Source organism: Numenius arquata, chromosome 2 (assembly GCF_964106895.1).
Source record: "Numenius arquata chromosome 2, bNumArq3.hap1.1, whole genome shotgun sequence".
NCBI lineage: Eukaryota > Metazoa > Chordata > Aves > Charadriiformes > Scolopacidae > Numenius > Numenius arquata.
The window spans coordinates 87,859,842-88,004,020 of record NC_133577.1 but is presented as its reverse complement, the minus strand read 5'-3'; the positions used below and the strand labels follow the sequence as shown (position 1 = coordinate 88,004,020).

Genomic DNA, 144,179 nt, shown 5'->3' with positions numbered 1-144,179 from the left:
AGTCTCAGTCTACAGAAGATATAAAGCTGGTGTTATTTGCCTTGTGTTATATGTTAGTACAGCAGCCTTCTGACTACTTAATGTCATGATATAAACCAGCAGCCATCAAAGCCAATGACCACTGACATCATTGGGAATTGAATTCGATCTGGAGGGACTGTTTCGACTGTCACTGGCTTCCCCACTGAAAGGTCTTCCACTGGTTGAATCTGGACTTGTGAACATACAGAGAGGCTTAGCCAGTCTCCAGGTCAGCAAAGATCTTATTGCTGAAGGAGAGTCAGGTCTGTGATTAGGATTCCCCATGTCTAAGGGAGTGTATGGGCTGTGGGACTCCTTGATTTTGGAAGATATTAGCTGTAACAGAGTGCAGGAGAAAGTAATTAAGCCAATAAGAAATTCGGCAGATAAGAACAAAAGGAAAATATGCTTATCCTTTACATTCATAAAGGCTTGCGGCCTAAAAAAAAAAAAAAAAAAAAAACTCAAATGGTAAAATGTGATTATTCTCAGGCAGATTTTCATCATACCATGTTTCATTGCAGCTCTAAGGCAGTATCACTGCTTTCCTCTCTTTCATTCCTCTCCAGCCCTTGCTGGGCAGCCAGTGCACTGAGTGTAATCAGGCACTGCCCTGCTGACTTTGCTGCTGCTGCGGAGCTGCGTGCCCCAGCCAGCCCACATCAGTTCTACCCCAGACTGATGCTGCCACTTCTCCACATAGAGCTGATTTCCCCTTAAAGAGTTGCAGGGACAGCAGAAGGCAGAGGAAAAGAAGAAAGGAGAGAATATTGAAAGGCAGCTGAAGAGGTATTAAAAAAAGACCTCAATGTCAGATTGCTGTACTAATCCAAATATCTGTGAAAGTGGTTCTAATATAGTGTGGGCTTAGGCATTCGCTATTTGTTTTGCTGGATGGGTCTTACTGAATACAGTTTAATTTTATATAACATCTTTTAGATCTCTAAATGGTTTCTAGAAATAAATAACAGGGAAAAAGCCAAAAAATATAAGCGTAGAGAAGGAAGAATTTGGGTGGGTGAGTAGGCAGGCAAAAAGGAGATACATTTTTCAGATAAAATTTGAAAATTGAGTTGATGAGGCAGAGATACAGAGAAATGTATTCTGCAGTATATTTGTATTACACAGAAGAGATATTTATACATAAAAAGAGTTTTGCAATGTGACAGTTATCATGCTTTCCAGGCAGTCAGTTGCCTGACTGCCTTCACATGGGAACCTAGACCCCTTGGAAGCTGAAAAAAAAAGCTATGTGAACTTGCGGAAAGTTTGGCCATGTAATCTGTTCTGCATCATCTCTGTTTGCTTTACTTTACTTATACGACTGTGTTTTGGAATGACATATATCATCACACACCATGGATATTTGTTTATAATTAGCTTTTAATTTTCTCATGATTACATAATTCCTTTTTCTTTCATTGACCACCAGTTGTTATATCACAAAGCCAAGTAGAAATTCTGTAGAGAAAATCTTGTCTGAAAAGATACTAAGGAGCTCTAGTAATAACTATATATTCAGTGCCATACATTGGCAAAGATTATGTGCTAATATTATCCATTTCCAATCACTTCATGCACAGCTACTCATTTATTCAGGAACTACTTGACAATTTTAAGCTCCTTTATGCTGTGTGTTTTACATCTGGCTAGCTGTGGCTGAATCCTGTATTCAGTTGCTTGAAAACGAGGCCAAGCCTTTCCCTAGATTTATGCTCCCTCCTAATTATTTGAAGGGTACTGTTAAAAAAACCCTTGTTTTTAAAGCTTCAGTTCTGAGCACACTGTATTGAACAGGTCTCTGGCTTTTTTTTTACTGTATAAGAAACCTCACGTATGTCTGAACACTGATATGGCCATAAAATGGGGACAAGGCATGGTGCCAGGATGGAGCTCCCATGTGTGCTCTCCTTGGACATGAAACTGGTAGAAAGACCATCCTTTCATGGCAGGGCAGTGGTACAACTGCTTTTCTGTTCCATCACACCATCACAACCTGCCCACCAACTGGGTGGCAGGTAAGGGCAACCAGCAATATCTCATGTGGGTGGAAGGAGCAGGAGACTGGTGCTGTGCTTTGAATATAGAAGGTCTTGATGCAGAACATGCATAAAAACACGGCAAAGGAGCTGGTGTGGGTATCCCACATGCAGGAAGTGAGACCAGACAGACTCGTATTTAAATTTGTTCTGGATATTTCAGGATTTATCTGATTTTCAGGATTTCACTCTTAAGAGCCTTGAAATAGTTTACACTGTCAACTCTTCATTAATACCTTTCTATTAAGTCTTCTGCAGACAGAAGTGGGGCTGCAACTCACACATACATGCAGAAGCAACTTTAAACCTTCTTCTTGGTATTGATGTGCACATTTCAAATTCTGTGCAGGTTAGCCAACAGAATATTTACTCAGGTCTTGGGTGAGTTTTTTAATTCATGCTGAGCTCTGTACTGTAGCAGCAATGCTATTTCTGTACCTGGGCTAGCTAGTTTTCATCCATCATAGATATAATTACCTCCATAATTATATTTTTTTGCTGATTTACAATGGAATATCTTTCATGATCCTTCCCACTTAATTTTTCTTTTCTAGCTTTCAAGGCAGTTTGCAAAGGAAATCTTGTGTTGTCACTTCTACTTTATCTGTAAGGAAACTGAGGCCAAGAGCAAATGCCTGTAGTCATATGGCAAGTCACTGACTGAACCAGAAATAGCACCCAGAAATCTTGCTTGCGGTCCAGTTCCTGATCTTCTGAACTATGCTGCCACCCACACATAGATTAAGAACTATACATTTCCACAGAAATTAAAGTCTAAATAATCAACAGTAGCATTAAAGTTGCATCACAAATGTTCACTACCAATAAAATAAATGAATGACACGCCAGGCTGCGTATAATATGTGTAACTCACAAATTAATTCTCTATTTCAGTACACCAAAAAGGAAGGCAACAAATAAAAATAAGCAAATCTTTACCTTGGTTCTAGAGAGGCTTAATAAAATCTGAAGCATGAACACTATGTTTTGTATGTAACTGATCATAAAATTCTGTAAATAGAATCTATATTACAGAAGAAAATACAGCACTTTATCACAGAACAAAAAACATATATCCTGAAAATAGTATATGCCTCTAGTCCAACTTAGCCTCCAGAATGACATGCCTGAGGTACTATTGCTATCACTGTTTGCTTGTAGTTCAAGAAAATAAAAATATGTATTTGAAAAAAGAGGCAGATCTGTCTTACAGGATCTTAGTTCAAGTTTCAGTGTTTTTCCTACAAAATCTCACCCTCCTCAAGGCATTGCAAGGGACTGGTTTTTTCAGTAATACTTTTGATACTTTCAGTTTTTAAAAAATCATAGAACTTCAAATACTGTTTCTATACCACAGAAATTGTTTAAGAGTATTTAATTGTAATCTAAACACTGCCCTTACATTGAAAGGAATCAACATTTTAAAGCAGTATTATTATTTCAAAAGCATTTCTGTTGACTTTTAATGATTTTAAATGGAAAATAAATATACTGAAATGTCTATTTATTTTTTTTTCTCAATTCAATATATCAAACCAGCCAGGGTAGGTAGCATGAAGGTTAAACAGTTATCCAGCTTTGGACTAAGAACTCTGTGGAGGAAGCAACTGTCAACACACTGGATTATTTCCCCATACAGAGCTTGTTTATACCTGCTCTTGTGGGGGCAAAAGATGAAAAGAAAAGTATTTCTTTCCGTTGAGGGGATATATGCATCTTGCCAACAACCTTCACTGAACAGTATACGTGTAAGTGTACAGAGAAGCAGTTCTCATGATGAGCTATTATGATGAATCAAAAGAAACCTCAGAGGCAGTACAATGGCAATTGAAGGTTTTTCAGTGGTGTCTCATACATTTGCACTTCAGAACAGAAACTAAAAACATGAAGTGACGCACAGAAGTTCAGTGAAGTGTCTAAAATATGCACTGACGTTTTTAGAATATGCCCACAGAATATTAACTAAAGGCCCGAGTTCATACTGCTGCTGACTAGAACCAACTTCTGTTCTGCTTTAACAAGCGATGAATGTTGTGAAGGTTTTCAGGCACTGAGACACACAGTAGTGAAAAGATGATTCCTGCAGAGAGCTACAGAAACTCTTAAAACATGCCAGAAATTCAGTTTTGGGAACTAGCATGCCGCTATAGCAGCCTTTCTTATTACCTAATAAACCACATGCAGATGAGTGGACTGAAATGCTGCTGGATGGGTATCTGAAACTTCAAATCCCACTGGGCTAAAGCTGGGATCTTGATATTTAATCCCACCTTTTTTTCCTGCTTTGATTGTTCCTCCCCAGTTTTGTTGTCATTCATCTCTACAAGTGTAGCAGGAGGCCGGCATTTGTGTTTGATTGACCTTGTCTTTTCCATCTCCCTTACAGTGCCTTCAGAGCTCTGCCCTTTCTCAGTGTCCCTCAGCGGCCAAATTTACTTCTGCGGTTGAAGTGCAGCTCCACTTCTCATGCTATTTACATATTATCCTGGACTCACTGTCTGCATCTATGGTAGTAAATACAAGTAAGCCTGGAAACATTGCTTCCCGCTGGACCAGGACAATTTATAATAGTAACTAGACAGTTCTTTGGCAGGAATTTGGCCAAAACCATCTAGTGCTCTCCAGAGCCATTCATTGCCACAGCTCAGCAGCTGGAATGGGCCACGGATCACTCTCAGTGGGCAGTTTGCAAGCCATTCACTAGCATGGACCCTAGCCTAGTATGTAGCCACTGAGTCTGGTATGTATGTTGGTAGCAGAATGGTCCCTTAAACAATTATTTCCAGTTATGCCACCTGCTTTTCTAAACTCATTTCACTTCTTTTTAGTCATATTGCATATCTTAATATATACTTCTTTCTGTACTTCCTGTGTCATACACAATTAACTATGAGTGCAAACAGAGAAATTGGTAACTTCAGAAGTAAATAGCTTTTCGTACCTTCTTTTCCATTCCTGCCATCTTTGCTTGCATCCTTTTTCTTCTTCCATTTTTCATGTTCATCTTTGTTTCATTTCATTCTTTCTCTTCCTCTGCTTTCCATGTTTTTGTTTACTAGTTATTTTTTTGTATCTCTTGCATCACTCTTATTTGTCTCTCATCTCCATGTCCTCCCCTGGTGTGACCTTTCTTCCTGCGCTCTGGCTCTTTGGCCATGAAACAATTTTCTCCTTCTAGGGTGAAAGCAACCTGTTCTGAGAGGAGACCTGGCTAGGAGTATGTCTCACGATAGAGACCCACTCCTCTCCCCACTCTGTGATAATGATCTTGTTTGCCTTCCTTCACTCCCCATAACTGCCTTCTATCTACTCAATTACTGAGTTTCCATTTCCTTGGACCTTTTCTCTTTGCCCTTTAATTCATTTAGTTTATCTGAAGTACTGCAGTAATATAATCTCCTGCTTCATGTAGGTTACAACTCATAACTATTTTTTCTTCCCTCTCTTCTCCTGTTATTCCAGAGTTGTCACTAACAGGGTCTGGAGACACCTGGATGTGGCCATCACAAGCAGGGCCCTGGGAGCAGCTGGAATGGTGACATCCACTTTGGCTGATGAATCTTCTGTTGCAGCCTGTGCCAGCCTTGGCTGGTACCTCATTTTACCACTGAAATGCTGGCTGGTAACTGAGCTACCATAAGTGGCACTGAAAAAAACTGAATTTATATCTATGGTTTCAAATCTGCAAGGATTTTCATATAGTTAAAAAAATTAGAAAGCACTGTTAGATGATTTATGCAAATCTGCTCTGTGCTTAAGGCTTGTAGACCTCTCAGAAATGCCACTAAAGAGTAAAAGTAACATATTCTGGCCTCCACAGTACAGACAAATACACTTCTTTCATTTACCCAATATTGAGCCTAATGCTTATGTTTGGCTACTATATAGAGAGACATCTGGTAGGGTTTTTGAAGACATAAAGAGATAAGGAGTTATCACTCCCCCAGTAGTTTGCTTCAGTGGTTAATGACTGCTAATAGTTGCTCAAACGATTTAAGCTTGATTCAGCTTTCATACCCTGGCTCTTGTGATACTTTCACCTGCTCGATGAAAGACTGCTGTTACTTACTAATTTTATTTACTTACTAATTTTATTTATTTAGATATTTTTTCACTACACATGACAGAAGGTCATTCTGATCTGAAAAAAAAAGCCCACCAAACAACCCAAAAGTCTCATTAATTGCTTTTACCATGATATCACAACGAAAGCCCATTTTCAGTTGCCTGTCCAGCATAAATAACTCATGAATTATTTCCAGTCAATGACTTCCAGAATGCATATAATCTGGGATATTCTTTTAGAAGGCAAGGAAAATAATTAACTGTAATGCATACACAAAATCTTTTCGGTTTCTAAAGATAAGTAGAATTTTTTAGTAATGATAAAAATGACAAGTAAATACACTTTTGAAAACAAGTATGCAGTGTATTTGCAATGATCAAAAGTCACAAAGGGAAAAAGAGTATGATCTAAAGCGCAGATTACAGCTATTATTATTCTGCTGCTTTCCAAAAGGTCAGCTGATGCTCCAAAAATTTTTTTAAAGTATTGCTTGTACATTTCAGTGTATACAGAAATACACAAATGAAAATGAAAATGAATAAAACTACATTTGAAAAAAGAGTATGTCAGACCTGAGAGGCTAAAATGCCTAATTTGCAGCCATTTGATACATTACATGTGAGCTACATACATGTAGCTCAGAATGTATTATTTCTAATTCTTGGGTATGGAAAGTGTTACTAAGCTACTTTGAGAAATAACAGTAAAGCCGGTTTAAAATATAACCTTTGACTAAGACTCCAAAAATTCAGAATTAACACTGACATCATTCAAAATACAGAATTTTATCTGGGCAAAATTATTTGGGAATAAATGAAAAAAAAAAAAAAAAAGGTCCCTGGAAGTCTCAAATCAGACAGTCAAAATCAGATGATACACCCCCATCTGGAAATGGAAAATCTAACTTCCACCAGTTAACTTGCTAGCGCCTAATGTATGTTACCTGTTATTTATTGTTGTGAATAAAATAGTGTTCAGTAAATAGAAAATGGCTACATGTTTAACAGTGTTAATAAAATAAGACATGACTTAATTCTTCATTCAGATACCACCACCCGGCTAATTCTCTGAAAGTAAAGGACTTAGTATGGGCTTTATTTTTAACAAATTCCACAGGGAGCCAGTACGAAACTTATGAAACCTTAAATTCATGACCGTGATTTTGTAATATAGATTTAAAATGGCAATGGGGTTAGTTTTATTTAAAGGTAACTACTATTTTGATAAGGCTATATGGACTGTATTTTATGTCAATTAATAAATTTCTTTTTTGTGTTTATGGATATTAGTGGGTCTACTGTTTTCATCTGTGTAGCTGTATTTTTATCAGTTTACTCAAATAGGTGCTACTAGAAGCTGCAGTCAGCTTACCAAGCAGTACTCAGCTGAAACTGTATACAGGCATAAACAAAACCCTTTTAAAGAAAGCAACTAAGATAAAGTAAAAACATAACTATATTTTTTCAGTTCAGTCCTTCTGCCAAGAGCAACAATTAAGTGTAAATTTATAAATATGTCTTTTACAAAGGGTTATTAAATTATTAATATTGAAATGATTTTTAGATTGCAATCATGTATACTTCTGAGTAGCTTAGATTAAAATAAGCTTATTGCAGATCCATTATAGATCCTTGGAGATCACATGTATAGATCTTTAACTCATTCCACATTAGATAGATATAGATATATATCTCTATATCTCTATATATATCTATATATCTATATCTATATATATCTATCTATATAGATATATAGATCTTTAACTCATTCACATACACTTCGAGTAATCCAATGCAAATTGTCAAAAATCAAAGATCCACCTGAACTTCGTTGGTCCATTTAGAGAATGCTTTCTTGCAGCTACAGCTCGTATAGCCAGTATCATATCTGTAACAGCTTTTGAATACTTAAAAGAAAATGACCATGAACCAAATTTCAGTTTAAGTAATTCTGTTTGGCTTGTAACAGAAGTGCAGAGTGTGGCTCAAGATGAGACCTCTGAAACCAAAGCAAGATTCCTTAACAGCTCAGCCTATGTTATGCACTTATAGCTAGTATTAATAATTTAGTAACTATTCATAAATTATTTGTACGTGTCCTCTTACTACAGAGTGTAATCTTTATGGATATCATGAATTTCACCTATATTTTTGAACTCCAGATTGGCCATTCAGCAAAAAAGACAAAGTATACAAATAATAAACTGGCTATTGCCTGGCAGCATGCTCTATGAGTGCAGGCTGCGCGTTCCTGAGGGGAGCACCAGGGAATGTATTTCATTGCAGCCCCATGACAGGGTAACTGCTGAAGCAGACCGACTGCACGCATTACATGCTCCGACGCTGGCAGCGCAGGGATGTCCCTGATCTGGACTTGTTCTGCCAACAGATGCTCCCAAGCAGAACCAGGGGCCAAAGGTGTTTCTTCGTGATTCAGTACCACTACCCGATGTTGCTCATCACATCTGTGATTTCACATGAGGATTTTTCTTTTACTATGATTTTTTGTTGTTTTTTACTATGATAGCTTATAAAACCTAACCAGTACTTATTTCTGCTAGATTTACCAAGATTTTAATTTCAAAATGGGTTGTAAACTGGAACAACGATGTGCCCTGGCAGCAAGGACCTTCATCTTGGGCTGCACTGGCAGGACTGCAGCCAGGAGGTTGAGTTGAGCCATCCTTATTTTTGTTTGGCACTTATGACACCCATCTAGAGTGCTGCACACAGGTTGGGGCTCCCCAGTAGAAAAAGGACACTTACAGATTGGAGCATGTCCAGTGAAGGGTCACCAGGGTGGTGAAGGGCTGGAGCACATGGAGTACATTGAGAGGCTGAGAGAGCTGGGTCTCTTCAGCCTTAACAAGAGAAGAGTAAAGGGAGACCTTATTGCTGTATTCCACTGCTTAATGGTAGGGTGTAGAGAAGACAGTAAAATTCTTCTCAAAGGAAAGACGGCTGTAAGATGAGACGCAAAACACACAAGTTGAAACATGTGAAATACTTTTAAATATAAGGAAAAACTATTTTACTATGAGAGTGGTCAGACACTGGAGCAGATTGCTCAGGAAGGCTGTGTAGGTTTGATCCTTGGACATGTCCAACCTTGAGTGGACAAACAACTGAGCAACCTGATCTGTTAAGGACAAGGATGAACTAGACAACTTGCACTGATTCCTTCCAGAATAAAGTATTCCATGATTTCAAAAGAGTACAAGTACGTTCATGGGCTGGATCAAAACAAGTGTGGCCAGCAGGTCAAGGGAGATGATCTTCCCCTTTTACTCTGCTCTTGTGAGACCCTACCTGGAGTACTGTGTTCAGCTCTGGAGTCCCCAGTACAGGAAAGACATGAACCTGTTGGAGCAAGTCCAAAGGAGGGCCACGAAGATGATCAGAGGGCTGGAACACCTCCCATAACGGCACAGACTGAAAGAGTTGGGGTTGTTCAGCCTGGAGAAGAGAAGACTCAGGGAGTCTTCCAGTACCTAAAAGGGGCCTACAGAGAAGATGAGGAGGGACTCTTTATCAGGGAGTGTAGTGATAGGACAAGAAGGACAGATTTAAATTCAAAGAAGGTAGATTAGGATAGATATTAGGAAAAAATTATTTACTGTGAGGGTGGTGAGACACTGGAACAGGTTGCCCAGCGAAGTTGTGGATGCCCCATCCCTGGAAGTGTTCAAGGGCAAGGCTGGATGGGGGCTTTGAGCAACCAGATCTAGTGGAAGGTGTCCCTGCCCATGGCAGGGGGTTGAAATTAGATGATCTTTAAGGTGCCTTTCAATACAAACCATTCTATGATTCTATGATTCAAAGTAAATGTTTCAAATACAGAGAAACACTCTCAAAACTACACACAATATCCATGTATATGCACAAAAGGTATAAAACAGAAATGAAAAATACACCAACCACATGCCGTAGGTAAAATATCTATTTCATTGCTTCACTCCCACTGAGAATAAATACCCTCACAGTTTTTCTAATATTTTATATAATATTAGCTCAATAGAATAGAGAAAAGTAACACCAACATATAAGTTATTAATATTTTGAAAATGTGCGGATTTCCGCTTTGAATCTCTGCTACAAAACTGAAAATTAGGGCAGTCTGTAAACTCCATGGCTAATTTAAAGTATTAGAATCTAAACCAAATTCAGCTTAATCATCTTAAAATGTTGAACAAATAAGCGTATTGTGAACATCTGTCATATCATATCTGAGCCAGATGCATAATAAACTTGCTGCCACTGAGGAATCCTGTACAGCTTTTCCTCCGCTATTTATAAGATACAATACTATATGGACTGAGTGTCTCAAATGTGTGGGGTGTGTATATATGTATATGTATACAAATATACTGATACTCAGGGCTGTGTCAGTGGCTTTTCGATTACACTCATGGAAAGGTGGATAAGCAGCCATGCAGACTGCCCAGGCTGCTGCAAGGCCACGGTAGAGCCCCACGTTGTCCTGTGTAGCGACACACCACAGATCTCACTGTCAAGGCTGAAGCAGATTTATGCCAGTTTTCAGTTCTGCTCTGAGCCCCTGACTGTTTTGTATGTTGGCATGATCCCTTCCTAAATCAAGAGCCCAGGAGTTATTATGGGACAGCACTGAGAGGCTATACAGTGACGAACAGGTCTTTCACATACAGTGTTGCAGCTCGTTTTGTAACAACTTCCTAAATTATGGCGTGTCCCTCAATATGGGATTTGCAAAAGGGACGTTGGGTAGGAAAATTACACTACATCTCCAACCTAATAGGCTGTCTAGCAGAATGAGTCCCAGTTACCACATTCAGAGGATGTAAGTGGAGAGCAGGAGTAAAAAAAGTTTCTTTGCAGTCTTGGTATTTAATCTGGAAGCTATTTTTCCTGTAATATGCTTCCTGTTAAATATATAAACTGGACAAAGATATAGCTAAGAGTTGAATTTAGAGATAAATGTATCACTAGATCAATCTGTCTTAAAAGGAAATTGCAGATTTTTCCTAGTTTTCCACAGAATTGGACATCTGTCTATAAGTAGCTATGCAAATCTTTAAAGAACATATCAGTATTTGAAGCTCAAGAAATACTCAGATGCTTACATGTCTAAAAGGAAATTACATAAACCAAGTTCTGTAAAGCAGAAACCAAGTGCAGTAAGTGAAGAGTGGCATCTTCTAGACCTTCACTAGAGTTACCATGTCTATGATTAGCCCTGAAAAAGGGATGTCTTTTTATTTCACCTCAGTTTGGTGAGGGAGTAACATAAACTGTCATAATGATTTCCAAAACCGGCTTCTTCAGCTCTGTAATGGGGTAAATATGCTGCATCCCTCGGGAAACAGTGCTAGGATTAAGCTGGTCCTCTACAAAATTACTCAGCTGCCTGGCTTTATTATCGACATCTGCAAAAGAGTACAGCTGGGCGTAGCTGAAGGGACTTCAGACTGCTGCTAGTCTCCTTTAATAGAATAAAGATAGCTTAAATGAAGATGTGCACACATATAAGTAAAAAATGAGCTCTGTCTCTTCCCTACTGTAATCCCATGGTATGGTAAGCACATCACTGATTATTATGACCTGATGCAGAGAAAAGAGGGAGTGATGATCCATAAAACACTAAAATGAGGGTAGACATCAGTAGCAGGCTCAGGTCCAATGTTCGGCACCCCAGGCAGGACCTCCATCTAGTTAATGTGTGGGCAAGGCTTTACTGAAGCCAATATTCTATCTGAGAAATGTGCTATATTGTCAAGACTTTTTCCTGTTTAAAATTAAAGGCAGAGGGAACCAGTGGATGGATGTCTGTATTGCTGAAAATGTAAAACTAACACATGTGGAATTGGAAAATTGCATTTCTCTTCAGTAAAAGACAGGCTTGTAGTGGCACAGCAGAGTGTGGAAAAACCCAAAACGGTTGTATGAGGTATAGACTGTCTCAGGAAGCTAATTTAATCTTAATATGAGCCATAGACATCTGTCAAGCCAGTAAAATTGGTAACAGACGCAAGCTCTAAAAAATCCACTGTAGGATGAACAGCTGGTTTACGTGACATTGCTCCAAACATACAAAACAAAAGCAAAAGGTAACTAGATAAATGAAATGGATGGATTAGGAAAAAGGAAAATTCTTACTTCCTGACATAGCTGAGAAAAGCATAGGTTTGAGATAAATGAGAGAAAACAGAAAATAAAATTCTGTGAGATGTAAGGGATTTCATTAACACTGAGTATTTCTCCTCCAGCAGAAATATTAAGGCAAGCCTCAGATAGAAGTGCGTTTTTTAAAATGGGTACTATGGTGAGATTCAGAATGGGTCTGTAAAACCTCCATTAAATAAACCACATACAGTATCCTGAAGCTTTTTCATATAGTCAAGTGAAAAAGCAGGAAAATATTGAATAGAATAGGGTGGCTAAGGAACCAAATCCAAGGAGTATATTAAAAAATCACTAATTTGGAACTCCGCATGTCTAATTTACTTAATTTTCCTCCCATGCTGATTATGTTTACTTCCATGCATTCATATGAGCTGAGATTTTCCTATTTTACAGTCTTTTAGAGAAAATGGAATATTTGTCTCCATGCTTTAAATGGACCATGAAATTTCTTTCATTTCTTTTACCTTTTACTTCTAAGTAACTTGTGGAGCAGACATACAAACAAGTACGGTTACCAGACCATACTATTCATTAAAAAACAATCTTCAATTTCTACTAGTTTGCTTCAAAAGGTAAGGCTGGAAACAAAAGCTTATATAACTCTGATCAGTGCTTAAAATGGTAAATTCAGGGGACACAAGCTGTGTGATACATCCTTATTTTTTTCACCCTGACATTATGCTAACCCTTCATTCTTGCATGGGTTCTTTATTTGTTTACCTTGACATTGCCTCCTACTCTTTAAGTCACAGCTTTGTGTGCATAAAACCTTGACTGTTTATTCCAGTTACTTCAGTTAAGCTAATAATAGGTATTTCTTTGTCTCATTGCTAAATATATTTGATATTTCATAACTTCTGAGTGTTTTATTCTCCTCTCAATAACCTTCTTTTAAGATAAGCTTTCATATGTAATAGTTATATTCATCAGCAGAAGATCATGTTAGCAGTTTAGGTAGCCATTATAGTACTACTGTAAAGCAATAATTCTGTGGGTTGCAGAAGAATGTAATATAAAAGCAAGAAGTCCTTGCTACTATCACTGACTGCTCTTTAAAGATTTTATGACAGCATATTTACTTGGACATCTGTGCTTGGATGTCACCCTATAGCATTGCTACCCAGCTCCTAAAAAATGAAGGACTATTGGCAGACTCACGGAAGTCAGTAGCTTTCTACCTTGCAGTTTATAAAATGATAGCTAAAATAAAAGCAAATCTTCTCTCAGTAGACCTAAAGTCTGTATATGGGAGTCTGCATAGAATATTTTTTGGATCTGTAACTCAAAATTTTTTTAAGACAAAACAAAATATTATACAATATCCCACAGGGATTACTTTTTGTTAAAACTAAATTAGAATTGAAAGTATATCTTTATAATTAATAGGTTAAAGAATATGACAGATATGTTGTAATTAAGCGAAAGGTAGCATTAGAAAACCCCAAATCTCCAAAGTCAAATTACTCTTAAGTGCACATTTGTTACTAACTCTGACATGCAGTAACATCATGATGGGGAAAATGTTTCTCAACTCCATTGGTTTTTTAAATTAATTTAATCTACTTCATAACTATCTACAACAGATGTAAATAATTGATTAAAGATATTATATGTTGTCATTACATGGAAGATTTGTGGAACTTGGATGCTTTATTGAGCACTGATACAATTATTTTCTTCCTTGTATAACTTCTGTCTTTAGATTTACATTTTGCCTAGAAATACATTCATTAATAATTTGTAATGGAATACAAACAATGAAGGGTGGTACCCAGTGCCAGAAACAAAGGCAATGGGCACAAACACAGGAGGTTCTCTCTGAACATCAAGAAACATTTTTTTACCCTGAGGGTGATGGAGCACTGGCACAGGCTGCCCAGAGAGGGGCTCCATCCTTGGAGATATTCAAAAGACATCTGAACATGGTCCTGGGTGGCCCTGCTTGAGCAATGGGGTTGGACCAGGTACCCTACAGAGGTCTTTTTCAACATCAACCAGTCAACAAATCTGTGATTCTGCAAAATCACACAACCTAATAGCAATTTTTGGAAGCATAAAAAAAAAATTAAGAAAGCACTTAATGATTTTTTGTAATTCAGTGTTCAAGTCTGGTCATCATAACTCAAAAATAATAATCACTGAAATTTAAAACAGCAGAAGAATAATAACAGTAATGAAGAAATCCTGGACACAAGGTTCAAAAAGATTCCAATATTATAACCAGAGAGAAAAAATGTAAGAAGAAAGTGATAAAGGAACTGTTATTTATTGATATACTACAGGATCAGAGTTCTCAGGTACCTATTTACATGCTGTAGAGGACATTGTTCCCTCAAATATAAATTCAGGCTTAGGACACCTCGTGCAACTGTTGCAGCCTTAGGTGAACTCTACAGCTTTCAACTTAGATAACTACAATAAACATGAATGATATTGCCATGGTTAGGTGGATGTTAAGATAAGAAAAAGTATATTTATATGTATATATACACACACATATATATATGTATAGTGTGCAGGTGTGTATGTATTTTTAGGTGTATAATATGTGTGTATAACCATACACACAAGCATATATACACTCATTTGCTATGGCTATGTAAGTAAATTGAATTTCTAAGGATCCTAGGAAGCCTGAGAACCTTCAAGTAAGAAAGTATATAGGATGAAGAGTACAGTAACGTTATCCTGAACCAGACAAAAACACGGGTAAAATACAATGTCTTCAAAGAATGTTAATATGCATCTCAAGAAAAGTACAGATGACCAGGTTATCTGAGAAAACAGAATGTACCAGGTGTACAAATCATATAAGAAAATAATACATTAATGGACAGTCTTCAGAATGTGTTATCAAATTAAAGAAAACAGACAATTTCTATGGGAAAAACTAACTAATGGTGTAGCAGAATACATAACCACCTGGAGGATTATTAATGTTGACTACACATCAAGAGGTAAAGCTATTTCTAGATTGGGTACAAGACAGCAATGAACCCAGATGAGCTGTGCAGATTTGCTCTCATATCCTGAAGTATAATGCTATTTATGTAAGTATTGTCTTACAAGATTAAAAGGAATTGTACCTTAGTGTTTGGTCTAAAGTCATATTGGTTACACTGGATTTTTCTGCTTACCTGCCACTGCACCCTTAACAAAAAAAAAGAAAATTTCCTGAGCATCTACAGTATAGATAGCTCTCTTGAGATACAAACATTTGAATCTCTTGCATAAACGTATTTCGTCATTTAAAGTGTACCTGTATGTTTTGACCTTTAACTGATTGATGTTTAAATCTTGAATTAAAAACATAAAGGGCAAAATTCTCTCAGCTCAATACAGTAGACACTGACAAGAGCAATTCTTTTTTTCATTTCCGCATAACCAGAATATGACTCAGGGTCGCTGCTAAGATCCAATTCTGTTCTCAAAAAGAAAAATGGTAAATTTAATGAAAAAATCCTATGTAAAATAATAACATAAATATTGCTAACTCTGACTCCTAGTTTCCCTTCAAAGTTTATTTTTAATATAAATTGTCTAATCTGCTTTATGCAATGAGCTTTAAAACAGAGAGATTGTGTTTATCTACACTTCACCATTGTCACCCTTCCCAGTGCCCTGTAGGGACTCATGTCCGGAAGCTCATTAGTATAAAGCAGGCGGGTAGCCGTGGGAGCCAAACCCACGTCACTCTCCAGTTTAGGTTGATGGAGTCATGGTCTTTCTCTTCTTTTTCTGGCTTAACAAAGCTTTCTTTCCTGTGACGTGAGACTTTCCACATGCAGGCTGAAACATCCTTACCCTCCCTCTTCACCTGCTGGTTATGGCACTTCATCAGAAGTAGAAAAATATGGATTCAGATTCCTGAATGTTAGAAGTTATAAAATCCAAACCTACTACTTGTGCGTGTTGCCGCAGACTCTAGAGGACAGTAATTACAGACAAGGAGTAAAAGATGAGCCCATTTGCTAGTCTCTCCCACAAGAGGCTCATATGCTACTCATATTTGCAGTACTGCTGTTTTGCTCTGACTCCCAGGCCTTATTTACCAGATTAACGGAGCCAGAGAAAAGCTGCAGAAGGGCTCTGGAGATGTAAATGGAACCATAATGTGGCAGGGGAGGGGGGGGTGGAAAGCGCACAAAAGGTCCCCACCAGAAGAAGTGCCTCCCTCCCACCCATCAAAAAGGCAGCCTCCTGCTATGCACCCAGCAGGAACTGGGGAGGGAAGGAAAGGAAGGAAAGCAAGCTCAGCACCTTCCTCCCTCCCAGTCCATTAATATCGGGATATTTTTGTGCCCACAGCTGTGTTACTATACTTGCTCTTTCTTGTGTTGAGTCTAGAGAGAGACACATCTCCTGGGACATGGGAAATTTCTCATGTACAATTAGCAGGCGCATCAAAACCTAAAGTGTCCTGATTCAGAAAACAAAAAGGATTAAGCTATTCAGTTTTGGAAAAGATATGTGAATAAAATGTCACATATCTAATTTTTGGAAAAAGTCCTCAGACTAGGCCTCAGTTCTGAAATTACTCCTTTATACAAATTTTATCTTTGCAGTTAAAGAGGAAGGACACCTTCCAATGGCATCTTCCTTTATGCCTTCCTTATTATTTTCTTCACTACAGATATCACTCACTCCAAAAGTCCATGCTACATTTTAAGTACTACATCAGTAAAGATTTGTGTAACAGTATTTGCAGCATTAAGTATAAAAAATCATCTGTGAAAAAGCGTATCAGTATATCCTGGTTTACAGTACCGGAAAGCATATGCTATTATAAATTGTGGGTTCTCTCTTTGTTGTCCTAACTATGAATTGCCATCATATTGGATACAAATCATGTCCTACTAATTCAAGAATACAGTTTCTTAGGGTGAAAAATAAATTAATAATGATTGTGTGTATAATTCAATATTTAAAACCTCATTCAAGTATGCAGGTATAAGCAGAGGTTATAAGCTTGTGAATGTAAGGCACGCTCACAGATGTCCTTAGCACACATACTAATGCTATTAGTTTGCTAAATTAAGGAACTAAATAATTGTTTTCTTTCAACAAGTACTTGTGTGCACCTGTCACCAGAATCTTTTCGTAAATCTTTCTTGGGCTATTTATAGCTTTCCAGTTTTTAAATTATGCCATACATCTAATAGTATTTTTCATATAGTTGTCAAGACTGTAGGTACTGAGAGAAACAAGTAATCTTCAAGAAAAGTCCCCACAAAGCTTAACCACACAAACCACTGATTAGAAGGTTTGAGACATTCAGAAAAAAGCAGAAAATGAAGTGGAATGAGAATTATACCACATAGAAATGAACATGAATAAAAGTATCCAGATTATGCTCATGCATATATATTCATAGATGTATATATATAAATATGTATGTATATATGTATGTACATGCATACATTCTCACTTTCTGTGAGTTATACAGTTCTTGTACTATTAATGCAAAAATATAACTGTCATTTTAGAGACTAAATTAATGGGTTTAGTGATTAATGAACTATTATTGAACATTCTTACCTTTAACTATACAGAACTCTTTGAACAGAAAAAATAAAAAATCTGTGGAAGAGGTTGAAAACCATTGCTACATTGAAATAGCCACAATGTGAAAGGAATCTCTCATTTTCTGTATGATAAAATCCTTTGTCTTCCGTTGAACCAACCTTCAGTTCATGCTTGACCCATTTTTTGACAGAATTTCACATCACAGAATATTTAAAATGGCTACAGCCCTGAAAGGCATTTTAACTGCAAAACCTGTATCATGAGACATTTCTACAGTGCTATAAAAGTAAGGGAGAATGTAGAGAATAAAGACTAATGCTTGTCATTTATCTACAAGACGTTTACCCTATAGAACTCAGCATCTTTCTTGTATTTTGACAAACATTTAGGTTCTGTCAGAGCGAGGAATTGGTTTGCTGCAATAGCTAGGACCACTTTTATCTTACACATGTAAACAACCTTGGAAAAACATAGTGAAGATCAGTTCATCGCAGTGAAGTGCTGATGGGAGCTTAAAAACATCGGATTATGTTTTTCCCAAGGTCAGTCTTTTGTTATCTTACAGAGAATGCTAAATTCAACATAGGTTTCACGTCAAAGCTGTGTGCTTCTGAATGTATTCCAGCGTCTGCTTTACACAAACGCTTTGCCAAGTGCAAGCAACCTGTCAAACAAAGAGCATCACACAGGAATAAGCAGGCCTTTCATTTTCTGCCTCGTTGTACTGCATCTGCGTTCTGCTTACCTGTCTTCAGTTCAGCCAGCTTTCCTTTTAAGTTCCTTTCTAAAGCAAATTGGTTCCATTCCAGGTTTTCTGTTGAGAATGTTTTAAGATGAGATGTCATTAGTTCAAGCTGAAAAATCTTTTTTTTTTTTTTTTTTAATTGAAACAAGAGCAGGCACTGAAGCATTTAATCATCTGTCTTCTATTTACAAATTTTTCAACTAGCATTATCCCTTTCTGACAGAGAAATAGAAAACATGGACTCTTGATACTAATAAATATTTCTTGCTTGATGTTAACAAAGCTTTTCTTTACTCCATTTCTCTTTTTAAATGGATTACTCCTGGCTGGGTAACTAAAGTAAAAATGCCTTTGAAGTGTGAATATAATATTGCCTCACATTAGTTAAGTATTTTTAAATATCATAAAGTGACTCAAAAAATTAATCCTGTAATATGTTCACTTCTGTGATCTTTTAATGTGAGAAGCTGATGTGTTTAATCCCTGTGAACCATACTGAGCAATTATCCAAAGCTTTGCTTGTTCTTTTTGCAAATCATAAAAATAGAACTCATGTAAACATGAGGCATCTTCTGATTTTGCTTAGTAATTGATAAGATATATAAGACATAGTGCCCTATGGAGGTCTTTTTTTGCTTCACTGCAACATTTTTTGTATTTTTCAAACTACTGGAAAACTAAATGGAATCAGTTTGGGCTGATGAAGCATGAATATCCTACAACATGTTTTGAAATTCTGTTTTAATAATCATACACATATTATTCATATTAAATGAAACGAAATTTCAAATGATCTTGAGAGATCCATTGGTGGTGGCTTTGAAACTGTGTCACAGAAGCTTATTCTTGAAATGTTTGCAATTTGCTGTATGCCACGTTGTCACACAACATGAAAGCTTCATCACAGTAATGAAGAAGATCCAATGGAGAATGCATTTAGCTAATGATAATTCAGGAATTTAATTGGCTATGGGCGCATGGGGTTAAAGTGGAAGAGTCAGTAATGTAAATAGTCTTCTGGTGATGGGATGACTTAGCTAATGTTAGATGACAGAAAATTTACCTTCTTACAGATCAAGAGTAAGATCTAAAAATACAGAAATTGTGGCATTTAAAATACTTTAAAATAATATTCCTAACGTAAGTCCTGCCCCCACAGTACTTTAAACAATACAGCAGAAACTTGGTTAATGGTGTGGATAGGTATATGCGTGCCTATGAATTTGTGGATTTACCTCATATTTGTCTTTCAAGACCAGCCACTGGGCACTGCTGCGGGGGGGGGTTGTGAGTCTTAGACTGCAATTCATGGATCCCATGAACTCTTATTGGGCTATATTTGTCTACAAACAAAATAAAACTTTTTCCATAACTCTTGACAAGATAATAAAAAAATGAAAACTTCCTCCTGACAAATTTTTCTGATGTTACAATAAAAATGACAGCAGTAATGGATATTTATTTTAATGCTATATGATTAAACAGTCCCATAACTGTGACAAAAATGAAAACCATAACTAGCAGCTTCTGAGATAGCGGTTATTTTATTTCAATGCAGTTTGAATCCTATGCATGATGAAATTGCCTTACCATGTCTGCAGGAACAGCTGAAGGGACCATTCCAACACAGCTGAAAGGAATACTGAAGAAAATTATAAAAGCTCTGTCTTTAAAAATCCAAAGTAATTTACATGTAAGTTCAATAGTCACCAAAAATTTCAGGTAAAGATTTAGCTTTAATTAACACTGGTGAAATAGTCAGGACCTTATTAATATGTCAGGGGAATAATATCTGGAAGGGTAATGCAGCTATCTAAAAGTCACAAGCAGATAAAACCTTATCATAATTAACCAGTTTCAGCCATTCTTTCTTTGTATTAACCCAAGAACACTTCAGTAAGTAATGACATAGTTGACAGAGTAATATGGAGCTGCATTGCTGGCACAGTCTCATTAATATTTTTTTATTTAGCTTCGAAAACAGCAGTTATTAATTTTTACTGAGAGAGGTACATACAATTTGTATATTATACATGACATGTGTATGTAAGGGCTATACAATTTGACATGTGATTTTAGTTTAATTACTTATTTCATACTAAACATATTCAATAAAATAAAGGAAATATTATTCTGAAAAAGGAATCCTGCATGAAAAAGAAATCATTAAATACTTGTGGAGTCAGGAAACAGTTTTTCTGGTTAGTGCCAAAATTGGCAGAGGTATAGTAGGGTTCTTTATTGTTCTTAGAATTTCCAGGTAAACCCCGGGTAGCTTCATAGTAAAGGTGCTAGGAAACTAAGGAAGTGTGAAGTTTCTCAGTGTCGCTGAGAAGTGGAAAACCTAAGGACCTGATGGATAAAATTAGATTTTTAGTACCTCAACCTTGTCCCATGTAAAAGGCATAAAGATTGAGGGGAATCCTATCGGTATGTTGAAGATAATTGGTCCCCAGAGACAGATATTACAATCCTCTTTCAAAAATGGTCCAATTTTCTGATCTTACTGTACTTAAATGAAAAATCCCTATTATGCTGATTTAACAAAATTACAGACTGCTGTATAAAATCCATCCCCTTGTCTATCTTCAGTCACGTATATTAAGCTCATTTCAGAAATGTGTTAATTACCTATTTTGATTTAGATTATTTTATTTATGGTTTAGAAGATGTTCAGGTAAAATGAAATATGCTTAAGATCATTCATTTAATGTCTTTTTCCATGCCTGGAATAATCTTTTTGGTCGCAGAGAATTATGTCGCATTTGTTATGTTATATATCAACACATAAACCAGTGCATTTCCTATTATAAGGTGTTTCCAAATTACACATTTTTAAATTCATATATTTGTTATTTCTATTTTCAGACATTGTGTAACACAAAACAGTAAGTCTATTAAAGTAGACAATTGTAAGTGTGTACAGGCACCAACAAGGCCTTAATTTATTGATGAAAACACATATGCCATGCACACTGAAGGATATATTCCACATTTATTTCTGAAGTATATGCTAATGTTTATACTATTGACATGAAAGGAAACCTTGTATTAATAAAAGGTTTAAAATAATCTTTTAACTTAACATGTTTGGGGTCTAAATTTACCATCATTAGTACGAGGAATTACAAAGGTACATCTCTCTATGTGCTCCTGAGCTTGTATCCTGCCTATGATTTACATCATCACTCCTTCCTAAGTTTGAAGGCATGCCAAGCTTATATGTATGCACACCTTGTATATGCACAGGACACATATGCGTGCATATGTGAATGATACACATGTAAATGGAGTTGTAGATCATGGATTTTTAATATCTACACATAGCAAATGTGTGTAGAATCTTTTAAAGGAAAACTGAAACAAATGACTGCAGTATCTAAATGTCCACCTTTTTTTCTAAACTTAGAAATCCCATTAATAGCCTGAAGTACAGAGTGGGACTGCACAGCACTGACAGGGAAGTTGCTGGGAGGTTAGCCTAAACTGTACATTGTGTCAGCCAAGGGACCCACAGGCGTCTGCCAGTGGATGGGAAGGTTGTCTCTGAAAACAGTTAACCCTTCCAATGAGGACCAGAAAATTAAAAGTCTTCAGTCACACTGTTCGTAACATCAGCTGCTCTCCATGCTGGTCCCTTACAACCTCCTAAAGGATTTTATGTCCTGTGAAGGGCCTGAGTTCACAGGGGTTTTCCCAGAAAATGTATTTATGCCTTACATGAATAATTCCTGGAATTCTGATACAGGGGATGAATGGGAAAATATATGTAATATTATAATGGAAAGGTGTTTTCAGGTTCTATAAAATATGGATGGTTAAGTATTCTATGACTACAGTTTTGTTTGCCAAGAAAATTTCCACATAGGTGTAAAGCCATTTTCTTTTGAAAATCTCATCCTAAATTTTCTGCATCTTAAGGTTCTCAACATTATGCAGCAAGATATATATTCAGCTAAGATAAGCCTTCAGGTATATCTGAATTCATTGAAATTTTATATGAATTTTATTGGCAGGATGGTAATAGTGGTTGTGCCATAAAGCTACTAAGGAAGCAGAGCATTTATCGACAGTTTATTTCATGAGCTTCTGACGGAGTGTGAAGGATGAGTATATTCCAGTCTGATGACAAAGCCACTATGTCTGGTGCTGAAAAGTAAATAGAATAAAAGAATGTAGGTGTTTCAGTTACAAATATGCATTCAGGTAGATCAAGATTTACTGTCCAAGGTAAGGGGAGGAGGTGGCATCATCTATTTGCTAACAATTGTGTTTGTATCATTCTACATCTCTTCCAATCCTTACCAATCTGCCTCCTCATTGTTTTTCAGTGTATAGTACGCAGTGCATCTTGCATTGCTTCAACTGTAATGGTATACACAAAAAAATACAGTCCTATTTGCTTTCATCACAGCTACATCACTTATATTAAAATAACTATCTTGATGTAGTTTATTGCCTTGTCTGAACCATTATACCGATACATGAAGGCTCTATTAATGTAACTACACTATTAAATACACAAAAGTAAATCTAAAGTTCTGGTAGTTAAACAGTACAACATCACCATATTGAGATAAAGACAAACCTCAAGAACTGTTCTGTATTAATGCCTGATTTTGAAAGAAGGAGGAGGAAAGGTGGGAAGACAGGAATACCTCTTGGTTCTGCAATAGTGAAAAAAAAAAAGACTGTAACTCTCTGGTGCTGTGAACAAGTTGTATGACACAGCTTTTACCAATATTGTAAAATTTGCTCCCAAATGGGTCAGCTTCCTCCATACTGCCCACTAGCCTGAGCTGTCAACCCAAGCCATGCCCAGGCATTGCCAGCAGGGTTGGCAGCAGCCTGGGCAGAGCCAGGCTCAGCAGAGCTAGATGGTACAGGTGACAACAGGTCAGCATCCATGCCTGTGCCACTGCCCTACCCCGTACACTAATATGAGAGTCACTTCCTACTATAGAGGGGCCGATATTTACAAAATCTTGTGCATAAAATTACTTTTGTGTAACTAAAATCACGTTAAAAATCATATAGTTTATCCTTGTGTGAAGTTTTTTTAAATCACTACAACGTAAATCAAAAGGATTTAGGTGAGATTCACATTGCTGTATTTTGACTATTCAGCTTAGAGGCCAAAATTTTGTGCTTAGAATTATGCGGTGTAACTTGTTTAAAGTGCCTGAGCCAGGGATTGCATTGATTTAAACTAAGTCTAAAAACAAACCAGCACAATGACCTTGTGCATGGGTCACCTTAGACTCAAATTCCTGTATAAAGGACCAACCTATTTCTTCATTCTGAGCACACACCAGTTTCCTTGCACATGAAAAGAAGTAAGAGTGTTTGGAATCTGACATGTTGCTAATACTACACATGCTTTCAGAAATGTGGTATCAGCTGCAGCTGAAGGAAATGATACCCTGTCCTCTTCATTGTACACCTAAGGACAAACCAGATTCATCACATGCTCTCATATTGTTATTTCAATTTTCTTTTCAGAGTGTGGTTCATCTGAAATCGCGTTTTTGGGAGTCCCTCGGGCTGCAGGTATTTTCCATCCCCTTAAGACTGATGTTTTAGCTCTGTGATGCACTGCACACAGTTATGTCCTTGCACAAACTGACCGATGTGACCAGGCAGAATTATAAGGGCAATGACTAGTGAGTCTGTGAAGTCTAAATACAAAACCAATGGAGACATCACCCTAATTTCCCAAGGATGTAAACAGAAGTGACTGCAGAAGGAATTAGAGTTTCATAAACTAAAATTTGTTTCTTTCTTATATTGCTTGAATCATTGTTTTAATCATTTAATCTATGGTTTTAATCAAAATTTCTCCTCTTAAATAGCAAGAAAACAACTTTTGTTGAATTACCTACTTAGCAGCAGTGATAATAGGTTAAACAAGCATTGATTATCTTTCCTTAATGATAAATTATTGCATACATGCTAGGTTTTGCAATGTTTTTCCTCGAGTCTCATTTAGTCCTAATGTTATAAAAGTCTACATCTTTCCAAGCTTAAATGAAAATTGTACTAAATATACTGAATGATTTACAGAATGACACAATGATTTACTGAAAAAAAATGGCTTGTGTTATGTGTTTGAAATGTATCCCTCCAAGTACACTGATTACCCATACTTCTATGGATATTAGAAAATGTTGACAGCAATGCTACAATTAAGCACTGCACTGAAAAAGAAATAACATTAGGTACTTTAAAAAAAAAAAAATGATTGAAAGAGCAATATTGCCTCTGCTCCAGGTGCAATCCCTCTCAAAGTCTCCTTACCGCCTCCTGAATCTTTCTCTTCCACATACACATAGAAACACTCTCATGTCCCAAGATGAATAGAGAGCTTTTATGCAAAAATCAGGAGAGCTTTGAGACGTGTTTATGAAAGCACCAAAGTCAATAAGGCCTAAAGATGAAGATTCATATTCTGCAACAGTTTAAAGGTATTGCTGACCCTTCCCACCTGCCATGGCTGCTTGAGGATGCTGTTCCTTCAGAGATCCCAGCAAAACCCTTTTGTGGGGCTGGGCTCTCAACCAAGTCAGGCTCAACCTTAAATCCAAACCAGCTGATTTATAAACTTTATAGCCTATAAAAAGAACAATTCTGATTTCCTTGGTTATATTTCAGCTTTGGAAATGAGTTCTTGGAAAGAAGGAGAAGGAATGGAGAGGAGGAGGAGGAGACCTGGACAGGCCGAAGAGCTGGGCAAGGAAGAACCTCATGAGGTTCAACAGGGAAAAGTGTAGGGTCCTGCACCTGGGGAAGAAGAATGTTAGGCACCAATACAGGTTAGGTGTGGACCTGCTGGAGTCAAGTTCTGAAGAGAAAGATCTGGGGGTCCTGGTAGACAGCAAAATGACAATGAGCAAGCAGTGTGCTCTTGTGGCCGGGAAGGCCAATGGAATCCTGGGCTGCATAGGGAAGAGCGTGGCTAGTAAGTCGAGGGAAGTCATTCTCCCCCTCTACTCTGCACTGGTGAGGCCACAACTGGAATACTGCATCCAGTTCTGGGCTCCCCAATTCAAGAGGGATAGGGAACTACTGGAAAGAGTCCAGCGAAGGGCAACGAGGACGATTCAAGGATTGGAGCATCTCCCTTATGAAGAAAGGCTGAGAGCTGGGACTCTTTAGCCTGGAGAAGAGAAGGCTGAGGGGAGACCTTATCAATGCTTATAAGTATCTAAAGGGTGGGTTGAAGGATGATGGAGCCAGACTCTTTTCAGTGGTTGCCAGTGAGAGGACGAGGGGCAACGGGCACAAGCTGGAACATAGGAGGTTCCACTCAAATATGAGAAGAAACTTCTTTACGGTGAGGGTGACAGAGAACTGGAACAGGCTGCCCAGGGAGGTTGTGGAGTCCCCTTCTCTGGAGATTTTCAAGACCCACCTGGATGCAGTCCTGAGTAACAGGCTCTGACATGCTCTGGGCAATCCTGCTTCAGCAGGGGAGTTGGACTAGATGATCTTTATGGTCCCTTCCAACTCTAAAAATTCAGTGAAATTCAGTGAATGAAACCTATTTAAAACAACACTCACTGGAAAATTTTATATGGAACTACATTGAAGTCCTCACTTAAAGGCTGAAGTGGGCAGCAAAGAACTAACTTTTATAGACCTTTGGACAGCTAGCAGCAAAACTTTTCAAAGTGCCACTAGGTATCTACTGACATTTTCCGGTTATTAAGTACCTTGACAAAATCTGTCTTGGTGTGGTAATGGAAGTGAATGACATTAAGGTCCCCACTCAATAATTTTTGAAAATTTTAGGCTTGGTTTAACCGATGAGCAGTCAGATACCTCCCGTCCATTTCAGACAGTTTTAGATCAGGGCTGCATTTCTTGGCAAAGCTTGATTTTGATGGCTAGTTTGAAGTTCTGCCCTCATACTGTGGTGTCAGTCTTTGTCCCATAGAAGCTGGCAAATGTCAGACCTGTAACTGTAAATTTGTCACTGTTAAAACTATGGCAAAAGCATTGAATACTCCCTAGTATCCAGTTTCCCTGGTGAAAAATAAAAATATACTAATACAAAAATACATCAGTATTTCTGCAATATTTCTGCAAAAAGCTGTTCTTTCAAAGTGTTACTTCCAATAAGCTTGAGATACACTGTTGCACACCAATACTTCAAATGTGGATGTATTTACTAATGCAAAAAATTAGCAAAATATTGTTATTGACACTGGATATATTAAATGTAATAGATCTAGAATTTAAGGAAAACTCACACCAGGTAGTCTGATAGTATCTTAATCAGTTTGAAACTTGCTTAGGAAGTCTAGCATGATCAACAAATGCTGGGCTTTTTCTGTTAGACAAGATTATGAAGCTGTACTGGAACCTGGTTAGAAGAGAGTGTGGTTGTCATCCCCACCTTGCAGGACACACTGGAAACCAGTCTGAGCCTCCTATATCTACAATGCTCAGTTAGGCCATTGCCTGTGTATTGTGAACATTTCTGGGAGGGTGTCTTGGCAGGAGTACCTACTCCACAGGTCCCCCTTACAAGTCCCCCCTACAGCCCCACTGGCATTCACATGGTGTACAGCTTGTTAAAACACTGGTGATTTCAGCCAGCATCTTCCATCAGCTGTTCTATCATTATGGAGGATTTTGGCCCCTGTATCACCAATTACAGACATGCACAACATCGTTACATCTCTGTGATGTGTAGGGACTGTCTCTAGCTTCCCTGCCACCTCTGCAAGCCTGTGGTACAGCCCTGTGTGGGTTGTTCTATGCTATCCACTGGAATCAGACTGAGCAGCCATGATCCACAGCATCAAGAGTACCCCATGACAGGACCCAGTGAAGTGTCTGTCTTCAGGTATGTTCCTTGTGGGTAGGCATGGCTCCTGGAGTACTGGAGATCCCAGCAGTCTTCCAGAAGGCACAGCACAGACAAACCTGCTTGGGACGTGATGGCTCAGCTCAGCTCAGCAGAGGGTTGAGAGGAAAGAGCCTGCCATCATCACAGCCATAAGATATTGCCTGTCTTCTGTGGAGGAATATAAATCTGTGTGAAATAAAGCAAGCGATCAAATGGGTGGCATAAGTAATTGAACTACATCAAAAAGGCATTGCACTGTGAGTTAGAAAAAAATATTCTGGCTCCTGTGTTTAGACAAGAATGTTTAATGATTAAATGTATTTCTGTGTGGTCGTCCATTATTGATGTCAAAAATGAATGCCTGAAGAAGTTAAACAATTCCTCCTTTTATTTGATAACGTTGAATTACTTAGTTTCTCTGCTTAAGAAAATGAAGAACAAATTCATCAGCATCTATATATACATTCTGTATTAATTAGCTGCTGATACTACTTTGGAAGCTACTTCTGTTCCTAGTGATACACTAACGAAAGTAAGTTATGTGTTTGATTTTATACAGTTCTATTCTAAAATCATCTTCATATTCTTCTATAAGTCTGTGCTTCAAGTGATTACTAAATTTGTGAAGTTTATGAGTTTGGAGCATTTTCGAATTCTTAATGCACATATTTATCTAGATATTAATTTCCAAGGTTGTGAGGATCCAGATACAGTTCTTGAAATCTTGACTTCTGGACTCTGAGATATTTAAAGAAAAACTTCTGTTGACTCCACTGACTAGAAAAATTCCAACTTAGCAGAATTTTCAGAATATACCAGAGCACAGGTAATAAAAAGATTGTTTTTATAAACAATTATTTTTTAATCTTATAATGTAACATGTGCTGGTGTTTGAATGATTATCATTTCCTCCAGCTTCACTATTTGGTTTAGCATATGACCAGCAATACACTAGTTATATGTGTTGATATAGAATATATGTACAAACTCCTTTACATGCCTAGCTTAGAACATTCAGTCACATGCAGGTATAAAAAATTTCCATGATTGTCCCCAAAAGCTATTATGTCTTGTTTGGAAAAAAAGACAGAAAAGATTTTCAATGGCATTTTTCTCTCTTCCTATTTTTGTATTAAAATTGCTTGTACAACATTGTTTTATATTTATCTTTCTTCTTATCTCATATAATTTCCAAACAAATTCCTTTGTGGTTACGAATAGCATTGCAGTCATCATTTAAGAGTCAACAATGTCGGTTTCCTCGTCACAACATTCTTTCTTAATGGATTGCAGAAGCAATACAATACAATAAATTAATTATGAGAAGTTACTTTTGGGAGTAGAACTCAAAGTTTCTTAAATAAGCCCATTAGCTGGAGCCAGCAACATGTCTTTGTAGTATTCAATCAATGCAGACTTCCTATCATTGTTTCCTCTTTTCAGTCAGTATAATTGATAACCACTGCACTTTTTAGTTTGATACACTCCTTCTTTATCTGTTGTGTATTTTACAGCACCCTTGCAGTTCTTTTAAAGCCCAGAAGCAATTAAAAGCAGGAATGGCTAAAAGTATAGGTAGTTCTTTGAATATTCACATAAGTTTTGTTAACATTTCAGGCAGGGTAGTCTGAAGATCTTTCTTATCCGTGGTGCTTTCTTCTCCCTTGTTCTTTGTGAAGGAGGTGATTTGCATCTTTACAGTCTCACCTGCACCTGCTCACCCAAGAGGGCTGAACTGCTGCACGGTGTTTGTCATTGTGTTTCTGTAGCTTTCATCTGTAGAAAGTGCCTTGCTCCACAGAGACGGATTTTTCCATGTTTCTTTTTACCTAGCAAGATCTGAAGTTCAATTTATCAATCACAAAATATTACTCTTCTATGCTTACAACTAAATACATTTCAGCTACCTTTTTCCTTCTTGAACAAGAGAGAATTCTGCCTTTTTCTGTCTAGCAATAGCAATGTCTGTCATGTCGGTGGAGCTTTGTGTGGTTGTATATAACATTTCTACAGGCAAGAGGATTTATTGCATTAAAAAAACAAAACAAAACAACCATTTAGGCAAACTATTCTTAAGATTCACCAGATCCTAAAACACGTTCCTTAAAATTGTGAGGTGGTTAATAGGTGGCAGTGCATTCCTGTCAGTCTTGTGACAGAAAGAACATAGATAGTTAACTTGGGTTGGAAACCTAACTTTTAGATGGCTGAAATTACACGCAGTCCTCTCTCCCTTCTGTTCAAAGATATAAATCCAAAGTGTACTGAAGCTAATGCATTTGCAGCTGTGAAAAGTACCTATGTGGCAGGGGATTAGACCCAGGCAGTCACTCCGTAAGGCTCAGCACAGGCTCAGGAATTCAACTAAATAGGAAGTCTTGCAATATTACAGACTAAAATGACACTGGACCAAGTCATATTTTATATTTAGGGATTCAGTGGACTTGATGTAGACTTTTGATCTGTCAAAAGAGATGCAACCAGAGAGCAAGGGTTTGGATGTCTCTTTCTCAGAGTTCAATGCTGTTTTATTAGTACTGCAACCTGCATTTCACACCATCCTAGTTTTGAACAGGTTTTCATTTTATGTAATCTCCTTTTTTTGATTCAGAGGTTGACCCTTAGTAATTAACAGTAATTTTCTGCTAACTAGCATATCAGGTTCATTAAATTAGCTGGAATTAGTGCAATCTCTCAGTTACTTAACCTGGATCTTCTGCTAGCACAAAAGTAAAATTACTTTCATTAACTAGATTTATTGTATACCAAAAACAGAAGGCAAAGTTTCTTTCATTTTACAAGCAAGCATATTGTTGTTATGAAGCATAACAGAAGTTATTTTAAAGAGATTAATATTGAATATCTATCACACAAAAGTGCAATTCCATAGGTAATGGAAAACTATGGGAAAGGTGAGTTGATTTTCAGGTTCCAGCAAGGCCTGCAAGAGGAAATACAGGAGGACTGAAGAAGACAAACAAAAATACCCATTGGAAGTAATGTATTGATTACAATTAGAATTAGAAAGCAGAAATGTTTCAAGTGAAAGTTGCTAGTTTAGTTCTCTTGGAAAACAATACACAAGGAGTAATAATGCACATGATTAGGACAAATATCAGAGCAAATTATCCGATGACCAGGTGAAAGGAAGGGGACAGCCGCGTCTTAGCCACTATTGTGGCTGTTGGAATCTTCATGGTTCAGACCTGTTCACTGCTTGTCACATTCACTGTTCAGCAGCTATTACATTAAGCCAGAATTTACTTTTGGTATTCTATTTGTTTACATTCTATTTTGGTTCAAGTGCTGTATTCCTCACTGTCTTTCTTGATATTTTTCAAAGGATTCTAATTATATCCACACATCTCTAGGTATGTTTTTTCTAAAGTTGTTGCATCTCATGTCAAAGTAGTGTTTACATTGTACTCTATTTTGGTAGCTATTTCATGCAGGCAGTTCTGATTCTTTCAAATGGTTCTGAAGCTGAATCTTCTGATCCTGCTGTCAGCTGGCATATATGACTGTATTTCCACTGACTTTGATGGGTTATAGCAATTTTTGGCAGCTGACAGCAGCAGCTTTTCTATACTGAAAAATACCGTTGATTTATAAGAGAATCACAAATCCCCAATGCTTACAAAATTGAGTTATCCCTCTGAAACTAATACACTGCTCACTAAAATAGTGTTATCATTGAAAATTTTTTTATCTTGTCATAAACAAGTAAGGACAAATAAAATGGCTAACTATAAAGTGTAGTTTTCATCTGCTTTTAATTGTACAAAGAGTACTTTCAAAGTAAACATAAAAAACTTTTTAGAGTGAATTGTTCTGTTTAACTTTTAACAATAGAATGTGATTAGAATTATTGCCTAGCATACTTAATAGGCCGATTTTTGCCTAATCTGCTGCAATGTACAATGATCAGCTGCACTCAGAAGCTTGGCATATGTAAGATGAGAATCAGGCCTGAAAACAACGGTCTATGAATTTCCTGTTCTGACATCTTCTGTAACCCAGCATATTAAACATCACAGGTCAATTTGTGCATCAGAAAGGACTGGTTTACTTAACTATAGCTGATTCTTTTTTTTTTTTTTTGAGAAAATTTTGGTAGCAATGTTATTTACACACAAAAAAAGAAACATTTAGAAAAACATGGCTGGAAAATAATATCTAGTTTAAAAACAAAATGTAGAATTTCAGTAATATACTGTCATATTTTTGAGCATGTATTCAGTTTGCATGACTAGGTTTTGGTAGCAGAGGTGTGTGCTTGTGTCTACAGGAGTGGCTTCTGCGAGAAGCTGCTGGAAGCTTCCTCCATGTCCGATAGAGCCAATGTCAGACAGGTCAAAGACAGACACACCACTGGCCAAGGCCAAACCTATCACCAACAGTGGTAGCACTTCTGTGATATTTAATAAGGGGAAAAACTGCTAAATAACAGCAGCCAGAAGAGAGGAGTGAGAATATGTGAGAGACATAACTCTGCAGACACCAAGGTCGGTGATAAACGAGGGGGAGGAGGTGTTCCAGGCACCAGAGCAGAGATTCCCCTGCAGCCTGTGGTGAAGACCATGGTGAGGCAGGCTGTCTCTCTGCAGCCCATGGAGGGGGTTACTCTGATTTGATTGGTAGTAAGTTAAGTTAATTTTCCCAACTCAAGTCTGTTTTCCCCATGACAGTAATTGATAAGATCTCTCTATCCTTATCTCAACCCATGAGCCTTTAGTCGTATTTTTCTCCCCCTGTCCAGCTGAGGAGGGGAGTGGTGGAGTGACTTGGTGGGCACCTGGCATCCAGCCAAGGTTAACTCACAACAAAGCATTTCTGTGTTGAAAGTTTCATTTTTTTATTTCCAAATGAACTTTTAAAATTAAGTGATTTTTACTGGATATTCTTAATTCTCAAAATCACAAATAAAGGTTAATGTGAGATGTTTCAATTTTATTTTTTTTCCACAGAAAATTCCATAGGTTTTTTTTCATGTTTATTTTTTTTTAGGCTGGACACCCTCACCCCTATCCATGTCTATATTCAAATACAGTTTATCTATTTGAACTATGCTTATTTGTATAAATTGTGCTGTGTATCTGCAAATACCCAAAAGACTTGTTCTCTGAGCCACTGCCAGTGAAACAAGTTTTCATGAACAACAAAGCTTGATAATTCTGGCAAGAGCATCTGGACAATAGCTGGTGTCCTTTCTTCAGTAGGCTAGCGCTGAGCACCTTTCACAGTACGTTACTGCTTTGCCCTTTCAGGTCTGTGAGCCAGCCGACAGTAAGTGATTCTAGAGCAAGTAAGTTCCCTGTTTTTCAAATGGCATCTGCTCCCTCTAATAGTAACAGTGACCTCCCAAAGACACCCTTAGTTGGCAGAGCTCTGTCTTCTGTAAAATTTCATTAAATACTCTGAGCCAAAGCACTTGGTAGCAAACAAGCCAAATTAAGCAGGTAAAATACTGCAGCTGAGAAATGTTTAAGGAGACTGCACGTGTCTGCTTACCATTTTACTGAGTATTCCCCTCTTCCGTCTTACTCAGACCCATTTTTGCTCACATTGCAACTTAATGACAAAACTCCATGGCAGAATAGAGTCCACAGCGTTTTATGAAAAGTAAGCATGATCTATATTTAGACAGTCTCATAGGTAACAGTCAACAGCATAAAGTAGTATGAGCACACAAGCAAAGCACCAGGGAACTGTAAAGCCTGAACCATAGTTTGCTGGCAGAGCTTCAGTGTGAAAACTTAAAACATCACAGTGATATCCTATTAAAAGAAATTGCTATTTATTGTGACTGCCTACCACCCCTAAAGATCTTTACTATGCAGAATAACAGAAGCATGTTCATCTTTTTATTGCAGGGAGAACACTCTTAACAAGGTAGATAAGCAGAGTTATAACTCCTGAAAGCTAACTATAACAATTTATGCTCCTCTTCATCTGGAAAAGCAACTACTAGGTCAGCTGGTTTCTACATCTATATCTATTTCTATATCTAGTTATAATCGTTAAGTACTGGGCGGAAGCAAGGCCTGGCAGCAACTGAAGGGATAAGGTGGGGGGAACAGTTCTGCATAGCTCCTTGTTCGGCTGGCTGCCCCTCGCACAGCCAGCACTTCCAGCACTGGGCTTCATGCCGTCTTCTGCTCTGTCAGCCACTCCTGCAGCAATGCCTTACCTCCTTCCTGGCTTTCTTGGCCATGCCTCGCCTCACTCCTCTTACTTGCTTCTTTAGCCACTCTCGGGCCACTCTGTGTTCCATCAGAGGTGGGGTCCTTGCTACGCTGTCTGCTGGCACAAGCCATGCTTGTCTGTGGAGTGATCCTGCCTGCTGGGTATCCCATGGCTATTGGTCTGCTTGTGCTCTGCTACCTATGCCCCACGCCCTCCCTTATCCTGCAAGGCATTCCTCCTTCCCCTTCCTTCTCCACTACTTGCTGAAACAGAAATTATTTCAGTTTCAAGGGATGCGCAAATACTCATTTTGACCTTTGAGAAGAATCCTGGTTTGAAAAACAACCTTAAGAGGAACAACAAATGGTATGAGGTTCAACAAGGCCAAATGCCAGGTCCTACACTTGTGTCACAACAACTCCATGCAACGCTACAGTCTTGGGGGAGAGTGGCTGGAAAACTGCCTGGTAGAAAAGTACTGGGGGTGTTGGTTGACAGCCAGCTGAATATGAGCCAGCAGTGTGCCCAGGTGGCCAAGAAGGCCAATAGCATCCTGACCTGTGTCAGCAAGAGTGTGGTGAGTAAGACTAGGGAAGTGACCATCCCCCTGTACTCGGCACTGGTGAGGTCCTGTCTCGAGCACCGTGTCCAGTTTTGGGCCCCTCTCTACAAGGAAGACATTGAGGTGCTGGAGCATATCTAGAGAAGGGCAACAAATCTGGTGAAGGGTCTGGAGCACAAGTCTTATGAGGAGAGGCTAAGGGAACCGGGTTTGTTTAACCTGGAGAAAAGGAGGCTGAGGGGAAACCTTATTGATCTCTACAACTACCTGAAGGGAGGTTGCAGAGAGGCGGAGGTTGGTCTTTTCTCCCAAATAACAGGTGATAGAATAAGAGGAAGTGGCCTCAAGTTGCACCAGGGGAGGTTTAGATTAGATATTAGGAAAACTTCTTACACTGAGAGGGTTATCAAACATTGGAACAGACTGCCCAGGGAAGTGGTTGAGTCACCATCCGTGAAGGTATTTAAAAGACAGGTAGACACAGTGCTTAGAGATATGGTTTAGTGATGGTTTTTGTCAATGTTACGTTGATGGTTGGACTCAATGGTCTGAAAGGTCCCTTCCAACCTAGGCAATTCTATGATTCTAACTTTTCCCAGTAAGAAGGGTCAAGTGATAGTGAGTGTGTAATTTTCTTTACTGATTTTTTTTCCCTGTGCATATTCATACCCATTGGTTGTAACCCAGACAAAGCAATACCTTTTAGTCAGTTTTCATTCGTTTTCTGTTTGTTAAGCTGTTTAGTTGTTGAGCAGTAAGCAATACAACTACACTAGGGTCTTCAGGCTGAGGAGCTCATTCTTTGATAAGTTTCCTTTTAAATATGTGACACCATGTCTTGGTGGTACAAGTGTGTGTTCCATTAGGTTTGTAGTATCAGACAATCAAACTCTTACTGAGCATGATCTAAACTTACTCAGTTCCTGGAGGTAGCACTTGTTGAGTCATATCTCCACAGTGTACAAGGGCTAAGTTCAGTCTCCCAACAAACTGCTCTATTCCCAAGACATGGTCTCAAATGGCCAATTTGAGTCTCAAACACCAATAACATGACAGTGCCTCAAAGGCAGACAGCAACAAGCTTACTCATAATTCCACTCGGTCTGCTCACATATGGGTAGATATGATTAGGGCTGTATGTGTCCCAAATCTTCTCTACCTTTCAATCCTCTTCCTCCCCTGAGCATGTCCCAGTGGAACACAAGCCAGGTTTTGGCACAAATATAGACTAAGAAAATTCAGAAGTCAGTTGAGGTACCTTTTATATTAACTAGCAATAGTTAAAATAAGACATATAATACATATAGCTCATATTCCATCCAGAATCAGAGAGTTGTTTCAAGCAAAATCCCTAGGTAAATTGATATTGAGTTTTACTATGACAGGTAATACATTATATAGTTTAAGTAACTCATAGTGAAAGTCCATAGTCAAAGCCTGGGCAACTAGGGTTTAATAATGAGATAAATAAGCTATATTCTGTCTAGCTATGAGAGATTTGCAGAAGAAAAAAGTAATCTAGATCTTCCTCCTTTTATTCTAATGGAAGCACTGTAAAGAAAGCTACTTAAGAATAATTGAGCTTGCTGCACATTAAGAGAAAAATCTTTGTGGCTAATGAACTAAAACACAATATATAAAAGTATTTAATTGCATTTTTAGTATGAAAATTCTCACTGCATGCATTTGGTTTTGACAACCTGTTTTAACTATGCAATTTCATACTGTAAGCAAAGATACAAAGGCTATGTATGGCCAACAGACAAATGCTTTCTCTTTCAGCTGTTAAATAAATAGGTCCGTCTTTCTTTTGTGTCTCTTTTACGATAATTAAAATGGTAGGAGGAATTTATCTGGCTCTAATGTTCATGGTTATATGCATTATTGCTAATTAATAGCTTTAAGTGTCTGAGTAGTAGAATTGCTCCTCCAATGCAAAGTAAACAGAACTCTAAAATCACTAAATCAAGGAATTGAATACATCCAAGCAGAATGAAAATAACTCATAGAAGCTGTGGTTCTTCTGTTGTGAAGATTTTTTTCTGTAAAACAGATTTTTGAATACTGGGAATACAAATTTGTAGGACTATGTTCCAATGTAATGGTCTCAGTGGTTTACTTAGCATGCTACATTAGTAGGAAGAAAGCAGTATGAGCGGTCTTCAGAGAGGTGGAACTGGAGAGAATGATCCCAGGTGGATTAGAGATAAGGAGTTACCAAAATCAGGTTCCTAGGGCTAAATCGGAAGTCAAAATGTGAGGCATCAGGTGAGACTTGTGCTCAGCAATCAAAGCCAGAAGGAGCCACACCTATTAGCTGTAGGTAATGTTCATAGCAATAGACACTTTACAGCAATAATAAAGGGAAAAAAATGAAAAGAATATTAAGTGCTGTAGGAAACCAACCCATTAATTAGAATATAATGCATTCTTGAAGATCCAATTTTCATTTTAGTTTTCACTCTAGTTTTAAAGAATTGTGACAAAACATTGATCTTCAACCTCAAACTTACCGTTTTGAATATTTAGATTTATCCAAATGTATCTTTGCAATTTCTTCAGCTTACATAACCATAAGTGCACAGTCAATTTTGTGTCTTCTGTGTATAGAAAAATAAAAAGCCAAGGCTCTTAGGACAACTAGGTCTCTCCTTCCTTTGAGCTACTTCCACAAGAAGTTCTGTGTTAGATGTGTAGAGTTCTCAGCAGAAGGCCCCGGATATTCCAGGTCCTTCTGCTATTAAATTTCAGGAATATTATATCAAAGAAATTGATTGTGACTGCTGTGGCAGATTATGGATAACAAAGAACTAGTGATAAAAAATCATAGTGCAACAAATATTAGAACAAGTTTAATGTACATGCTTTGTGAAGTTTCATTGACAGCATTGTTTTTAAAATTAATTGGGAGTTCTGAAATATGTTGCAGGTCAGATGCACAGACAACACTTGCCTATTTGAAAACCCAGCTAAAATAACCTAAATCCTTTCTTGCTCTTTCACCTCTTTATCTGAAATGTTTTATTATCTCTACCTCAAGATACCCAGTTGGAATACTTTGCCAAATATTATGAGAACTGTGTACTTCAAGAGGCTCATGGGCTTCTCTCTTCAAAGTCATCAGTATAACTTTTAAGAGCCAGTCTGTGCATTTTAAGAGCCAGTCTGTGCATTTTAAGAGCCAGCTAATTCGAAAAGTATAAAAGGCTTTCACCAGATGCCAGATGTAATCATTAGAACAGCCAGCTCCTTCCAGAGAATGTACCCTTAGCAGCAATGTAACCAAGATTCTGTCTCTTTAGAACATGTTGATTTTTGATTTCTGGAGCAATATATTCTCAAACGGTACCACCTTTTATTGGCTGTTAATTATATATTTGTCTATGAGATCTAGTTTCCCACAAAGGCTATACAGTTTGGATCATATCTGTTGCTCAGTGAGAGTATTTCTTGTCTCTCATAAAGCACTGTTTAAGCGCACAAACAAATTTCTGTGGCTTTCCCTATGGACCAATGTCTATCACATAGCAACATCTGCTAAGGAATATGCTGCAAAGCTATCTTCATATTTTTGCTCTCTTCCTGGAGATAAATGTTTCCACTTCTGGGAAATGCATCCAATGTTGTCACAATCACTGTTACACTCACAATAAACATTTGAAAATGTCATGTTACAAACAGGCAACCGGTGGGTATTTTGTACAATACCCTGACTAATATAATAGAAATGGAGACAGTACTGAATATAAATTCTCTATTATATGCAAGTACATAATTTAGCAGGAACAACCATAGAACAGACTTTTTGAAAGTTATAGTCCTGCTAAATGTGACATTAGAAGCTCAAGGTATTAATAACTTGGTGGAAAGACTTTACTACCTAGAAAACGTCATTAACTTGTAAAATATGGCAAACCAGATTAAAAGGGAAAAAAAAAAAGCAAAACCAAAACCCAACAGTAGAATTAAACTAATTAGGCTCCTTGTCTTGTTTTTCTGCATGTTGAGCAGCCCTCAGCACAGTTACATTAGTAAAAGCCACCCTTTCATCTTCTTTAAATCTAGCTGGTATTGCATTCCTTGAATTTTTAGTATAGGATTAATCCTGAGAACTCAGTCCTCTTCTCCTGTGCACCAGCTGTGTAATTCCTGTGTCCTCAGGGGACTTTTTTGTGGTATACACATATTTATGGGAGCAAAGAGAATTCTGATTTCAGAGTGCTTGCTATTAGAAGAGAAATTGATTTGTAATTGTTTTCGTACTTCAAACAAACACTTCTCTCCGCATACTGAGAATTCACTGTAGACAGGAAAATAACCATTAGGTTGGGTTTAGCATTTGCAATAGACAGTCCCGAGTTTTGAAACTTTCAACCATCTACAGAATTACCAAAGTGGTTAAATGAGCTTGCATGCAAAATAGAAGAGCTAATTGTTTTACAACAATACCTACTACCTGAATTAATACACTAATGAATGTGTATGTGCATTGTTTTCCAGTGCATCCACTTTCTTTGTGGACATTGAAGGAAGACAGAAGCCATGAGCTACAATATTCTCATATAAAACCATATTTTGCGTTGTCATTTAACAACTTAACAATTCATAAAGGGGGGCATAATGAAAAACAACTGTTAACACTCAAAGCACTCTATCCAAAACCTGGTCATTTATTTCCTAAATATATGTTGTATATTTAAGCATATGTCTTTAAGACAACATTGAGCTCAGTCTTATCTGACCATAGCCCAATCACCTCTCAATAGATGTTTAAGAAACAATTAGTAGTCCAAGAGCCAGCTATCTAAAGACCAAAGTTCAGCCTGTGAATTCAGGACGCAGTTCTGCTCTGCTATGACACTTCCGATCACAAAGTCCATATAATGGCTGCTACTAAAATGTTCTTGTCTGAGAGGACTGATTCAACCAAAACAAATCCAAACTGAAAGAGTTCAGTCATTACTTACATCATAGGATTGTGGAAAAAACAGGGCCTGTGAGGTCTACTCAGTTCAATTAGAGTTTAACTAGAAAATAGAAAATGTTAAGGAGAGGGAAGAAAAATTATATGACAGTCATTGACTTAATACCCTGTAGTCTGATTTCAATTTTATGAAAGATATTTGAAAAAATTATGAAAGAAAGAAAAAATAATACCCGGAGAAAAATAAAACAACATGCAGCAGAAGATAGATAGAATTTAATTATGCCAAATTAATCACTGAGATAACTCCTTTTTTAAAACAAAAGAGATGCAGTGAATCTTTTCTGTCTGAAGTAAATCAAGGAAAAGATTTCACATTGCTTTTTACATCTGAAATGTACACTGTATTGTAAAAGTCATGCACTAGTTAAGGAACTATCTTAAGAGGTGACTGCAAGTACTGCTGAAAGGAGAATTTTCTCGGTGGATTGAATGTTAAGAGGATACAACACCTTAAATTTACAAGTCCCATTGAGTATGATGTCCAGAGTTTCTAAGATTTAGTTAAAGGGAGAAACTCTCAAATGAAAGAAGGTCAATCTAAAGCGCGGTGCTTTGCAGAAAAAGCTACAAAATCTTCCTTGAGAAAGTTTTTCAAACACAGAAAGACATAGTTTTTACAATATGAACATCTTGTATATGCTACCTGCTAAATTTGAGAAACTAGCAATAAAAAGATAGCAAATCAGTCAACTAGATGTAATCTTAATATAATAATAGTATACCTTAAAAAAGAGACAAGCTGAAATATAGATATAGAGCAAACACTGATAGAGGTGTAGCAAACCAATTTGCGGTGGGAGATATAGGCAAAATCTGGTAGCATAGAAAAGCAAAATCAATTATAAAAAATTCCATTATTTTTTATAATTATCAATTCTAAACAAAAAAGAATAGAGAAATTCCTTTATATTCATTTCTGAAGGAACAAAGCACTCTCTTTCCTCGCCAGAATGACTGGAATGAGAAACAGATATTTTTCTACATTGTACTCCATATTTATAGTCAAACTGAAAGGTAATGAATGCAAGTTAAAAAAAATAAGTCTAAAAACCTGCCATTTTACGTTTTCCATCCTCCCCTAATAGCAGCAATCCATTTCAGGGTTGCATAAAGCTTATTAATTTAGGACTATCTACAGCATAGGAACATTCTGCTCATGTGAATTTTTACTCCAGCCATATTCCCTTTCCCACACTCTGGCAGACGAAGCAGATTTGTGTGTTTCAGTATAGGTTTTGAACTATCAAAACTGAGTTGATTTGAAAGTCAGGTCTTTTGGTCAATTATTTCAGTTTTATCCCTGGCCAGGTTCAAGAGGCAGCTTAGTGCACAAGAGTAGAACCTTGTCTTCTTACATACAAAAACAATTAAAAACAATTTGAAGATTAGAGAGAGCCACACCACCTTCAGGAAGCCCCTGGAAGGAATTTTGCCTCTAGCAGTTATTTCTTCAAGAATTACTATAAACTACCCTTGCTTGTATGGTACATTTCTCCCAGTGACAGCATATCTCACTGTCCCATTTGAGAAAGTTATTGTGCTAACATATATACGCAAGATAAAATGTGTAGTAAAAGTGTACAGAGCTGTGCTGAAAAAGTTCTAAAGGAAAATATAAAAAAATAAAACATATAAATGGTTCAATTTGATCAGTCATTTCTTCTTTATTTTCCCAGAGTTTCATAGATTTTTTAAATAACATGTCTGTGTTAAACCTGTAATAATCAAGAATTGGTCAATAAAATTCTAAAACCTCAGTGTGAGAGAGTATTAAGCACTGAGATACTTCAGCACACTGTTAACTTTATAATTGAGAAGAACCAAGATTTAAAAAATAGTGAAAATGAAAAACCAAAGGAAAAGTATGCTTTTGAAATCTAAATATTTCCAAGGAACCACTCAAAATACAAATGGGAAGAAACGGTGTCAGTATGCAATATGTGTTTGCAGCCAAGGTAAATAGAATAGAAATTAGATTAGATGATCACCCAGAAACTGACAGGGCTATTCACAATGAGAAGACTGCGATGTGATCCTTCAGCTGATTAAGGAATGCTTTGCATAGAACTTTATGAAGAAGCTATTACATTTCATTGCACCATATGGCAGTAAGGCAGAGTACAACATATGGAAATCCAGTCAAGCAAAGAGGAACATTAAAGAAGGAATAGTAAGTGTATGGTGGCATTGTGAATACCTGCATGTAAGGAACCATTTTCATTTGCTTGCTGTCTGTGCCAACCAGTACACGGGCAGGTTAGCTCTGCTCTTGCATTTGATGGATTTTTTGAGCATCCCTTAACCCCAGTTTCTTGTGGACCTCAGCTCAGGCCATTCATTACCACTGCTCTGAAGGTGCTGATGGAACGTTGTTTGATTGGGGTATTTTATCTTCCTTTTCTCCTCTCCCATTTTTTCTCTCTGCTCTCTCCTGCTTCTTCTCCACTGGCAGCAGCTGCCTTTCCTGCTCTAGTCTTTCACCCAGTCCTACCCCCACACTCACATACACTCTCAAGATTTGAGGCATTGCAATTAATGTCATACATGTGATAATGCCATGTTACACTTTAAAGAATTTCAGCTTTCCAAGTGAACTGGACAGATATTTTGCAGGTCTTCATTGCTCAGTCACTATTCAAATAAAATTGGGTTTTATTTTAAAATCACACTTGCAAATATTGGAGTCTCCACAATCAAAAATTGCTACTTGAACACCTGTGAATATGAATATTTTTTTCATTAATTTTATTGATGAAAATGGCAGCATTTTAATTGATAGTATTAAGAATGTTTACTAAGATATTGGATATAATATATATTTGGGTCCAGTTCTTGCAGCTATACTTACTGAACGGGAACTTTATGCAGCTGGAAAACCCAGTTAGCATACCCCTGTGTAAGTTAAAAGTTCTTTTTCTGTGCAGCAGTGTTCTCTGTTGAGGGCAATGTAATGAATAAATATGTTATTCCTATTACAATAGCATTGAAAAGCCAAAAGTCCTTCCACAGACAACAAAGCTGCAGTTTGTGCTGAAGGATTCGACCATGTTCACTCACATGAAGGACGAAATACGGAAAAATGACATAACATATAAGCAAAGTGTCAGTAGTGTCAAATGGAATATATTTTCTCAATTCTCATATTCCTCCAATTCCTTTAAATACAGTTTTAACAAGAAAGCAAAGAAAAATAGGAAGAATTAGGAAGTAAGGAAAAATTATGTTGAAAAAGAACAATTTTGATAAACTGAACATTGAAAATTTTAGCATAAAGTAATCAGATTATATATATCCTAATAAATCAAGAAAATGTGCTACTGGACATATTTTGGCACTGAAAATTGTGACTGATTCATTCAAACATGTAAACATTTGAGCAGCAGAAATTCCATGATGTGTGATAAAATAAAGCAACCTGGGCAATAGAAAGAAGATAGGAAGGAGGGAAGGGATTGAAGGAGTGAGGCAGGTGAGGGAGGGAGGGAGGGAGGGAGGAGGAAAGAAAGGATGGGAGGAACTGACAACAGGAGGGAGGGAGGGACGGAAACAGATAACCAAGTATGGGTCATTGGTTCTGGTAAATACTCCTTTTAGGTTTGTCATCTTTAAAAGCAAAACATGTAGATGGGGCAAACCTTAACCAGACATTTTAGTCATAAAACTGTCCATAGGTGGCAGAATCCATATTTTTCCCATGTAAAGCCTACAGAACCAGGATTCCAAAGGCTATTTCACCAGCCCAATCTATTCATTCTTACAGTTTGGAGATTAGCCAGTTCCTAAGCCCGAGCACTATAAGCAGGGATGACCTCACCCATGTTGACAAGCAGCCAGCACTGTTGGTAAGAAGCCACTTCATGACTGCAAAATATTTTTAAGATGGGGAATGAGAGTAACTTTAAATCTGAAACAAGAAATTCTCTCTCTATACTGGCAGCACATAAATACCTTATTTTGAATTTTGGCCATGACATTTGCAGCTTGAAAGGAGAAATTAATTGTTGTTGCCAGGTCCATATTAAAGAAATGAAGGGGGAAAATATCCAGGATTTATCAGTGATTTTTGTACACTTCTGGTTTTCCATATGTATTCACAGAGCTCTTTTGCAGGATCAGGGGAAAACACACAAACACAGCAGCCATCAATGTGACTGCCACACACGTAGGCAGAGGAAAGCCCATTTTGAATAGAGGAAGCAATAACACTGGTAGCAAAGGTTTTTTCATACCTCAAATTGTGAAATAAAAACTCAGGATCTGTGACGGCTTGTTACTGCCCTTTCTTCAGACTCCCTATCTTTCATTTATTTTGGTGTACAAATTAGATCAAAAGTAGTCCAGTTATGTCAACTCAGGCTACAACTACAATTCCCGTGTCTATAAAAGGGTTTGAGCTTCTAACTGACAATAATAATTAAAAAAAAATAAATTAGTTCATGGAGTATTGGTAATTGGGGAACAGAAAGAGGTGAGACACCTACAGCCCACGAGAATGTTTATTTGCTCTCAAATCTCTGATGGGTTGCACTAGAGTCTGGAGGTAGCCTCCAAAGAGTGATTGCTCCTGGCTTTCTGAAGCTGGTGTGTCAGCTTCGCCTGGCTGGGTTCTGGCCAACCATCTGTCAACAGAGCTCGCCTTGTTTAGCCTAGCAAAACAAAAGCTGTGAGGGAATACAGTCACTCTCTATAAACACTTTGAGCATAAACAAAGGAGAGGAATAAGAACTATTTAATCTAAGGGACAATGCTGTCATAAAACCAAATAGAAACAAACTGGCCATGAATAAATTTTGGTTAGAATTTAGAAGGCCTCTCACAGAAGTATAGTTCCAGAACAGCTTTCGTACAGCTGTAACAGGAATCAAACAACCTCATGATTTTCAAAGTTGGAGTTTACTCTGTTTATCAAGAGAATTTTATGATATTGTTTCCAAAACTACAGTAGGGTCTTCTTTCTACTCTATTGGTTACAAATGCAAGCTTTTTTTAAAAGTGTAAGTTGTTAAAATAATGATGCCTACTCTGTACCAAAATATTCACCACTGATTATTACCTCCATTCACACTGTCAGAAAACACTTGGCTTTGCAAAGCCATGTGAATATTAGTTTCATAAGACTGATAACTGGCTGCACTTCTGAACATACAGCTTTGAACTTTGCATAATCTAATTGTTTCAGCACAAATTCTGGATGAGCAGCTGAAGCAAATTAAAATGACTTTGGCTGCAAGTATGAATTGTATCAGGTAAGTGGCATTCCAGTTCTCCGTGCACAATTGGTGATGCTGCCACAAGTAACTGAATGCCATCTTTAATACAGATCCTGTGGGACTTTAGAGGAGCTTCTATGTCATATGACCAAGAAATACATGCAGCACAATCCAAAATAGAATCATAGAATCATAGAATCGTCTAGGTTGGAAGAGACCCTTGGGATCATCGAGCCCAACCATCTACCCTACTCTACAAAGTTCTCCCCTACACCATATCCCCCAACACCACATCTAAATGTCTCTTAAACACATCCAGGGATGGTGACTCAACCACCTCCCTGGGCAGCCTATTCCAATGCCCGACCACTCTTTCTGTGAAAAATTCTTTCCTAATGTTCAGTCTAAACCTACCCTGTTGGAGCTTGAAGCCATTCCCTCTCGTTCTGTCATTAATTACCTGTGCGAAGAGACCAGCACCAACCTCTCTACAGTGTCCTTTCAAGTAGTTGTAGAGAGTGATGAGGTCTCCCCTCAGCCTCTTCTTCCTCATACTAAACAGTCCCAGACTGACTATAATAATGACTATGAGGGACTGGAAGGAAGATGCACATTCTGTTAACTTTCTAGGTAAATCCTAACTTAGTTTGATCGAACTGGGTAAATCCACACCTGGATAAATCTGCAATTAAGACAGAACTCCAACAATCTCCACAGAAGTTGACTTCAGCAAGAATTCAGAATCAAAACGCATCTATTAGTTTTGTGCTCTAGCAATAGTGTTGCAGTGGTAAAGGTTGCTGCGACTTCAAGGATTCAACAGGGATTTGAGATTATTTCAGCAATAAAATTTTGTTTCATGATTATTAATATTGAATTATAGTATTTGTATTATCTGCACTATAGCTGTATCCCTGTTACTTTCTGTAAAGTCTCCAGACTTTTCTCTTGCTGTTAAATGCTTAATGTTGATGAAAGGAACTCAGTACACAGGTAACTGCACAAAAAATCCCTGTGAAAAAATCAGAGGATAAGACCAACACATCAGCATAAGAAATTATGTTATTAATTCAGCATCCATACCCTTTTTATTCAGAGATCTTTTGTTATAATACTTTCCTGAATTATCTAGGATAAGCTTTATGTCCATACTTTACTTTCAATATGTATGATTTGTTACATTTCTCTGACAAAAATTTAAAAATACCAGTTGGCTTATTGTTACTGGGAGTTCCAACCTATGAACCCCAAAGCTTAATTTCCTAATGTGTCCTATGTGGATCTGCTTTCCTGTGTTTATTACAGAGTTGAATCACTGCTGCTGAATCATATATAATAACTTATTTTAACAGGGCATGACTATGATAATTAGCTATAGTGACACTGACTTAATTTAAAGCTTATGATGAAACCTTATTAGCCAATTATTTACAGACCATGACCGATCATTGTATGTATCTCATGCATATACATACATGTATATAAAAATCCAAGTACATATGCAGACTATATTTCTATATATGTATAGCTAAAAACATAACACCCTTGACACTAAGAAATGCAGTCAAAAGCCAAAATGGCCAAGGAATGAAATGTTATACCAAGTTATTCCACTTGATAAGCTGTGTAATTTACTCCTACACATCTCACCTCCCTTCTGGGAGACCCTGAATGCAGAATTGTTTAGGTGAACAGAAATGGCTGTTTATAAAAATCTTGTGATATACCTGCACTTATTCACTTATTCTATAATATGCCACATACGCTAGAGGTACAAAAAAAGGAAAACCATAATGGGTTTTTTGGGGAAATGTAAATAAAACTATTTAAAGAGTTATTTTAACACACCTATTTTCATACTCCTCACTGAAAAAATCCAGTTTCCTTAAAATTTAGGCATCCAAGGTACATGCATTGAAACAGAACAACCACATTCCCTAAAGTCACACAAAATTACTTTACACACACACAAATGATGGTCACCATCTTGGGGAAAAACATGGACATTAGTGGGTAGTTTGGAATCTCTATTTCCAGTTACCAGCCTCCTCCAGAAGATACTCTGAGTGTGCTTTCTTAACTTCAGAGAAAATGATAACAGATACAGACCTAAATCTCACCTGTTCTTGACATTAGGCTAGAACAGGAGAGAATGTTTTACAATTAGTAATTGATGAATATCTGAATATCTGAAACAGTTCCAAAATTTAGGGTGCTATGATACATACAAAGAAGGTATATTTGTGTCTAGAAAGGGACTGAGGAAGTCAGATGTACATAATGAACTTATTTGTGAAAAGTTTCTGTGATCTTTCATACAGAAATCCTCTTCATTTATGAGCTGCATACAAGAAATTCTTTCATATCTTTTTTATATACTCAATATGAAGGTTTGGGAGAACAGAAGACTTGCAGCTTTCATGAAACTAAAAAAGAAAGTGTTCTTCATTTGTTTAAACACTGTTTTGTACCTCTCCTTCGCAATCTCTTGTTCTGATCCTGAAAAGGCATTTTCATAGAAAAACCTTGCAGCCGACTAGATTTCTTCTCTTACTTTACTTACTGTGACTTTACTTCTGTAAAGTTGGTTTTCATGTACATGTAACACTCCTCTTGAAGGAGACAGCAGCCACCAGTTAGATATTGATGCAGACAGCACTGAATGTAGAGAGAAAATGATGGCCAGCATTTCCTGGGCCAAACCTTACCTTTTAATAGAAATCAGTAATATCTCTTCAGAATTTAAGTTTAAGCCAATGTTTCTCATTAATTATCAAATCAGATATACTTTAGAAAAATCTTCATCTGCTGTACTACTACTAATTACTTTTTCAGCTAGTAGGCAAAAGTTATATTGCTGACACCAGTAAGACTCCACTTACAACTGCTAAAATAAAAAAGATGAATTAGGGTTTGACCAAAAGACTTTCAGATATGAGTAGCTCAATCCAGCATGACTCTTTCATCTTTGCTGTTGACCTTCATCAGTGAGTTATGAAAATGCTCTAATTAAGCACTGTGGACTTCACAGGAGCTAAAAGAGTTGAAAGCTGGTTTCACTGATGACATCGTACTTGAACATAAGTCAACTTGAATTTACCAATAGGTTTCCCATTTGGAAATACAAGGGAAATCACTTTTTGTTTTGTTAATTAACATGCAGGTATTTGAACTTATTATTAAAATCTAAAATATCAGATAGAAAACAGGTGCTTAATGGAGCCAAAGGTGTTGTGTGGAGCCAGTTGAAAACATCTGACATTTCAAAGTGACTGATTAAAAGGTCAAAATAATCTTTAGCACTGTCATGTGAATCCCACTTTTACCTATTTGTGGATCTTACAAAAATGCTCTCATTTTTCCATGGTGGTGAAAAGTTGCCGACAGTCCAAGCTTTGGAGACCATGCTCATTGTTAATGAATATTAATTTTTTCACTTGCACAGTCATTATGGAATGAAAAAAGTGCAGACATTGCATAAAATGTAGTAAAAGGTCTTTATGCTTTGTCCAGAAATTCAGTATTATAAAATAATCCAGACTCAGCAGCGAGAACATGTGACTCTCACTAAAGATGTTCGCCAACACGACTGTCAGGGAGTTGAGAGGCACCAGGGCTTCCCGACCCTGTCCCTGACCCAGGACCCCATGTCAGCCCCCCCAGGGCCGCCAGCACCTGCCTCACCAACACCAAGCAGGGTGGGTTTCCAGCTCCCCACAGCCCTGCCCTGCCTGGCCATGGGCCCCACTGAGCTGGGCTTACCCACAGGCCCATGTCCCAGTCTGGCCTCAGCCCATCTCCATGGCCTTGCCCAGCCATCCTGGGGCCATGTCTGCCCCTGGCCTGATGTTTTGGCTGGACCTTGGGCCCACCCAATCACCATAATACTGTCTTACGATCTGGGCCCTTGGTTGGGCCTGGCCGTGGCCTCTGGCTCTGCTCCACTCCCTCACTCAGTGGTGGGGCTGAGCCCTGGCTTCGAGCCCCTGCCTGGACAGCACAGGGACCCCTGGGCTCCCTGCTCCCCATGCCTGCTCTGGCTGCTCCCTGGCAGATGTGTCCTCTCCCTAGCCCAAGCTGTGTAGGAAAATCCAGAAAATGTAGTGCTTGGCAGCTTTTAGTTTTTAAACAGGGGAGATATTTTATATGGTCATTAAATAGTTAAGATAGTTTTCGTTCTACATTCAGTTTAATCCATATGTACAAGCTACATACACACAAGAAATTGGAAGGGACAAATGCCGTTGCTCAGCAACAAGAAACTGGCAAAAGCTCAAATACTCCACGTTTTCAGCAGACAATGGCTCTCTGAGCTCAGCAATCAATAGCATTTGATGCAAAGGAAATGCCCAGTTTTATCACACTTGCCATCTAATAACACCTCAAGTGTATTTGCGGCTGACATACATAAAAACATATCTGAATTCCAGCTGTTTGAATAATGTATTGAAAATTTCACCCTTTTTTTGCTTGAAAGCCAGTTACAACAAATGCGTTTGTTATTTGTAGGTATTCAGTGAATAATTTATGGAAACAAATGTCACTCTATAGGTTATTCAAAGATTCAGTTTAACTATTCACGAGCCAAGCTGTTCAAAGAAGACTCAAGTCCATCATAAAAATAAAATCTGAATTAATGTCTCCTTCTTTGTTCCAACAGCCTCTTCCTCCATGGTTCTTTAGATATCACCTTGCTTTTATGCATGTCCCACATTTTGTTTTTTCTTCTACAGCTGTCCTTTTCCTGTTTCTCCATTTCCCTTCAGGCTTTTTCCATCAAGTTCTTCCTTGGCCCCTACATAATTTCTCCTCTCTACTTAGGGATCACTAATATTGGCTTAGAAGCCAAATTTGTGTTAACCCACCCCCACACATGGTAAGTTGCTCCTTTGTGGCAGCGAGTTTCTCCCTTGGTGCCTGACAGAGGCAGGCATGGCCCCACAAGCTGCAGCAGAGATGGAGCTGGGAGCTGCTGGCCCACGGGGAGGAGAGCAGGTCACAGTGCCAGCAGAGAGGAGCTATGGAGCTAGGAAAGGGGCTGCTGCCGGTGCCGGGATACAGCACAAAAACATATCTTACAGAATCTGAATTTCCTGGTGTTGAAATGTTATGATGAGAACTTCATTACTGAATAAGATTCGTTGTCTTTCATTTTACTAATAAAAACTTAGCCATCATCTGCTTAATGCTTGTCATCCTGATACCACCACAGTCAACCATGGGAGAGAGGGAGAGGCATTGCTAGAAAGCACACTATCTGTCCTGCCTTAGATACCTCTCTTACAGCAACAGGACCCAGTGTCTGGCACTACCTATTTTCTTAATGGGATATAGAGGGATCCTAAACAATTAACTTAGACTAGGTGCCTAAATTTAAGAAATTTAAAGTTGGATGAGATTAATCCCCTCCTATTTTCAGAATTGCATCAACAGTCCACAGGGTTTAATTATTTTTTTCTTCATATCACATAGTAGAACTTGAAGGAGAGCATATATTTTAGAAAAAATTAATCTTGAATTCAAAATGTTAATTAGTGATGAATCAGAGTTGCAGGTATTGAAAAGTGTTAGATACGGAGCTAAAAATTCTTTCAGGGATCCTCCTGGAAACTTACAGTCATGGAGAATGAGTTTTTGCAAAATCTTCTGGTATGTAAATGCAGCTTCCTCATCTGAGCTGAGATATGCTGAGATTGTTGAGATATATTTATGTTTAAATGTATCGGTATATGTTTAATTTAGTTTCACCACAGAATAGTGGAAAAAGTTATGTCAATGAAAGAAGAAACATGGGAGAGTAGAAGAAGGTTGGCCTTGTGGGGATTATATTTTAAAGTTATGTATAGAATGGTCCAAACAAGTTAATGTTTAAAAGCTCCTTTGTTCCTTTTATCTCTTAAAAATGTAATATTTCCAAGCTTATCAACTTTTGGTTATTAAATTATCAATATCAGTGATATTATTATCCTGTTAAAAAGAATCCTACGTAGTCATAAATCAAGCAAATTTTGATTTGTGGATAAACAGACTACCTAAGGTAGAAGAATATCTTTTAAAATTTGCTACCTTCATAAATTGTCTGAAAACTGCAAATTATATGAAGGATGAAACCTAAGTTGGCACTTCTCATGTCTTCATTCTTCTAAGGTTTAAAGTCTTGTTTCCTTGCCTTTACAATGAAAAAAAACACATTCATATGCAAGACTTGGGGAGCTTTCTGTTTCCTTTCACTAAAACAAAATTATATCTGTCTTGAAAAACATCGTTTCCTACACGTGTCTTGTGATTTTGATCCTGTATCACTGAAGGCGTAACCTCAAAGAGGCTAGGTCACAAAAAAACAGCTATAAAAAGAACTGTTTGAGGTTATTTTTATTTGTTTTCTGGAATGTGTCCTTTTATGGCTTTTTAAGTCATATTTTCTAGTTTTTATCTGCTTCTATAAAGACAGGATACTTAATAAAGAAGATACACAGAAAAACTTTGCAGCTGAAACTCTTACTTAACTACACAAACCCAAGAGATGGTTCTGGAAAAACAATGTGATTAAACCAGGAGATTTGGCACAGGTATGATTTAGGGAAAGCACTCAAACATGTCCTTCAAGTAATCCCAGATTTAGGTTTCAGTGACAGAGTTACAGTTGAGCATGATTTGAACCAAGATGAACAACTCTGAATAAAGTCAAAGTGAAGTTGAAAAAACTTTACGAAGCAAAATCCTGACTTCTCTGAAAGCAACACAAAACTCTTATTGATATTAATTGATTTTTCTTTTGCACTTGGTATTCTTTTTTATTTACTTCTAAATAACCCATCCTTTTTATAAAGAATGAACAGAACAGTTTTATTTTTGCACTTTTGTTCCTATATTTTATCATTCTATCTATCTACTATCTTTAATTCTATCATTTGTATTTTCATATGAAATACTATTCTCATGGACTGCATGAAAATATCTTTTAATGGATTTTTAGTTTATAGAAGTTTTTTTTAAGATTCAGAAATTGAAATGATACATTTTATTGCATTGTTTTATCTACTCTTATCTACTTCATTTTTATGGCACAAATTAATTTAGTACCTCAGCACTTCATAAGTTATAGTCTTTTTCTAACAGCAGTGAAATATAACAGCAATATCATCACTTTACAGTGCAAAACTAAAGCAGAAAAAAATAAGGATCAGATTCAATAAAAGATTAAGGTACATTAAACAGACATTATGTTAAGTACTATAATACTAGTTTATAGGTGTCTGAAAATAAAAAAAAATAAAAATACAGTTTTGAATTAAGCACTTTGCTTATAGAGCTGCTGGGACGAGTCAGACACCTGAGATGGCCAGGGCAAACTTGACAACACAGTCAGGAGACAGCTACCCAGACTGATCCAGAGGCAGAAGGCACAGACCCTAGCACAGCAACCAGGAAACAGAGGCGTGCCTTGTGGATAGAGTCCTCCTCTCAGAAATGCTTCTGCTATATATTCAAAATCTTTTTAATGAAAAGTACAATTGGTCACAGGACTCAAGGGTAAAAATCCTTGATTACTCATTCACATGAAAACACCCAAACCATCATGGTCCATCGTGGTCCTGCTGTCCACCCACTATTAAGAGAAGAACCAGATAATTGCTGCAGAATGCACAACTTTAACAGAAAGGCTGGAGAGTATTTTCACCCAGCCTCTAAAAAGGAGTTAAATGACTTGCACAGAATGTGCCTTAGTTTAGATTTGAATTACTTTAAGTGGAAGAGGAGAATTAACCCAAGATGTTAGCTGTATATTCAGTGCTCTAACCATTCATTTACTATATAGAAAGGGGTATCATATGCTGGTATGTTGTAAAAGGTGGGGTTCATTGTGACTGATTTTTAAGTACTACTAACTGTATCGGTTTGTAAGGTAGTGAAAACATGTAATATTAAATTTGTGAAAAGAGGTGGTTGAAAGAACTCTCACTACCAACTTCAGAAAGCCGGTATTTATGCCTGAACTTCTATTCCTTCTCTTTCCTACTTTCTTTCAATTTTTAGACCTGTAGATATCTATTTAAGTAGTAATTCTTAGAATAAAGGATCCATGGATAAATCCCAGATCCTTAAGATTATTAAAACAGACATTGTAATAAACTAGGTTTTGCTGGTAGTCCTGGTGAAAAGCCTATGAGGGTTGGGGTTCACTGAAGGAAGCAGAACTGGGATGTCCAATATTTGCTTACAAATTTCCTGTGACCAACAAAAGAGAATAATTAATTGTCAAATCAACAAGAAAGTTAAACCAGAGTTAGGATTTGAGTTGATGTCCAACAAACTGTCTATTTCAGGTGCAAAGTAGCCCTGATTTGGCTGCTTCCCTGATAATACAAGATACCTTCTTAATAAAGTTAATCTAGACGACTATCAAAGTAAAACACCCATGTTAATGAACTGTGGGAGTACCCTAAAGTACAGATTTTTTTTTTTTCAGAAGCCAGTTATAGATATAATTCAGACCATAGCTATAAACTGGCTAGACCAATTGACCCAGAGGATTTTGCTGGGCCGATCCCAAAAGATGGCTATTTTAAACAAAATGCATGCTTGATTTTGTTCAGGTGATCCGTCTTGTAGGAGACAGTGCATTGCTTCTTTTTTTTTTTTTTTTTTGGAGGGGTTTTGCACACTGACCTTGTGGAAACAACAGCTGAAGAATGTTTTAGTCCTAGAATAACCGTCAGTTAACTTTTAGAAAGAGATTAATTCCCAATAGTGGAAACTCCCAGGGATTTGGGGAACAGTAACTCCTCATCACATGGACCAAACTCTGTTCCTACTGCTTTCATTGGTAAATTTTGACTAAGTTCACTGGGATTACAATTTATAATATTCTTCTGTGCGATATTAACTAACAAGCATTAGTATACTCCACTTATGCATGTAAATATTCAGTTATTCAACAAAACTCCATATTGTTCTATCCTCCGCTCCGAAGTATTTACAAATAATTATCTGTGCTAAGGAACATTAACAACTCCAAGAGTCATAGGAAAACTATGGGAGGCATCATCAGCTTCTTTCATTCAATTTTTCATAACTTTAGTTTCCATGACAACAAAGGAGGCAATTCCACAAATCCAGCAGCTCATTATTTGAGACAGTTTGCTGTTTTCTCTGGAGAAGTGAAGCATGTTTTTTTTAAGTCTCTTGTAAGAAATTCATAATCCAATGGGTGAAATCTGAAGCAAAAATAATTGAAACGAAGCCCCTCTTTGGAAACAGGGTATATTTTGTGAAGAACACTTACTGAGCCTTATATTGGTTCTTTCTCCACTCCCAACTCACTGACTTATGTTACTAATATGTCTTCTATTGGTTTTCTGTGACAAAGTCTGACATAATATGAACTCTCACTAAGAAAGAAATACTTGTAAAGTCAGGAAGAAATTGAGTGGTTTTTTTTGTTTTGTTGGGGTTTTTTTTGCCTAAAATACAGTATCCAGAAGAACTCTGAAGTTCCCCAGTCAGTGACTGAAAGTACAATTGATCTCAGTTATGTGTGAACTGTCATTATGTTAGGAAACACAGCCTTTTAAAAATGCAACTTTTTATTACTAAGCAAGGTCCCAAGTCCTGCTAAGAATTGTTCTAAGAGTTATTTATTCTTATGTGTTATGTTTGAGGAATCCACCTAAAGGAAAGCAATTGTCTCAAGAAGTCTCAAATCAGGTTTGTTATAAAAATACAGGTTTCTTTGTCAATGACCTGAAGAGTATGGCATACCTTCCATATTTTTGACTAGTTCTCTAAATGTTCCACATGTAGGCAAGGTGAGAGAAAATATAAACCAACGCAAACATTTGAATCATGAAATATAAACAGAAAAGCCTTGAAGAAGAAGCATTTATTGCTATTATCACCATTTAAAATGCAATACCATAATACATGTATATCCAATTTCAGGATTTGGTTTCAAACAAATCCTTCCACGGGTTTTAAAAGGTCACACTAGCAGTGATCTTGATGGAATCAGATATTGTAGGAAATTGATATATTCTTCACAGTCTTCATATATCATTACTGAACAGTCCTTTTTATGGCATGAAGATAGCCTTAATATGACAACTTCAGACTGCTGAAAGCCTGACACCATTGTTGAGCAGTAAATGTATTGCTTGCCATGTTGCCTGCATTTCCGAGTTAAGAATAAAACCAGATTACTTGCACAGAAGTTCAGGTCTGTTAAATCTGAATTCACCCACAGCTTGTGTTTCCTGATATCACATGAGGTTCTTGGATCCTAGAAGTTTTAGCTAGGTGCCAGAAAAAAGAAATCAAAAGCTGCACCAAAAGAGAGGAAGTGTCAAGTATCATATAGTGGCACAGCAAGGTCTTTCAACAAAAAGAAACTCAACCCAAAACATCTAGTAAAAAGAAATGTCTCTTGCAAATGGCAGGAAGGTCTTAAGTAAAGCAGCAGCAGAGGTGTGTATGAGGGAACCAAATCTTCCCCTTCTTCAGCAAAAAAAATACGTAATGTTTCCCTGCAAGCAATCCCAGACTTCCCAGACTAATTTCTGATGTGAAGAAGGACACCTAGGGTGTATCCAGCTCTTCTTCCCTAGACACTATTCCTTATCATCTTCATGGGAATGCCCATAAATAAATCCTCCTACCTGGAAGTGATTCTCCCCAGTCCAGGTGACTTGAATGGCCTCTCCTCAGAAAATCCTGCCTACTGTATTAGGGCAAAATGTTGTTTATGAAACCATTACATTAAGAAAAGGCTGATTTAAAAGGGATTTGTCTGGAAAGACTTTAAGTCTAAAGACCTCGCTAAAAGTCTGAAATATTACCCTGATTCTTTATTTTCCCTCCTTCCTGAATGTGATTTGTAGGTGCTGGTTTCCAACCCTCAGCTGTTTCTGACTTGACTTTAGCATCCAGACTCCAGCTGGGAGTAGGATTGCTCAATAGTAAAGACTGATTTCCAGCTTGTGATCCACACATTCACGAGGTTCCATGAAGTACTTCTAGGGAAATAACAAAATATGACTTAAAAAAACCAGTGCCATATATTGTTATGCAGTACTCTGTGTGTCTGGGGTTTTTTTCTAAAGTATTCTATGCCATCACTAGAAAAATTCGTGTAGTCCACAACTCGACACAAGAACACACTCCCCACCCTCCTCATAATGCAACATACTATATAAATATGCTATAGTAGGATTGTAATAAGTAAAAAATGATGACATTAGAGGATATAAATAACCTATACATATTATTTTTTACTGAACTTAGGCTTTATTTTACACTAGCATCAAATCCACCAGTGAATTTAAACACATAAAGTAGTAAAATGAGTAACTACATAAGTATTGAGCTTCCTCTGTAGAAGTTTGTATTTTGCTTTTAGAACTGAGTTTGAGTTTTGTAAATTCTTTACTGACCTAGTGGTTGAATGCACACACATGTTTATTTAGACTATGCATTTGTTAACAGTGTTTTGAAATGACATCTTGGCTTTCTCTCAAAAAAATGTTGTTTGGGATGTGCAAAGGAAACCCGGAACCATATGATTTCTGCTAAGATTGTACTTTATCATTTCTTTAAAGGATACAAGGAACTTTCATTCACCTGCCTCTAAAGTGAACTGAGAGCATCAAAACTAGGAGTTGTTGGAACTTACTTTCTTCCCGAAACGCCCTGAAATGCCCTCAGCGTGCTGCATGAAAGCAGCAGGTTCTACAAAATGCTTTCCTGTGCTGTTGTCACACCACCAAACAGATTTGCCTTTCAAAGACATGGCCCTGGGTGCATGTCTGAGGTGAGGCATTTGTTCCTCAGCACCAGAGGGAAGGTGACTTACGCTTGTTACAGGCTGTACTACTCCCTGTGCACTGATATACAGTATTTCCAAGACGAGGAAGAAGTCTCTTGCTGTAGCCATTTGAAAAGGGCGGGGGAGTAGTGAGAAATCAGTGGCTTGACATGAATTGACTGCATTTTTCTTTGAGGTCATAAAAATCTGTGTGTTCTCTATCACAGAGACAGCAAGGTGTTGAGGCACTGTGTTGGTGTTACCATCCTCAGACACCAGCAAAAAAAAATAAAATATGCTCATCTGGAGATCTAGCAAGCTTGCCTTTACAGTTTGAAAATTACTGACACATGAAATTAAGGGCTATGGTCCGCAAGATCTATCAGGTCTTGAGATCAGATCTTTGAACTCTATCATTCCAAGAAATGGCAGACTGCAATGGGGGCAAAAAAGGTTAACAAAAGAAACAGGGGGTAGAAAATTTGGTATGCTAGAAAAACAAGGTGGAAATTCTATTGCCTTCAATAGATCAAAATTTTACTTCAGGAATCAATTAAATGCAATGAAATTAATACAAGCTGCTGCAGTTATGACTAATCATCACACCTAAGCATATGCCTATTTTTTAAATAATAAAGTGTCTGGATAACTTTACTACTACTACTACTACTACTATGTTTTTATGACAGAAGTTTAATTTTCTTTTAGCAAAACAAACAGAAAAATCTGACGTTTTATTATTAGAATAGTTCTAGTGAGTTTAAAACCAATGGAATTATTTTTTATTACTTTATTTTCTGGAAGATATCATAATTGTTATACTATGTTAACATACTATGTGACAAACAAGATGCTAACTCCACAGGGCATTGCTACCTAGTATGAGTTTTATACTGTTTGAAATCTACCCATTGCGAGTAATGTCATGATTTTACATTGAGACAACAGCCACTGCAGACTCCTCACCTGGTCCTTGTGTCTGCAAAGAGGAGCACAGGCATATCTGGCAGTGGAGATTGGAGCCAGGGAGGTTAGTTCACAGCACTTTTTTCAGGGTGGCTTTTTTTTTGGCAAGGATCAAGCTGCACACCAGTAAATTGCAAAGCTAAAATTGTAATAGGGTTCGATTTCAAATGAGTCTGCTTCATTACTTACAGATTTCTCTTCATTCCATGTTGAAAAAAGTCAGAGATCAAGAAAACAGGCTTTGCTGATTCGAAGAGGAACAAAAAGAAGTGGATCCGTCTGGAAAAAGATGTATTGTTTTGAGGCTCTCTGGGGAAAAAATTGTTGCAAAGCTCTGTGGGAAAGTGATATTAATAGGAAAAGTAGAAAAAAGTTGGTGTTCCTTCTCTTTTACCTTGGAAGCCAGTAAAACCCCAAATGAAGAAGCATAATCAAGATATTGACTTGGAAAGAACACTCTATTCACTCAAGAAAACTGGCCAGCTACCAGAAACATCACATAAGATTATTGGTTTCTTTTTCTGTTCCCCAGGGGCTAGCCTTTGTTTGACAGTTACTTGTCCTCTGAGACAGCCTGAGAAAAGGTTCAAACTAGCTCTTCATATGATGGTCAGGGTGGAAAAGCAGTATTTTAAGTCTTGAACATCAGTTTTCCTGATTTCCTACAGAAAAATTCCAGACTATGACAAGCCCAGCTGAAGCAATGAAGGAGATCAAGTACTTCAGTGGCATGGCTTCAGCACTACAACAGTTTCTTAATATCTGTTTTAAAACTATTTTATCCCTCTGTGTAAAGAGCGATTACTTCCCTGGAAATGATCATTCTTAAAACATGGATTCAGGGTGAAATCAGACAACGGAAGGCTTTTGCTATTTGCTGAGTATGTAATGTCTTCATGTTTTAAACAGACACACACATATGCACACATGCAGGCATGTAATGTCTTTTATAGTCTCTCTCACAGGTCAAAACTGCAGAGATATGGAAGACTGTAGGACATGTAATGCTACAGATAATCCTAAAACACTCATATTCATTTTACGAAGGTACACCAGGAAAAAAAAAAGTCATAGCTACCTGCTACTTATGAATCATTCTGCTATTTAAAATATTTTGGTAGAACAATCAGAATATAAATAAATAATATCAAACTTGATTGCACCATGAACAGAAGAAGATGTGCATAACGTGCAGGCTGAATTGTGTTTCCATAAAGCATTTGGTAAACAGTGCTGAGTAACTGATATAACGGAAAACAGGAGAGTCGCTTATGATTTGCCCCACTCTCTTCTGCTGCCCACTAATGGACTGGTTTTGCTGGATGCTGTTCAAAGGAAAAAGGACTATCTCCACCACACAGGAGAGAGCGGTGCCAAACCAGCATTGTCCCCACCTATTAATGTTCTTCCGTTAACATTAGCCGGTGGGAGGAGGTTACCGAAAAGAGTTGAAGTGGTGACCAGCTTATTCTCTCCCTTGTCCAAACAGAGACCACCCTTCATGCTTCACATGATGGACACTACACTGCCAGGCTGGGTGGGTCCTCTTCACTGTGCCTTACTCCAGCTCCACATCAATCGCTCCTTTTCTTTCTCAGGTATGGCTCTAGCCTACGGATTCCAACCACAAATAAGCATAATTATCCTGAGTGGGTGTGAAAGAAATGTCAGTCCCTAGAATTCAAATTCAATGGTCTACCAGGATTGTGTTTGCAAAAGCCATCTGGAACGAAACCTGACATTTAAAAAACACTCACTATTATATGAAATATTCCCTGTTGTACATACACTGTTGTTAGAATACTACTCCAGCAAACAAAATAATCCCTTCAATTATGCTTTTCCCCAGGAACTTTTCCACGGTGTGTAAGTAATTGTACTGAGGTATTCGTCAATCACATTATGTAAACAAGCTCTTGGTGATGAGTTTACTTGGAAAACATCCATTTACCCATAAAACTAATGAGAAAAATCAAATTTGTAACTTGCCACAACTTATCTATAATATACATTTTGTCTCAGGAGAACAGTCAGGAAAAAATCTGCATAAATGCACGAGGGGCTTTTTCTGCTAAATATCTGGATTGGCTTCATTCATTGTAAATCTACACAACAAAAGTAGGAGATATCCTAAACAAGCTAACTGTTTTACAACCTTATGTTATAATAACTTATAATTTTGCTAGAATTGAAAGATCCCTACATAGGAAGTATATGCCAGGGTAGCACTGTATCTTTCGAAGTATTAAAAGGATACTACTTCCTCAGAAGGTATTTTGCATGTAACAAATATAATCAACTACAGCTACAAAAATTTATAATTCTGTGATCTAACTCATCATCTGTCAGAATAAAGATTAAGAACTAATATTACTGAGCTGAATGAAATTATTTCCAAAATAATTATAGAAGATCCATAGAATAATCTTGCTACAGTAGATAACATTGTTTTAAAATCTTTAGTGGAAAGGCCTCTGTTTTTTCCCCTAGATACCATACATTTAGAGCTCTCCAGGGTGATATAGTGGATTATAAAAAACAGTAAAAAATATTCTTGAAAATATTCTTGTACTTCAGGATTGTTAGGTGTTACAAGTATAACAGCTATTACTATTTTTATGTGGAGTATCACTGCCTCTTTTATGATGCTCGTTATTTTCAGTAATACTAAATGAGCTGAATTTATGCACTTAAATCAGTACTTCTACATTTTCATTTTTATTACATGTATACATCACAGAGTTGTACAGATTAATAAAAAGAATCCTTTTTATGTTCAAGAGAGCAGAAGAAGAGGACAGTGAAATGAATATCAATAAGAAATTGTAGAAAATCAATAGAGGAAAGTAAAGGATAAAAAGGAAGCTCTATAGCTGGCAGTAAGGAAAATAAAACTAATTTAAGGTCTATTTAGGACAAAAGGAATCCTACCAATGCTATTTCAGGAAGAAACTGATTTAAAAAAATCATAAAGGGCTCAAATTTTCGATAAATATTTCTACTCACTACCTGGGGAAAAAGCAAAATGAGATATACATTGTGTATTTCCCATACAAAAAATGATTACTAAACAGGTTACTAGATGGGTAAAAAGCTGCTGGATGACTGCACTGAGAAGGTCATGCGATGCTACCTGGGGCTGGTGACAAGTGAAGTATCACAAAGGCCTGTCCTTGGACCTGTCATGTCCAACATCTTTATTAGTGACCTGGACACCAAATTGGGGATACCAATTGACATGCTTGAAGGCAGAGCTGCAATTCAGACCTAGGCAGGCCAGAGGAACAGGCAAAGAAGAACACTAGGGGCAAGGACAAATGGGAGTCCTGGACCTGGGCTGGAAGAACCTGATACCACACCATATGGTCCACTCCTGAACTTGAAGGCAGAGCACCCTGACCTGGATGAAAACACTGTGTCCATGATCCAGAGTGACTTCAAGTAATAAGAAATACCCAGTCTTTTTGTAATTTACACTGGGTTGTGAAAAGCAGCAGCAGAGTAGAACCCATAATACAATTGATTTAATTATGCAGAAGAATGAACTCCTGCCCACCTTTCCCTGGGTCAGTGCACAGGCTGAAACCCTTCCTCCATGACCCCATCCAAAGGCTGCCCTGACTCTTCCCAGTGGACCGGGCACTCAGCTCTCATGTGACACAGCAGAATAACCTGAGCTCAGACCACTGTGAAAGTGCTGTGAGAAGGTCTGTAAAGAGGCAGAAAAGATAAAAGTCTCGCCCAGGGCTAGGATTTTTGAGACAGCATCATTAGTAGCTCAAAGATACAAGAGAGAAAACACCAGCATGGAAAGGCTTGAAGTCCTAATGGGAAAAAAACAGGGAGGCTGGTCAGGCTGGTATGCTCCGTTGGGAACCAGATGTGATGGACTGGGTCAAATTGTCAGTGTCATCAGGGTTGATGCAGCTGGTGGCAGGCGGCAACTTGAAGCACGGAGAATGTGTGGCGGGGTCCAACCCTTCCAACACTGGGGACACTGATGCTTTTATGATGCATCTTAGACTAACAGCTCATTAACTCCTAGCTGTCTCCTACACATTAACCAATAAATTTTTGCTTTGTAATTTAAAGGTGCATATATCCTGACTGTCTCTGTGCCTGGCTGAAGACATATGAGTGAACCAAGCCAAAGAACAGCCATAACAACACTGCAGCAGCACAGCACTCACTTGGGTTAAGCTTGGGGCACTGACTTGTCTCAAAGATGGGTCAATATTTGCCAAGACTCCACTTACTAATTGGAATTCCTCTGGAGACCTTCTCCAAGCATTTTCCAGGAAGGAGGAGCACAGAATAGGCATCTAGAGACAAAATTACAAAGTCTGACCTTGTGGTACTTGTGCCTCCATTAACCAGAGCTGACTATCAGGGTATCTGTCAAGCCTCTAACTAGGTCTCATTTGCCTTTGTTTTTTCTTCCCACATAGTTCTACAGAGAAGACGTCATACAAAATTACTCTGAGATACATCAACAGAGGAACAGTCAGTGGCAGATGTCATTATTATTTACCGCTGACAGATAGAGGTCCTGGGCTGAAACTGTGTCCAAGGCTTGGGAAAGCAGATTAGGCAGAGATTAGCAAATCCCAGCACCACACAGCGCTCCATTAAAAATCCCTGTATATGCATGAAATGGATGTCAACAGACTTGCTTCTGGCCCTCCACTCCCAGTTCTGTCCGTGAAGTCACCAGCCCTGTTGAGAACTCTTCCAGCTGAACCACTGCAGGGGGCTGCAGGCACACCCTCTGCGTCATTTCAGGTGGGTCCCCAGCAGCAGAGGCTCACCTGGCTAAGCGCATTTGAGCTGCCTGTGACACTGGGGCCACCAGAATGTGCAACCACAGCTGGCAACACCCATGGGAGAAAGCTGAGCCCAGGGAAGCTGTGGAGTTGTGGCAAGCTTGCTACTGCACTCAGTTTCTGTTGCAAGAAGGGCTGTTTTTTGATACTATTAGCCAGGCATCAAGTTCATACAATAAATTAAGGGGTTGTGGCCAAGTCTCTTATTTAGCACGAGATAACGTAGTGGAAAACAAGATGTTGTGCATCCTACAATAGCTTATGGAAGAGTTAGCTTTGCTCAGCTTTGGTGTCCTTATTAAGAGAAAAATATTGATAAACTGGCAATTAGCTCTCAGAAGAGCAAAAAAAAAATATACTCTATACTGCAAGACTTCAGGGTTTCTTTCTATGTAGATGAGGAAGTGCAATTACATACGTAACCATTACAATATTGTTCATCTAACTGGCAAAGCTAAACCACCATATGTCCACAATTGTAACTGGATAGCATAAAATTAAAAATAAGAGATACATCTGAGCAGCTCACAAAGTTTTCCATCCTCTAATGCCAGAAATTATTTCAAATTACGATTGGTGGGTTTTAAGGAACGTGTGCTCAACTTCAATTAACGATCAAGTCTTACAGACTTCGTTAAACCGGTCTACCAGGTTTTGATCTTAATGTCCCTTCCTTTTTTTTTAAATTTATTAATCTGTGAATTGCCGTCTCCTGATGAAATTCAGCTCCATGCCTCCACCCAGTGGGCTTTTCTTAACCAAGAACAAAAAGAGTCCCTGAAAAGCACCTGCACACATGAAATACCAGTGGAAGCATGGGTGCTGCAAATTATTTCTTTCCATTTTTCCTGTGGGGTGGCTCAGCTGAAATGTAAACAGGCATTTGATATTACCTTCTGAAGTTAGATAATCACAAATGTGAGATGTTTAACAATGTGTTTTAATTATCTTCATAATATGTTTGCTGTTGCTATAGAAACAGCCACTGGGAAACATCCAACTCCATTTGGCACCAGGGAAAACTTGAATTTCGGAGCCTTTTTTTTAAAAAAAAATCTAAAAACCTGAAATAAGTTTCAAGTTTTAAAATAAATAAAAAACAGATTACAGTGGCTTTTGGTAACAATTAGCCCTTTGTTTTGTAGTACTTATTTTCCACACTAAACTAAAGTATTTTCTACATTTTTTTTCCCAATTGAGATTATTTAGCTACTTGCAATGGCATCCCTGTTTTAAACTGAAAGTAATATCCTGGATATATACCCTAAAAAGCTTATAATAAAATAAGTTCTGTAGATGTGAACTTCTCTGTTAAACTACATGGGTTTAACAGACCATTACATATATGCAATGGTTTTGTAAAACACTGGTTCATCTGAACTTGTATTCTGAATATTGTTTACATTAAGAAACACACATAGAATGATAGAATGGTTTAGGTTGAAAATTATCATCTAGTTTCAGCCCCCCTGCCATGGGCAGGGACACCTCCCATTAGATCAGGTTGCTCAAAGCCCCAGTTCTCCCCACTCTCTGTGCCTCCCATCCCTTTATTTTCTATAGGGGCCCCAACTTCACTGCCATGTGTCACTTCCATTAAAAAGCACAGGCTTATGAGGAAGTGCACTCTTAATACATGAAAGAAGAAAACACAGTTCAGGTAAATAACACTTTTGTCCCAAGCCAGGAAGAAGAACAAGAACTTGTCCTCCACACTAGTTAGACAAGTAGAAAATACACTTCTCTGATCTCCCATCAGTTTAATGATGGCATCTTCCTTACATCTAATACCAAAACCACTCCAGAATAAATCTCTTCTTTCACATACAATAGCCCTGCTACAATCTACAAAGAACTGTTTACGATTTATTAATACTACCATAGAACTGAGGCTAAAAGACAATGAAATTAAAGGATAATGAAAAGCTTTTCAGCCTGTAATTAATCTGCAACTGCTAACAGATGCAAAAGTCTGCAGTCTTCAGTACAAATTAGATTTTGGTGGAGTAGGAATAATGCCCCAAACATATTAGATAATAATTCAAACTGCAAACAACTCATACGCTAATCATCTACTCTGACATTTTTTTAGCGCAGAGGTCAAAGAATCATTTCTGTATCGAGTTCATAATTTTTAGGAGACAACACCTTTTTGAGAGACACCTCATGCAAACTGACTGACAGAGATGCTTCTGGATGTTCCTGCTTTTTGCTCATTCTTTTGTTGTTTTGTTTTGTCTGAGGTAGCTTATTTTCACACTTGCCAGATGACATTCTGAGGAAAAAAAGAAATATGAAGTCTTCCTTGCACATTATAGTTTCAGGTTAAGCTCACTTCTGATTAGTTTTTTTTTCCTTTTCAGTCACAGCTTTTTCCTTAAATAGTAAATATTCAAGCTTCACTATATCCACGTTTTTGTTTTGTGAATCCAAATCCAAGGAAGGTGATGACCTATGGTAAAAAAGTTTACAATACAGCCCAAGAATCTTCAGAAAGTTAAAATATTTAAAAATCAAGGGTGCTACTGTGAAAGTTATGCCTATATATTATTTTTGCAAAATACCTCTACCTTTCAGAACCCAGGAAGTTGGCAGACAATCTTGCTTTTCATCATATACAGAATATTAAGTGTAGGTCCACCTTCTATTCAAAAAACCTTAGGATTTCATGAGTTGTGAAGGGTGAGGGTACGAGCAATATTCAGAATTTACTTGAAATATAAAACTTTCATGAGAAATTACTCCTGCATGCTACCTACTGCCTCTGCTAGCTCAGGATTCCCACAGAAACGTGCTTAATTCTGACATCTTCTGACAATGCATTCAAAAATCTGGTGTTTCTGAAAGCTTCCAGCATAGTACTGCTCTTGATGTGCTTGCCTAACGCCATGTAACTGCTCATTTGCTTTTATGGTGCAGTCTGGTGTGATGTAATGAAAAGTACTCTGGCAGAAATAAATACAAACCATAAGACTTAGGTTCCAATTTAAGGAGAAAAAAACCCAACGAAACAACACAAGTGGTCAGTGGATGGATGAGACAGCATTTTATTTTCCTTTTCAGTTCCTCTTAGTTTGTATGATTAACTTCAGGCATGTGCTTAAACCCCACTGATTTAAGGCAAGGCCCATTCCTAAGTGTGCTTGTTCTGAGCAGAGGTGGGAAATGAGGACACGGGTTGGAAGAGCTCTCCTGCCTCCAGTTATGTGGCTGAAAATTTGACAACCTGCTCTACTAAGTACGATACAGAAGTGGAAGGTGTTCCTGTGTATGTTGTAACCGTGTTTTGTCCTCTTTGTGCACTCCCAATGAAAATATTTGTTAAATACAAAGTTCTCGCCATTTTTGGCGTGATTTATTGCTTTAGTGCAAAGGCAATTTATCAGTGTACCTCCACACGCTATCTCCATGCATTAAAGAACAGACTCTCTTCAGAGCAGAATACTGTAAAAAGGGATTGAGAAGCAACAGCTCATATACTTACACATTCAGAAAGTGAGATTACCACAGTGATGTATTTAATTGGTTTTAAAATAACACCGACAACAGAAATCACTACCACCTAGACAACAAAACACGGTTTTAAAACAAAAAATTACCATTTTAAAGAGTTGCCTGAAAATTTGTTTACAGATCCCTATGTGTGGGTATGAATGTGTAATTTATATCCCCTCTCCTTTGCTTTAATCTTGAGCACAGTGTATAAGAAATACTGTTTTGTTTTTTTCAAATCTGCAGTGCAGTTCAGCATGTTGACACCTATACAACAATTATAAAAATCATACTTTGAATAAATTGATATTTTAATGTGTATTGGTTTATAAACCACTAAATGTATTTTAATGCATCCCAGATTATTTTAAAAGGAACTGTCTACCTCATTAAACCCAAATACCATTTTCCACCTAAGGTACCAGTTTTATTTAGATTATCTATAATGAAAAAAAGGAAAAGAACCCCAAAATGAAATAAGTAGCATATAAAATCATAAATATCAGTAGAAATTGTGACACAGCATGAAATCATGATTCTCATACCTATAATTTCCACAGATGGACCATTATTTGGAGAAACCAAAACAGCATAAAAAAGCTTTCACTGCATTGTCTTTGGAGAATGAAATGTACGTGCTGTATTCAAAAGCAGAAATTATATTATAGCATATTTCTCTGAGATGACAAAAACACATATTAATGATTATAGTGGAATACAAAATAACATATATTACAGCTTTATATCTGAGAGGAGACATCCTACCTCCAGAAGATATATGCTCCATGATCCTAAGTGCAAAATGTTGCTTTTTTTTTTAGCTATGATCAGAAAATAAGATGCAAACTGGAAAAGGACACTGAAATGAATGCAACTGCACTTATGAAAAATAAGCTTGGCTTTAATTTATTAACAGACAAGGTTATAAAATATTTGGTGTCAGTGGACATTTTGTGTCCAGTAGAGTTGTCTGATGAAGTTTGATGACTTAATTTTTTCACATAACTTTTAAATACCCAGCAGCCTGGATCCAGGCTTGAATACTGTGTTGCCAACCATCAGGGATGCTGAGCAAGCTCATTTTGTGCCATGTATGTAAACATGCCATAAGTTTTCTAGAAGCTTCACATGCTCAATATCTGTACAGATCAGCTGTAAAGCTTCCTGCCATAAATCTGATGAGCCTGGGCCAGATCAGACATACTGTGTGTGCGCACTGAATGCAGAGTTTGTATGTGCACAGTAAATCCTAAATGCTGAGACCAGATTAATTTCCTGCCAATGAGACAGCCCCATCTGTGGAGGGCAGCTACTCCCATTCCTCCCTGGAAAGTCCTCAACAAAAATACAGCAGTCCTGTCATCAGGGAGCAAACCCAAAACTGGCGTAGGTAGGAACCATAAATTCTAACAGCCTGAAGACTGTTTTAATTATAAACATTCAATTGGTGTATGAAGCTCTTGGAGAAAGAACACTTAGCAGCACCAGCCTGACTGGTCTGGTAGACACCTCTACATACAAAACTACAACCGGTCCTTGAAACCAAGAACAAATCAAAAAAATCATTGTTAAGTATTCAATTTAGGATTTTATTCTGAAAAAAGTGTATTTATTTATTTTACCTTACATTTGATCTAACTTAACTGGATAATAACTGCACCATACTCTTGTTTTTGAGACCTCCCATGGTGTTAAATCTTCAGTGCACAAGACTACTACATTACAGTTGCTCCTCTACTCCTATGTCTCAACAATTGTACTGTTTATGGGTATTACAGAAGAATTAGCGTCCATACCTGCATTATTTCCATAATGCTTTTATTTGTCCACTGCTTCCCAAATTATTAATGACAGCTACTTCAAAGTTAAATCCTGCTGGAAGCTGGAGAACCACTACTCCTTTCATACCCATTTTGTAGTTTCTGTCATCTTCAGCAACGTCTGAAGTGACTTCTGATTAAATAGATGAATCCCTTTCTGTCCACTTTTGTGGACTTCCCAATTAAAAACACAAGTTGTATGATTTCATGACACAGGGCACATTTACCACTAAAAATTTCTAGCTACTGCATAGCTCTCAGGAAGAAAAGGGTTTAGTCACTAAGGTCACAATAAATATAGGCACAGGACCTAAATGAAAAGATCATACACCGACTACTAATCTCTAGAACTCTCCCTAATCCCCTGAGATATTCAAACATAATTGATAAAAGCAATCACCATGCTAGAAAGTACCTAAAAGAACTGGTTAGTACTTTTGACTACAGGTTTCCAATAATGCAGAGGAAAGCTAGCTAAATGAGTTGGTAAAATAACTTTATCTATCTAGATTAACCTATCATTTGTTTTCTTGGCACTGTTCTTGTAGCTAGATATCTACATTCAAAGCTGTGTATACACATAACAAAGAGTACTCCTTTTTTTTTTTTTTTCTGTTTCAAAATAAACTGTTTCTTAGATTAGAGGGACAGTCTTAAAACACAGTATCAGCTCTCCTAACCTGGCAACTATCAAAGGTCAAAACCAGAGGTACTTGTTTCTTATTGCATTCTGAAGAACGGCATTTCTGCAGCGTGGGGCACATCAGTGCGGGGTTTAGCCCACTCTGGCACCCCATAAGCCGATCGGTGCAGCAGAGCCATAACCGTTTAATCTGCAGATCCCTGATTGCGGCCCCAGAGCACTGAACGCAAGCAGAAACCAGAGACTCTCCTTAGGGAAACATCTTTCTGCTGTTAGCGCTTGGGGTTTCATAACACAAATTGTCTCATGGCAGTTAGAAGACAAAATAAATATTTTTGGATATAGACAGTTTAAAGCCATGTGCTACTTTTTAACGCATTATCTAGGGAGAAAGCGTGGAATGAATAAGTTGGTAAAACATTAAGCTAGCTTAGTTTATTTTTATGTTTATTTTCTTTTTTAAGTTGCAAAGTGGAACACTCAAACATAGCTTCTCAACAGATGTGTTTCCTCAACTGGGTTGAGATCAAGATATTAAAAAAAAAAAAATAGATACAAATGTGGAGATAATCTCTCTTTCAGGAAAATATATAAATCAACCCAGACTTGAAAATAATGATCCAAATCACTATTAATTAAAAACTACACAGAAGCAACAAAGTTCGTGACAAAGCTATACACAGAAGGTAGAGCAATCAGCATGTTGTGGGTCCAGCCACACAGCAGCTTTATGAATGGACCAACAATTATTTTACCAAGATTTCAGACTGAACTACTTCAGACTTTTTTTTTTTTCTTCTTCTTTTTTACATTCATAAAGGTCTTCTTTATAGGAATGTCAGCAAGCTAGCTGTGTGGCTCTCAGTTCATTATTAACTACCCACTCAGCGATTTCCAGAAGGCATGCATGAGTTAATAAAAATTCTACGGAAAATTGGTATTTCAGAGCTTTGTCCTGTCATCACTGATTTTATTAAATGAAGCACCCTTCCATTTTTCTTATGCTCACAACACTTCTGTTCATTAATCCATTTAAAAAATGCTTCTAAACTCATTGATTAATGATTTAAAACATTACTTTGTGAGAGCAGAAATAGACACTAAGATTACAATCAGGTTTTTAACTTCATGATCTTTATCCAATTCTTAGTGCAGGCATAATTTATCAGACTGTAAAGACAAAAAAAATCCAAAGTCTACATTGTCCCACGTTTACAAAGCCTTAGCATCTTAACAGATGAAAGTTTTTGTTTTGCTTTTTGTCCTGGTTTGAGGTGGAGCATCTGTCATTCGCTTCAATGGTCAGACCAGCCCAAACCATGACATTTTTCCTATTAGTGGCAAAAAAATAAAAATCTTTTGAGATGGGTATGGGGTGAGAAAGTCCCCGTACTGTCAAAGCCAGCTTAATGAGATGATCCATTTAAGTTACCATTGTGATTTGCCAAGAAGTTACCTGTGAAAGGAGCAAGGGAAGCGTCACATTCTGTTCCTTAGAACCAAAAAGAGAAAATGAATGTATTGTACCTGATGCTTTCTTCTCTGCCTTATTTCTGATTCACAGCTTCACTGGTATATAATGAAAAGGAAAAAAAAAAAAAAAAAAAAAAAAAGATGTCTGAAGTCGTCTGCATTCACCAACTATCCAACTTAAAGAATAAAATCTCAAACTGTGCAGTCCTGTCCCTTCCACTCAGAGGATGTACCGTAAAGACATAACTACTTGAGATCTGAGGGCTTTCAGAGAATAGAAAACAAACTGGTAGAGAACAGAGAACTAGAGTGTGTGACTAGGGGGAAAAAAAGAAAAAAAAAAACCCACAACAAAACCCAAACAGAACGGCAACAGGACTCATGCTCCTCTTTTTCACATTTCAACATCTTGACCACGTATTCACAAGCAAAGTTTAATAAAAACCAGTACAAGTCTAATATCCCACTGGACTAACTTCTCACGTTTCAAATTAAAAGCAACAGCTTTTACAGGCAGCCTCCATAAACTCATGTAATTGCTATTGGACTATTTGCCTAATGATCACCAGATCAAAACAAGTAGTTAGATCTTTATTTCCTTCCTCAAAACATTCCTTCCCTCCATTCTCCACGCTTTTCTCCATAAAAAGATGATGGGAGAGTTGTTATAATGCTAATTTGTAAAGCAAAGGTTCAATTCCCTTCTCTGCCCGTGTGACCTTGAGCCACCCAGCGTCATCACTGCTGTATCACTGCCTTCCAGTCATACTGTACTAATTAAAGAGGCTTGACGGAAAAGGAGTGTGGGCTCAGGAAGCAGCTGAGACACTGGACTGCACCAGCTTCTCCTGACCATTGTCCTGGCCTGCTACTTCACAGTAATCAGTAAAGGACAGCGTGAGGAAACGCATAATTTTAACTTCTTCCTCTTAGAACTGCTACATCAAGAATTACCTTCTGATGGAAAGGTAGGTCTCTTGTATGAGTCTGTAAGAAGCTGGGCTTAGTCACAGACCCTTTTTATCTCCAAACCAAGTAAAGCTACTGAGGAGAGAAAGTGATAGGGAGAAATGACAGAAACTCCTTCTCCTCCCTCCCTCGCTGGGGCTAAGGTCAGATACTGCACTGGTTTTTGATTAAGTGCTCTGCCTGATCAGGTTATCTGAAGCACCGGGGGACAGGGAGACATTTTCAGGTGCCTTTTCAGTAAAATCAGATAAACCTGGTCTGTTTCATATTAACTGCCACCAAGAACACGGCATAAAAAGACTAAAGAGAAGGACAACAATTAAAGTTAGAATGAGGTAAGATTAAATTTGAATGACCAGTACTGTGCAACAGATACTCTGAATCTTGAATTTCTCTAAAAATTCCAATTCTTAAACAAGATCAGATAATAACACAAGTAAGAAACACGATTTCTTTTTAGAGCAGAATTCTGTTTTTTTCCACTAATCAATAGCTGAGACTTCTTGTTGCTAAGGAGTGAAAAAAACAAAAGGTTAATTAACTTACTAGCTCATATTACCTAGCCTATTCTCCAGGAAGAAATCAAGCATATGGAGTATTTTGATAGTTAAGTTTTCACTCAATTTAACACAAGAGAGGAAAAAAAAACAACCTGTATTTCAAATGCATCACTCAAACTTCATCTAAATACTTTACAGTTAAACACCGTATCTAAAAGTGTACTGATATTTAGACTATATACCAGTATCTAGATCAATACCAGTAATCCAGGATGGCATGGTCTAAGACTGGTCTAACCTGCCCAGTAGATATGAAAGTGAACTGATGGCAAACTGAGAAGACGTCTTTTTTAATATGACAATTCAGAATACTTGTGTTTAACATTTCCTTAAGACAGACCATGATAGAAGGTCATATAGAGTAGCAGACACATGTAAACAATAAATGGAATAACTTCAACCAGGAATTCACATGCAAAATATTTCATGTTATTCACAAGTTACATGAAATTAACATTTTAAGTCTTTTGCACTATTGATAAAAAAAACCTTAATAATTGCGAATATTTGCAGTTTGCCTTTTTTAAAATAAAAGGTGACATCCTAGAATGACAGGAATCGAAACAAACTTTATCCCAAAACTTGCCTTCCCACTTTCTGGGCACCATGCAGATTTTTGCTCTTTAATGTTCCAGTACAGAGACACTCAAAATTGGCAACTACAGCAATTGTCACAAAAAAGTATAGAAGGGAAAGTATAGAACAGAATAAGCATGTCACATTTACACTCCTTTTCTCTCCTAGAACAGAGATGTCCATTTTAAGAAAAATTCACATATTTTTCTGTTGGCGCACTACCTTATGACCTGCGCTTAGTTTTGCTAAATGACATCACAGCACAAGGACTAAAAGCCCTGCAAAAACTGTAACAAGAGGAGGTTGAAAAAGCCTCAGGATACTGACACAAGAAATGTTTTAGACAACTCAAACTCCTAAACTATTCCTCATTTAACAGCGCTTGTCATACAATCCAAAACTATTTATTTTTCCCATATATTTTAAATAAGGATTTTTTGCATCAACTTCTAAATGATATCATTTATAGCAAACAACTTAATACTGTAATACGGTAAACGTAATGCAATTCTTACAGAGCATGTCCTGAGAAAATTATTCCAAGACATTCCTTACTTTGATGGCTAAACAGTCTTTACTATATGCAGAAAAAAAAATATCAGTATTATTTCTTGGCTGCTGAAGTAGACTGAGATAAAGGCAGAAGTATAATAGTATTGTCCTGTATAAACTTAAGGAAAACAGTTAATCTGCTTTATTGCAAACTTATCAGTCTTACTAAAAATGCTTTCATTTTATTAGGCCAAAGATCACCAATTGCATCTCCAAATCAAGATTTAAGAGTTCTTTTTCCAGTGTTCCAAAGAACAAGTATTAGAAACTTGATATACTCAGCATATGAAAACTCCACCCATCTACCTGATCTGTCATAGCCAGAAAGTCATACTTACATTTATGAACAAAACAAACCACCAAAGTATAAATTGCCAAGCACAAAGTATATGTTAAACCTACACGATCTTTACATTCAAACCATTTTTGGACGTTTGGTAAGATTTATTCTTTGTGGAGAATGACAAGTAATAGCCATTCAAGTATAGTTTATGTTCTTTGTTTTCACATGCCAAACTCTATCCCAACAGCACACAAAGCACCCTCCTAGCCTTGGCAGTTCATGAGGTATCGATTATGTCAAACGTAGTATCACTTTACTCAAGTAAGCATAATGTTAGTAGTCACAGTTGCAGGAAGTGTTAGAGCTAGTAAACAAATGCTCTACACGATGCACATCATGTTCAGATGGCACTAGGCTCTAATGATCTGGAATTCAGGATATTACATAGCTAAAATAATTTAAGTTTAGAAATACAGACCATTTATTTTCAAGGTATCAGTTCTCTTTCTCGGCACAGAACACGTATGTTCAGGATGAATATCCTCCACTACTGGACTGATGAAACAAATCAAGACAATGACAAAAGTCATATAGAAGCAAAAAGACATTATTTATTAAAAGTAATTTAATAAAATGTCCATAGGCAACTCAAAACCTACAACTGAGATGTATGCAGAGGTTTATGTATTTTGCTGTATTTTCTGAAGAAGAAACTCCATTTGCAAGTTGAGATTTGGCTGTCCTTTTTTTGTCTTCTTACACAATATTTTATAAGCTTCCATTTTCTTTTGCTTGTACAACCGTTGAGCTTCTTCTTTTTGTTGTTTTCTCTTTTCCACTTCCTGAAATTAAACAGATGCTTATGAAATAATTACACACCTTCTACAACTACAAAGCAATGTATAAACAGTAACATTTAATTTTTTAAAGATACTGGCAATTAGGTGTTGTACTGACACTAGAAACAACTATTACTCTTAAAAGCTTAATCTGGACTCTCAGTGCATACTGCAATCAAAACATATTATATTGCCTAAAGCTTCAAAAGAAGAGCCAAATTTTCTTCTGTAGAATATCCTACGATAAGGTTTGTCGGTAAAATATCTACTGCTTCCTTTCTGTGAAATGAGCTCCTTGAGTTTTCTCTTTAAGTGACAAAGGGGCAAAAATTTCCCACTTTCTCCTCTTGAATGCAAGAGCAAGCGAGTCTGATCCAGCAGCCCCCATGTAAATGTCTCACCAATCCAGATGTGCTAGGATACTGGACACATCTGTATGGAAATGGCAGATAGGTTATGGGACACATCGGAAGCTGGGCAGACTTGTGATACTAGCCCAGCACCACAAGCAGCATTACCTATGGCAACTTAGTCAAGGCTGAACTGTTAGTGACCTGTCCCCTTCGAAGAAACAGAGATTGTCATCTTTACTGAGAGGAAAAAAAAACTAACCAAATTTTCAACTGTACAAACTTTCCATGTTGAGGGGACAGTACACATGCAACTAAAACACTAATGGAGGCACTTACACCATATGGATAATCATCATATTACACTCAGCTTTTATCAAACAGCTTACACGCCCTCTCTAGTGTTGTAATTTTAGTAAGTAATTTGGGTAAACATCCACAACAAGCAAGCTAACTCGCTTGCTTCACTTACATCATGTCCTACTGAAATATGCAAGACATCACAAATCAGACTGAAGGACTGCTTCAGTTCATTTGGATGATTTCTTCTCATAAAAGAAGAAATTCTTTGAAATGCAGTGCCATGCTGACCAAAAAGGCAGATGTTTCTGCAGACTGCCCAAACAGATGATAATTTATCAATTATGTTTTTGTTTTCCATGGCATAGATAGCTTCTGGAATGTATAAAAATTAGTAAGAATGCTCTGTGAAGTAGAATATAAAATTAACAAGAAAAAACACAAGAAAATATTTCTAAATAGAAATCTAAGAAGCTTTGGTGAAAAAAATAAACTTGCAAAGATAACATCTCTCCATTCAGAATACGTCACTTATTTTACTGTAGCAATGATTAATATCATTCGCTCCTTTTTTTTTTTTCTTTAAACCAGAGTAGCATCAACTCTAACTTACCTGTAATTCATTTCCTACCTAATAATTTTACTGCTGTTCAGCATACTGTTGTAAATAACATCCACTTAAGGTACAAACCAAATGCTTATTCAAGGCAAGAACATTCATCTTACTTAGGTAGTTGTTACTTACATTTGTATTTTTTCTCATCTCTACTAAATCCTAGCTTTTTTATATAGTGTGGGGGCCAAAACTGTGCTTTTAAGCTCATTTCTTTTCCCAAATAAATAACAGCAAATCCAGTGTTTGCTAACATACATGAGGGTAAAGTATGTGATCATCATACCAGTATTCCAAATAAACGATTACTGTTACTGTGGCACTTAGCTACTCTTTGTTTTGCCTAAATATCTTGAATAAGACCAAAAATGCTAACACCTCCCCTCAGGCAACTCCTATCTGTTGCTCAAAGAAAATTCCTTGCAGCCTTGCTGGGCTTTTTTTTGTTCTTATTTCCTCTAAATAAGCCGGTCATAACATTAATTTCTTTTAGCACGATCTGTATCTAATGTTTAAAAAAGAAGCTCTCAGCTGAACAACCGTGTAACTCACCCAGAATCATGGATCTTAAAAAAACTACTGATAAAACTACTTTAAGTTTTCAATTCAGCTAAACTGAAGAAATATTGTTTTATCTAGCCATATATTATATAGTATTTATACAGTAGTTACTGAAATTTAGTTTGTCAGCAGCAAGTTACACAACTTCCACAATGTTACAATGTGTGCCATTTTACAGTACAACAAACAATGTACTGCGAGAGAATAAAACTCATTAAATAAGGATATCTCAGATGAATAACTTGAGTTATTCAACAATGACAATATTAAGATACACCCTGTAAGAGTAAGTCCCATTAAATGAGAACAACAGAAAAAATTACTAAAGATTTTGGCCGTGGATACTATTTAATTGTTTCATTGTTGGTCAAAGCACATAAAAAGGTAAAATGGTATATACCATATGTATTATATGGCATGTATTATAATACCATAATACAGAGGATGGGTACTTCATTTTTCACTACAAGGTGATGGTATTGTTATTACTTCTCCTTCTACAATATTTAAGAGGTCTAGTATAATCAATCCCCTGGAACATGCAGATGAACCTCTACATTTTTCTGACATAATGCAGATGAAGCTCTACATTTTTCTGACATAATAGAATCTTTCTAATCGCAACTGCAAGACAAAAAGAGAAAGAACAAAGAGAATGGTAACTTTGAACACCTGCATGCCTGGATATTACTGTCAGGCTGAAGAAGACTGGAAGAATACCAATACTTGTCTTCCTCTCCTATGGTCCTATGTGGGTACAGATGGAAGACTGACAGGTAGAGCTGGATTAATCTAGTCTTTGTCTACAATCAAGAAAGATCTCTGTTTAAGATTTACCTCCTTCTTTCTAGCACGCTCAGCCTTTATTTTCTCATACTCTTCTTTTGCCTTCTGATTGGACGTTTTCTTCTTAAATTTCCCTTCAGTAGTAACTGACCTGTAAGAAAAAGTACATGAACTTCAGATACGGGCTATCACCAAGCAGGCATAACCATATATCCCATAGCCACCGCAGAATGAGAGCACAGTATTCCACTCTTTCACTATTCTTTGCATATTTCTGAAATCCGTATTTCTAATCAACTTCCACAAAGATTATTCTTCTACATTGAATGGATACCTATTTGCACCTCTTTTACATCATACCCAACCCCATTACATGTAATGTAACAAGCAGCCAGCACACAGCAGACTATACTCTTCCAATGACAAGCATACCAAAGACTGGACTGCACACAACTTTTAGTAACACATATGCTTGATCTGCTGGATCTTCACATGGATGAGTTTCATGAAGTTTAAAGAGTGCCTACAAGAGGGTTTTTTTCCCCCATCATAAGAGCTCTTCAGAGCTAGAAAAACGGAATGCACTAGCTTAGAGCTGTATTATCTCTTTCTAGTTCTGACATATGGATGCAACTGCAGGGATACAAGGACAGCCAGCTGTTAACAGACTGCGTGCCAGGGAAGTCAGGCTGACACAGAAAGGTTAAATAGCACAGTACTAACAATGTCTTTCAAAAAGTTTCTTCATGAAGGAGTTGACATATTATGGTCCTTAATGTTCTGAAATTAGGAACTGAAATTATGTTCCTTCCAAATTTCAATATAAAAAACTATCCAGGTACCTTTTGCCAAATCAGTACAAGAAAACCAGTGCCATTTATCTGGCATTTACTGTCACACAACTTTGAGTGAATTTTTCTGGTTATTTAATTCTAAATTATTTGGTTTTTTTTTTTTTTTTTTTTTTTCTGATTCACAATAAAGTCATTACATAAACGGTGTGGTAGTAAAGACATTTCACACCTGAAAAATATACGCCTTACTAGATATTTAACAACTGTTCACAAAATAAGTTTTTGATTATTATTCACACTACAAAAAGTTGAAAGCTAGCCATCATTATCTACGAGATTTCAGACAGACAAACAAAAAGGAAAGAGAATGTATTTCCTCATACTTTCATTTAGAAATACCACCACTCTCTTCTGGAGAAAAAAAATCATCTTTGCTTTATTCTCATCTCCATCTTGTGGCAATACTGTGTAATGACGCCTTATCATCTCAAGTACAAAACTACTTATATTGCAATATATGCTAAAAATAGAATTACCTAACCAAAGTCTTATTTTCCCATAGTCCCACAGAAACCGAAGTCTATTTAACAGACTCTATCCATCACACCACCTCACAGATTTGCGGTCACATTTTTGCAGAATTATTAATTCTGGTTTACAATCACAATGATCATAGTTCAAGCAAAATTAAAACCCCCTCTGCTTTAAGAAAAACGTCAATGCTATTTCAGACATCCCCACGAATTAACTGCCTATTCCAGAAAAAACTCTACCACTCTCCCACTGCTGGGCTTAGATCTGACTGCCATTCTCCCCTCTCCTGAGCAAATTCAAAGACTTACCATACTCCTTGTACGGAGGACAAAAGGGCATTATCTCAATGACCTACTAACGACACTACTTGAATGCTTTGTTAGACCGCAAGTGAGAAAATCCATTTCACTTCTCCCGGTTATTATAAGTAAATTTAAAACAAACCAAAAAAAACCCCAAACACACTAACAAACTATTATGACATCTGTATTATTTAAAATTATTACTTGCTCAAGAACACTTTACTGTCTTAAGGTTTTAATAAATCCTCCATGTCATTTATTTTCTGAAGTTCACAGTTAAAATCTGCCCAAAACCAGCCATGCCAGAAAAGGATAACTGCACACAGTATTGCGCATTCTAGCAGAAAAACAGTGCATTATGAAGAAGATAACTTATCAAGCTGGGAACAGAAAAATAATGCAAAAACTATTTCCAAAAGTGACATTAATTTAAAAATACTGAGAATCAGTTTAAAGGAAAACTCTGTAGATTCAAAACCACGCTGCCTGAAAAGCAGGCTCTTATCTTTGCAAATATGGTAAGAAATTGGCCAAATACTAACTGCTCTTGGGCTAAACCTTGTATTTAAAGCATAGTGGTAATTGCCATATTATTTCTGTGGAATCAAACCTTAAACATCACCAGCTTTGCTTTCTGATTCTGATGCAAACACAGCAAAGCTGCATGTTTAAATTTTGTAACAATTAGGAAAAACAGTTAAGACCTAATGGCATTTTTAAAGTAAAAAAAAAAAAAAAAAATCAGCATACTGAAGTCTGTGTAAAGTGTAACATCTAAAAATATTTCTTTCATGATGGCAACAATTACTTGTTTTCAGAGACATATTTGAAAAAAAACTTACTCTGCTGCTTTATTAAGTTTTTCTTCTGATAAAACTGAATCATCTGGAGGCCTTCGCCGTTTCTTAAGCATTTTTTCTTCCTCAGCTAGGTAAAGATGTTTCAAATGCTCTGGATAAGTATCAGTAAACTGATCATTCTGTTGTGAATGCACCTTTCTTCCCTTTTTCAATAATTTCCTGTATTGTCTCTCAATCTTTTGTTTTCTCCGAAATGCAAATCCTCGGCCTGAAAACATAAGAAAAAGGGAGTTATATACACCTGCACTGAAGCAGCGCCAAACCATTCAACTGATTCCAGGACCATTTAAATACATTTTCTTTCCCAAATAGAAAAAAAACCACTATTCGTGCTAATTTTAATAAGGACCAGTCAAAAATTCAAGGAAAAAACATTGTTATAAATCTGTTCCCTACTGTCACATTGCAACTTGTACAGATTTACTGAAAATTATCACCTAACCCCTTGAGAGAACATGCCGTTGCAAACATACTACTTAATGCACACTCAACGTGACACACCTTTGCCAATGCTTTTCAAATACAGTGAAAAGATGTAATAACATTTCACTTTTCTCCTCTTTCTGACAGCTTCATAAGTGGCATCAAAATAAATTCCAAAACAGATTCCTAAAGATAATCTCAAAAGACAATTATAATAATACTTGCTGCTTAAGTAGTCTGCAGCTGCAATGCCACAGGAAAAAAAAAAGTCACTAAATCACTGTATTATACTATATTAATATTCTACCATATCTTTTAACACAAATAGTATTGTTATTGCTACTACTTTCTTTCTACATCTGTCCAGGAGGAGCTTTTCTACAACTTCAAAAGTATGTTACATCATAGGACTGGTTGTTTCCATCTCAATCATTATAAGTAGTTAACTTATCAATCTTAAGTTAAACATGTTTTTTTCCTAATACATTAGTATGGGTTTTTTCATTGCATTAGTCTTAAGAGCTGCTGACTTTTATAATATTCATTAAAAAGAGTTTCTAAAGGCAGCAAGTCCAAATTAGTCCCAACTTTTCCTTTGATTCTTTCTCCAAAGTTGAAATTTCAGAAAAGTGTTGCAAGAGCCAATGCCCTTTTTCCTATCAGTTCATTTTTACATTTGCGTAACTATCTGTTAATAGGCTGTACCTGTTTCCAAACATGCTTTTATTTTAAACATACAGATTCAGAGAAAACTGAAAGCGAGTCCTAAAATAGAGAACCATCGCTACCCGGTGGAGCCCGCCACCGCAGAAGGGCAGGCTCTGCAATCCCGGGGTCCGGGCGCTCCGGCTCACGCAGGCTGCCCCCACCCAGCCTTGCAGCCACCGGCCCCGAGCCGCCAGAGCCCCCCTGCCCGATAACGAGGTTTAACCACCACTGGGGCAGCGGGGAGGACGGGTCTCCGGCCCCCGCAAAAGCAGGCAGGTAGGCCTGGCCCCGCCCGGAGGCACGGCGGGAGCCCACGGGCCACGACGAGCGGGGCCAGGCCGAGCCAGACCTCCCTCAACGCCGTCCCTCCCGCCATGACAGCCCCTCAGGCCGGCCGGTGGCCAGTGGCGGCTGTCTCCCGCTCCCGGCTCACCCTCCTGGACGCTGCCCATGACGCCGCGCAGCCAGACGGGCCTCCACATCCGCTTTCGGCGGGGACCGCGGGCCGCGGTGCCCCCATTTTCCCCCGCCTGTCCGGGCTCGCCGCGCCGCGCCGCCGCCATCACCCTCCCGGCGTCGCGCAGGGAGACGACGTCACCGAGCTGCGCCGCCACCACTCGGCGTTCGATTCACCCCGCTTCCCGTAGCCGACGGCGGCGGGCCGGCGGGCAGCCCCGACGAGCCGAGCGCCGTCCCCCGGCCATGTCGCGGCCTCCCGGTGCGCTGCCTCCTCAGCAGTCGCCGGCGGCGGCGGTGGAGGTGCTGCGGCGCGCGGCGCGGTTCCTGGAGAGCGCACTGCCGCTGTGCCGCGCGCAGGCGGTGGAGCTGTACACGCGCGGCCTGTGGGACCGGCTGGTGGCACCGCCCCCCGACGCCGTCCTGCGGGCCCTGCGCGACGCCGGGCCCCTGGCACGGCCGCACCCCCTGGCGGAGGCCTCCGGAGCGGCGGCGGCGTGGGGTGAGTCCGGGCGGAGCTGAGGAGGTGGGCGGGCCCGGCGGGAGGCCCCGCTGTGGGGCGTTGACCGGGGAGGGGCTGAGGGAGGCGTGGCGGCCCATGGGCGGGCCTGGCAGCGGCTGCCTCCCGCAAGCCGCCTCACGCCCCTCAGGCGATACCGCCCTCGTTTCTCGCTTGTAACCCTCCTGTCTGCGTTCAAAATTATTTTCCTTGCTTTAATAAAACAGGAGACTTTCACCCCACTCTGCCCAGCTGCTTTCTCTTTCCGACGGCTTCACCCGCAGCCTTCCTGCCGCCATTCCCATCTTGTTGGGCCGTTTGAAGCTGTTTCTGCTTTTTGGTGGCCCTGGTTGCCCAAGCAGCGCACAATCTCGTCCAGGGTAACTTGGAACCATCACGGCTCCGACGAAGCACAGCCGAGGTGGAGGAATTGCGCTTTGGGAAGGTGTCAGTAGTGACAGTTGTGATGACGGTCTCATTTTATAAATTTAATGCTCTTCATTTAGAAATGAAATGAAACTCCTAACTGTCAGGCTCCTTTCCCCTGACTAATTTCTGAAGAAGTAAAATGAATCCAAAAACTCCACTCCCCACTACTCCATGAGTGGAAAGATGTAAAAGTCAGAAGTCCTCCAAATGTTGAAACTCTGGAAAATGTGGAGGACAGCTGGAAAAGGCTTAAACACTGCTTTCCTATATATCTGTAATAATGAGTGTCTGGCAAAGGAAGACAGAAAGCAACTTTATTTCTGACAAGACCTATTTAAGAAGCACTTCATATTTTTAGCAATTTTCAAGTAACTCAAGAGGAAGCCAGCTATGAAACTGTATTACTGAATTTACTGCAGTCCAACTAGAAGGGAAGCATACCAGTAATACGCTTCCAGGCAGAGCACAGAAATGAAGATAAAGCATCTGAAAGGTATGGTATTGGGGGGATGGAGCCCCAGCAAAGAGATCAGTTTCAAAACTAAGGTAAAAGCTTTGACAAAGAACTTAGTCGAGAAAATCCTGCATCATGCCAAAACTTATGGAGTGTAGATAGCTCTCGCGTAGTGTTAGATCTGAAATGCTCCGTGAAATGACATGTGAGACAGGAAAGCACAGTGAGCATAATGGAAGGGTATGCAGAAAGTAGCATGTGGAGCTGTGTACTTTTTGGCATAGAAGACAAGCTAAGATAATGATTTGGATCTGTAAAGAGATTGAAGAGCTGTGAATTGCTACATCACTTGTAACATTTCTTTCTTGAATCTAAAGACCTTAGCTGTAAGACTCATTTTTAAAGGGTTGAGCTATCTGGGAAAAAACCCTACGATTATGAATTAACTTTGAGAGCCAGATGGAAACAAGACAGTGGTCCAGTCAGCAAGCAAAAGTGTAGGGAAGCAGTGAGGAAAAATTTGTAATGTTTTTGACAGGTCATGTTAGAGTCAGAGTTGATTCAGAGCAACAGAACATAAAATTAAATGCAAATAGAGGCTGGAACAAAACTAATTATTAGATGAAGTAATTAAAAAGAAAACACCAAAGAAAAATTACCCTAATCCTACTTGTTTCTACGGGAAAGCCCAGGAAATGATTCAGATACTGAAGTGGTGGCCTGCAGAGTAGAAAGAGAATCAAGAAGGCAGAGTATTGTTCTGTATGTTTTAAAATCAGAAAATCATTTAATGATCTATATTCAAAATGCACATTGCAGAATCTGATACAGAAACTACTGGAACAAAAGGCAACTCATAGCTAAAATGAAGCACATGTTTTAGAAGGGTATGAAACCTTCACGCTGTGGCTAAAATATAACTCTCTTCAGTTTCTGCAGGGATTATTTCTGCTTGTTAAAAAAAAAAAAACACAAAACAAATAAAATTGTTCCTTTTTTGTATCCTCAAAATTGTAGTATGCTATTTAACATTTGGAAGGTTTTGAGACACTCTCAAAATTTCTCCGCTATGGTCACAAAATTGGAGGCACTGTGACGGAATGGATATGTGCTTGCTGATTTGGTAGTTCATGCCTGACTCGTTTGACTGCATGCTGTTCTGTCCATCCAGTCATATGATGAAAATTGAAGCATGTAGATGCTCTAGTGGCATGCCCTAGTGGCCAAGATTGTGGGGGTCTTTTGTCTGTGTACGGTTGGACTCGGTGATCTCAGAGGTCCTTTCCAACCATGAAGATTCTGTGATTCTGTAATATGAGTTTCTCAGTGAAGACACCTGCAAACATCTAACTATACTTGAAAATGTATTTTTCTGTTGGCCTGTATTAAAATTAGGAATGAGAAACTTAATATCATAGTTTATTTGAGTGCTCTAGTACAATTTAATAACACCAGAGATCAGAAACCAACTGTTAGAAATCTTGAAACCTAACATAACAGAAACGGCTCTTCCTTATGTTCCTCTAAGATATTATCTGTATGTGTGGTTCTTCAACATTATCAGATATTTAAATGTTAGTTATTTATACTTATCTTGAAATGGATAGTAAAAGGCTCTTATAACATGCTATCATTCATACAACTACGTTTTTTTGGAGTGTGGCTATGAGAATAAATTTATTTTGCATGCTCAAATGACACTGCAGTCATGTACCCCAAATACCTTACTTAAAGTACGTGTAAAATGACATTTTGTTTTCACTTGATTAAACCTTTGGTTCCTAAGAGTTTGAGAAGTTTTACATTTATACATTCAAAATCCCCAGCCTGTTATGAAAAATTTTCTAGAATCTATTCTAATAGGGATCCCAAATTAAATTTAGGGAAACATAAGCTACATTTGACAGAAGTGATCTGAAAATGTGAAGTTGTCAGTTCATACTCACATAGCTCTGCAGGCTAAAAAGTAAAATTATTGCAGATTGGCACAAAACCTTTATTCTGCACAATATTTTATGTTACTATGGGGATTTTGACAAATACATATGCTGAATTGTAGTTTTAGAAGCTAGCAAGCAAGAAATTACAATTCTACTGTACAATATTATATGCAAGAAAATAATCATGTTACAGAACATTACATTACATGTTCTATAAATCAGTTTCAATGAATATTTTCAGATACTCATCAGATGATATTTCATTGTAATGACCATATAAAGGGTGGAACCCTTGTTTTCAGTTGTACCCTACAGGAAAATTTCAGATCCATTTTTGGATATAGAAAATGGTTTTATATTTTTATACATCAAAAACCTGATATTTGCCATATTGCATCTTGTTTATCACGTCATTGCTGTAAATTGGACACAGGCACAGAAAAATCTGTGTTTAAGTATTTTCATATTTTACTGTAAATTACTATTTGTACTAAAATTCCAATTTTTTGGCATATGTTTCTTTCCTCTGAAGATTTATTTGCAAATGTATGAACTGGCTGGTTAAAAGCCATACTAGATTTCATCTTGTGAACAACCAAAGTAGAAACATTTTGAGAAAACTGACATTTTTAATATTCATAAATAATATGTAGTCTGACAACTGCCATTCCATAGCTTGAAGTCATGCGTCAGATACCTTAATATAGTTGTGGTTTTTTTTCTTTTAGCTGGCAACCTGGGACAAAGATTTAAGTTTGGTAAGGGTGTTATTACAGGCAATATACTAGTGATCTGGTATGAGATCCTACTAGTTCTTCCATCAGATAAGTGGATGCAGGAAGTTATGGAACATGGGTATTAACTGCATTTAATTTCATTTAAGTGAAATTTGTAAGGAGAGTTGATATATTTTGTGCCAGGTGTTGAAAAAGTGAAAGCAGGCAAGCAATGGGTTTAGAAGCTTTTCACGAGTTCTGACAAAGCAGCAGCAAACTCCAAATTTCAATAATCAGTCTTTAACGTTGGGACAATACAAAGTCTCAAGATAAGTTGTATTTGCGCAATATAGTGGGATCAGCAGAAAGTAAGGTGAAAGGAAGATTGAGTTGCTAAATATTGTGAACTTTAATCTGCAGAATATTTGCTTATGCTGTTAATTTTGGTGAGCTATTTGAAAGTTAGATGGGAGAAATAAAGATAAATTTCTCCAAGGGTATATGTTTAATGATTTTCCATATCAGTGTCAAGGTACTGTGGTGTAAGATGGGTATGTGCATGGTCAGTGATAGCCACCTTAGTGAAAAGAAAACCCTAGCTTTCGCTTCAGTACAGTATTGATGTAATTACCTAAACAAAATGCTTAACCAATGGTAGCTTGTGCAGCTGTGTCATCCTTGTGCGTGTATTTGTGTCCATTTTTTGCATTAACTGTTGTCTGCTCAGAATGACTTTTCTGGATGAAGAGACAGATATGCTGGCCTAGACCTTGTAGAAACTTCAGTTGGACTGGGATGCCGTACTGGGTTGAGATGATAGGCCAGTCCGATGCTTTGAAACAAACCTTTTCCAGTATCTATTTCTGTACGGTGCGTTGGAGGGCTGATGTTAACATTGGCATAGTGAGTTTATTTCCAATGAAGGAAACTAATGTACTTAAAGATCCTGCCTATTGGAGTGAAACAAAGATGTCTCAAGTATCAAAATAGATCGTGTTTATAAGCAACATATGGGTACCTAATTTGTCAGCAATGTCTGTGTTAATTTCTGCCTTTTGAATTGAAACAAATACATAAATGTAATATTTATGGCACCTATAGGATATTTCAGGTTGGTTTTTTTTCCTGTTTATTTCTACTAATACTAGTAGAAAGTTTACCTTAAGAATAATTCTAAGCTGATTAATATTACTGAATATATACTGCATATATTACTGCAGTAATATTACTGCATATGTTAGTACACGTGGAGTCAACAAACGCATCTTCTAATAGACTTGTTATGTGACAGTAACATGTTTTCATGAATTTTATTGCTATTCTGTTATGTGGAGGAAGAATGGCACTATTTCTTCTTGGACCCCCAAGTATCCGATGTCACTGTAATGATAGAAAGCATTTTTTTTTTCCACTAGTGATACAGTTCAGTGTATTTAAAATAAAAAGGTCAATTAAACCCACCTAATATCTAGGTAGACATTAAAAAAAATACTGCTTATAAACCAAAATACATATCATATGCATGTATGAAAGTGAAAATTGCAAAAATAAATTTTTATTCAGGTGTTTCTCATGCATCTCACACATGTTAAAGAAATAGTTTGTAACAGGATGACATTCCAATGTATTTTCAAATCTCCTTTATTTCATATAATGTTATGTCATGAAGAAAAGCAATGGATTTGAGAGGAAAGGTTTTTGCTTTACCGATTTTTGTTTTGCTTCGTCATACAAGATTGGCCAGTATATTTAAAAATGTATGCAATTGCTAAAAATATTTTATTTTTTGATGTTATGTGCTCCAGTTTTCTAAAATGGAAAAAAAAAACAAACCAAACCATACTGGTCACTGAGGAAAGAAAATTTGGAGATGAAGAACAACATAGACGTATGTTAGAATGGGCCAGAGTTTCCTCCAGTATGTTATACTAAATACTGTACTAATTCAAAGAGGTCATAGCATGAGTCAAATAAAGTGGAACATTCACTTCTCATCAAGAAAATTAGTTTTCTTCTTCACCTGGCAAAACTGTTGAATGGCTGGCTGGTCTAAATATCCCTCTGCATCTTTTTGACTTAACGTTTCATGTCTATCGCTTTTTCAATAATTGTCGGCATATAATTGCTTATTGAGTCTCTTAAATCTTGTTCTCTTTCTTGACAGATTAGTGATTTCTTCCCACTGCATCAAACCTAAATATTTCAAGGTGTTTTTATTGATTCAGATTGCATTCATTTTGTGAATGTCTATAAATTTTCTGAAATGCACTTAAATCCCAGAAAATCTAAAATAAGTTAGATGAGTAAACCTCCCTTAAAAATTAACTGGAATTTTCTTCTTGAGCAATAACTCAAGCAAAATACATCAAAACATTTTGTACATTGAACAGCTGTATTTCTTAAAAAATCTAGTAGTATATATTGTCAGATGGGGGTGACGGGGAAATGCATAATGAGCAAGTTTATAAACAAAGAGAAGTGATAACATTGACTGTATTCTCTTGATGATTATACTAAAGTAGCTCTACTAAAATAATAGATCTTTCCACATTTGCACTAGTTAAGCTAAGAGCAAAATTTGACCTTGGTTCTGAAGGAAAATAATGAATTTTTCCACTTATGCAAGCAAAATAACTCGTTACTTCGTCTGGTACTGTTATTTATTGCTTGTAGTTCTGTGTCAGCACAGTTACAGAGATGTTAAGCCCTGTTAGCAGAAATCTTTTGGTTTTCTTTTCCATACAGATGATGACATGTTTTCCAATGTGTTTTGTGAAAAATCTAAGAAGCTTATCGATGTACATTTATTTGCCCTGGCTGCTCAGTATTATTCTTTGTCTAACCTTGGAGTGAGTACCCCATTAGAAGCCTTACTTGAAGCACTGAGAGGAGACAATCAAGGAACAACAGGTATATTTTCATTTGTATTTAAATTTTTATTTTTCATGATAGGACCTTTTCATGAAAGGCTTTTTTTTTCCCCCTACATGCTTCTCACTTCAATTTTCATTTATTCATAGATGGTTACTTCATTGCCTTTGTTTAGAAAATGGATTCTCTTGCTAGAATTTGAGCAGATGAGTAACAGCATTCAGTACCTATGGACCCTTCCTGAGATTCAGTTTTAAGGGGTATGAGATAGGCAAGCAGGCACATCATTATTTGAGATGTCTTATTAATTCACTTTGTTTTTCTTCTCCCTGAGTGGCACGAATCATGGTTGCTATTCTTTTTTTTTTTTTTAAGTCTCACCCTAAAATCTGGCAAGTGGGTTTTTTTGTAACATCTTTTGTTTAATATTAAATATATGCTTTGTTGTTTAGCTGAACATGGTCCAATAAGTGTTTGATGTTGCAAAAAAAGAAAATATTTTATTCATTCTGTATGTTTTGGACCAACACCAAATTCATGTCATAAAACTAGAGCAATGTCATTTTCTGTAGTTAAAAAAAATGGGATTAAAACACACTCAAGTTGGCATCAAATTGGACACAAAGTCTTGTCCCTGATTGTATTTTTTGTACCAGATGATAAACTGGCATTTATACTTACTTTGACTGCTGTGATTTTCACTGAAAACGTGCTCTTCATGAAGTCCTCAGTCATTATAGATTTGTCACTGTCTTTCAGATTTCTCATTAGTTTTTCGGAGACAGACTGAGCAGCTCTCTGCCTTTGCTTTCTAGTGTGTTTTATCTCTATAATACATTAAAACCCTGACAATTCTTATCCTAAGTGAAAACACCAGTATATACATTGGGCATCTCCCATTTTATACAGCTGTCTTCTCTTTCCAATTTTGCCATTTTCCATGGTTGACTCCCCAGTTTTCCATTTCTTCAAAATTACTAAAATGCCATAGCTAAGATAGCCTTAATGGTTTGTTGTGCATTGGTCTTATTGTAAGTTTACTTTCTGGCTTCTTTCCCCATGCTATTCATCTGAAGCCCTTTTGGGTTTTTTTGCATACAACTGTATGCTGCTTTGCTTTCGCTTTCTTCTTAGCTCTTTTCATTTTTATCATGCTCTCATTCCCTGCTGAATTTTCTGTCATACTTGTTATACTCATATTTGAGCTCATACCTGGAACAGCTTTCTTAGACAAAAATGCAAGGATTCTTTCATCTTTTTGTCACACAGAATGGAACACTAGGAATAAGACAATTGCTGAATATTTTATTCTGTGTCTTGCAGGAGTGCTGCTCCGTTGGGTAACTGGGGCCTGGGTTTGTGATGCAGTAATTCTAAATTGTACTTCATAGGAAAAATAAAACATGTTCCAAATGTATGCAATGGTATTATAATTCAAAACCTTTGTGTTCAATTGGCAATAAAGTTAAGTTAAATTAACTTAACTGAAGGTCCTGGTAATCATTTGCCAGAAGCAAAATACCAAATTATGGATTCATAATGTGCAAGTTGCCAAATGAAAGTTGTGATCTTTTAACTTTAAGCTATTTCAGATATTTTGGACTCAATTCTGTATTTCAGAAGATATATTCATTTCCTGACATACTCAAGCTTGGAAGTTAAGAGAAATTTAAGTCTGAGAAAACTGGCAACTTTATGATGGCCTTCCTTATATTCTGAAAAGTATGCATCAGGATAATTCCATTTATGTTTCAGATGTTTTTAATACATTTTCTTGTTCTAAGACAAACGTGCTTATGCGCCTATTCCCACAGTTTGCATACTTGCATAGTTCTCTAACTTCTTCACCATCGTAATATAGACATATTACTGTCCTTCCTTAGAATTCTTGGTAAGCACAAACATTTTAAGCTCGTTGTAGACACAACTACTCAGAATGGAGTTTTGAGTCTAAAGGACTTTCTCCATTGCTTCGTAACAAAGGTCACTGTGGTCCTTACTACACCAGTAGGTTGCTTGCACTGAGCACACAGGATCCAGAAGAGCCTGTCCCAAAGGGAGGAAGCCAGCACGGACAATTTCTCTTGTTACAGGGTTCATATCTGATACAAGAAGCGAGGGTTGATAGAGTATTGGACTAGGAGTACGCTCTACCTTTGCAGTGTGTTTATGGCCAAGGTAATACTCATGCAGTGACTGTTAATAAACCCATTTTTAAATTCCACGTAGTGGAATACATGAGGCAGGCAGAATCAGTCTGCCTTAATGTTTTTTTTTTAGCATATGGTTATCCCAGTATAACTATATGGAGTTAAATCATAGGAGTGTAACTGTAACTTCTGCATAGGTGGTGGTGTCTGACATGGACTGTGAATTTCATTTTTTATCTGGTGTATCTAAATTTCCATGGGTAGCTGGGATGTAAAACCCCTGCATACTGCCATAGGAGATCTTAGGAACATCTGCATTAACCCTGTATAAAAGTCTCTTCTCAATTTGTTCAGCTTCACAACTAAAGAGGTAGCTGTAAATGGCATTATAGAGTTGAAGCAGGTTTTCAAATGGAAAACAGCTTCCTATGCTAGGGGTTCACAATGGAAATACGCAACATTTCTGTACCAGCTAAAACTAGTAACATTAAGCTTTCTGTTGCTCTCTTATATCCAGGGTACTGGATGTAAGTATTCAAACCCTGCTTTCTTTTTTCATCAGGAAAGGAGTGGGATCTCTAAATTTCTTATGGTTTGTGAGATTAGTTTTTGTTCTGCTTACTTCAGTTGTCCACATAATAAGGAAATCTACATGTATAGTTACTTGTTTCAAGAAAGCAATTTTGTGATAGCAGAAGGAATTTACACAGTTTGTTTAAAACTATTATACCTTTTTTTTCAAATTTGCAGTTGTGTTGGCACTATAAAATAGTCCCCAAATACAGTTTTTCTGTTGGATTGTAATATGTCTACTTGTTTTCAAAATAATGTAAAAAAATCTTCAAAATAATGTAAAAGAATTTTGCAGAAAATACAACAACAATAAAATTTACTAAAAATCTGTAATTTTCTGCAAACAGTGTCATTTTTCCTGAGCTGAAATGTAAGCAGATTGTGCAGAATGAACAAAGTAGGAAAAGAAGTCTCAAAAGGGTTTAAGGAACTTTAGTCACTAAGGTGATAAATACTTTATATATGCAGATATAAGCAAACTATGATTTTTCAACTTGGAACCTCAGCTTTGGTAAGTTGGGTCTTGTTTTCGGATTTCTGGATTTCTTCCATATTTGAAATACTTAATTTGTGTTAAGTACTCTGAAATGGTACTTCACACAGCATTGCCCAATTCAGTCTTTTGAGTTCATACTATTGCAAAGAGTAAAAAGTGCAATATGTGGTGATTGTTCAAAGTGACAGTGCTGCTTTGGAGAACAGTCAAACAATTTATTTCTGTCAAGAAGTTAAATGTCTGTTTCTTCCTGTTACCATTCTGCTGCTGCTTCTGATGAGCTTATCCAGACACAAAAATGTTCAAATATAAACAAAAAAGAAGGACTTTTTTTTCTTTCTTTTTTTTTTAAATTTTTTTCTTGTCTTTTTTTCTTTCATTTGAAATTCTTACAAATTAAGAGTTTTTAGGACACTGTAGATCTTCCCAATTTTAAAGTTAAGGAGAGCCTTTAGTGAAATGACAAACACTTGTTTCTGCTATTTGGTTTGTTCAAAAGTATTTTAGTCTATTTTTTCTTTTGTCAGTTCATAGAGTCTATATTAGATTTTAAGTATTGTCATAACAGTTTATTATAAAAAAAACAGATGTTTAAGAAGTAGAGAGATCCTGGGGGTCTTGGGAAAAATAGAGAAAACACTAGGTTTCTCATGAGCTCAGTTCAATTCCCCACTCTCTTTTAAAGAAGTAACACTCTTGGCTCTGTTCCCAGAATGATCTGATCAAGGAATGAACCTAGTTTTTGCCTAATGATCAGTTTCTGGACAGATGAACACATACTGTGCAAAAAGCAGGGAATGGGAAAGTGTATTAATCTGCCTAGTCATGTAGAAAAGTCTTCTTTTCTAGGAGCATGCTCATCAGTAACGGTCCAGTTTCTTCATCATCCATCTTCTTCATCAATTTAACTAGAGCCAAGTGTGCTGTGGTGTTGGTCGCCTAAGAAAAATGAGTGGGTTTCTCCCAAGGGAGCGACTTCCAAGCTCCTCCTTTGGTTGGGGGATGTAGAGATTAGCAAGTGGGTTCTTGGTGTTCTCCGCAAGCAGTAAACCTGTGGTAGAGATTGACTCCATCTCATTAACAGATTCTCCAGCCACACTGAAATGAGTGATTTTCTGCCATAGAGATGTAACAGTTTTGTAACCCTTCCACAGGGTAAATAAAAAAAAAAAAAAAAAAGTGCATTTTCCTTTGAATTTCCCCAGCATCGCTCATAACTTTTGAGATTATTCCCACTTGATATTGTGAGCAAATCTGCAGAATTAAGCCGTACCATGTGATTATTAATTGTCTGTGCCCTTGTATTTCATATATATAAACATGATAGAAGACACAAAAATAAATATTTTTTAATGAACAGTAAGAAATAGTACAGTTTTATAGTAGCAGCTGTTGTTTAGTATCTGGTCAGGTATTAGATATGCTACATCTTAAAAAAAACACACTAACAGTACTAAGTTTTATAATGAGTTGAATATTACTAATTCATCTGTAATTCAGAAGTTAATCTTGTAATAATGCAATGAGTTTTTAATTGAAAATTACTATCCTTAAAATATAAAAATACTATAATGTATTTTTAGGCTGGTATTTTTTCTGATTGATCACAAATCGTTATTATTATGGGCTGTGTTAACCTGTATTTATTTTCTTAATCTGATACAGGTATCAAAACTGATGAGTTTATGAATAGTAAGAAATCACATGAAGTGCAGGTGATGTCAGAGTTGGTAGACAACATAGTGAAGTATTGTGGTATAAAGCAGGTAAGAAAGCATTTCTTAATGTATGTTACTGTGTTCCTTCCAAATTATTCTTCTAGTTGTGCTTGAATATATAATTTTGATACTCTGTCATTGCTGTTCTTATTTTCCTATAAATAATTGTAGCTAAAGAAGAGCCTTTAGGGCCAAGCTGAAGGACAATTTTGTTGACAAATGTATCTTTCCACAGGAGCTGCCTTTCAGTGAATCATGATCATTTTATGACTCATGAAAAAGTTTATGAAATTATAATCATTCTCTATATGTTAAGCAGCTAAATATTGTACTGCTTTTTGCTACGCACGGGTACTGCCTTGTTTACTGGCAATTTACGATAAGCATCAGTCGGAGAGCAAAACTTCGTTCTTCTCCTTCTGTCAGGCACGCAAGAGTGCCACATAGACACCAAAGCAATAAGTTTGAGAAATTTCAAAAGTTTATCTTATTCTGGCACAATTCTTGTTTAATGCTGTTCACCTTTATTTAACATGGATGGAGATCTATCAATTAGGAATTTAGTTAGGACCTTTTTAGGTTGAATGGAGACCAGATTAAGCAGAGATTTAATTAGCAGAATGTGCTTGAAATACATTTGGTAGAACACATATAAGATCTGGACACCCAACACCATTATCAGCTGGCGACTACTCTATGAATTGACTGTTCCACGCATCAGATAGCAAGACCATCCTCGGATGGTGAAGAATTGCAGGATTCCTTTCTCAAATTTGATTGTAGCTTACCTTTTTTTTTCACATGTAGTTATGATTGTACAGTGCACTAGATCACTGTTGCATTTAAACCTTGCAGATATTTACTTATGGATCTGTTGACAAAACACAAGGATCACAAGAATACTTGACTTTTTTGAGTATTGTATTTCACATTCTTTTAGACAACAGTACACCAATACCATTTTGTCGGTTTACATACATGTAGTTTTTCTGTAAGTTTCGGTTAGATTCCACGTCTTAGACCTTTGTTGCAGTAAGATTAAATTTTGAAGTATCTCGGTGAACTGAGTTGATCTAATCATTTTAATATCTATAATGCTGGTAGCTGGCTAATGTAGCTTCATCCTCACTTTAAACTGTAGATGTCTACTGGCTCTGCACGCTGCTTTATATTCTCTTCTACCTGTCAGCTGCACTTGCTTTCTGTGCAGTGGGCTGTAAGTGTAAATGGAGACTAATTTCCTCTACCCTAATACTCATTCCCACAAAGATGTGTGGAGAACACACTATATTTGTTTAAAACGGAAGATTAGTAAGGTATCTTCCCCCTGATCCTTTTTTTTTTTTTCCCCCATAAGTAAATACTTCTGAGTATAGTTTAAAATTAATGTATCAGATGTGGGTAGGGAGGGAAGAGACAGCTGCAGTTGGGCAGGTCAAGTCTGTATTACTATGGTCTCTGGTATTTCTCGTCTGCCGTATTGTGCCTGGCCATTCTACTGGGAGAGTGGTAGCTGGCCCACTTTGTACCTGCACCAGGGGCGTGTGTGCTAAAAATTCATGGTATGGCCAGTTGTGTGCTGAGGATAGAAGTACATGGCTGTGCTCTGTTCAGTTTAGGTGTAGAGATGTCACTGCAGCACCCCGAGTTCCTGCTGCCGCCACCATAGACTGAAGGGCAGGCTCCAAAACTTGGATTCAGCTCCGAGTTGCTGAAGCTGAACTTTGTTTGGGAAGTTATTTGGCTCAGACTGTGTTTAATTTAGATAATGTAAATGATGCGGTGCTCTTGATAGGTTCGGGGTCAGGTTTGTGGCATCCTTGGAAACAGAGATCAAAACTCTGAATGCTGACCATCTGTTTTGTGAGGAATGACTGACAAAAGCAAAGGCAGTTGTTTTAGGCAGTCTTCTCCTTACAACTGGGATTACCCAGTAAATATAGAGCTGCAACTAAGGCCAAATATTACTGGATGAGATGCAATCAATTTGTGAGCATCTGCAATCGCTTACGGTGATGGAAGGCAGTCTCTCCAGCAGCTCTTTCGAGAGGCGGCCACATTGACAACTGTGGGTGCCCTCAACAGCCACAGAGTGGATGCGCTCTGTAAAGAATAGACAGACAGTAGCAGCAGATTTCTGAAAGTAATTTCTTCTATCATTAGCATGTTTTTTGCCTTGCTTACCTTTTGCTTCAGACAAGTGTTAGTTGTTGAAGTGTTGAAGACTTTTCACGTACTGAAAAAGCCATAGGAGAGCATAATTTGCTTATAATGCAACACTAAATGTTGTCTGTATTTGATGGAAGGTGGTGTTTCATATAGCATTTTCATTTAGATTTTAAATAGCTCCTGTGAGATTCAGGAATGAAAGGAAAGGAAAACCCATGTTCAGAGAGTAAAAAAGTAGAGCTACCTTAATGACCTAACCTAAGTCCCGAATGAGGCTGGTTACTAATAAAATCTCAAACCGATCATTATTAACTATCTGTCAATATGTTGCAATTTCATCCCGTGATTATGCGCTTTTATCAGATGGCTTGGAGTGTCTTTATATAAAGGATTATTTTCTGTTTATTTTTTGAAAAAATTGTAACATTTAATGAAAAATATTATTGCGATATATCACTGAATATGAAATGCCGACTGCTCTATATTAACTTTTTTCCATTTTAGTCATACACTGTAACAAAATTTATTTGTGCAAAGTTACAAATCCCTAATATATGAAAAGAGCTTTCCAGTTACATTAAAAAAAAAAAAAAAAAGAAAAGCCTCCTTCTCAGTTATTAAAAAGCAACTCCTTTTGTTTTGGTTACCTTTCAACTTAAAAAAATATAGGAATTGTAAAGTTTTAGGAGAGTTTTTTCCTTATTGATTTTTTCTATCCTTCTCACAAAACAAAATATATGCAGCATTTAATTAAAAAATCTAGAGCTATGAAAACACACCACATGTTTTACAACAGCACGTGTGCTCGGGGTGTTTCTTTCAGATATAACAGATCACTGACAGCTTGAAAAATGCCCTCCATTTCACCTCCATACCCATAATGTATAATGGGTGGTAGAGGATATTGCTCTCTTGTGGTATTTTATAATGTAGTATAATAAATAGTAGAATGAGAATAAAAGCAAAAATTTTATTACTACTGTAATCACTTCTAGCTAATGATTTAAATGAAAACATTAAAGCAAACTAACTAAAGGGTTTTTTCCAGTTGTTTACTGCCCCTTTTAAGCATTGTTCCTATCATACAAGTGGAACTTTTATAAAGAAGTTCTTGATTAAACTCTGAAAACAAGCCAGTGATGATTCCTCTTTGCTTAAATGCACATTTGTTTTCTTTCTTTAATATATTTTTGAAAGTTTTCCTTGGAAATTGCAGCATGCGCAGCAAGAGTTGCAATATGTAATGTAAGTATGATATAATTCTGCATTCAGCATCCATTAAATTTGTGATTTGGTGCTGGGAAATATTGGAATGCTTCTAGAAACGGACTTCTTGATTATGCTGTGCCAGAAACTGTGTTTAAACATAGTACCCAACTCACTGTGGACAAGACCTTTGGATTTCATTATATCATGGAAATTTCATTTTAAAAGTTCATGCTTGGCAGATACACTATGGATTGCTGATTACCTTTCCTTATGTAATCAAGGAAAGGTAAAGCAGGGATTAATTTAATGCAGTCTATTTGTTTAGCACAAGATCATTGCCTGCTTATTTTTAGTCAAATTTTCCTTTCGTTTTAAAACTATTCTCCCAGTGCTAATTTAACAATATATTACTGTTTTCTTTTTACTTGGAAACAACTAAAAAATCCTTACTCGAACAGCAGTTTGTCTTTACAGCCACTAGAGGTCACACGTAGGAGTTACGAATAATTCACTTGCTGACTGTGTCCAAATGCTGCCTCTCACAGAAATAATTAAAGTCCTTGTAGAAGTGGATGAGTGCATATTCTGCATAGTAGTAATATCAGTGACATAAAAAAGTGGGTAAAATCATTCCTTGGGCACTTTTCTTTCCCTTACTTTTAAATAGTCTAGGAGGATGTTGGTGCTAAATGTGACAAATAAATGACGTTTTCAAAAAGTATGCTTATATTCTATAAATTCTGTTTCACTAAATCCACTCCTGTTCTGAATACATGCAGAGAATTTGAGGATTATAGTGTACCTAGATGGCAAATATGCAGCAATATCACATGAAGAGTGCAGATGAAAAAGCCATGTGCAGCCTGGGTAAACAATTTTTATCTAACAGTGTGTATTCTCCACTCTTTTATGTAGGTACCTGAAGCTAAATACTGTGAACGCTTGCTTGGTTAACTCTATATCCTGATCCAGCTTAGCAGGAGCAGGTTGCGTTGTTAGTGTTTTATGGTTTTTTTATTTAATGGAAGGAGTTTCTGTGTCAAAAAATATACTAAAAGTCTTTCCCAGAAGAGTCGGGACATGTGCATTGCTTAAGCATTGCAGTGTCTGTTTTCTGAAACAAATCAGTTATGACTTAATTCTGTGTTTTAATCACAAGATGGAGCAACAAAGCAAATGAACTAAGTGTACTAGGAGGTATAACTGGTAGGGTAATTTTTAAATCCATGCTTAAATTTTTAGGGAATTATTTTGCATGTAATTAATATGTATCTTGTTGATCATTAATACAGCAAATTTTTTTTCTATTGTCTAGGTGATTGATATAGGTTCTGGAAAGGGCTACCTGAGTTCATTTTTGTCCATGCAATATAACTTAAAAGTTTATGGAATTGACTCCTCAAACACCACCACTAATGGCGCTCATGAAAGGAACAGAAAATTGAAGAAACACTGGAGAGCATATCAGAATCGAGCAAAAGCAAACGTCGAAAGCCAGAGGTTGGAAAAGGCAAATGATAGACCAGTGCAAAGTGAAATGAATTGTAAAGCAATCAATGAAAAGCTCTTAAATAAAACCAGCAGCCTTCAACATCAGGACCAAGTGCCTATCCAAGATTTAGTTTCTTCTTCTGGTTTCACAGAAATAGCTACATCTGAAACCAGCAAACAAACTGAAGTTGATTTGGTGGCTCGGACACAGTCTGACGAGAGCAAACTTTCTGAAGAGGTTCTTTCTATTCTAAAAGTTCTGCCTGCTGATGCTGTAGAAGTTTTTTCTTCATCTCAGTCTAACTGTGGGGAGCTCTGTGAAGAGGAGAAGGAGCAAAGAAAAATGGCATCTCTCCAGGCTAAAGCGAGCAAATCGAGTGAATCAAATCTGTATTTTCCACTGACCTCTTGCATCACTGCAGAAACAGAACTCAGTGACATCATAAAAGATCTGGAGGTTATTTTATTAGTATTTTAAGTAGATTGACTGTTGTCTTTATATTGCCATTTTCATATATACGTAATGTTTGATGAGTCTACACAGAGTGCTGTCTGTGTTGAAAATGAATATTCTGGCCCAATAATGTTTTTCAGCCAGTTAGCAGAAGTACGTCTAGCAGATACAGATTTTTTTTCTATTTTAGTATATGTGTTGGGATTATTTTGAATATGTAAAGAAGTCTTTAGAATTTGTGGGGTAGATAATACTCAGTTGTCAAAGTTAACAGCATACTTATTAGCACATTCAGGTATTTTACAATTGTGGTTGTAGATAACATCTAATTATTATGAAAAGAGTTATATTTACCAAGTAGATAGATATATTAAGCATTGGAAATTCAATTTGCCTGAAATTTCTTATTTTTAAAGTTTGATATTTTTGTAATTTCAATTAAACTTTAAAGGCATAAGAGAACTTATTATATATAGTACTCAACATAAAAAGTTTGTTGAGCCCTATTTGTAAATTATATTTTTATATTTTGACTTTTCATAGTTCCTTTAAGTTCATTTAGTAATTTACTAGCTGATGGGGAATGGGAAAAATTGATATTTATACTGTAAGTTTTGAAATGAATTTGCCAATGAAATATGGGTGTAAGAATGTATCTTTGTACATAGCCCAGGACTAATACTCAGATATCGTCTTTTGCTACACTTAAGCCAACAGTCCAGAAAGTACTTTCAGTTATACCCAGGCAACCTCACTGAAGTCAATGATGGTCCAAAAGTGTACCTGACAGAGATAGGCTGCCCTCCTGTTGTTCAGAAGTCTTGAGCATCGTAATGTGTTTCTTCTGTCTGGCATGCGGTAGCCATCTTCCACTAGATTTATCCTGAAAGAATCCCTCCAACTTCTCCTGTCCTGGGGTTTAAGTGCTGTCCTTGCACATGCATGTCTTTCCTTAGCTTCCAAACTTTATTCTTGTTCCACTGTTTCTATAATTGCATGTGGAAAAAAGCTTTGTGGAATGGTGAGCTGAAGCTGACTGATAGGAAAAAAGTCTTTAAAAACTAAGCTGGATCGAAACTGAACTTTTGCCATCTAAAAAATTGGAGAGATCTAAAAAAAAGACAAGGAGAGGGCAAGCACAGAGAAGCAGCACAAAGTGGAAGGTGACAAGGAGGATGGGAAAAATTAAAAAACAGAGGAATTCCACTGAATTTCACTGAATTTTTAGAGTTGAAAGGGACCATAGAGATCATCTAGTCCAACTCCCCTGCTGAAGCAGGATTGCCCAGAGCATGTTAGAGCATGTTACTCAGGATTGCATCCAGGAAGAAAGGGGAGGTTTGCTCTTTCACACATACATATAGTATATAATACAGATGTGTGAGAAAATCAAATGTAGAGCAGCAAAAATAGATATACATGGAAAGTCAAAATGATTATAGAAAGGTATCACAATTGAATGCCCCTGGGCTAATTTCTTGTTGATAACCTTGTTAATAAGTAAGGCTGAAATTTAAAGCAACGCTATGTTTACCAGGTAGATTCCAACTAATAATGCTCCAAGGGACAAATCTTGTTATAAATGGTGAGAAGAGGGGTAATTAGGATGGAGAAATAGAGGGAAAAGGGAAATTGAAGAAAAAGAAGACAGGAAATAAAATGGACAGAAGAACAAGAGCAGCTGAAGTTCTTACTTTCTGCTATGGAAGAAAATGCCCATTTGTTGTTGAACGGTAGTAGGCACACTGCAAAGCTGTGGCAGTGCTACTACGGTTTGGAAATAACAAAACCTGCTCTTCACAGTAGCAGGAATGCCATAGATCAGTCCAGTGGATTTACAGCAGTAAATCTGAAGTTAGAGAAGGAAGTAACAGTGGTAGTAATAGCAATAACAGGAAAGCTAGGAAAGACAAGAGAAAATGGCCCGTGTCCAATCAACACATAGGTTTTCCCTTCCATGCAGGTAAACCAGCTGCTACTCATAGTCTTGAACTTCTGCTTCCTCATGGCCAGTGAAGGTAGAGTGCAGCAATGCGTAATTGCTTACCTGAACAAAGTGATGAGCACTCTATCACTCCACGGGGGCAATGCATCCTGTTTTCTTAGCACTGACAAGCTTTTATTTTATGCATTGAAAAATTCTAGAACAGAACAGCAGGAGTCCTCATGGAGTTGTGTATTTAAACCTTACAGCTCGATAACCATTTGCAGCATGTTTGGGTTTTGGAGTTTGTTGTTGTTATTCATGCTCTTTCAGTTGAAGAGGGAGATGCTTTATTGTTGTTTTTTTTCTTTTATTCTTCTTAGGACTGTATGATGGTGGGTCTACATACATGTGGCGATCTTGCTGCAAATACATTACGTATTTTTACTGCCAAGCCTGAAATCAAAGCAGTTTGCAGTGTCGGCTGCTGCTATCATCTGTTGTCAGAACAGTTTGAAAACCAAGAAGGTAATTCTTCTGAGCTTAACTTGTGGCTGCCAGTTTGCGTGTTGAGAATATTGTACCTTTTAATTAATAACCTCCTTGTGTTTGTTCCTTTCCAGTGGCTTATTTACTACTGGTTTTAATTATATTATGTGGATCATTCACTCCCGGATGCCCTGTAGCTTTTCTGTTGTGCCAATATTCCTAATATTCTTACTGAAATTAGGGACATTAGTGCAGAATGTTTTTATGTGGTTATGAATACAGCTGGTTTTATTCCATTACTTCACTTGTAAAATGTGGAGACTTTTTTGGTCCAATATGTTTTCATCCTTTTGAAATATTTTGTACCAGATTTTGCCCTTGGCTTTCTGCATGCAATATCCATTTATGTTGAGTTGTACATGTACAACTATGAGTAGAATTAAGTCCTTGTAATGTAAGTTATTACTCTAAAAAACACTCATCTGAGTGCTGTGTTCTGGGGCATTGCCAGTTCAGAACATTATGGAACGGTTTATATATATAACAGTTTTTCTTGGGGAGACAACCTGAAAATTATTTGGGGATTCACACTGCAAGCGAATTTTCCTTCAAGTGTGATTTTTTTCCATTTTTTGATAGAAAGTTGATATCTTTACTTGAAAGGTAAACTCTTTACCTTTCTGTACAGCCTTCAAGCGACAGAAACTTATAGATTGCCTGTGCACAAATGGAGTGAATGCATAGTGCTGGGTTGTTGGGTTTATCATGGAAAGCTCATGTTCTTTCTGATGTCTACTGTTTACAGAAGTCTGTTTGGTTTAATACGGCCTGCATATCAACTTCAAAGTTAACAGTTAACTAGTATAAAATAAAATAATAAAAAAAGATATAGGCAGCCAAAAACTGTTGCTTTCTATTTCAACATCCAAATGCTGTGTTTTCCCTAGCATTTTCAACAGTATCTTCTGCTACTTTTTCGTGTAGTGTGCAGACTTACACATGCATTAATGTATTCATTTCAATTTAGCTCATTTGCTTTTAATGCATAATGAAAAGCACTAAATAGCTGGCTTTCCTGGGATAAGTGTTACGTAGATGAGTAATCTAAATGACCTGAAGTCTTAGAACCTGATCACCATATCAATCAAATTTGAGAGAAAGGTGGATTGGTAAAGTTTATTTCAGCTCTTTCGGAGAACTTCACGGACAGAAAGGCAGGTGGACCCCAGCTGCTGATCTTTAACAGTTGGCTGCTCAGGGAGCTAAGCCACAACTCCAGACTGACCATGACACATGCTAGCTCTTGCTTGTTTTAATGATCTTTTCATGTTGTTTTTATCTTGCTCTGCAACAGCTTTAACAGTTTTTGCAGTGTATTAGTTTCACTTATTTCACAATACTTCAGATGATCCCAAAAAAAACAAAGAAAAGAAGATACGATTGAAATTCCTAGGTTACAGGAATATTCACTAAGTGTGATTAGTAAAACCCATACAATTCTTGTTTACATTAGGGTTTTAAAAAATGGTGAACTTTTCAGGCACTTATAAAGTTGTGTGTCTGAAACATTTCATTGTTTCTTGTTATTGCAAAGAGGCTACAACTTCCTGTTCTAGCTGTAGGATTACTTTTTCCAGACCAGCTTTACTAAATTATTGTTACTCAGACACCACCGAAGGATCAGATGTGATAACCTATTCTAAGTTCAAGCAAAACAGATGCACAGTGGTAAGAGATACTGCAGTTTCATAGCAGTGTGGAAATGAAGCCAAATTGCACATTGGAATTTCTGGCTGCTTGATTTTTCTCAGCTTGAAGGATAAAAATTACCCTCAAAGAAGAATCTTTAGGCAGAATGAAAGGAAATTACAGTATTCTTTTCTTGGAAAAGAACACATAAGTAGTTCCAGTGATGCTCAAATAAATGCTATTTTTTTACTATTGCTATGAGGGTACGTATTCTAAAATCTAAAATGCTGTTGTTGTATTCCCCTGGTAAAGTCATTTATTATATGGCTTGTTTGTGTGGCTTGTATGCAGTGGAAGGGTAAGGACACAAGGACCAACAATATCCAAGAGCTAAAATTTCTTCAACGGGAAACTGGAAAAGAATTTGGGCAACAGCTTGTGCCTACACTTCGTATGCATGGATTTCAAACTGGCAAAACATTGTAGAGGATTCTAGGGGACTCTGAAACTAGTCAGATGGTATGGATCCAACAATTCACTCTGTGCAAGAAATTAACTAATTCCACTTGCAGCTGTCTGAGGCAGGTGAATTTTGGTACTGCTTCCAAAATGGACCAAAACATAGAATTGTGATGACATAATTTAACTTCGAAGTGGCCTCTGGAGGTCATCTGGTCCAAATCACTGCGCAAGGCATAGCCAGCTTAGATCGGGTTGTTCAGGGACTTGTCCAGTCATGTTTTGAATATCTCCAAGGGCAATGACTCAGCAGCCCATTCCCATGTTTTCCCTCACCACAGAGTTTTTTTCCTCATATCTATTCAGAATTTGGAGCTTTATCTATTGTCTTCTCATTGTGCACCTCCAAGGAGAGTCTGGCTTAATCTTTTCTGTTTCCTTTCCTTTAAGTAGTTGAAGACAGCAGTTAGATCTCTCTTTGACCTTTTCTGCAGCCCTGCAGTCCTCTTGCCACCACTGAACAGATTCCAGTAAGTCAGTGTGGTGGGCTGGAGAGCCCAAAGAAGCACTCTAGATATTCTCACTCTCACAGGTGCTAAAAAGGGCAAATAATCATATCCCTTCACCTGCAGCCTTCACTATTAAGCTTCACAGCCCTATCAGTTTTCTATCCCCCTTAAAGTCCACCTATCTGAGTCATATCTTTCCAGTTTGTCTATAGAGATAGAAAGCCTTGCTGAAAGCCTCACTAAAGTGAAGGTAAACTCTGACTATGCTTTCCCCTAGTTCATGGAGCCAGCCACTGCATCACAAAAAGCAATAAAGTTTGTCAGTCCCTGAGAAATTCCTGTAAGCTATTGTCAATCTCCTCCTTGGTCTTCATGGGTCTGGACATGGTTTCCAGGAAAATTTGCTCCATAAGCTTATTGAGAACTGAGGTTAGGCTGAAGATGGGTGTGATATTTGCCCTTTTCCTGTCATCAAGAAGTTCCCTTGATGGATGTGACCTTTCAAAGATGATACAGTGTAGCCTTCGTGTGCCACCAGCTAGTTCCCACAGCTTCCTGAAATGCATCCCATCGGGTCACATGCACTTGTGTATTTCCAGTTTGCTTGTGTGGTCCCTGAGCCAATATAATCTCTGCTGTAGGTAGTCCTTCACTCACCCAGGCTCTGACTCTAAACTCGGGGAAGCTACTGGCTAATCTGAGCATCAACCAGAGATTGCAGAGACCTGTAGAAGCCTTACGTGGGGAGGCTAATTAGAGTGTTAGGATGTAGACTTAGGGCTAGGTCTCTATGGTGATGGATAGACGATCTTCCTAAGAAGGAGAGAGAATTGTGCAGAATTTGCTGCAACACAGGAAATCACTTATTTGTCTGAAATCAGTTGAGTAAGCAAGGACTTGCCTGCAAGGACACAGTGGCAAGTTCTGTTATAAAGCATTTTATACTTATTTTATCATGACTTAGTAGCTTTGAGGCTTTGAAATTTTTAAAAATGTGTTTTTAAAATGTCGTTGCTGTATTTTATGTCTATATTATCTTTTTGCTCAGTTTAAAAGCTTCTTTATTTTCTTGAGGTGCTCACCCTTAAGGACAAGGTTGTGGCAAGTTCACCTCAAAGCTGTTTCCCCCAAAGTAGCACATTTTCCATCTTCACTGATTCTTTCATGTAAATGAAGATGATTGATCTCAAAAGCCTAGTTGAAGCAGGTGTGCCAGCTCACAAAAAAGCTGCTCTGGACTGATGGTTGCCATAACTTGAGATGGATGGGCTGTATGTTGTTTGGCAGTTAAGTTTTATTTAATGCCAAGATCAGTCTTGTTTGAGGCCAGTAAAAAATTCCTTTTTCACTTCATATTAACTGGAATTAATGGATGTTCATGGGAAGAATTTTTACCTGTTTTGATGCCTAACATAGTGTTTATAAGTCTCAGGTAGTGAGTTGACAAAATATCAACAAAATGTTACTATGCTATTTTTGGTGGGCTATTGAATTACCTTGGCTATTGCAAGTTTGGGATTTTTGTCTCTGAGGAGCTGACTACGAGGAATAATGCCTTACATTTCACATAAATTCTAAAAATATTAAAGATATTGCAAGATTGCCTGATTCGGTTTGCCATTGGACCCTCTGTGAATACTTTAGGAGCATTTCTTGAAAGTAGGTGTCAGTCGTCACAGTCCTGTGTATTGCAATCAGTATACAGTGTCCTTCTAAATGTCTATAAATAAGCTAAATTCAGCTGGAAATTTTTGTAATGGGACCTCATTTCCAATTATGCTGGGAACAATTTTGAACTCTTAAGATCATGAATGTCATTGTTTTGATTTATTAGTAACTACAACAACCAAGAGATGCTGTGTCATGTCAAATTTCAATTCAATTAAAAAAAGTTGAAACCAGTGACTTCTAACACCCGTCTTTAAATTTCACTGCTGTTATAAGCGCTACCAAATACTAAGTTTCAGTTAATAAGGAATATTATGACAGCTCTTGGAAAATTTTGAGTAATTTTACTTTGGCTTTCTCTAAGGAGAATTGGCTGTTTATACAGAGATTCTTCTACGGATAAAATGCACTTAGCTATTAGTATAATTGATTCCTTTGGGGTTTTTCTTCACTGTTACTGCATCAGATAGTCAATTACATCAGAGTAGTAAGTATTTTACTATTTATTAGAGATTTTTTACATAAACCTATTTATATAGTGAGCCATTATAGCACTTCTTCTGGAAAAAAATCAGTTTGCTAATGAATTTTAAGTTAAAAAAACCTTTATGCCTCTGTTTAGGAGCTATTCTTAGGATTTTTGGGAGCTGTTTTATCTTGTATTCAGTTAATACATTTCTGGGGCAATGTAATAGCTGGACTATGATTATCTTTTGACAGACAGTAACTGCAAATTTAAGATATTTTCAAAAAGACTTGAATTTCCTTAAAAAGGAGTTGATGTGTTTCTACATTCTGGTTCTCTTCCTTCCATCCTCTGTACCTCCAAACACATCATCACCAGTCTAGAAACCAGTGAAGTTCTTCAACAGGATATCATCTGTTTTGAGGAAAAAACTCATAAGCATTACTATTGCTAAGGAGCTACATTTATGAGTATTTCGTAATTTGAAAGATGATGTAGGTGTAGTTGTATAGGTAGTTTCAATGATAGCTGTCCAATAGAAACCTTTTCTGAGGTTAGCTTTAGTATTGCAAGTCATTAACACTAGCTTTTTTAAGGATTTCCAATATCAGGTCACTGCTCTAGGAAGACTGTCCTGGAAGCTGTGTAGCTTGTCGATAAGGCACTCTGGAAGAAGTCAGCAAACCTTCTGCAGAAGAGTAAAAGTCTCAGATCCTCAACTTCGGTAAATATAGGCTGCGGCTACATTTGTTAGGCTCTAACTTTTAAAATCTAGTGAATATAATTAAGGGAACCGGAAGGGATGTGAAGGGTAGTCACAATTTGTGTAGAGAATTTTATCAGATTTGCGAAAACTGAAGAGGCTTTGAATAAGGTGGATTCAGGGGACAAAAACTTCAAAACTGAATTTCCTGAAGGATTCCTTACACAAATGTAATGGCTTCACATCACTCTGTTCCACTGAAATGTGGAAATATTTGTCACTGTTTTAGAAGTATTAGAGTACAGATGATTTATATGTTGCCTAGGTATATTTTCAAAGATACTCCACAGCCAGTGTCTTAAAATAACTATCACTGATACCATGGCAACAAAGGAAAACACTTCCAAGCAAAAGGTCAAAAAGCTTGATTTCCTTTCCAAGGCATCTTTAGATATTGCTGCACAAGGCACATTTCCATGAATTTGTGACAGAGGTAACTAGTCACTAAACCCCAGATGTTTTCTATCAAAACTGATCCTGAAAAAAATATGAAACTTGAAAAAATGTTAACTAGGTAAGTTTTGCAGGCATTAAATGACAGCATTACCTATTTAAGTTATTAAAGTATTTTTCATTAATAAATGTAGCAAAAATATATTAAAACATGAAACTATCTTACATTTACAATTTTGTGTGTATACACAGTAAGAGATTGTAATTGAGAAAGCCAAGGCTTCTGTAATGCACAGTACCTAAAGCATACCCTAGGTGTGGATTTTGAAAATTATTTTGATGACAACTGGTTCTGTTTCCTGAAATAGAAGAACATTTTTCTTCCCCACTGTCCCCTACTCCTCCAAAATCCTGTTTAGTGATGTGATTTTTAGGAAAAATACAAACTCAAGGAACTGAGTCTTTAGCTAATGAAAACTTAGTCTTTCTCATGGAAAAAAAAAAAAAAGAAAGGTAGTTTAAGTAGTTCCTCTCCATTATTTGGAATCCTAGAGGTAAACTGAGATACCACTATGTCTTGGAAGATAGATGCCATGGAAGGCCTAAATCAAGTTGGGTTATTTGTTTTTCATTACTCTCTGGACTAAGTTTGGCAGTGTAAACAAAGAGACAAAGTAGGCTGTGCGTAAAGAATTTTGATGAGGGTAATAAAGATTACTTTCCCCTGAAAAATCTCACGGGAAGGAAAAAATACATTTAATTCCATTTAATTACAATCTCAGAAGATGCTATTGAGAATTTTATATCATTGTTTGGAATTACTTATTCATCTTAAATAATCTTTACTCAATAATTGCTCTGTCCTGGTACTGAAAAATGTATGCAAGATTTTGGTATCACTTTGTAATATGAATCCTCTAGGATTTCAGAATTGCTAAAGATAAATAATTGTCCTTTGGCAATGATCCAAGCTTAACACTTTTGAATACAGATTTGTTGTAATTTCGTTAATATTAATGGAGTTTATTAAAGAATGAAGAAGTTGAGTGATATAGTTTCCATGTTATTTTTATGAATGAAACACACTATGAAAAAGATCTTCAATTAGTTTAAATTGGCATAAATCCACTGAGATAGTCCCAACTTTAAAATAAGAACCAAACTTTCATCATATTCATGATGTTATATTAGAAATATGTTTAGTTGCATTTTTCAAGATTCTTTAATCCTTAAAATAGCTGAGAATTTTGCAAAATTCTTTTTTTCTTCACTACTACAGGTAATGAGTATCTAATTCTTTGCTATTCACAACCAATTTTATATGTTAATGAATTAGCTTGCTTTTGTACTCTGTCTGCTACGTGTGTAGGCCTGAGAGTACATTTTGAATGTCTGCATTGCTTATATCACGTTCTCAGGCCTTTTTTTGACAGATTGGCATCAGTATATGAAAGAAGACTAATTAGTTTTTACATAAAATAATATTTTGATATCAAAATGGAATGAAGATTCAAAATAAAAATACAGCCTGGCTTCATCCTCCAGAACAGAGACATGGAAATCATGCAATTTGTTAACATCAAATTTTCTTCTATTCCAGTATCTTGTCTTCCATAGAGGCCAATAGCAGGCATATAGAGAAGAGTATGAAATCATAGGGTGTACCTAGTAATGCTTCCTCCAAATACTCTCTCATGCTTCCAGCATGAGCTTCTTGGAACAAGGTTATATATTTGCATTAAAGAACCCTTGATGGATTTTTATGCCTTGAATCCTTCAGATTACTTTTGAACATATGTAAACTTTTAGGATCTGTAGCATGCTGCAGTAAGAAATCAGCTGCTTGTTGTACATAGAAACATTTCCTTTTAGTTGTTTTAGGGCCACTAACTCCATGTTTCTTTTTTATACCCCTTCAATTTGAGTGTAAAACCCAGTGCACATCTTTCTCTATTTATTTTCTCCATCCCTTTCATGATTTTACAGATTTTTCATTCCCCCATTATCTGTTTCACAGTTTTAGTTTTTCATATTACTTCTGACAACCCTGTTCCTCTTCTCTGCACCTTTTTGGAGGCTATTACTTGTTATGACAGGTGAGATAAACAAATCCAAACACAGTATTCAAGATTCAGGTGCAGCATGGATTTGTATAGTAGCATAATAGTGTTTTCTGGGGTTTTTTTCCTTAATAATTCTTAAATTCTTTTCCTCTTCTTACTTTTCATTGAACTGTCAGCTCTCAGTTCAAAGCTGTTCATTGTGTATGTAAAGTTAATATTTTTCCCAGTTTGAAACATTCATCTACATTGAATTTTATATGCCATTTCATCTCTAATTTTTATTAGAAATGGCTCTATTTTTTATTACCCTTAGGATTGTCAGCAAACTTTGTCCTAGTCTTCAGTAACTTTTCCAGATCATTTATGAATTTGATCAACAACCTGTTCCAGCACAAGTCACCTTAGGCCTCTGCTGGTGATCTCTGTCCTCTGTGAAAAATGGTCTTCTATTCCTGTCCTTTGTTTCTGTCAATTACTCACCCATAGGAATACTTTTTATCTGGTTCTGTGTTTTGATAGTTTCTCTAATGGTCTTGTTGAATGCCATTTGGAAACCCACTATATCTTTCTTGTCTAAGTGTTACTTGAAGCCTTCAAAAAAGATTCCACTATGTTTGTAAGATATGACCTCCCTTTAAGAAAGTCACGTTGACTCTTCCCAAATACGTTGTATTTGCTCATATGTTCAATGCCTCTGTTCTTTAAAATACTTTCTCTCCATATAAATGTGAGGTTTCCTGTTTGGAAGCTCCCTGGAACTTCCCTTGAGCTCTTCATAAGCATTAATATTACATTACCTGCTTTTCAGATCTCTAGAACCAAAGAGCTTTAATCAAGAAGTTGCACACTGCAGTTTGGCAATTGCTGTGTAGTTTTAGTTTTTGGATGAATTCCACATTGCCTTGGCAATTTTTTGCTGTTTACAACTTCTGGTTTTCTATAACTTCTTCTAGGGATCCATCAATTTTAGATATCTCATCCGATGAGCTCCTTCTGTGAAGCAGGACTGTGGCTTAAGAACTGCATTTAGCTTTTCTTCCATGCTTTGTTTCCTTGAGCAATCCTTTATAGCTTTATCACAATGACAGTCCTATAACTACTATCTATAAGAAATCCTGTAGACACTCCGATATCTGCAAAAGGTCAAAGAGATTTGAGATTAAAGATAAAGAAAAATTGGGATCTATGCAAATTATTATCAAAAGAACATACAGAATTATTTTTTACTGTTTTGTTTGCCTGTGCCAATTACACTACTGACCTAAGGAAGTTATCTGTTAAACAGCTTGTGCTGTCAAGGAGATTCGGAATAACACCCTAACACTTTCATGCTCTGAAATAGAGACAGAATATTTAGAACATAATAAAAATTACGTAGCTGAGAAGAGAAAAACTTCACTTTTTTTTTATAATGACTGTTATGAGATTAAGTGCAAAAAGACTCATCATACTAAGAGCAGAGGAATTACTAGAGCCATAAATCCTTGGTAAGCAAGATTACTCTCCTGTTAGGAAGATAGTATTTATAACATTGTTGAGGCACAATGTCACTGTATATTTTCTGCTGGTCTGAATAGGGTAATTCCTTCCCGGACTTCTGTAAGAATAGAGTCTGTTCATAATGACAGCCTTTGTTTGTTGAGAGTAAAGAGCTCATGGGTTGTGAACTAATGCCTGTTTCTCCAGCAGTAATTAAGGACTCTAACATGAATTCTCTGGAAACAAAATATCATGAAAATGTTGAACTACATATGTTCGATATACCATTTATTTCAGTAACATCTGCGGGAATGTAATAATAGTCTTTTGAAAACATGAAGGATAGAATAATTGCCTATTTACCTTTTTAGAAACAGAAAAAAATTGGATTGTTTCAACATAAAATCTCTTACATGGTGCATTTTATACCCAACTAAGCAAATAAACACATTGTCGGTATTTGTCAAGGGAGAACAAACAGAAAAAAATCTTTCAAACTGAAATCTTGAAGGTCCCTTCCAACCTAGATGATTCTGTGATTCTGTGATTCTATAAGAAAAAGAGAAAGCATTCTTTTGAAAGCAAAGGCCGTTTTCAAATACAGAACTTCAGAAAACTTTTTCCCATCTTGAAATATAGTTTCTGCAAAGTCGTTTAATATATCTTCCACAGTTTTAGTGACAATGATTGATTTTTGTAAGTCTTAGGATATTGCTTTTTTACACTTCTTTGTAGCATAATGTCAACATAAATATACAATTGTACATGTTCTAATCCTTCAGTCTACAAGTAGGCTAAACAATTCGTGGTATTTGAATGGCTTCAGCAGAGTTTCTTTTAAGCATAGTATTCTGCAGTGACTATTGCAATTTCAAGGCCTTGGTAAGAAAAATCTAATGTACAGTGTGACCTTTGAGTGTTAATTCCAACTTGGATGTTACAGGGTTTGTCATGCAGAAGATGATTGATGTATTATAATAATGGTATATCCACTCCTACAGTTCTTACATAGGAGTAGCTCATGTTTGTTAAAGGAGACCTATTTCCACCAAGACAAGACATGAATTTCCCAGCTAATGATGACTGGGATGAGGAGAATTAGAAGTAGGACATATAAAATACAGTTCTGTTAATATTCCTGCTTACATTGAAAGATATATAAGCATAGCTACACTTTGTGTCTGTGCATATATTATATCTCTTTCTTCTACTTTGCAAATGGGATTTGCCTGATTTAGGATATGTATTCTTTTACTTTTTTAAATTTGTGTCACGCCTTGCTGACTGAGTGCTTAGAGAGATGTCTGGTAGTATGAAAAGGCAGTAATTGGCTTCAGTGGGAGTTTTCTCTAAATGAAAGAGGTAGACAAGTTTAGTGTGTAAAAACAGACTTTGCTAGAGTTGAAATTCATATCTCTTTTGTGTGGAATTTATTAAAAGCAATTGCAGGATATTCCATTGTCCAGTCTAAGAAAATAATTCTTTTATACACAAGAAAATTGAGAAAAATATGTGATCACAGTATAAACAGTTTATATAAAAATACTCTTCCTTTAGCTTATACGTTTGTAGGGTAGTTTATGGATTTTTTTATCCTATAATTCCATTTTATTTTTTCACTAAAGAGAGTTTATACATTTACCATGTTTACCAGTAAAGAAGATACTTTTTTCCAGGTAATTTAACTTTAAAATTAGGGGTCATTTTCCTTTCCATTCAATATGGTTGTAATTAGCACTTTGCAAAAATGTAAGATTTTTAATATTATTTTACAATTTTGAGTACCAGAATATGATGTTATTTTTAATAGTAAATATTTTGGTTTGTACATTTGGAAAATGACTACTGTCTTTTGAATTGTATAATTGGAAATGGCATAGTATTTCATACACTATATATATGCCACGTTTATTTCTTATTCACTGGGTGTTTGAGTTGGAGTTTCATGTTTCTGTTGTTGATTTTTCATGTGACTAGTGCTAACTTCCTAGAATTAGGTAACAGAACTAAAAAGCAATATTTTAATACGGTGTTAGCAAAGAATTTATTTTAATTTCCTGTCACATCTACTAACCTCAACTTTTATGGCAGTCCCTGGGTTTGTTGGTAGTTCTAAAATTAACTCCGTTTTCTCCTGGGAGACCAGGATTCTTCTTCACTGAGCTACTTCTCAGCCTGAGCTTGTTGTCTCCATCCTCACTGTGCTTCTCTGATTTGTCTAGATTGTAAGTCATTCAAGGCCTTCCAAGTAGTAGTCCAGAAGAATGGGGGTCTCTCCCTACCTTACTGTGGCCCCTACAGACATGCCAGTACTGACATAACCATCTATTCGTCTTTCACTTGGTGTTGCCCTTCTAGGTTTTCTTTTAGTTTTCAGTAATATGTTTCTATTATTAATCACGTCTTATTGTGTTCAGAGTAATAGATAAAAAAAATCCCTTTCTCTACAAAGAACATTTTAATAAGAATATTTTTAAAGAATCTGATTAATTAAAAAAAAGGAGAACAAAAATATTAAAGATAAGAAGGGAAATGGATTTTCATTTTTAATACCATTTACAGTTCTCAAATGTGCCCTGTTTTTTTTTTCCTATAGTTTTACACTTCTAGGAATGCTGGCTATATGCTTTGGAAGAAGGAAGGCTCTAGTTAGACAGAAGGAAATCCTCTCAAGGCTTTTTAAATCACAGCTTTTTATATGAGTAAAGATGCAATTGGACCATTTACCATACACTCTTAAGAATGCATTGATTTTCTAACTTCAAATACTGAAATAGGAATTATGGGACAGAGGATAATTAAGAATGAAGGGAAAGGGAATAATTTAGTCCTATCTATTATAGCTTTTTTTTTTTTTTATCTTGACCATGAATATGTCAGGAACTACCCAAGCAGTGACAATTCCTATGCGTGTTACCTCTTGAGTACTGCTCTTTGAATTAAATAGCTGAAGAGCAGATCTTAATGCCAACCTTGTAGATTCAGCCATGAACACAGGTCTTAGGTGCCACGTCATGTTACCCTTATCTATGTGTCTTTGGTGAGAATCTGAAAGCATTTCTGGCCAACAAGTATATGATTAATACAGAGACTTTTCAATGTGCTTGGCAGTCCTTGTACAACACACTGACAGCTGTGTCTGATCTTCAGTCAGTTGTGCTTTTTCTGTAAAATCGACACTCCTTTTGTTTTTGCCTTGGTTATTCTCTAGCTGCCCAAGAGTGGTTGAAAATAGAGCAGTCACATACTCTTGCATTTCTTTTCGTCTTTGTTTTTCTTTTTCTTTCATGATCACACAAGGAGATCATAGACACTTAAGTGCACTGGATGTGAAGTACAAAAATGCAACTGAAGTTAATTAATAAGTATTTGAATTCCGAGTTTCTTATGCTTTGAAATAGAGAAAATGAAGAAAAAAATCAATAAAACCTTTGAAAAACAGCTCCATGAATCAGTGGGAATTAAGCATCTTAAAAACCTAAATCATACACTGAAGTAGAAAGGGAAATTGGGGAATTATACTTCATAACTGTAGTGGAATTTGGAAATTAAGGGTACAGACTGTGGGGATGGACAAAGATGAGACACTAAGACATCAGGAAGGACTCAGCTGAAATAGCTTAATATCTTAATAATATAGCTTAATATCTTAATAATGGACTCAGCTTAATATCAAAATAATAGCAAATGAGTAGGAGATGTGAGTGTTGTAATAAAAAAAAAGATAAGAAAATATAAAACAGAAACTGAAGTTCTCTGAGGAGTGCTTCTACATTAACTGACTCTGTTGCTACATGCAATATTTTACATGGGCTGATATTGATCACACTTCATAAATAAATGTAGATGTGGGTGTGCCTATCCAATGCAGTCTTTAAGTGGTAAGAGACAAAGATATATTTAAGTATTTAGAACTGAAGAGATTATACTGCAATGATAACTCACTGAATGGTATTATTAGGAACTATTGGTAATACTTATACCATTTTGAAATACAAATTCTTAATATTAACATTTTAATAGTATAATTTCAAATCATCGATACATTTCTGTATTAAAATAAATGGCAAAAAATGATACATAAAGTTCAATACAGAAACTGATTTGAGTCTTAATGGTATTTTTTAAAGGAAATGTAAGATATCTGTCACTAAAAACTATTGTGTGAGCTATTTCACACAGCACTAGCTGTGAGTGTACAATCGGCATTAACTGTACTGAATTAGAATAAGCTCTCTTTCTCTTGAAGTTATGTTCTTATGCTGAAACACTTCAAGAGGCTAGGGTTTTGCAACATTTCAATCATAAATTGCGTAAGTAAAGATAAAGTCTAGGAATGAAATAAGCAGTGGTTGTTTTTCTAAGGAGAACATGAGTTCTTAAACAAACTACAATGCACAGAGCGGGAACTTGAGCCTGTGCACTAAAAGCATATTTCTGCCTTCTCTTTGCCATGTGCTATTTACAATCTGATGAACTTCATTACTAGAAAATAAATCTCTTCTGTTGTTGTCATGTATACACTAGGAAATCTTAAAATCTTAAAAATAGTATAGAAAGATAAAGTGCATTTCAAGAAAATCAGCATCCTCTATTTTATAGTACTTTGCCATTTTTCATAACTTATTTGTGTTACTTTGTTTTTAAAAAGCAGATGAAGAAACAGACATTATAATCATCTAAACTGTACTACAAAGGTGAAGCAAAACCCTGATTATTTTTTTTATTCATAAATTCTCCATTAACCATTGGGATAAGCATTATTTCATGACAAAATTTGGATAATTTCTGCCAGGATGATTTTAACAAATAGTGTTCAATACATTATCTTAATATATCTATCCCTTCCAGAAGAATAAGTAGAAAACATAACAAATTAATTGTTATATTGGGAACTGCAGTTTGGAACAATTGGGAATTGCAAGAAAATAAAAAGATGAGAAGCATAAATGCAAATACTTCTTCATGAAATGTTAGCAAAGGAAGATAAACAAGAAACTTCAAGATCACATGGAACCCTAGTTAAGCTTATTTGTCTAGTAGCAATAAAACCTGTTGGTCCTGTTGTTTCATAGAAACTATATAGTGCTATAAAGCTTTGCAAAGTCAATTTTAATGTTAGCACACTAGAAATCATAGTATCTTACTTAGAGTTGAAGAACTATATAAGGCCTAATAGTGGAGATAGTGGAGAAGCTCGTCGCATTCTCTTGAACTTTCTTGGAAACCTCTGTGCGCATACAGGAGGATTAGCCAGTGAAATCCTTTCATCTTACTTCTGCTGCCAGATATTTTTTCTATAACTACCAAAAAAGGAAGCACAAATAGAAAACATTCAGTCTTCTATATTTTGGAAATCCCGTTTCCTAGCTACACTTAATTGTTTTGTTAGCTAAACAACTTCTAAAAAAATTTCTTTGAAACTCTGCTGAGCCAGTAAGAGTTTTAATGGATCTGTGAATAGGATGGTAACAACAGTAAGACTTGCCTGAAGCCTTGTTGTGATTTATTCTTTTTTACTACCCAGTGTAATGTTTTCAATATATCAGATGTCCATATGTATTGCCATTTCTATCATTTGGAAGTTAAACAGAAAGGGAGAAAATCCTTTACAAACAAAGTTCAAAATAGTACAGGTGTTCCGAATGGTATAGGTCACTACCCTTGTGCTATTACAAACAATACACAAAATGGAAGAGTGCTGAAGTCCAATTCCTCTACAAAATTTAACAGCAGCTTACTGAAGGTCTTACAAAAAGGTCTAAATAATTAGAGGACAGGAAATAACATATGACTTCCAAGATTAAGTTAAAAAATAAGAAACTAATTCTGACAAAATATGAAAAAATAGTAGTAGCATTGGGTTCCCAGAAGAAGTGGAAAGGTACTCTGACATACTTTATAGAAAATTTAGTCTTATTCAATTGATGACAAAGTATGAGACTACATTTACTCAAATTTAAATTTTTTTACCAATGTAGACCTGAGGCTTTCTGTTCTCCTTTGCTAGACAGCACTGTGTGAAAAATTCTACACATATTTTTTCAGTTGTGGCTGTCACCTGGATGTACTTGCACTTGTTTCCCAAAGTGTTAATCTCCTCCACGGAATTTCAAGTATTTTATAAACCAAAGTCAAGACACCTTCTCGATATAGCATTTCTGCCTGTTAGAGTGAGAAATTAGCTGAAATTAGTCTGTTAGTCATTAGACATCCCCGTGGTCACAAGAAGAGTTAGTAAAGCCACAAAGTTCCTTCCTTTTTCAAAAGACATGAAAAAAATTGTAGTGGAAAAACAGTGGTGAAAATTTGGAAAGTTCCTATTAAAATCATTTTCTAGGATAGAAGATACTGTGGCTATCAGAAAAATGTTCTTTAATGTCAAAAAAGAATGGTAAAGACAGGATTCGTTTGTTTAACTTCTTGTTTAACTCTTCCATGAAACTATGACTGTTATTAAAATTAGGCAGAGGGAAATAATAGGAATTTGTCCCATGGCTAATGGCTGGAATCGTTCTTTTCAGCTTTATTCAGCATTATGTGTTTCTGTGTAATATGCACTTTGTCTTACCCTGCTATGTGTAACTGGGTGATTGTGATGAGAATGTTTCCTCACTTCAATCAGATGTATCCAATTTATAGGGACAGTGGAAAATAACAGCAAGTATCTTCAAACTACTTTAATCAATATTTTGTTTGTGTAAGTTTCCAATGAACCATCCTGTTCCACAAAGCCAAACTAGGATACAACTTTTCATGATGCTGCTTTTATGTTTCCTGTTTTTTAACTCTTTCTTATGTTCTCTTCCTCCACATTAAAATTACATCACAGTTTATAGATTTTGTTCTAGAACAGAAAGAATTACTAATTTTTTTGCAAGGATTTATTTTGGTGCAACATTTGCAGCAATTCATTTTATTCAATGTATGATCTCATCTTTTTAAGAGGTTAGCTTAGAGGTAGAGTAATCACTATTTAACTGATAGGTTCTAGGATTATACCCCAGTATAGCTTCAGTTCAGCTTATCAAATGATTACCTAGTATTTCCCATTTTGTTAACTTCTCATGGGAAGGAGAATTCTGTCTGATTGGCTCCTTTATACCAAATTATAACATGATTGCTTCATGCGCTGTTGAACACTTCTGCTGTTTGCTGTGAAATCTTCCGTAGAATACCCATACTTAAAATGTTGCTTGAATGTTTTTGGAGATTTATATTGTTTAGAACAGCTGCTGTGTTGTCAGATAGAAGCACGATATGGTAATTAATGAGCTACATAATATTAAGTATATCTGAAAATAGTTGCAGGAATTAACAGAATTTCCAGGGTTTTAAAATGCAGCTGATAAATATATGAACCTTATAGCAATATATTCATCCTACAATTTGTCGTGGGTGTTTTTTTTTATAATCAACCATGTGTGTAAGAGTGGACTGGGTATGAAAAAATAAATAGAACTCAAGGTGATATTGTAGATATGTGGCCAACTTTGGATATATACAAAAAATTCTAAGTTAGAGCATTAGTTTCCCTCTCTTTTTCTCCTACTTTGCAGTTTTGATAATTTAAATGAAGATGGTGCTTTGCCTGATTACCTTTTTCAAAGGTGTCATAAATTCTTCAGAATTCTGTATGAGTATAGTGCACTAATATTGAGATTGTAGCTCAGTGGGTAGCAACTTTAACTTGCATGGATGATTAGTTTGCCTAGAGGAAAACATGTAAATTAGAAGGGATAACCTGAAAAGATCAATGATTTCATCTTTCTAACTCAGTTTGCAAATTTTTATTTTGAAATATTTTAACATATGTATTAGAAAGACTTATTAATATCAATCATACAATAGGAACCATGGCAGTCATTTTTTCCTTTGCAAATAATATATTCAGTAAGTTCTTATTACCATCCCTGTAGTAGAAATACTCAGTTTTATTCTAGGTACTCAATAATTACACTTGAAGTTAATTAATGTTTTATATCTTGTCGTGAGGCACTTACAAATTCTTAGTACAATCCTATTGTTGAAAGCAGTTGCAATCTGTTTTGTCAGATTTCATCTTTATATCTAAAGGAATTTTCTTTCTCCTTCTGCTAATTGTCCAGAATTAAAATCCTATTCTTCAGTCATGGTCCTCAAACCAGTATTCATTCCCAGAGAGCCTCTGACATTTCTCAGGGCTAAAAGAAGAGCAAAGCATGAGGTTGCCTGCAGAAGATTACCTGCTTGCTGTTACTCTCCAGAGATCAGCAAAGACTGGGGACTACTAGAAAACTGAGGGCTTTTACTGTGGGAAGGAGAGTCGGATCATTTATAGTTTCCCGTTTCCCTTTTTCTTTGCTTAACTTTTCACAAAATGAATTCTACTTACATTTATGTATCTCAGACTTTTGGTAAATTTGAAGAGTCGTATTTCTGCTGTCCTTTTTTTAACCCCATTACATTGATTTATCTTTAAATATGCCCGAGTCATCTTTTTATGCTAAAAAGCCAGGATCCTAGCCAATTTATTTTTTTTTTAAAGAAAGTAGTAATTCTTATTCAGTGTTCCAAAAAATCAGCTGACAAATGCACTAATGAAAATTCAAAACATTGTAGAGTTTGTCTGCATTTAAAACTGAGTATTATGAACATCTATAAAGTAATCCCTGTACTTTAGTTTTCCCACATTTGCTTGAGTGTTAAACATGAAGAATTGTGTTGTTATTCAAAATATTAATGATACTGAAACAAACTGAGCACAGATTGTGATGCAAATACTTCTTGGTGTTATGAAGAAACAGCAAGAGCCTTTGCAGCTGCTGTTTTCTGGAAAACAAACATTCTGCCTCGCAGCAAAGCAAGGGCCTTCAGAACTGAAATAAACAAATACACATTGTTCTGTGTGATGTTTAAAAGATGTTTATGATAGAAGAAGAACCCAATGAGAGGCGATACTGAAGTCCTGCTACATTGAACAACTGCCCAGCTTACATCTTGTGACTCATGGCATGGCATGGCATGGCATGAGGTGCCATGAGTATTTGCGTACTTTTCTCTTGTCCCTTAGAATTTTTTTTTAGTGGATTTTCGTGAAAGACACTCAGTTAAAATTGTTTTGGAAAATGTGAAATTATCAGAAATTTGACATAAACCAAAACATCTGTTATGGGGAAAATATGTTTTTTGTAACACTAACATGGCTTTTGGTACTGGACTAGAACAGTTGAACATTTCTGCTATCATTGACTACTGTTCATCTTGCTGAATATGTTGTGTATTCTGTAAGTAAGAGAAAAATAGCCCATGAAAGCTGTGCCTATTTTTTTTTCTCCATTTTGCAGATTGCCCAGAGGAAGTGTGGGGATTTCCCATGTGTCAGTACTTGAAGGACAAGGGCTGGTGCTGTGGTCGCAATGCTAGAATGTCAGCGTGCTTGGTATGGTTCCCCTTCTTTTCTTTGTCCTACTGAGAGCTTTATCCAGATGGATAGGATACAGGATTCATTGTTTTTGGCTTCTAATCCTAGAGCCATGACTTTAATCCAAGACTCTACAAAATAACATCATTAGTGTTGTAAGCATGATGAATTATATCTAAAAAAAATAGTATTGACCTTCCAGCTTTCTATATTTTATACTTGCTGAAGGCATGAAAAAATGAGTATTGACAAAAATGTATTTTAAGAGTGGACAGAAATGCCAAACCTTTGTTGAAACCTAAACAAGGTAACCCCTCAGGGTAATAGTTCTTGGCCAAGGACTTAGGGGGGAACAAGGTAATTGTAGAAGGATTGCAATCAGTAACTCCCCCAGCGACCACATGATTCATAATATTGAATGTTCCGACTGTTTAAAACCTAAACAAACCTGCCATTCCAAAAACTAGAAGAGCTCTAAAATCCATGTGGCTTAAGAGACTGGAAACATCTTTTTAACATTGCACCAAGAGATTAAGTGCTTTTAAAGACCTAACCTCATCAAGATGGGATGATGAACTGTTGTCTAATTTGAAAAAACGGATAGGTACTGAAAATGTCAACCACTGTTTCAGACAGAAGACCAGTATTCCTTTCCTCTATTAATTTTTAATTTCTGGTATCAGGATGAATCACATCAGGTTCTGGCTCACCTCTTCGTCTAGCTCTCTATCTCCATTACGGAGAACAGTGAGACTGAAGACTCGGTATAGGCTAATGTATCGAGGTTATGTAAACTGGAACTAACACGATAACTAAATGCTATCAGGAGAAAGTATAGGAGAACGGTTGTTTAGTATTCATAAGGCTTAAATGTGTTACTCCTGGCAAGGTACGAGAAAAAAAAAAATGTGCATTTTAGAGATGTTGCTGTAAAACAACACAAAAAGTGCTTTTTAAAAGAGATTTGCCTTTTCTCTTTTTCTTGTCAGTGTCATACAATACCAATTCTTCCTCAGCTGACACATTAGCTATTTCCTTTCCCATTCCATTTCTTTTGGAAAGAAAAAGGTTGGGCTGTTTTTCAACAATGGTAGGAAGATAAATTTTGTAAGCAAATTACCCCCAAGAGACAGTACTGATCGTGCCATATATATCTATTTTAGATTTCACAGAAATCACAGAAATTTGGCAGTTAAAACTTTTTTTTGTTTAAGCATTCACAAAAGGCAAAGAGTTCTCCTGTGTCACTAGATATTTCTACTGTTATTATGGTTGTAATTCTCTCTATGCATTTTTCATGGCTAGGATTTTCCTCGCCTTCTAGGAGATACTAGGGAGACAGGCACCCATCTTCCTAGGAGAAGGGGCTAGGGCTGGCTAGGAGAAACTGAGTCTGCTGAGCAATGACACTCAGCATTATTGCTGATGTTCATTATTACATGTCATTCAAATTAGTTAAAAGTGCCAAGGGCTAAGGGTTCTGAGTGAGAGTTTCCATTTTAGACCCTTACAATACATGTTAGAACCCACATCCATCTTCTAAGCAGCAGCATATATGTGCTGGTATGAGAGCTAAAGCTCATACAGCAGAAGTCAAACCTGATAGTTGGCCAAAGCCATGAACGGAGGAACTGCAACTACTTGGGCTGTGTTTGAAGAACAGTCTGGAATACAAGATCAGTTCTAAAACTAAGAGAAGGAGAGGTAGGTGATTCAGAGACAAGAGGTCTTCTTTACTGTAGTGGTGTTTGGGAACTAAAGGTGATGATGACCTGTAAGTGATGAGGCATTTTTGGTGTGTTATCTAATTTTTTGTAGTATCAGGTAATTTAATGATTTTTTGTCTTCATTTATATGATCTTTAATACCCAGTTGAAATTTTTATAGGCACAGTATCTTTTCAACTCTGGAAAAATATTCCATGCTTCTATCTGTTGTTTTTTGTCCCTATGGATTATAAAAATCAAGGACTCTTACACCTACCTCAGGATTTATGGTATGAAGAATCTACTGAAAGATAATGCATTGTATTTTAATCTTCAGTCTCTCTGAAGTTTTTATTTTATATAACTTTATGTACGGAATTTCAATTTATCTGAATACTAGGGACTAAAAGTATTTAAAGTATACATATCATTGTATATTGAACTAATATTTGCTTTAATATAGTTGAATATGCAAAGTGAATTATTTGTATTTCAGTAGGAAGAGACTCAAGAAGAATGCATTTCTTTTTAGGACTTTCACAGAAAGTAATCCTTTTTTACAATACTAAGAAACACAAGCAAATTTTGCATGCATCTATTTCCATAGTCAGTTGTCATTGCTTCTCCTATAAATAAACCAAAATAACAGAAGTGAGCTGATTATGAGTCCCTAAAGGTATTAACACTTTAAAGCGTGCAAGCTCGTGTTATGTCACACCATTAATCTTTTAAAATGTCATCTCCTCTGACTTTTATACAGTGTGTTTATAAAATGTTCTGATAAAGAATAAACATATCAGTAATTTAATTCCTTCACTCTTAAAGGCTTTGGAGCGAGTTGCAGTTGGCCAAATGGTAAGTAATACTGTTTATTTTAGCCATTCTAAGATAAAATGTGTTTTTCCCCCTCAAATGCTCTTAATCTATGACCTTTTATTGAACTTCTGCATTCCTGGAACCTAAAATACTAGCATACACTACATCAAATCCTGATAGATAGCATGTGTCACATTTTTATTGCTGTGATTGTACTTAGTGAATCTGTTTTCTTTTGACAATTAAGAGTCTGGGAAAAAAGCACAGCTTAAAAGTTAAGGTATTGAACTACCCTTTCTAACTTCTTTTGCTGTCTTTCAGCTAATATATAAATTCAGTACAAATGTCCTTCTGATATCCCTGCTTTAGATCACTGTATCTCAGTGTTTCGTCAACTGATGTTAAAAGAGAAATTGTTATGACAAAAGCTTGAACCTGTTAAAAACAACATCATTCTCATTTTTAATCCCTGTATATTTTTTCCCTGTGAATACTTCAGATTATTGTTGTGCAAGTTATCCTTTTAGGGATGGTAGACACCAACTGTGCAAATATTTAAAAGGCAAGGCTGAGAGACCTTTTCTTTCCATATGTAAACCCAGTGACCCCAGTAGCCTTTTACTTTAATTTTGCTGTGAATTTTTAATTGGCAAGCATTAACGATTTTATGCAAACCGATCTTTCATACACAAAGACACAAAGTTTTCAGTGTATTCTGTTTTCATGAGTATACTACTTCCAGCATGGCATACAGTGTATGATAATTCAACTAGGGAATTACTCCTTTTGTCTTTAAAACAGTTTAGGTAAATTGTTATATTTATTTTGTATAGTAGAATTTGGACTGTGATCAGTACATTTTTCCTCTGTTCTTTTTCCCTCTGCTAACCTTTGAACTTTTACCTCAGAGTTTGGGTTTCTTTTTTTTTCTTGCATTCATGGTTATGTTAGAATCTAACCCAAAAACGTAATTTTAACTAGATGCAAGAACATTAGTAAATTGTCCTCTTAAGCCTGTTATGAGTGATGGTAAAGAATACAAGCCAATAAGTAGTTAAGGAAGCCAATACTACTTTTGTTACTCTGAATTTAATTTCAATGCCAATTTTAAATCCTTGCTGTTGTAAAATTTTTTGCAGCTGCCTCTAGCATCATTGTTTTATCGAGCTGTTCTTCAGGTTATTATAGAAGACATTTATGGTGTCACCAAAAGGTAGGAAGCTCTGAATTCACAGAATATGAACCAAAGCTCTGATTCTCTGCCACCTCTATTCTGTATTTCTTAGAAAGCAGATCTATTTGGGTCAGCTGTCCCAACCATGTCCCCCCACACTTCTTGTGCACCTCCAGCCTACTCCCTGGCGGGCAGAGGGAGAAACGGAGAAAGCCTCGATGCTGTGCAATCACTGTTTGGCAATAGCTGAAACATCGGTGTGATCCCAGCACTGTTTCAGTCACAGATGTAAAGCACAGCACTGCCTGGGTTGCTGTGAAGTTAGCTCCATCCCAGCCAGACCCAGGCGACATCTTTCCCCCTATAGTTTGTGATTAGGAGGGCAGATGCCCATCTTACAAAGAGTGGCATAACAGCATCACCATGAACTGATTTTCAAACTACATCAGCTCAAATGTTTAAGTACATGTGAATGTTAAATATGACTACAGAAATTAATTCTTTCTTTAGATGTGTCCGTTGATTCTCAATGAGTGGGGATCCCTGCCAGCTAAAAAGCATTAAAACTGCCACTGAGCAAAGTCCCTCTGTTGACCTCAGTAGATGTTAATCCTGATTGTTACATAAGGAGAAAGGGGGTTACTAAGGATAAAGAGGGGGAAATCTTTTGACAAAGATATTTCTAGTTAGTATTTCACAGGGAGGAAAGTGTATTTCCTCTTAAGTAATCGAATACTCACAAACAGCTACTGTAGCTGAAAACGTAACTCCTACACTACACAGCTGGAAGAGGAGTTACATTAAGACACAGTCAAGAAAGCGAATTCAGACTAACAAAAACTTTGCATGTTGTCTCTCCAAGGTATTTTAAACACAGAGAAGAGAAATGGCCTGCTAGGATTCAGTCTTCCTATATGTTTTTTAAGTTTTTGTGCATTATTTTAACATGTTTTCTGAAACAACCCACATTTTTGGCTGTCTTCAAAAGTACGTCATTGAGTTGTAAACAGGAGAAAATTCTGGCATCACTTAGTGAAATAAAAATTGCGAGGATAAGAACACAAGGTAACAAGCGAAAGTGTACTTTTACTCCAACTTGGCATTTGCTCAGTCCAGTGGTTGATGATAAATAAATTACAGCAGCATTATAGGAACTTACAGAAGCATTATAGAAGTATAGAGGGAACTATCTGTCAGTAGAAATAAGAATTTTGTCATTCATATAGGGAAATAAAAATATTAGGGAGAAATTAAAAAGAAACCTTCAACTCTCCAGTTTTTAGGTAAAATAATAACTGTACTATCACCATAGTACAGTTGTATAGTTGCTGTATCTAGAAATTTCTTGAAGTATTAGCTAGCTTGTTTTGTTTTATGTAGAAGAGGGGGAAAGGAAAATTGTTACTAAATTGGCACTAGTAGCTAATTTATTTCTTCTGAATTAAAAATTCGATTTTAAAATGTGTAAATTTCTGTTGTTGGATGTATAAAAGCCTGCATTTCAATGCTTTATTTGCAGTGATCGACATGTTGGAAAAACTTTCTCCAAATCGTCCTCCTTCATAGATTATGTCAGAAAGTCTCTGAAGAAGCTGGAACTGGATGATTCAAAGGTGAGTCACTAGAGACTGCGTGAAATCTTTATACCCATGTAAGTTCTTGAAGTCAGCACCACAATGCAATGTTTAAGCCACTGAGTTGATTTAGTTTGTATATTGCTGTAAAAATATAATGCATTCTCTTTTTTATTAATAATAATAGAGCTAATCCATACTTACTTTTATGTATTAAAAAAACCCCAAACCCATAACCAAATTGGTTTTTTTCATGTTTTTTTCAAAAGAGACCTCCATATATAAATTCTTTAAAAGAAATTGTTTTAAAATTACTTTATTCTAATCACTTTATATAAAACCAATCCTTTTTTACACATGGTGGTCATGGTCAGAATTTTTTTTAAGCCTTTCTGGTATTTCTGAAGTTAATCCTACAAATTTCCTTTGAGGCAAAAAAAATGTGATGCATATTCTATTTTATACATGCTGTCATTTAGAAGTAAATAGACTTTTCAGATGCCAAATGAAGCAGTCATGAAGAAATTCTTGCCTGTACTGATACTGTACAGTCTGATAAAAGTAACTCTTGCACCCTTTTAAATCTGGCTGAAATACTATCCTGTACAAACATGTTACTTTCTCGTCTGCACTTAGGTTTAAACTGAAAGTGATCCAAAAAAACATGAATAATGAATCACATAGTAAACACTTTGACCCCTTTTTATTTTCATTTTTCCTGCAGCAATATTATCTTGATCCCTTTGGACACCTTTTGAAACTGAAAAATGTAACATTATAGCAAGATAGGCAATTCTATCCATTCAGTGTGTTTCTCTTACAATTTTGTTCCCAAAGTATTTCCAATTTATTTTAGCCTTCAGACAGTCTCTTTAAGTAGCCTTTGACGATCTTGGAAGGTTTAATACTTTTTTTTTCTTTAAATTAATAAATGTTAAGGATAAATATCAAGATTTTTTAAATAACTTTCCTAGGTAGAGAAAAAAAAGTAAATACAAAATTGAGATTTAAACTTATAAAATCTTCCAGAGATTTTTTTACATTCTTGAGTGTCTCGTCTTAGTACTACAACTGCTAAATTGGTCAACAGATGGCAACATAGCATTAGGCATGGAATATGACTGTGTGAAGATCACAACCACTCTCTGAGAACAAGTTGTGCAATGGAGGCCTAGAGATTATTAGACTGATAATTAAAAAAATTAGTACAAATCAAAAAAGTAGGAGTGGTAAGTATATGAAATATTTAAGGTAAATATTGTAGCAGTCTGCTAAACCAGTGCTTAAACTCCATAGTCAAAATGTGAAATCACTTAAAATTTGCCAGGTACATCAAACCATGAACTAGGAGAAAAATGCAAACCCAAATAAACAAGTAAATTCAAATGACGTTGGAATCATGCTTTAAGAAAATCACCATTAAGAAAAAGACTTATGCCTGAAGTTCACTGTGTTTTAAAAGGATTATATTTAATGCTGTTTGCAAATTGAGTTACTTTTTTGCTTTTCTGTATGAAAAGGCACTAACGTCATTCATTTACCCCAGCTGAAAGTAACTACTAAAATGGTGTCCTCCTCAGTATGTGTACAATTACCCAAAAGCAATAGTGGATTCTTTGTGCAATAATCAGTTTACTAAATCATTGATTAAACTCTGCTGGTAGAGAGTTATACATTCTTTTCTTTAAAACCAGTAAGCATAGAAACTTTGAGTCAATATGTCTGATTTTAGACACGCTGCCTTTTGCTGGAAAGGGTCTGGAGAAATGCAAGTTGCCCTGAGAGAAGGATGTCTGTCAATGCTACTTCAAGCTGCATATATTTATGCGGTTGCTAAAGACCCAATTCAAGTAAATGTTCAGTTTTGCATATATTTCTCCTCATTTTTATGCACAGCTGGCTGCATACTGAAGACTGATTTTTGTGATGATCTACACACTATTATTTTTTATATCCCAGCTACGTTGAAATTTGCAGCGGCACAAAACTGTGCTATTTTGATACTACGGAGAGGAAAGTTGTTACTGCTCCCTCAACAGTGGTTCTGACACTGCAGTTTTCATGGTGGAGTCAGCGCTACATCTATACAATATTGCAGAATGTGTTAAATTCCTCTCTTCAGAAAAAAAATACTTACATAGCTAAAAATGTGATGAAGCCTAAACATTTGCTCTCAAAGACAACAAAAATCAAAGGGAAATTTATGCAGAATTTGTTTTTTTGCTCTGTTTTTAAAAATGAACAAAAGAGCAGCTGTACTGCATAGACAAAATGTCTACTCTGTCTCCGGCAGTGGCCAAAAACTGATGCCTTAGGAGGAGTAGAAGGCGAGAGTAATCATATATGAAGGATTCTTCCAGAATAATCCAAAATGTGCCTGTCATTCACAAAAAAAAGGAGGCAATCATTGTCTTCATGTATAAATTTATTTAGGTGATGTTAAAAAAAAAACAGCTAAAACTTATTAGCACTGTGTAGTACAGAGAACTGTAAGAAAAAAATGTTTGCATACGAGTTTCTTTTTCACATGTGCAAAAAATATTTTTTAAAAAACATGTCAGAAAACTGTGAGTCCTAGGTCTTTTACTGTGCTTATCAGAAAACTGGAGAGAGCTTAGTCTCTGCATGACAGTAAATGTACTGGGAAGTAGAGGAGTAGAGGCACTAAGTTTTTAGGAGTCACTGCCGGGGTTTGGTGTCTTGGCGTGTATGGTAAAGTCATGGATGGTTTTGATCACTGTGACTGAATCTGGACTGTGGGACATTAACATCCTTCCAAACTTGTGATTCATGATGAGCATCACAGCTGCTTCCTTTATACGTACTAATGCCTCTGTTCCTGATCAAGGGGTAGCTCTAGTGCAATCCAGTCATTTTCTAGTCTGGACAAACGTGGAGGTAGGATAAAGAGAGCAAGTGTGTAAGACACCTAACCTGCTTTGATACTAATTTATGTAAGTGTATGCCTTTTGCTAACTATAGAACTGATGAAGACTCTTACCAACTATAAATATCCAAACAGTAAATTAATTTTTGCTACTGTTTTTCCATAATCTGTACTGTTCTTTAATCCTGCCAATTCTTCATGTGAACAAGCCCCTCTGCCTCTTTCATTTCTGAAATAGATGTGAAGATCTTTGCTTATTGGAAATAAGAAACAGACCCTTTGTGAAAAGATTGTCAATCAGAAGTGCGACAAAATAGTACAATAGTTTTTCTACAAAGAAAAAACATTTATCAATCATCCAGGGCCCTTCATTGCTACAAGTTACTGTTCAGGGACTGAAGTTTCCTATTACCTTAGCCAAAATAATTTCCTCCATTGTGTTTCTTTTCAACGTGGAAGGGCCTGTCAAGTCCAGATTAAACACTGAGATGCAAATGAACTATTTTTTTCTGTCTTTTGGTACTGGGACCATTCCTTTCACACATCTTTCCAGTAGTAAAACTGAGATGTACACCATGACTACTGAATGTCTGGCAAAATATTCTCATTTTGTGAGGGCAGAGAGAGGTCTTTTAGTGTGAGCTTGATGCTTCACAGGTAAGGTTATATTGCTTCTAGCTCCAGAACTAATGGAATTGCTTTGTGTGCTATGGCTCCCTGCATAGGGCTTCAGTAATTGGTGTGTATACATACCAAGGCAACATTTTATTCCTGGTTGTTTTGTTTGTCATAGCTCACTCTGTTCCTATACTCCACGTTCTATAGGCAGAGCGTTCAGTGTCGCGTAGATATGGGAGAAATTCTTTCTATCAGAACATTTCTTTTCTGTTTTATTTGCTGTTTTACCTAATTTAACACGACCATGAGACTCTCACTTGAGAGAATGAAACATTCATCCCTGTTCTTTCTCCTCGGGGAGCTGGCCACTCTTACACTTGTTATCCTTGCTTCTTTCAAACAGCAAGAGCAATTGCTCCTTCCTCTTCAGCAGAATGTATTTCAGCCTTGCATATGGATTTAAAACAAGGCTTCTTTATTAATACTTGTGGTTGCTGCTTAAGAGCATAAGTGCTACAAATGACATTGCCAAAGCAAAAGGTCCTTGTATAAGTATTTATGTATTTCTAGAGTCCTTGAATAAAAAGCCCCAAAACTTTCTTAAATTGCTTGGTGTCCTGGGCCTATTTGGGTAGATTAGCAAAAGGTCTTTCATAGGGTGTGACTCTAAAGTGATTAAAGGGAGAAAATGCTTATAAGGCTAAGGCCTGGATGTGTGTCTGGCAGACTTGGGGATCTGTGACCCAGCTAAGATCCATTTCTGCTAGTAAGTGAGAGTCTCAGTGGGTGGAGCTGTTTAACAAAGAGAAGTTGGCCAGGATTCATGTAATGTGAAGTCTGGGAATAAGGGGAGAATGCTATTTAATGCCACGTCCAATTGCAGGAAGACATACGGGGCTGGAAACGCTCCTGACACATCTGCAAAGAAAAGCTATTATTCACTTTGATTTCATCTCCTGCTATATTCACACTATTGTTACTGCTATGGGCTAATAGCATATAAGGTAGTTACTTTATCTTAGTCAAAATACTTCATAAATCGCTTAACCCTTTCAGATGTAGACATATGCTGGGGAGATAGAATAGCAATTTCAGAAGTAGGGTCACCTCAAGCTTTCATGCACAAAGAGACGTTTATGTGCCTGTCAGCGAGCGCATCGTTGCAGATTTACTTGGTTGTGTTTAACTAAGCTTCCAAGTCTCCTGTGACTGGTGTTTTTCAGTTTTGAACAGTCAAGTGTCTGCACATAACCTGAAGCTGGTAAGTCTCTTCCCCAAGAAAAGTCATTTTTTTGGCTGGTGACCCATCTAACAACCTGAGATGAGATCTGCAACAATAAGCAGATGGTTAATGCTCAGTTTCCACCATCCCCATTTGCTCTAACCCTGACCACACTTCTCAAAAACAGCTGCTGCCCATTTGTCTTTTTCCTGAGCTTCAGGTAGAGCATCCCAAAAAGATTTATAGTTGTCAGGTCTCAACCGGTGGGTCAGTGAAGGGCAGTAGATGTGTCTGTGAGGCGTTGTACCCATTACAGTATCATTTACATTAATAACACAATAAGAGAAATTCATGCCCTATAAAAAGATCATTTATCATCTAAAGTAATTTAAACAACTTTGATATATTAAGTCTATCAATGTTAGACTCAAAATATTTCAAAACCTTGATGTAGCCTATGTAGCTAAATTTAGATATAACTAATAACATCATGTATATTCTGAAGAGGTTATGAAGTTAGAAGTATATTTAATTAAATAAATGTGTTAGTGCTTTCTTTCCCTATGATAACCAAGACTTTTTTGGTTTTTTGTAGTTACTAATGAATTAGTAATCAATTTTATATAATTTTGCCTTATTTTTATAAGAATTTATGATGTTATTACACATCATTAATTTATAAAATAATCATTTTTCTACAGTAATTATGCTTGCTTTTTTATATAATTAAATAAATCCAAAGAGATCTGAAATGCATTGGGCTTGCTAGTTCCATTTTACTGGAATTCCTAAGTGGCTTCCATTTGCAACATTGACTTTGTTTTTGCGAACTCCGGAATATTTAATTTTGAGTGGTAGATAATACCAAAATCAGAATTTGTGTGAAAATATAATTCTTTTTTTTTTCACTAATTAGTTCTTTTTTTTCATATGTCTTTGGACACTTTTTATATAGTTAGTGTGAATAGTTGATGTATGTTTTGTACAGCAGTAGTGAAGTTTTTAAAACAATAACATTTTTTAAGAAAACACAGGAGCATGCGTATGTGACTTTTTGCTTTCATTTTGATGAAGTAAATGACTAACAATAACATTAGCATGCATGTAAAGCCCAAATACTAAGTAGCTGAGCTAAGAGATCTCTCAGTGCTATAACTATCAAATAATAAAGTCAAAGGCCTGAGTTTTGTAAGACATTAATAAAATAACTGATTCTGTTGGGTTTTTTTAAAATAAATTAAGGACATGTTAATTTTAAAAATAACTAGTTTTACACTTGGAGCATAAATATGATTGTATTACAGGTTACAGTGTTTTGTCACTGATTTAGGAGTGCATTTTTAGTATACGTTTCCTTTTTATAATTGCTCAGACGGCAGAGTGAACATGGTTTAAGGAGATGTCTTCTCTTATTTTAAGATGAGGCAGTTATTCATGTTAGCTAAATCTATATTTAATACATTGGGCTCAGTCCTGAATAAATTTTCAGCAGACATAAATTACCCTGTACTTGCTTGCATTTATTTATATTCGTGCTCTTTTAAAAATTAATACAAAAGTAACTCCAATTTGCTGTGTTCAGATTCCTATAGTATTAGATGGAAACACTTTAGTTAAAGCACTGCAAAACCAAGAACTTAAAGACGGGACTTTCAAAGACTCCTGCTAAGAGAATTAGATGTTCTGATCACATAAATGCTTTATGAAAATGCAGTGGTAAATGTACCTTGCAAATATTTTTACAGTGAGTGGCTGGGAAAATGTTTGGAAACAACACTTGAGTTTCCTGGGATCCATCCCTAAGATCATATTTTCCCCCTTTCCAGACCAAACCGGCAGCCACCTTACAAGCCTTTACAAGCTGTGTGGTCCCTCTGAGGAACATGCAGGTGAAACCCCTGTTCTCCCATGCTGGCCTTCTGTCCTACCTGTGTCATGAGCTGTCCTGGTTGTAGTCCCTAATCATGTTCTACTCATATAATGGTGAGTAGGCTTTGAGGATATTCTTTTCCGTTTCCACATCTGTGCTTCTTGTACAATACCATTTGCAAATTATCACGTATATTTCCTGGTTTGGTCCTACACCAGCTGTGCTTCAGATGTTCTAATGTTCTTCTGAATCATTGAACTTGAACACAATCGTGTCAAAATATGTTGAACAGAATGTTTCACAAGTTTTTTCATAATTTTATACCATATAATTAAGAGACATTCTGCTCTGCACACATCATTGACAAGCAGTGGTGTAATTAAATGAACAGGTGAGCCTGGGACAAGATAAAAAGCCTCTGTCCTTATGGAGCTCGTAAGGATAAGTTGTATTACAGTATTTAGAACGCTGCACTTTTTAAAATGAGGTGTTTAGGCAGTCGCATCCTTCCTATCAAATGTTTAATGAGGTTTCTACAGCCATGTGATAACATTCTAAAGTAACAGACTGATCTTTACTTCTTCCACTTTTAATATAGATGATTTGTTTAAATTTTTGTAGGGCAAAGTAGTTTTTCGTATGAATTTCTGATTTACTGACCTTACAAGATTTTGACCAAAGGAACATAGGATTCTCTAAACCTGTCCCAAAGAATTAGCTGAGTGAAGAATTTCTAAGTTTAAAGTCAGCACTGATATGAACTCTTTAAAGCAAATGGATTTCTTATACTTCCTAAACTCAAATGGCTGAATATGTTACTCATTTCTCATCTGTAATGTTTCTCAGTTTCTGAAAATTGAGTCTTAACTATGGAACTACTAGTGGCAAATTCATAATTTATGTTTTAGTATGGTATTTGAGATAACAATGAACTAAACCAATTTTGCCTTCAACTAGGTTTCTTGGAAGAATGCTAGGTGCCACCAGAATGTTTTGTGAGAACGTGGTAGGTTTTGTGATGATCTTTTTTTTTTTTTTTCATGTCTGTCAGGTAAATTGCATTGAAAGAAGCTACTTTCTTTGAAGTGAAATATTATTAGGGTAGATGACGCTGTTGCTACTGTGAAAAGAGTGTGACTGGCTCTTTTGCTATGAGAAAACATCTAAGACCACCTTCCCCTCTTCTTTGGCATTTGTCAGTGTCTTTTAGAAACATCATTGCACTGTGTTCTGTTATGAAGTTAATAAAATGCCCACCTTGACTTAATATGTTACAACCCTCACCTTTTTAATCCTCCCAAACCACAGTGCTTATAGGAAGTCATCCAGGGGCGATACTGAAGGAGATAAAGATACATCTTTAACTGGTGATGCCATCTGTGCCATCTCTCCTGTGGGATCTGCACTGGATCTTTCTGAGCTTCTGTAGATCATATAATGCATCCTGTTTTCACGCTTGCCGAAAATATTGATATAATGTGAACCAATAATCAATGTGCTGAATGAGAGAAAATGGAGCCATCATTTTGGTCAGCATTTCATATAAGACAATTGTTTACAATGACTTATTTCAATAAGACAGAGAAGATGACATTGGGTAAATGCAGATGTTGTGCTTCTCTTAGCTTACCATAGAGTGTCCCTTGACTTGTAATATCTCCTCAGCAATGACTAGTGGAATATCATAAAATGCAGTTGGCAAATGAGAGGAAGTAAAAGGAAAAAATAGGATTGTGTGGCTTAATTTTCGTATTGTTTTAAAAAGTGTTGAAAAAACACATACTTAAGACCGCGGAACTGTCAGTAGTGGAATTGTGTAATTCATTAAGACATGAACTAACCTGAATATATACAGCTATAATGGGAACTAAGGAGAATTTTTGTGGAAATTGGGAAAGAAGGGGGACTTTTAACCTGAAATTTCATATAATCTTGGTGTCTACCCTGCACCAAATTCAATGTTGATATCTTTAAATGGTAGCGAATACCTCAAACTGGTCTGATCTTTGCTAGGACTATTTCTAATTTTGATAATTTTTATTGTGTACTGCCATTGGGCAAACATGGAGCCAGAGCCAAAACAATACTTGCTGCTTTCTGTGAATTCTGACATGGTAATTAAATGAGCCTAAACAGTCAAAAAAATGAAGACACTAAATGAATTTACATACTTAATGCATTTTACAGTTGTTGAAGAGTTGGCTTTCTCAACTGTTTTCTTGGACAGAAGGAGTTTCAGCTCACAGATTTCCTGGTTCATTTGTTAGTTCGGGAAATACTGAATTAAGGCTTAGGTAACACTTGTATTACAGCCTATAAAGTATATGTGCATAATGTAGTTTTCAAGTATAACTGTTTTTCAAACAGACAAAACACTATCCCAGTTGTGGTAGCATAACATTTTAATATGAATCTTAAGAGACATGACTTTTATTTCAATTAAATATAAATAATGTTGATTGCATTCATTTGAAATGCATTTTAAACAAAGTTCTAAATAAACTTAAGCTCCTCAGTAATTTCATGATCTGTTTTACCTTATTTTACACTATATTACATGACATTATTTTTAACTACCTTAGTCATGGGAAAATCATAAAAAGTTGCTGTATGGTATGGTCTCCCAAGTGTTTTGAACTGATCTAAGACACTGCTCTGCTAAAAGGGTTGCCTTACTGCTTTCTTGTACTCGTGCTAGCGTTCATGACAGTGCTGGTTCGAGAAGAGAGAGGAAACATGGAAATGTGCAGTCAGTGCAGGGGAAAGCACTCCCTTTGAGGCAGCAAAGGGGAATTACATCTGTTGAAACAGACTGTGAAACAGCATCCTTAGGCTGCGTCTCTCCTCTGTAGGGCGTGTGCAGCGCTGGACAGTAAAAGACGCTTTCGTTCAGTCAAAATGCTCTTAGTTTAAGGAAAGGCAGAACTCTTGACAAAATACTCTCCGGAGAAAAGTTAAGTGCCGTATCACTGGTTGTCACACAGCTTGTGCCTGAATGTTTACTTTTCAGCCCACGTTCAATCAGCACATTTGTGGGATTGCAGCCTAACTGGGGTGTGCTCGGGCGTGTGGTATCTCACAGCCTCCCAGTGTTCACAATGGGTGAGTCTGGCCTGTGGTATAGTTTTAGCACCACCTCCAGCCTATAGTATAGTTATAACTAGGTCAATGGAGACCTTCCTGCCCTCTAGTTCCTCTTGGTTATTTCAGCTATTTGAGCAGTCACACCAATCCCCAAAGAAATTAGTTTAAAAGAAAGCATGCACCACCATCACAGTGCAAAGAGATGAGGTGCTTTTGTTCACAACCTGATAAAGACCAGGAGACATTGTAGCTAAATCAGCAAAGAAGTACTGGCCCAAACCTCTCCGTATATATTGAAGGTTACTTGAATATCAGTAGTATAAGCTAGGTCTTTGAGTGCAGAATCATTATCAAGACAACCGTATGATACACGCATTTAGTTTTTCTGTGCATTTTCACTGAGGCCATAAGTCCATAATATCAACATCATACTGTAAGAAAAAAGTTCAGTGCATGTATTTAAAGAATTTTTTTTGGATACACAAATGTGGGGCAACCCTGCATAGAGAATAGTTGCCTGAACAACTCCAGTGGCTAAACGGGGCTTGCTTTGCATATATAAGTACAATTCTGTACCTGAAAATGCAAACAATAACTTACTCCTACTTCACCTTGGAAGGATGGCTGAAGATTGTGTTGGGTACCTTTTGAGAACTGAAGCCAGGTGGCAAGCTCTTGCTGTTTCAGACAAAGCCAGTGTTACCTGGTTTTAAGTCTTCCTCCAGTAAGTGGACCACAGTGCTAGCTATGAATTACCCTTTTCATGACCTTTTCTATCAATGCTTTTTGGTGGATGCTTTCTCTCTTTTCCAGCTGGGCTGTTGCGTTCAACTGGTTCACTCAGCAAACTTTTAACTGCGGCACAGTTTGGAATAGTACCTAATCTATCCATGAGGGCAGGATGCATTCGGTGGAATGTATAGTAAACAAGGAGGGAGTGGGAAAGCATTTGGGCTCAGTACTCAAGTATCATCCAAGAGACATTTTTGACACAGTTTTTTGTTTCCCAAACATTTCACAACTTGTTTTCTTTTAATTTGAATGCTTCATCTTGAAAAATGGAGAACATGGAGGAAGAAAAAGCAGAAAAATTTCATGATTGCAGTTCTACAAACACAGATCTTTGTGTTTTAATTCCAAATAGCCTGTAATTTCAAAAATCCATTATACTAAAACCCTTTTAATTCACAGTTGAAATGAAAAGCTTGTAGGGCAGAGGTTAAATACACTATTTTGTTTATCTCATGACTGATATGTTTTAGTTGGTTTGACTCTTTGGAGGAGAAAAAAAAAAAAGACAACTTAGATATTTGCACAGCTTTATTGAAAATAAAATAGCAACAAGACCAAAAAAGTCCTGTTAATCCACATCAGTATTGCCTGATCAGCTACTCAACCTTGCCTCTGTATTGGAAAAAAGTACTTTCTAAATTAAAAAAATGTGACTGAAAGACTACAAAAGATTTTTCAATTCATCTGCTTGTTTTAAAGCAGAGTTAGAATTGTGTGTCATTCCTGAAAAATATTTGTTAAAGCTTCCTGTGATGGAGACTGACAAGCTCCCCAGTCCTTAATTAACCTCAAAGAGAGAAAGTTTCTTCAATTTTTTTGGCTGAATTTTCTTTTGCTGCAATGCAAGCCCATTAGTTCTTATCCCGTCCACCGTAGACACAGTGAACAAACTGTTCCCTGCTTCTTGGTGAATGCCTTGTAAAAACTGTTATTATGCCCACTCTCAATTTTCTCTAATTTAGCCTGATCAGTTCCAGTTCTCTGGGTCTTTCTTCATAGGGCATGTTTTCTAGATCTCTGATCTCTTTTCTCTCCCAGGGCTTTTTCAGACAGTTCATTTCTTTCTTTGAAATCTGATGCCCAAAAATGGATGCAGTATTCCAGCTAGAGCTTTGCCACTGCCAAGGGGAGTTGAAGGATTGCTTCCTGCGCTTTGCAGGCTGCTCTCCCGTACATGTCACAGAATGGTGATTGCTTTTTTTTGCAGTAGCACAACTGTGACTCTCGCTCAGGCTTGTCATCTGCTTTATCTCCCAGACTGTCATTTGGTGTTTCCCAGCCTGAACAGCTGATTATTTCTGCCTGGGTGTAATCCCTTCTGCTTTTCTGTACAGCGTTTCAAACTTCTTTTCTAAGCAATGCTCCAGTTTCTGAATATTATTTTAAGTTCTAGCAATGCCTTCCTGTTGCACATTTCCAGACTTAGTTAATGTGGTTTCCGTTCCATTGTTTGAGTTCTTAATGAAAACATTGCATTTTGTAATGGACCTCCAGTCAGCAGGTCTTTTCATTTGTTCAAAGACTCATTAATAACTACTCTCTGGCTATGGTCATTCAGTTTTCACTTGCTTTATAATGCTTTAATCTAATCTTTGTTTCTTAAATTTGCTTATGAAATTGTTATGTGAAATGGTGTCAAAAATCTTGCTTAAATCACAATATATGGCAACCAGTTGTTTTTCCCTGTTGTGAATCTCTTCACCCTCCTTACAAGCAAAGTAGTCTGACTTGTGATTTTTCTTGGCAAATTGATGTTGACTATTACTCATCTGCTTATCTTTCAGTGATTTTAATTCTTCATTTGTTCCATTTTTTTCAGTGCATTGAGTTTGAACTGACTTTTCTATAATAAAAGAGGTACATCTACTAGCCGTCTGACATGTCTTTGAGAACTTCTCAGTACCAATGCATTCCCTTCTTGGCTGTCCTAGGATGAAGTTCATAATACATACCTGATTTGAAAACTTTATATTTGTGGAAATGTTCTTTAGTTTTTTTCTCTATTTTAAGCTGATATTTTAAATCTTTGCGACTGGATTAGCCACATGCTCTCAGATGCCTCTTCTCATAAAAGTGTGCAAAAGTGTATTAAACACTTCAGCTTTCCTAGTCTTTTGTCATAGAATTATAGAATCATTTAGGTTGGAAAAGACTTTTAAGATCATCGAGTCCAACTCTAAACGTAACACTGCCAAGTCCACCACTAAACCATGTCCCTAAGGGCCATGTCTACACGCCTGTCAGTACCATTACTTTTCTGCTAAATTGTGGGCTAGCTCTTTCCATAGCCACAGAAGAGCAGCCACGCTGCAAACTCCTAGTACTGAAGAAGTACATTAGGCTCTTTCAGCTCTGCTTTTTCCGGCAGCCTCCATCATCAATAACATTGCAAACCTACTTCCCACTCCTCTGACAAGTTCCTTAAGTGGCCAGCTCAACTGTCTTGTTTAGCATCCAGGACTATGAATAGCAGAAGAGTAGACACATCATGACTTTTTAAAACTGGAAAATCTTGTAGTCTGGCTGCCCTGTAGAGAACCTATAGCTACCTGCTGCAACGCACTGGCCGCTGAGGGCTGAAAAAGGAAGGGCTATTTGGCTTAGTCAAGTTCTTGAGCTGTCTTTGCATCATTTAGCCCCATTGTAAATGCAGCATTTACAATCATAGTGACAGTGCTGGCAGTGTTGCATCAGGTGACTGGGAAAAGGAAAGGGGAACATGTAGCAGTTCAAAGTAAATAGGGAAAGTTTTATTTTTAAAATGGGTAACTTGAGGCACAGAGAAACAAAGTATTATTTCCATGGTCTAACAGTAAGTTTTGTAATGTGAAATACTGTCCAGGAGTCCTGACTGAAGCATGTTACTCTCACACCAGAATCCACTCCTCAGCTATTTAAATAACTCTCTTGGGGATGGGGGTGAGGAGGGGATAAGATATATGGGAAAGGAAATGAGAATGTTATCTCCACTTTACTGTGTAATACTTGTTTAAGAATGGCTAGAGCCTTCTGAATAATGAATGTATCTCAGTATTTCATGTCAGTGCAGAAGGCTGTCTGAAGACCAGTTATTGTAAATGAAAACTGAGAAACTGCTATTGGAAAATTATTATAAACCTTAGGAAAGTGCTAATTTCAAAAACAAAACACGGATTTCATTTTGTAGTGTGACTTTCAATTAGGAAAAAAATTTCATTTCAAAGTTCTCTTTAAAAAGTAACTGGAATAACTCTGATTTTTTTTTTTTTTTTAAATCTCTTGCAGCTCCCAGACAGCTGTATAATGGATTACTATGAAAAATACAAGCACAGAATGAATGAGCTTGAAGCATTTAATATGGTAAAAGTTATAGGATTAATACTGTTACCTTGTATATATGTGCTAGTCTAGAACAAAGCCCTGTTAAGCTTTATGTGGCGGTGGACTGTCTTACACCGTGGTATGCAATCTCCAAAACAAAGCAGCTCCCCCTTCAAAATTTTGGAGCATATCCTATTCCAAAACTATATTAGGTGTTCAGTAAAATAATAAAGCAAACACATGGAAGATTCTTTTTCAAGAGGGACTATTATCCTGGAAAATGAAATGTCAGTCTCCTTTTAAACCTAGACTGGTCTCCATGCAGTTATTTCATAAAAATTCTTTTTATTAAAATTCATTATTTCCCTCTTTAAAATTCTTCTGCTTCAAATAATACAATTTTCTTGTTGGACAATGTCTCAAAACCAACTAAATAACATGGTTTCCTGGCCTTATGGCATTCCATGTATTTTTGATCTTTAATATAATCTGTTTTGAAGATGTCTGTCCCACAGGGAAAATTGGCAAGGTGACATTTGTACAACAGAACCACTAGAAAATGATTGACCTTCCTGGAATTATTCTGTGGAAGTGTAGCCATTTGGAAGTGTATTGTCTCTCTTTCCCCAAATCATTATAGCATATAATCTTTCTTTCAGCTGAAGGTTGTTCTGGCTCCCTGCATAGAAGTTTTGATACTTCTGGATCGTCTTTGCTACCTCAAGGAGCAGGTATTTTTGCATTATATTTTATGATACCTAAAGGCTACATCAGTGAAATGAGACTATTTCAGCCAATTTATTACTGTGCAGACCAAAAGTCTCTGTTGCAGAATTATTATTCTCATCATATTTGCCAAAGTATAAGCATTCATGCCATTTAGTATAAACATATGCCCAGCAGATGTTTTTATTTTCAGCAAAGCAGCAATAGTAAAGTTTATGTTCTTTTAATTGTATGATAATTACTAGTCAATAGACAGTAAAAAATAATTAAATATGCAACAAATCTCATTTTATACAACGTATTGAGATATTTAATAATTCAAAAGAATAAACATTGTGCTGCACATGCTAGAGCTTCCAATGAATATGTTTTAGAACATATAATTCAAGAAATTTTGAATTAGGTCCAAAATGTTTATGATTTCCTTTTATTGTTTCTTAATTAAAATCAATGATGAGAGAGGGTGCACTTTTTCCAGCTGTATGGGTCAACTGAGGTACATTTGACTAACACACAGCCTGGATATATTTTACAAGTACAGACCTGGGATATAATAAGCAAATGCTACTACATTTACTCCATAATGATTTATATTACAGTGTTTCTGGTAACACTAATTTTGAACTTGGCCTGATTAACTGAGAAGCAGCAGTCATACTTTCTCTGCACCAGTAAACATTTTTCAGACAAATAATAATTTTCTAGGAGGAAATGGTAGCATCTTCCAGCTTCTGCTCTGGGCCACAGTCAAAATAAAATTTTAAAATAAATTTTAAACCCATTCATGTGAATAGCTCTGTTTTTCCACCATAAACCTTTCATTTTAACAGCTCCATTTTATCATAAGTAAAAATTTACTTTATTCTCTGCCACAGTGCACTTGGAACAACTGAGTTGTAGTAAATGTATGCTTTTGTTCTAACTGATATTTTTACAGAGAGGCAATTTGAAATATTTAAATAATGATGTATTTTCCCAAATGCCAACCAGTTATAAATCACATAGAGATCTGTATGATTTCCAAGACGGGAGATCAGACTTGCTGCATTTAGCACTAATTTACCTTTTCTAAATGTAATATACGCATTGATTTAATCTTGTACTGGTTGATTCACAAAATGCGTTTAGGAAGAAAAAATAGAAATGATAAAAGCCATATGCAACATGAAGACCAGATCCAGCTGGCCTGATTCATTTGAAAAGTCAGTTAATTAGCTTTAGTAGTAGAATGTGCTGCATAAAATGAGTAGGACTTGATCCTTAATTTCTTTGCGCTAGTTCAACTGAAAAAAAGCTTTATTGATGAAAGGGTTGGTAAGTTATCATTTGATAGTGCCAGAAATAATTTAATGACTTTAAAATACTTCCTGGTTCAGGTGTCCTTTTTTTTTACAATGAACTTTCTGTGATTTTCTTGTTAGATAATTGTTTTTCCTGCTTTGCATTAAGCGTAATTTTTTTTTTTTTCAGTTTTGTATTTAAAAACGTGGACCTATTACTATATCTTAGCTCTTAAGTCAAACACATTTTTATATACTTCAATCATATATCATTTTACAGGACAACATTGCCTGGTCTGGACTTGTGAAGTTATTTGATCCCGTGAAATCCCCCAGATGCTATGCAGTTATTGCTCTGAAGAAACAGTCATGTTTTTAAGTGGAAGCAAATTGCAGATAGGTTGAAAACTCTGAACTGATACTGCTGTTTCCTCACTTTTATTCTGTTTTTTTTTTTCATTGATTCCTCAAGTACACCATTTGCTTTTCAGCTGCAAAAGTAAAAAGTGCAATACCTCTTTGAATCATGAGAAATAAATATCTCCTTTATAAATACCATTGCTTCCTTATGTTAGTTATTAAACAATGTTGAACATATGGTTTTATTATAAAAGTTATGGCCCATATTATGTGATTATTATTTTAAAATAATTTTTATGTTTCTTCTTTTTAAGGCATTATACTATGTATCAATACCCCTTCTCTTGATATTTCTAATCATAAGGTCATACCTTCTCGGTTTTTACCAGTGGCTGGCATCAGCAGTCTCAAACTAGACTTGCCTTTTTCTTTTCTGGATTCAGATGGTGCATAGTATAAACAGAAGAATAACCTACACTGTAAACAAGAGGTTCGTAGACTAAATAGGATCTTTGTGCTTCCCTGTTCTCCAGGTCATCAGGACCAGCTTATTTACAGAGCAACCTAGAAAAGCCTAGATAGTAACTACCTGCAAAGAGCAGTTTTGTATTAACCCCTTCTTCCTTCAGGCGTGTTCTTGGCATGCACTTGTTTGCCTGTCACGCTGAAAGAAAAAAGTGTGTGTGCTCTAATCCAGTGGGAGATTTCCCAGTGCTTAAGAATCAGCTGCCCTGCTGGGGTTCGCTCCGTAAGCCTTGGGTTGTATCAGCAAGCTATTATCTGGCCCAAATGTGTTGGGTATAAATACTTTGGTACCCGAGTGAATTGAAACTTGCTAGGCAGTTTCTCGTTGGCTGTACTGCATTCATGAGTGGGAAATTTATTTGTTGATGAATTTATCGCAATGGGTTGCCTAATTAAACTTGCAGATTTTTCATCAATTAAAAAAGAGAAAAGTTTCTATTCTTAGTCCTAGCACTTTTATTAGAATTTTCCAGCATATATAAAATGTAATTAACTACCAGTACACAGAAAAAAGGGCAACAAATAAATAATAAAATGCAGCATTAAAGAAGAAAAGGGGAGAATGCAGAAGGCAGAAGATGAGAATAACAGAAAATATTTTTCTATTAATTGTATAGTGACAGTAATAGTCATGGGAATCAGACTGAGATTCAGATGTGAGTAGGAACAAATCTTACCCTGTTTCAGTCTGCAAAATGCAATGAGAACTTGTGAATATGGCCATTCAAGAACAGAGAAGTAGGGTATTTTTCTAACAAGTCTCATCTTTCTTTGGAAGAAATACCTTTTTTTTTTTTTGTGTTGTAAGTTCACTGCTGTCTGTTTTAGGACTTAGTCCTTATTAGCTCCATGGATCCAGTATGAGCTTCTCACATTTGTTTGGTCCCAGTACGTTCAATCCTTAGAGCTGCTGAACACCTGCAGTACCCAAGGAAATTAACAGAAGTTGCAGGTGCTCACAGCATCTTTGGAGTAGAGCTAAGAAAAGAAAATGAGGCCTTCCACATACGCTGCTTTTTGTTATATAGGGAGTGCTGAGGAAGCTAACAAGCTGCTAGATTCTTTTCCCAGGAGAGGAATCAAAAGAAATAAAATCCTTTCCTAGCCTCTAAGGAAACGTGGAAGAAATAATCCCCAGTAATATTTGATATAAAGAGTCAATCTAAAGTACATGATGTTAAAAAGAAAAAAGATGAACAAAAGTCTTAGAAAAATAGGTTTTATTATATTATGTTCTGCTGAGACATGATGACTAATTACTAGTGAAGTGTTGGAGTGTTGTCATCCCAATCTTATGTGCTATTGGAAAAATGTACTCGGGGATGAAATTGCCTTTTTTGTGTTATGATTGATTCTTCTGCTTTTTCAGACCAAATACTAAAAACCAGGCATATAAGATGTCCAAACAAAGAAAGCACAGTTTCTCACTGAAAGCAAGTACCCTGTTATGGCCCGAAAATACTTGTTTCAGCAAGCCTCACCTGGTTTAATTTGAACACAGTTGAAAATGCATGGAGTACACAGACTATTGCTAATTTTGTGGGATATTTTAATGTGTGTAATGCTATCTAACTTAAAAGTTAAATTCTTATTACTATCTTAAGAGGACATTTGCAACAGTTTAGAATAACAAGCACATCTCTAGGATTAGCCCAAGTGCTTTTCCACTGATTCAAAAAGGTCTGAATAAATTTGCATGCCCTCCCTCCCAGCAGCTTCTCAGGCTCTTTCAGTACTTTACGTACTTTGTAGTCTATGCAGGCAAAGACAGAGGCGATGTGCTTCTTAGAATAGTAACTATTAAGAGGTTTATATGACGAGTTTGCATTCAGCAAAATCAGTTTCTGTCTGCTGTCAAAGCTGTTTCGAAGCTTTGGATGCCTGATTACCTATGAGCTATTGTTTACATAACGGAAAAATCCCTGACAGTAATCAAGATGAATAAAACGATTTTTCTTCATGGTTATTGCCAGAAGTTCTTCTGTAATGTAAACCATATCCTAAATATGATGAAGTCTTTTGATAGAATAGAATCCCCATTTTCTTTCAGTGTGACGGAGAGCTACCTATCTTGATGTGCTCCCTAAGGAATAGTGAAAATACCTGCTTTCCCTCAGGCGTTTGCCTGATCCTGTTTGTGGCACACCTATGCATTCTGTAGCAGATTTAGAGTGTTGTGTATTTATTTTTGTTAGGGCTGAAACCTGTTCTTGGATGGAGGAACAAGACTATATGCAGGGTAAGTGGGCAACCTAAATGTCCAAAAGTATGTTGTAGCCCTAAGATCTCCAACCCTGCTTTTGTGACAATAAACTTTAATTCTGCAGTGCTGGTTTGTGCCTTGGAACATCACCCCACAAAAAAATTTTGCACTGCTTTAGTTTCTGGAATTTTAGTTACAAGATTTTTTTCTGATTAAATATTAAGTATTTTTTATTACAAATTATCTTCTTCATTGACATTATTCATTAATCTACTGTTAAAACAGCTGTCTGCTTAGAGTTAAAATGCTTTGGCATTTCCCAGATGGGAACATGGCCTAATTCTCTGGGATCGAGCTGCAGTTCCCTCACCATCTGAAATAACCAACTCAGTTTGGTGGCTCTATATATCTCCAGGCAACTGCTGAATAAGTTGGTTTCTTTGAATTTGCTTATCCCTGGTTGTTATCTTTTTCAATGTTGTATTTCAACATACTTTAAGAAAAGGAGTAAAATCCTTCTGAGATTTAGGATGCCTCAAAGAAGTTGCGCTACAATTATGATTCTTGTTGCTTTCTCCTTTAAAGCCTTGAAATTAATTCCTGATGGTCAGACAGATTAATAAGCACAAGACAGCCTGCAAGGTATAGGTTATTAAAAAATACTATGCACAATATCTTCTCTTTAGGAGTCTTTTTTGATTCAAGAGCTCTGAGGCATTTTCTTCGCAGAAATTCCAGTGCACGTTATCATTGAGCTCAAACGTCCAAGGAAACCCACCAACGTAATGAAGATTTGCTTCAAACTGTTAGAACATGCTGTTGCACACCAGTCTTCCCGGTATACACCTGCATCTACCTCAAGGCTGTCTGCAATGTCTCCAGCATATTGGAGAGGAAGAGACACTTGTCTCATGATCCCAGTGATGTTGTTCGTGAAATCTGAAAGAGAATGACACTCAACTCTCTGCTTTGTGTTAAAAGGCAACTGAACTCTTAGAATGGGTATGTCCAACATTCAAAGATTTCTCCAGATACCGTTATTGAAATCCATTTAACAGCCTTCTTCAGCCAGTTCAGTCTGTTAGTTACTTCAGTTAATACTATCATTAATAGATCTACAAAATTTTGTCCAGTTGTTTATGTTCCACAGGTGAACTCTTCTCATAACACAGTTTTGTTACTCATCAAAAGAGTAAATGACTTCAACTAATTGCTGTGAGTGGGACATACTTCTAGATTTATTGATTTTTTTTTTTATTTTACAACAATTTTAATTTGTTTTATCCAAGTGTAATCCTAGTATGTGCCATCATTGCCTCAGAACTGTGGATTGAAAGGAAATCAGAAAATGGTTTCTAGATTACCAATGAAATTTAGAACAAATTGAAATTGTACTCCGTAAGTGTGTTCTTGGGTAGGAAAGTAGACTATATTTTCAGGCTACATCATGAGGCACGCTATTGGCCAGAATTTGGCCAGAATAGAAAATACATAGGGAAGATTATATGGACAAAATATCTCAAAGATTTGCAGTTACCCTAAAGTAAATTACTATTCTTTATAAACTGGAGGAAGAAATGTAATTATCTTATATAATGGAAATACAGGAAACTGTGAACTTTCAGTAAGTGAACAGAAGATTCGGATTTTAAACTTGCCTAAGAATCTAGGAACTAGCTGCAAAAGTGCAAAAAATTTTTAGGACAACAGTTTGATGTACTGTTCACC

General features: G+C 36.7%; 2 protein-coding genes across 2 annotated transcripts; one reads left to right on the top strand and one right to left on the bottom strand.

Annotated features, from left to right (window-relative positions):
• Positions 1–71,178: 71,178 nt before the first annotated feature.
• Positions 71,179–80,124, bottom strand: CCDC59 (coiled-coil domain containing 59). The gene is made up of 4 exons (XM_074168220.1): positions 79,818–80,124; positions 78,236–78,461; positions 75,815–75,914; positions 71,179–73,156 (listed from the first exon to the last, which is right to left on the bottom strand). The coding sequence occupies exons 1-4, from the start codon at positions 79,945–79,947 to the stop codon at positions 72,995–72,997; spliced, it is 618 nt and encodes a 205-aa protein (XP_074024321.1). The 5' UTR covers positions 79,948–80,124; the 3' UTR covers positions 71,179–72,994.
• Positions 80,087–139,913, top strand: METTL25 (methyltransferase like 25). Its single transcript, XM_074168219.1, has 12 exons — positions 80,087–80,342; positions 86,624–86,788; positions 91,634–91,734; positions 96,380–97,012; positions 99,317–99,461; positions 118,238–118,332; positions 120,846–120,875; positions 121,976–122,049; positions 123,530–123,623; positions 137,322–137,396; positions 138,017–138,088; positions 139,644–139,913. The coding sequence occupies exons 1-12, from the start codon at positions 80,087–80,089 to the stop codon at positions 139,740–139,742; spliced, it is 1,839 nt and encodes a 612-aa protein (XP_074024320.1). The 3' UTR covers positions 139,743–139,913.
• The last annotated feature ends 4,266 nt before the right edge of the window (positions 139,914–144,179 follow it).

Coding starts and splice junctions, on each gene's coding strand:
- METTL25 (XM_074168219.1), top strand. CDS start 80,087: ATGTCGCGGCCTCCCGGTGCGCTGCCTCCTCAGCAGTCGCCGGCGGCG. Junction 91,735..96,379: donor AGTATTGTGGTATAAAGCAG/GTAAGAAAGCAT, acceptor TCTATTGTCTAG/GTGATTGATATAGGTTCTGG. Junction 118,333..120,845: donor CTAGAATGTCAGCGTGCTTG/GTATGGTTCCCC, acceptor TCACTCTTAAAG/GCTTTGGAGCGAGTTGCAGT.
- CCDC59 (XM_074168220.1), bottom strand. CDS start 79,947: ATGGCGGCGGCGCGGCGCGGCGAGCCCGGACAGGCGGGGGAAAATGGG. Junction 75,915..78,235: donor AAACTTAATAAAGCAGCAGA/GTAAGTTTTTTT, acceptor TTTTTCTTACAG/GTCAGTTACTACTGAAGGGA. Junction 73,157..75,814: donor AGCGTGCTAGAAAGAAGGAG/GTAAATCTTAAA, acceptor GTTTAATTTCAG/GAAGTGGAAAAGAGAAAACA.